Source organism: Podarcis liolepis (assembly GCF_965112155.1).
Source record: "Podarcis liolepis genome assembly, chromosome: 13".
Taxonomy (NCBI): Eukaryota; Metazoa; Chordata; class Lepidosauria; order Squamata; family Lacertidae; genus Podarcis; species Podarcis liolepis.
The window spans coordinates 56,819,871-56,941,766 of NC_139573.1; the positions used below are offsets into that span (position 1 = coordinate 56,819,871).

The 121,896-nt window shown below is 43.7% G+C and overlaps 4 protein-coding genes and 2 long non-coding RNA genes across 13 annotated transcripts; 4 read left to right on the forward strand and 2 right to left on the reverse strand.

Annotated features, from left to right (window-relative positions):
* Positions 1-58,950: 58,950 nt before the first annotated feature.
* On the reverse strand, positions 58,951-69,916 carry UPP1 (uridine phosphorylase 1). Of its 5 annotated transcripts, XR_014518399.1 has the most exons (9): positions 68,919-69,216; positions 67,455-67,517; positions 65,715-65,832; positions 65,334-65,492; positions 62,971-63,085; positions 62,656-62,865; positions 61,954-62,100; positions 60,379-60,883; positions 58,951-60,013 (listed from the first exon to the last, which is right to left on the reverse strand). XR_014518399.1 is itself a non-coding variant. In XM_083470892.1 (8 exons), exons 2-8 carry the CDS (start codon positions 67,499-67,501, stop codon positions 60,744-60,746), a joined length of 936 nt encoding a protein of 311 aa, XP_083327018.1. In that variant the 5' UTR covers positions 67,502-67,517; positions 69,754-69,916; the 3' UTR covers positions 58,951-60,743. The 5 variants fall into 5 exon arrangements, 4 of the variants coding, with proteins under 4 accessions (XP_083327018.1, XP_083327017.1, XP_083327019.1 ...); XM_083470892.1 differs by lacking the exon at positions 68,919-69,216 and adding an exon at positions 69,754-69,916 and having other exon boundaries at positions 58,951-60,883; XM_083470891.1 differs by having other exon boundaries at positions 58,951-60,883; positions 68,919-69,169.
* A 200-nt stretch (positions 69,917-70,116) lies between these two features.
* Positions 70,117-72,842, forward strand: LOC310691232. Its single transcript, XR_014518401.1, has 3 exons — positions 70,117-70,323; positions 70,726-70,843; positions 71,531-72,842. It is a non-coding gene; the product is annotated as an uncharacterized lncRNA (long non-coding RNA).
* Positions 72,843-72,927: 85 nt separating this feature from the next.
* LOC310691228 (uncharacterized protein C7orf57) lies at positions 72,928-91,560 on the reverse strand. 3 transcript variants are annotated; one of them, XR_014518398.1, is made up of 10 exons: positions 91,117-91,395; positions 90,921-90,977; positions 89,117-89,314; positions 87,957-88,071; positions 87,644-87,800; positions 82,012-82,059; positions 80,603-80,703; positions 79,026-79,141; positions 77,074-77,904; positions 72,928-76,955 (listed from the first exon to the last, which is right to left on the reverse strand). XR_014518398.1 is itself a non-coding variant. In XM_083470888.1 (10 exons), the coding sequence occupies exons 2-10, from the start codon at positions 90,973-90,975 to the stop codon at positions 73,679-73,681; spliced, it is 855 nt and encodes a 284-aa protein (XP_083327014.1). In that variant the 5' UTR covers positions 90,976-90,977; positions 91,394-91,560; the 3' UTR covers positions 72,928-73,678. The 3 variants fall into 3 exon arrangements, 2 of the variants coding, with proteins under 2 accessions (XP_083327014.1, XP_083327015.1); XM_083470888.1 differs by having other exon boundaries at positions 72,928-73,725; positions 77,887-77,904; positions 91,394-91,560; XM_083470889.1 differs by having other exon boundaries at positions 72,928-73,725; positions 77,754-77,904.
* Positions 91,561-94,371: 2,811 nt separating this feature from the next.
* SUN3 (Sad1 and UNC84 domain containing 3) lies at positions 94,372-109,399 on the forward strand. The gene is made up of 12 exons (XM_083470890.1): positions 94,372-94,512; positions 95,619-95,716; positions 96,703-96,793; positions 99,478-99,533; positions 101,604-101,692; positions 105,082-105,110; positions 105,763-105,934; positions 106,380-106,464; positions 106,790-106,905; positions 108,104-108,271; positions 108,802-108,894; positions 109,161-109,399. Exons 1-12 carry the CDS (start codon positions 94,397-94,399, stop codon positions 109,275-109,277), a joined length of 1,230 nt encoding a protein of 409 aa, XP_083327016.1. The 5' UTR covers positions 94,372-94,396; the 3' UTR covers positions 109,278-109,399.
* Positions 109,400-110,394: 995 nt separating this feature from the next.
* Positions 110,395-121,673, forward strand: HUS1 (HUS1 checkpoint clamp component). Of its 2 annotated transcripts, XM_083470998.1 has the most exons (8): positions 110,395-110,495; positions 110,601-110,728; positions 110,821-110,997; positions 111,651-111,758; positions 113,009-113,083; positions 114,602-114,701; positions 120,522-120,641; positions 121,388-121,673. In XM_083470998.1, the coding sequence occupies exons 1-8, from the start codon at positions 110,444-110,446 to the stop codon at positions 121,468-121,470; spliced, it is 843 nt and encodes a 280-aa protein (XP_083327124.1). In that variant the 5' UTR covers positions 110,395-110,443; the 3' UTR covers positions 121,471-121,673. The 2 variants fall into 2 exon arrangements, with proteins under 2 accessions (XP_083327124.1, XP_083327125.1); XM_083470999.1 differs by lacking the exon at positions 113,009-113,083 and having other exon boundaries at positions 110,428-110,495.
* Positions 114,710-119,856, forward strand: LOC310691280. The gene is made up of 3 exons (XR_014518444.1): positions 114,710-115,866; positions 116,501-116,836; positions 118,856-119,856. It is a non-coding gene; the product is annotated as an uncharacterized lncRNA (long non-coding RNA).
* Positions 121,674-121,896: the final 223 nt, after the last annotated feature.

Consider the following 121,896-nt stretch of genomic DNA (forward strand, 5'->3'; position numbering starts at 1 on the left):
TGGCTGTAAACTTTTTAGTGATAATTTTATTGCTTTATCTTCTTTGTAAACTGCTTTGAAGTATTTTCTAAAATCAAGTGGTATATACATTTTGTGAAATAAATAGATTTCCGGTCCAGAGCTCTAACACAGGTTGGAGGCAATTGCGTAGGCTGCTGGGTTTTGCCCAATGAGACGTGAATTCAAATTCCTACTCAGCAATAATGTTCAAGGGGTATCTTTATAGCAGGGGTGTCTTTTTGTGGGAAAAGTGGGGCGAATAGAATAATATGCTTTCTTCTGCCTTTTAATGCCTCCTTCTCTGGGGCAACCAAATGAATAGGGAGTACAGTGTTTAGAACAGAACAGAAGTGGGTGAAGGTGGGGTGTTTGTGAACCCAGAAGGTCCCACACTGAATGGCAGCTGGGGCTGCCCTTGTGTCCGTGTCAAGAAAAGGTTTCAGCAGGAAAGTTGCACCTTGATTTGTCACATGCAGTGAAGTCCTTGCTGGCTCACCTTTTCAGGCAACATGGCACATTGGGGAGCTGAGATGTTAGGGAACCCATAAATGGTGAATGGCCCATGTGGAATTATAACATTATCAAACTGACTTTTGAAATTTACTTTAAAAAATGTAATTGACATGAAATCTTCTTTGTAAAACTGTATCGTCCAAACAAAAGCAGCAAGCGCATTGATCTCAGATGCAAGGTAGCCAGTCGCTCCCCAGCTTCCTGTGCTTCAGTTGAGGCATGACCGAGGGTGGGGCTCCACGTGGGGCTAAGGAAGCCCACTGTCTGAAACTTGGAGAGCTGGTGCCAGTCAAATACCAGTCAGTACCAAGCTAGATGGATCCTTTAGTTGCGAAAGATGCATTGCAGGGGGTTGGACTGGATGACTCTGTGGGTCCCTTCCAACTCTACACTTCTGTGATTTGATGATAAGACTTGGTATAAGGCAGCTTCCCAGGGAGAAATGTCATGAGGTAATTTCTCCCAGATCAGGAAGTTTGGGCCGCCTGCCAGGCCAAGGAGTGCTGGAGAAATGTCCAATGGAAAGCAAATCCACCCCACTGCAATCTCAAGGTAACCTCAAGCTCCCACCCACCAGCATTAGAGGGAAATTCTGAGGTGTCCTGAGAAAGAGGCCACATAGTGGAAGCCCCTTTCATGGGGGAACAGCACTTTTGAGAAACTGGAGGGCTGGAAGACAAGCTTGGAGAATGTGTGTGGCATTCAACTAAGTATTACTCAGAATAGACCCACTGAGACTGATGGTGTTAACTTAGTCATGTTCATTAATTTAAATGCATATACTCTGAGTATAGCTCATGTGTGGGATAACTGAAACATGAGAAATAGGGATGGCATCAAAATAAAGATGATGAATCTGGGGGTTCCCCGGGCTGCAGCCCCCAAATGGAAATGGCTCTGAATGCAAATCCAGCTGAAAGTGATGGACATTCAGTTCGCAGAGGAGCCCTTTTAGGATCGTGACCCACAGCTATCAAATCCTGGAGGTGCAAAATGCACGTGATGCCACAGACTCCCTTAATGGGCTGCACAGTTCTTTCCTTTTTGAGCCTATTTTAGACTGGTGAGATCAAACCATTGAGGGTCTCCTTTGTGACACTCCACTAAGCTCCATAGAATTTTTCAGATTTCTACCTGCTGAGGATTTGCCTATAAAACCTATAAAATGTAAAGAGGTGCAGCCAGAAAGATTAAAAGACTCAGTGAACCCAATTTAAAAGGGAAACTTGAAACATTAGAACTCTGCGCTCTTAAAAAAGAAAAGACAGTGACCTCATTTCCAAAATGCTAAAGGGAAGGAAAGGGACAGATGCTCAAGATGAAATGAACTTGTGTCAGAGGCAGTAACCCAGGGCAGACTCTAAAACTTAAGGAGGGCTTAAAAGCAATGAGGCAAAGATTCCTTCTGGGGATTCTCCAAAGGTCTAAACATGCTTGAATAGACACATTTCAGATTTCTCATTGGCTAGTTGTCACGGACCCCATAGGTATCCATTCTCCTTCTGCCTCTGAAATGAAGCACTAAAGCATTATTCAGCATGTGAATGTGCTAAACAGTCTGTTTTGTAACTGCAGTCTAACTGCTCTCATTTGCGCATAGCTGTTGTTTCTTTCAGAGAGGAGAAAGGAATATGATTTTTAAAACTAGTTGTTCACTATGTGCACTCTCAAGAGTTGCTCCCAACACTTCAGGCCTCAGACACTTCTAGAACCATCAGAGATCATCGTGCTGTCCAAAAATGTGTGTGCAGTATAGTGTAATAACAATTCTGTCACAATGCCTTCAATTCAACTTCATTAACATGGGAACTTGAAATTCTGGATCCCACCCAAAAAAAACCTGATGCCAAAGTTTTGTGCCGTTTTGTGCTGCGAACCCTGCATTTTGTGCCATCCCTCAAACTGAGAAATTGACAAAGCAAATCAGGCTCACAAGTTAATGGCAAAAATTCCAATATTGTCTGAATGGCTCCAAACAGGTGCCAAGGTTTTGTGCCACAAACCCCACATTTTGTGCTGCCCTTCCCCTAACTGAGTAATTGACACGCAAATTTTACACTTTTTCATGACAAAAAGAGAAAGTGAAGATATTATTACTTGGCACCACCATCGTAATTCCTTCTTTCTTGCTTGCCTCTTCTTGTGCTTCAGGTGGGGGGGGGGAGAGAAGTCCCATGTGCCACCACAACACTCCTGTCATCCTTCTATGAGCAGCTCATGTGGGATGACCCACAGTGAGCATCAGTGGGACTGGGAGGACTGTGATTGACATGCCTACGGCAGCTTTTGATTTCTAATGCTTTTGATTTTGCAACTGGAAGGGTGCAGGATCACAACTCCAGTGCACTGCTGCCGCTGCTGCCCAGCATAGCAGAACCACAGAAATGGCATGCCTGGGTCAGTCCAGCTCTAATTCTGGGTACATTTGTTCCTATATATGTGTTTAATAAAACAAATACATCTATTCTAAACACTATCTTCTAAATACTAATGCAGTTTTGATTGCTAAGTTATTTATAATGCATTTCTTATAATCTACTTAAATGTTTTATTACATTCAAGAGGTATAATGAATTTTATTAAATTAATAAATAACAGAAAAAATAAAACATTTCGTGCTTTTTAAGTTTGGATCAGATTTCTTTTGGAACATATCTATATCACTCCTCACTCCCACCCCACCACTGCCAAAGGGCCATTTATTCTGGGAAGAAAAACCCTGGGAGAGAGGGGACTGGATTTTTTTTAATGGGATCTATATTTCCAGAAATATTGCAGCTCTGTATTGATTACATTTTACTTTGCTTCAGTGTTCCTAAATCCATTGATCTTGCTAAGGAAGAGCAACATGTTTTACACAAGGATCAAATACACTCCTTGTTCTTCTGACTTTCTTTTTACAGGACACCCAAGAAAGAGAAGTTTGGCTGCTGGCTCAAAGTGGACTCTCTCCCACAGTCCAGTTACCCAACGTTACAGTACAGGACTGTCATGGGGCGAACAAAGAACATCGCCACAATACAAAGTGCTTTTTTCTGCTCTGAACCAGATTTGCTCTGGATAAAGGATAAAAGGCAACATGTGCTGTTTTAACAAGAATCTTCCATTCCCCAAGGTTTTTCTTTTTATGGTGTCATCAGAAAATATTCAGGGGAAAAACCTAGATCATTAATGGATCTGACTGGTGTGGGGGAATCAATGGTCAAATGTTGCTTCTGCGTATCTCCATTGACAATGGAGCAATGGCCAGGAGCACTCGGGATGATGGGGGCCACTTTGGGGGGTGACTAGCACCATGGTAGAGGGGGAGACCAAGACCTCTGAAGCTGGGACCAGTCTTGGCATCTGAAGCATGGCACTTGTTGCAGCCGCTGTGCCTGCTGGGATCTGCACTGGCTAACTAGCTGCTTCCTTCACCACCACCATTACTGTGGCAGCCAGATTAGACTTGGCGGTCAGCTTGGTGGATTTCCCGGGGGGGGGGGACCTTCTTCCTATGCCCTGCTTTCAGGTCCCCAGGAGCCTTTTGCTCCTTCCTCTTGCAAAATGCCCAAGTCCTCATTTGAGGCAAGCCACTGAACCGGGGGGTGCTCGGGGGTCTGCGTCACGGCTCCTACTCCCTCCTTTTGCCTGGCCTTTTTTAATCAACAGGAGTGAGAACTGTAAGAAAGTGCAGCACAGTTACAACTCGCACCAGCCGGGTTAGCAGGCCTTCCAGTCTCGACAAGAAAAAGGGCTAAAAGCTGAACTGACAAAAGAAGAGAAAAACACTGCAATCTGCTACTTGGTGCAGTGAAGAATGGCACAAAAGCGCCACAGTTGCTAGGCAATAGCCAGCTACCAGGGCAAGGAAAGAAGCAGCAAGCTTGCAAAACACAATGCCATTAGAGGAGGCAAAGGAAAGGGCTCTGATATGGAGAGCCACTAGAGGAAAGGCACCCACCTGCCAAACTCAGTCCCCCCACCTGCCACATCAAGGGAGTGCAGAGCTATGGGCAACTTCGGCTGAGGCACACCCACCTGCCAGAATGGTCCCAGGATACAGAGGCGTGAATTGATGCTTGGGGCTGTGGAAGCCTGCAGGGCACACCAGAGCAAGGCTGCTTGAATACGTGGACTTGAGGCAGCCTGGGTGGAAGGGAGACCACGGGGATGGGAGGCTGAAGGGAACTGGCCCTTTAAGGTGCAGGCAAGCAGGGCGCACAACCCACTCACAGGCCCAGCACCCACTGCCTGCTGCCTCAGCCACTTGCAGCTCTTGCTCCAAAATAAATTATTATTATTAGTAGTAGTAGTAGTAGTAGTAGTAGTAGTAATATTATATATCAAATTTCTGAACTGCCCTTCATCCAAGAATCACAGGGCAGTTTACTATATAAAAACACAGAAATACATAACACAGTACACACACACACACACACACACAACAGTTTAAACAGCCATAGATTTTCACCTGGCACCTAAAGATATGTCATGAAGATGACAGAGGAGCCTTCCTGGGGAGAGTGTCCCACAAATGGGTGGGGGGCACTGCAGAAAAGGCCTGTTCTCATGTCTGACTACACTCAGTTTTCCATTCCCTCTGTATCAAGAAACCCAAGAGGGGCATGGCCACTTTCCCTCAAGTTCCTAGCACTTCCACTCTTGGTGAGGACCAGGTCTATGACAGGTGATCCCATTCTGGCTTCTTCCATCTTCTGGGAAATGAAATTGTCAGTGAGGCAATTGAGGGATTTGTTGGCAGAGTCTGAATTCCAACAGATATTGGTTGAAGTCTCCCATGACTACTATATTTCTCCTTTCTGCATTGCGGCAGGTTGGGCTGGATGACCTTCAAGGTAGCTTCCAACTCAACTCTTATGATTCTGTGACTTCAGCCTGCTGGGATTTAAATGCATGGAAACCTGGTACATGGACTCTGCTATGCCAGTAGACTGCTAAGCTACTTGTGTGACATTCTGAGGATTCAATACACACCTGGAGCAAGCCGTGTGGGACAGGCAGGCTGCCCCCTTTCTCTGGATGACTTTGTGGGTCCTCAGGAGATTGGGAAATGCCAGGACTTCCTGCAGGCATTCCCATCCAACTTTGCTGTTCAAGTTTCCCTTCAGACATTATTTTCCACAGCACCAGGCAACCTGGAAGCAGCCCTGCATTCAGCAGGGTGTTCAGTAGTATCATGTACACAGCCCTCCTCAGCCTAAATTTTTCTGTACAAGTTCCTCTGTCAAAAATTGTGCAGGGCTGGGTGACAACAACAAACACTAACCATAGCTGTCAACCTTCCCTTATTTGGCGGGAAACTCCCTTATCCCAGAGCCATGTCCCGCTGCTGTCCCTTATTGATGATGTCCCTTAAATTTCCCGGGTTTCATGCTCGCCCGGCTGGGGGGGGGAGCAGCGGCTCAGGGTCCTCCGCCGCAAGAGAGAGAGCGCACACGAGCTGCTGTGTCTCCGTCTCTCCCTTTTCCCTCTCAGGGGCGCGTTGTGAGGAGACGGGTAGCGGCGGGTGGGCAGGCAGGCAGCCCCTCTCTTGCGAGACTTCCGCCGCGCTGCCAGGGGAAGCTGGAGGCGGCGGCTGAAGAGGTGGCCTGAGGAGGAAGAGGAGGGGATGGGGAGGGACGCAGAAGGGCAGCGCTTCAGCGGCTGCCGCAGCACCGCAACCGCCTCATGCCGGGCTTGCAGGCGGCGTGGGAGAGAGCCTCTCTCCCTCCCTCCCTCCCTCCCTCTTTCTCGGGCGAGGAAGGGCCGATGGAACTCCTCACTCCAAGAGGATGGCAGCCCCAATGTGCTGCTTAGCATCCCCTCCAACCAGTGCAGCATCTTAATGTAGTGATTTCCCGCTCTGCATCCCTTTCATAACTTTATTTTTATAAATCATTTGTCCATCCATAGTTCAAATTTTTACTCCAAGTTTTCTGTCAATCCTACCAATGTATGTACCGGTAACTCTTTACTTTTCAAATAAATTATAAACTTTCCCCATTCTTTATTAAAGAGATCCTCTTCCTGGTTTCTAATTCTGCCTGTAAGCTTTGCCATCTCGACATCGTTCATCAGTTTTGTCTGCCCCTCTTCTTTGGTTGGAGTTGTAGACCCTTAGGATCATCTAGTTCAACCCCCTGCAAAACACAGTCAGTGGCAGCAAAAGCAGCCTGGCTCCATCAGTGCCAGATTTCTGCATAAGCGAAGCAAAATCCCTTATTTTGGCTGCTGATCCCTTATTTTCGAGGCTGCTGGGCCCTTATTTTCAAATCTGTAAGTTGACAGCTATGACACTAACCACATTGCTATGAAGAGCTAGACTCATCTGCACATGTGTATCTTTCCTTTCTTTTAATATTCCTCAAAGTTCTTAAAATGGCATGATAATATTAGGAAGAAGAAATGCTAAGCTTTAGATGCTGACTTTAAAGAAATGAATGTGAATCTCCAAAATGCAAGGCAACAAAGGCAGGGTGTGAATTCGCTCGCTGCTACTAAATCAATTTAATGGTGGAGGAAGTATATGGTCTAATAGAGCAACTGAACGTATCAAGGAGCACACCAGGGACAGTGAGTGCCTGAGGCATTATTTGTGGCTGCCAGAAGAGTCTTTAATGAAAGCAGTTCCCTGGATTGTGTGCTGCTGATCGCGGCAAGATCTGTTCATTGTGTTTGGGAATTAAGAACTTCTAAACTCACTCTAGACTGCCTTTCAGGTTTCTAATTGGAGCAATAACAGAGAACAAGTCAATGGAAAAATGACATATGTGACCAAGCTAGGGGACAGAAAATGGAGAAAATCATCATGGTTGAAGAAAAAAGTCAGCACTTAAGACACCTAAGATCAATAAGGCTTAGTCAATGCATGTCTAACTCTACCTAAGTGCAATATAGCAAGAGCAAGTCATTACTAAGTCCTTCTTCCACTGATTTCCTTGGGGCTGCTCTATTAGGGCACAGCCATGCCAGGAAGATTTGCAAGCAATTAAAAAAAATATCCCCCCCCCCCCACAAATCAGCCAAATCTCAAAGCCACATTCTTTCATATCACCCCACTCCTAGGGGCCCAGGTCCCTTTGCTCACCTCCCCCCCCTTTTTTAGGGTCTTCCCCTCTAAAAAGTTGGTGAGCATTCCTATATTTCTTTCTTTTCCATGGTTGCATTTCCCAACAAGCCCTGTAAATGAACTTGTAAAAGGTTGATGGATGGCAAGAGAGCTGGGATTGGGCAAAAACCTCTGACATTCTTTCTTGTGGCTCTTGTGACTGGAGCAGAGAGAGGGGGGTGGGGAGAAAGAGAGAATGCAAACTGCTTGCTCTAGACTTCTGGGGAGACATCTCCTTTCTAGACTCCATCGAATTTGCTGGTAGTAATGTGCAGCTACATGGCTGCTTGCTGTAAGAGTGGAATTCTAGGAATGTATTTCTGATAAGCAAGGACTGTGTGGATCTCAGAGAAGGTACTCAGTACGCTGAAAATATTAAAAACACACCACCAACTGTTGGTGTCATGCAGCAACTACTGAATGAGCAATTGAAGGAACCCAGAGCATAAAATGGGTTGGACGAAGCTAACCCTGGAGAAGGCACACAACCATGCTCTTCCTCTATATATTGTTACAATTAGTCATTATTAAGAGCTTCCACTGGTCATTTCCCTGATTTCAGCTAAACAGGATCTCCTTAGCTGAGTTTTAATAATAGGTGGAATGAGCTCATTCTGTTCCACCCAAACTCCAGAGTGGATAACAGGATCCAATTACATCTGTTGCTAGTCACGAATTTGAATCTTGTCCTTGAGATCCTCAAAGGTGCAGAAATAGCAGCTTTGAAGGCAAACAGTAGCTGGGAATATGAGGGAGAATGACATGTGGCTATAATACAAGCATGGTGGTATTAATTTTTTTGTATATTTTTATTTATCTTGAAGAATAATAAAAATGTCTTTAGAAGTACAGATAGATATTTCTTATATTTGAGTTAAGTTATTGCAAAGGTTGAGAAATGCAATGCATCAAGTAAAAATAGAATAAATAATTATTTACACACCCCCACAAGACCTCCCCCAACAATAAAAGTCTTTTTTGTTGTTGGCAAGTCATACACAATGTATCCTACAGAATAACATTTCAGCAAAACTCTAGCATTCTGACATTAATAAGTTATTTATAATGAATACATGCCGGGGGGGGGACCCCACCTCTAAACTGTATTCCAGCCACAGGTGGCAAAACAGAACTTCCTGATGAATCTTAACTCAATGGTTCCACGCAGCAGCCTCCCTTTGAAGTTCCTTTGCTCAAGGATGATCTCCTTAAGGTCAGTTACAGAGTCCCACAGAAACCACCTTCGCCTTGTCAATTGTCACATAACTATCCCTATCAGTTCTATTTTGTATTTTGTATTATTTTGAACCCCCTCACTCCTGCATCTTATTTGGCTCTGTTTGACAAGTTGGGCCAGCCTCATGAACCAAGGCTGAATGGAAGCATGTGTGCTCAAAACTGCTTGCTCCAGTTGTCTGGGCTGCGTGAGGGTCAGAGAGCCACTTTGCCTGCACGCCTCATCCCTCCAATGGTGCGCAGGCAAAGCTATACCATCCCTGACCTCCACTGATGTCCAGGAATGCAGGTGTCCAGGAACCGTTTTTATTCCCCCCCTAAGTGTGGCATTCCTTTCATAGGTCTCAGGTTCCTGAACCGATGCACAACTTAATGCAGCTGAATGTATGAACTGCCTTTACTGAAATAATTCTCTTTGTGTTATATCTGTGATAACTACTTTTATGCACACAAATCATCACCTGATATTGCAGGAATTAAGTGATGTGTGAACATCATGATATCAGGAGATCCTTGGAAACCAAATTTAATTTCAGATTGTTACTCCTAACCTGATTCTCAAGAAAGGAGTGGGCAAGGAAGTGGACAATATCCTGTTTAAATATGCTTAAATTGTTATAACATCTAAATTCACACTACTGTACTTGGAATATAGATGTTGGGTGAGCAGAACACAACAAATTCAAAAGGCTAAGATCTAAAACTAGATATAAAATGTATCTTATCTGTCCATTAGCAATACCTTGCAGAGCAGGCCAAGTCTGACCCTCAAGCTAACTCTTAACTATGGAGATCTAAAACCCCATCAAATTAGGAATTTCAAAGCACAGACTAAGCCTCAACTCAAGCGCTTAAGGGAGACTATTGCTATGATAAAAGGAAGCTCTCCAGAGCTCTTCTTGGTCTGATTCTTAGCAAGTTTTACTTTGATGGTTGGTGAAGATCCCAAGACAATGTAGCCCTTTTGTACAATTGCTTGGTCTAAAAGTATTGGGACTTTTCTTTAATGTTCTGAGTCCTGTGCTCTATTTCTGATCATTTTATCTCCTCAATTAAAATTGCAATACATGGGGTGGTGCAATGATGCATCTTTCATTCTGTGATGACATTTTTGTTTCGTTCCTGTGTGTGGGTTGAATGCACAATGGCAGGCTAACTGTGTGTGTCAGGTGCTGTGAGGCTTAAACATGGAATCGGTGGGACAAGTGCCAGTTCCCTCCCCCGGCAGGTCAAGTCAGGTTGCAAATGCCATGGAGCAGAATTCTTTTGTGCCACTTAGGGCTGGTGTACTACTAACTCGTTCTGGAGAAAACAGATCAGTAAGGTGGGCTTCCTCTCTGTGAATCTAGAACATGGTTTCCGCTGCCTGCCTCTCCTTCCTGCCTGATGCCTTGCCCCCCAACAGACATGGATTGCTCTGGGTCATCCAGCCCGACCTGCAGTGATCCATAGCTGTCTGTACCAAATTCATGCAACTCCCCAGCCCCTCTGAGTGTGCCAGATTTGGCTTGGGACCTGGCTAAATCCAGTGCACAACCCAAATAATTATGGTGAAGCTTTCCCCATAATGTCTTTCCAAATGAGAAAAGGTTTAATCTGTTTAATTTCTCTTTAGAAATAATAATGATATTTTTATTATTTATACCCAGCCACTCTAGGCGGCTTCCAGCAAAATATAAAAACATAATAAAATGTCAAATATTAAAAACTTTCCAGTACAGAGCACTTCTCAATCCAGGGAATAAGACCAAAGCAGGAAAAGTGCATTAAAGAGGAAGGGGAAACTTCTTGAGAACCTCAGAGATCCTATCACTTGGTGTCCAAATTCACTTCAACTCTGGCTTCATTTGTTGGTCTGAAGCTCAACATCAAAAAACCCAAGATCATGGCCACTGGTCCCATCACTTCCTGGCAAATAGAAGGGGAAGAAATGGAGGCAGTGAGAGATTTTACTTTCTTGGGCTCCATGATCACTGCAGATGGTGACAGCAGTCACGAAATTAAAAGACGCCTGCTCCTTGGGAGAAAGGCGATGGCAAACCTAGACAGCATCTTAAAAAGCAGAGGCATCACCTTGCCAACAAAGGTCCATATAGTGAAAGCTATGGTTTTCCCAGTAGTGATGTATGGAAGTGAGAGCTGGACCATAAAGAAGGCTGATCACCGAAGAATTGATGCTTTTGAATTATGGTGCTGGAGGAGACTCTTGAGAGTCCCATGGACTGCAAGAAGATCAAACCTATCCATTCTTAAGGAAATCAGCCCTGAGTGCTCACTGGAAAGACAAACCCTCAAGCTGAGGCTCCAATACTTTGGCCACCTCATGAGAAGAGGAGACTCCCTGGAAAAGACCCTGATGTTGGGAAAGATGGAGGGCACAAGGAGAAGGGGACGACAGAGGAAGAGATGGTGGGACAGTGTTCTCAAAGCTACAAACATGAGTCTCACCAAACTGCGGGAGGCAGTGGAAGACAGGAGTGCCTGGCGTGCTCTGGTCCATGGGGTCACGAAGAGTCGGACACGACTAAATGACTAAACAAAAATACTATAAATCACTGAGAAGCAGGAGCAGACAGGCTTGCTCATTTCACAGAAATCACTTAGAAGAGCACCCGCATATTTTGTTTCATATCTTTTTTGTAGGATGCCTAGAGACGTAGCCCCATTCCTTTTTTAAAAACAAAAACCAAAAACAGGTTATCAATGAAAACCTTCATGCGCACCAGGGCTGGCAGCCCCTGCCTTCAGCAATATAAGCAGAGTTCCACTACAGAACATTGATGTTTATTTGTGAAAAAGCTTCATATTCCGCAAAGAGAAACACATGCACTGTCATCTGAAATATACTCAGTGGGGGTATTTGGGAGGGGACCCATTTCCTGCAGGTGACTATTGTAGCATTTCTAGAACCACTTAATGATTTTTAAAATATTAAGTGGCTTATAAATACATAGAGATAAACAGATAAGTGCAAGAGCTTGTGCTTTGAGTCATATGAAAAGAATAAAAATTGAAATCGTTGCTGATCATCCTAAACCTGCTGATTAGAGTTAGGGTAAGGGCTATAAGGGATGCGGATGGCACTGTGGTCTAAACCACAGAGTCTAGGGCTTGCCGATCAGAAGGTTGGCGGCTCGAATCCCCGCAACGGGGTGAGCTCCCGTTGCTCGGTCCCAGCTCCTGCCAACCTAGCAGTTCGAAAGCACGTCAAAGTGCAAGTAGATAAATAGGTACCACTCCGGCAGGAAGGTAAACGGCATTTTCATGCGCTGCTCTGGTTCGCCAGATGCGGCTTCGTCATGTTGGCCACATGACCCGGAAGCTGTACGCCGGCTCCCTCGGCCAATAAAGCGAGAAGAGCGCCACAACCCCAGAGTCGGTCACGACTGGACCTTTACCTTTACCTTTTAAGGGTTATAAGGGCCACTTTTCCACAGAATTGTATATCTGCATTTTGCTGATGGAAACTGCAAATTGGCACTGTTCAGAGTTTCCCTCCAATAAACAAATAATAATAATAATAATAATTGATCGGTAAGATTATCCTATTGATAAGAAACGTTCTCCAACTACCTTAACATTTATTCATACATCACAAAAAGAGTTCATGACCATTACAAAAACTGACATCTTCATAATATAAACTTAAAATCAAACAAGTTGGTTAATTTTTCAGGGATAACATAATAATAATAATAATTTATTATTTATACCCCGCCCATCTGGCTGAGTTTCCCCAGCCACTCTGGGCGGCTCCCAATCAGTGTTAAAAACAGTACAGCGTTACATATTAAAAACACAATGGTGCTACTATTGCTTCTGAACCTCTTATTATTATTGGCACTGATATATTGCCACATTTTTTGCGAACAGCATATGGCTAGAGGTTAGAAATGTCGGCACGTTGCTGCGAAGGTGAGAAATCCCATATGGTGTTGATGTAGCAAAGTGCACCTTGTCAAGCTGGGTGGAACAACTGTTCTTCTCTAAATCCGTCCTTGATTAATTTTATTGATTCAACCCTTGCAATACCAAACATGAACTTCATGGCCCACATGGAAAGTTTTTTGAAGTTTTATGCATGTAACAAGAAAACAATTATCCTTGCAAATAACAGCTAATCAATTTGCAATAGATTAAGCAGAACATGCATGTCAAGCTAGTTTACAAAGAGGGTCACAGAAAAAGAAATTGAGGACTTCTCCTGACTACCTGGGACACACATCTGCAGGATGAATTGTTGGTAAAGGAGTCTAAAGTAATTCCTTGTTGTCTACAGGATGCCTGCAATAGTCATTTTCTATGCTGCTTTTCTGTTGTGGCATTTTGGTACATAATATAAAGTAGGTCCATTCCTTGTGGTCTGGCAGAAGCACATTGTTTACTCCTTAAAGAGAGAACTGCCACAAGTAAAAAAGGATTTCAGAAGATTGTGTGATTTCCTGAATGTCTACAAAGAAAATCTCCATGATCAGGTAAAGCATGTTGCCACTCTACAGTAATCTTTGAACTTTGGTCTTGGAAGCTCATTTTCAGTGATTTTTAGTTTGAGTGCTGCTGTCAGACTTTTAGTTTCTCTTACAAGTTCACTTTCTAGAACCTCACCAGTTTCCTGTGGAACAGAATATGTTGCCAGGGTCATTTTTTTGGCCCACCATTGTGACTGGTTTACTGGATCCCTGAACTCTTCTGGACTCATGACAGGACATTAAACATTTGCACACTTTTATGTATATGAAGTCATCACTTACTTAAAGAAAATTGCTGCATGCATGGATCCAGGTTTTTAAAAATGGGGGCCCAGGTATTCTTGCCAACCATCTTTGGGAGCTCTCTGGTGGTTATAGGTTGCAAATGAAATTAGTGTTCTTTTGACCAGCTCCATATTCTTGAGAATATCATTGGGTGCAGCCTGTTGGATTCCAGTTTCCATGAAGCAAGACTTGGCAGACTTGGAGTCATGAGCTTGTACAAGGGATATGAAGGACCTGGGAGGGAAAGCCAGACCAAAATCCCTGTAGACAGTGGCTGGAATAGGAGGGAACCTGACCACAAGGAAGGACGTCTGGGTGGAGAAGGAACTTTTCAGACCTTTACTAAAATCTAGCAGTCTTTTAATGTTCCATTCTCTTTGAGCGTATTCTATGCATTTAGTATTTGAGCAACTGACTTAATTTTTTGAGTAATAAAATAATTTTTCCCCACATATGTCATTTGATCTATTATTTATATATCTTACATCATTATTTTTATTTATCTTGAGCTGCATGTCCTCCCCCGGCCCTTTTAGTTCATGTACAACGGGGGGTTTTGTAGCAGGCGGGTGGTGAAGAATTGGGAATCAGCTTATGTTGCTCTACCAAAAGTGTTTTCCTTCTCATCCAACTGCAATGTATTTGAAGACTATTCCAGCAATACAAATAAACAGCATGTTTGTGTGTAATTCCATTTTGACCCCTTTCAGTAACTACCTCAACTGAGTTAGATAGGAAAAATATTTAAAAGGTGGGAACATGGTAAGTTTAAGGTAATCATAAAAAGGAGAAATTTAATCCACACATGTGAAAAGGCTTTGAATGGGGAGAAGGGGAACAGGACATTCAAAGTGCCATGAAGATTAAATTTCCCTGGTCAGAAAATGGCTCTTGGTTTGAAAAGCTTTTGTATGTCCCCTTGTTTGCTTTGAGGGTCATTTCAACAGCCACAGAGACACCTCTTGTCTTCTGCTCATCAGGATTTAGATTTATTTGCACTGGAACTCCACCACATACAGCAGCCTCGTTTTATGAGACTGCTGAAGCCGTCCACGTCAGCCAGCATTTTTGCAAACTGCAGCTTAACAAGGGCTCTGTATGCGGATGCCAGAATACGGAAATAATTAATGATCTCTTGCAAAGGCTGCCTCAGCTTGGTTCTCACCTAAATTAAACATCCTTGTTAACTCTATCCATCTTTGCAACTTCAATACATCACCCGTATTTCTGCAGAGACAAATGGTGATGTATTTAAAATGTTTCATTAGAGATCATGCAAGAGTGAGCAATCTATTGCTGGCCACTGCCGTGGAGTCTCCAGCGTTAGGTAGCTTTCTCTGTACTACACAGCTCAAAAACTGTGAAAATCTACAGCACAGTTGATAAAGGTGGGAACCATTGGCCCAGTCTACTCCTCTCTGGGGCGCTTGGGGAGGGGAAGTACGTACCTCTGGTGGGGGGGGGGCAACTGCAAGTTACCTGGTCTCTGCAGCTGAGCAGGTACTGCAATTCTCCAGCACTCTGACTTCACCCTGAGGGGCGCACTCCATTGTCTCTCGAGACAGACAGATGCCAAAAACTCATTTAATCCATACATGCTCTGCTAAAGTGATGTGGGAAGAAAACAGCATGAATTGGAGCACTGAAAGGTGCTGGTGTTTTCTGGTGCTTCCAATAACAATAATGTCTTAATGTCTTGCAAGTTGCCAGTGGCTTTTGTTCCACATCTAGGAAAATAAAATTGAATAGGCACAGGGGGTGTCAAGGGAGCCGTGGACTCAAAAAGGTTGAAAATCTCTCCTGTAAGGAGACTGCATTCTGTGTCTACAACCGTGTGCTGTTTGCACTTACCTGGAATTGCATTACTGTCAGTAAAAGCAACTGACTCTTCTTAGAAGTGGCATTTCTCTGGTCTTTTGCACTCTGCACATGCCCCAACACCTATATGGAGATGCCAACAGGGTTGAACCCGGGATCTTCTGCATTCAAAGCAGGGGCTCTGACACTGAACTCACAACCCTTCCCCTTCCTAAAGTATACAGCAGATTCGGGGGGGGGGGACTCTTAACACATGCTGCATTTATTCAGTTCTTTCAACAGATTCATTATCCACTATAAATACCCTTAATAAATCTAATGAAGCCTATAGTGAGGCCCGCCAGGCACCAAAGACTCTGCCCCCTGCCCCAGCCCAGCCCCCCCCCCAGCATTTGGGCACACACATTTGTCTCTTGAGACAGATGGATGCCAAGAAGCAACAGCCAACATCATTTTATTAGGGTATTTTTATTTTATTATTTTACTGTAAGTCGCTTCAAGACCTTCATAGTAGGAAGCAATGAATAATTCTGAAAAACCCAAACCTATTTTAGGGAGGAATCATGGCTTAGTGGAGACCATGTGCTTTGCATGCAAAATGTCCCGGGTTCAATCACCAGATAAAGAGAAAAATATAAAAGGATTAGGAAGAAGGACCTCTGCTGAGTTTCACTGTCAGCCAAAGTCACCCCCATCATTCTACCCTGAGGTCCAGCGCCAAGGGCCTTCTGGCGGTTCCCTCCCTGCGAGAAGCCAAGTTACAGGGAACCAGGCAGAGGGCCTTCTCGGTAGTGGCACTGTAGCACCCTGCTTGTGGTTAACACTTAGCTGGAATGAAATATTCAACGCAGCAATAGAGAATTTAAAATAATTATTTATTTGTCAGACAAATAAATGAGAGGCACAGTGGTATATGGTTACCAAGCTCTGGCCTGGCTCCTGCCATTATGGCCAGCCCTTATATTCCCTTAATCCAGCCCCCTTTGCTCCTCCTGTGGCTGCCTCTGTCCAATCAGCCTAGTTGGATTTCCTATTGGCTGATTGCTAGAACCAATCACAAAAAGATACACCCATATCCTTCTGTCCTTATATGGAAGACAAACAGCTATATATTGTTACATCTATAAATGACAAATAAGTAGTAATATATCTTACATGTGTCTCAACAAGGAATCTTAATTACCAGCTCACCTCTTGCCCTCCCTGCCCTATTGCCTTCTAAAACAAATGGTTAATCTTAAATTTTTATCTTAAACATATGTCAAGGATCTTGAGTTTCACATCAACATTGAAAGATATCCTTCATTTGAAGGTTTCTAAACAAATGTCTGGCAGCTAATATATCAGGACAGCATTTGATGGCGTCTTCTTGTCTGGCAAGAGGCTGGACTGGTGGCTGACTTAATTTCAAGATAAATACAACTCTTCTAGCATTTGTTAAATCCTTTGCATAATTACATTTAAGCCAACATATTTAATACACAACACAGATAGCCTCTTAAAAGGAATAAGGCCTTTTTAAAGTAGAGAGAGAAAGAAAGAAAAGGACTCAGTTTAAAACAGTTTCAGAAGAAGCCTCCTCCCCTTCAGCAAGCTGCTTTTCCCATTATCTGTTTAAGGAAGAAACAGCTTTAAAAAGACTTCCCAGCTAGATGCTTTAAAAAGACTTCCCAAAAAGCCTCTCTTTCTCTGTCAGCTAGATGTTTTTTCTCCCATTTACCTCTGGCCTTAGAAAATACAACTCAAGGTTTAAGAGAGGCCCATGGTATCATTTTACTATTTGCCCATTCCTAATTATGTTTATCTCTGTTTTTTTATCTTCTGTAACATGTAGGGTCAATGTCCTGCTTTTAGTCTGTAATTTCAGCTTTTACGACTTTGAGAATTGCTTTCTGCTATCAATCAAAAAGGGGCCCCTTGTCTTAGGAGAATGGCCAAGGTTTTCTCTGCCTGGCATTGAAACATTTGAAAATCTACTTTTGAAAATCTAAGCCCTCTTTAATATACAAGTCCTGATCAAACATTAATAAAATGCAGGCTTATGCCTGATGCCTCATTCCCCCCTTTCAAGCTCAAGGACCTTCGTCCCAAGTGTCCTTGATAGCTTGACCTTCATCATATTCCTGAGGTAAAGCTCTGTATAGGGCCATGATATGAGGTAGAGTTTCATTTGAAACCATCTTGCTAATTGTACTTCTAAAACATGAAATGATACATGGCATCATACATAAAACCATTACCACTACTGTCAAGAAAAACAAGCAAGACAATAGTATCCCTTTGAGTCCTGTGACATTAGGTAACCAATTGGTGAGCCATCCCATATCCCATCCTTCCCATGTTTGTACTGGGACATGTGCTATATTCTCCATCTTTGTGGCCAACACACGGATTGCCTCACCATTATCTGAAATGTTAAAGCAACAGGCATTCCCTGTCAAGTTCAAGACTCCACATAGGCCTCCCTGCTTGGCAAGTACATAATCCATTCCCATTTTCAGCTGCAAAATGGCGGCTCTACTTTCATCCAATTGTTGTGCAATAAGTCTCAAACTCCGGGCCGTTGCATTGGTTACAAGTTCCACTACTGCTTGCAATCGAATTATTCTGTTTAGATTATAAATAGGATCCCGTGCCCCTTGTATGAGCTCACCAGGATTCCAGGAGGCAGGATCATAATAGGCTATAATGCGTTCTGGTGGCCAATCATCAGTACCGCTCCAACTTTGGGTACTTCCTCCTGCTATATGAGAAATATCAGCGTTTCTTCGTGTACGCTTGGGCAAATTAGTGGGCATAATCCACATTGGTGGCAATACCCATCCCAGGAAACAAGTCCCACTCCATTTGGAGGGGAGTTTCTTGTATGCCCATTCTCCACATATCCACCACAACCATCGGGTCTGAGGTCTTTGGTACGTGGAGTACAGAAGGCGAAATAGCAAAAGAGGTAGAGAGTTCACAGTGCAGTATGTTAGATTGCCTTTTTCTGTCACAGTTATGTTCCATACCACTTTCCATGCATGAATAAAAGGAGGTGCACAGGGCAAGGCATCCCGAGTTCGATAGGTAGTATCGTGTGCCCAGGTATTCTTAATATTATCCCAAGTATAGTGACAATGAGAAGAGCCTATCATGGTGGAATCAGCTGCATCTGATGATTTATGTACACAGAATTCCCCTTGTACAGGTATAACTCGTAATGGTTTAGTTGAGTTCCATCCGGGAAAATTCTGTACTTCTGTCTGGTTTGGTATTTCGCTTACCATACCAATGGCATCTAATGGTATCGGTAATAAGGGCATACCTCCCTCTGAATCATCTGGCCCAAGAGAGCAAACAAGGCAATTGGTCCTATTTGCAACATTGGCTACCATTTCAGCTAAACCTACCCACATATTGTGGTCATGGTGGAATCCATATTTAGTCAATTTGGCCAGATTCAAGGACCCTTCCCCTTCCCAAGGGATCAGGATTAATAATAGAATCATGTTGATGTCTAGCATATGCATTCCTTCCACAAAAGATTACCTTATAGTGATAGCAAATAAATATTAGTCCCAATATAATTCCCCCAGTGACAGAAATGGGGAACCACCAAGACCAAAACATATATCCCGAGGATCCCCAATGAGTAATATCTCTGATAATTGTTCCACAAGGGGGTGGGCAGTCAATTAATTGTATAAGAGAATCTTTCCTTTCACAATCGCTGGTTCAGATGCTCCTCAAGCTTCAGGCGTGCGCAGGTCAGCCAGCTTCCAGGTTGTGGCTGCAGCAGGCCGGTCGTCTAATGTTGCCCGTGACCTAGCCCGTTCCCGGTAGGGCTAGATACAGGGGTTTTTGGAGAGAGTCAGTTTAAGAGGATTAGAGGGGTCACCTTTGCACGTCCAACTGCCTTCGGACTTCTTCAAACGGGAGTGATGAATCCAGGGGGTCACCTCAGCTACCTTCACCGCTGTTGGAGTAGAGAGCAAGACGGTGTAAGGTCCACGCCACTTAGGTGCAAGTGGATCACGTTTCCACTCTTTCACCCATACGCTATCGCCAGCCTGGAACTGATGAATCGGCTCGGCAATGCTGCACGGCGTGCGCTCGAGGACCCACCTGTTAAGAGAAACAAAAACACGGGAGAGAGATTGCACTTGTCCCTGCGTCACATGGTCTCCTATTTGTTTAAGATCAGCTGGAATATCCTGAACAAAGGAGGGCGGTCTCCCATACAGGAGCTCAAAAGGTGACAACTTAAGTCTTTTTGTGGGTGCACACCGAACACGAAACAGTGTTATGGGTAACACATCTACCCATCCCAATCCCGTTTCCTGGGTTAATTTTGCCAATTGGGTTTTCAGAGTCCGATTCATTCTTTCAGTTTTCCCTGAACTCTGAGGCCTATAGGCTGCATGCAGTCTCCATTTCACTTGTAGGACTCGACATACTTCTTGTACTACTTGATCAATGAACGCTGGCCCATTGTCACTTCCAATGCATCTAGGTAATCCAAACCTCGGGATCAATTCAGTGAGGAGTCTCTTAGTTACCTCTCGTGCCTTTTCAGTTCGGGTGGGAAAAGCTTCAACCCATCCGGTAAGAGTGTCTACAAACACAAGGAGATACTTGAATCCCTTAGAAGGGACCAGCTCTGTGAAGTCCACAATTAGGCTTTCCATGGGGACATATCCCACATGTTGGATTCCAGGAGGTTGTACCGGTCCCTACCTGGGATTGTTTTTAGCACAAAGAACACATTTCTGTGAAATGCAAGTTGCTAATTGTGATAGGTTAATAATATACAACTTCCGACTGAGACTCTCTCTGGTTGCAGTACCGCCAAGGTGAGTAGATTCATGATAATTTCTTACAATTGTGCCTGCTAGATGATGAGGTACATAAATCCTATTGTCTGGCAGGATCATCCAACCGTCCTTCACAACTGCTCCTTCCTGTTCAGCCCACTTCCTCTCTTCTGGGGTATAGTGAGGTTTAACTTCTTCTGGAGCTACCTCTGGTATGAGGGCTGCTATAAATCCTCCCACAGGCTTTTGGGCTGCCTCTCGAGCTGCTTTGTCAGCAGCATGATTTCCTCTGGTTATTGGATCCCTTCCTCGTCCATGACCTTTGCAGTGCATTACAGCAATCTGTTCTGGAGCCCATACTGCTTCTAACAGGATTTCTACTTCAGGTCCATATTTCAAGGCCTTCCCGTGGGCTCCTATTAGACCTCTTTCTTTCCATAGAGCACCATGTGCATGCAGGGTTAAGAAGGCATATTTAGAATCAGTATAGATGTTTGCCTTACATCCGGCTGCCAATTGCAGAGCTCTAGTTAAACCTATAAGTTCAGCTTTTTGTGCTGAGGTGCCAGCAGGCAAAGCTTCAGCTTCCACAACTTCCTCATTGGTGACCACAGCATATCCTGCTCGTCTGGCACCTTCATGCAGGTAACTGCTACCATCAGTATAATATACAACATCTGGATTTTTCAATGGTTCATCTTTCAGATCGGGTCTACTGGAATAAACTTCATCCATTATTTGGAGACAATCATGTGATTCTTCATCATCTACCTCTGGTAGGGGCAGCAAAGTCGCTGGATTGAGCATATTCACTACTCGTAGATGAATCCTGGGATTTTCACACAATAGGCCTTGGTACCTAGCCATCCTTGGGTTCGTTAGCCAATAACTACCCTTATATTCCATGAGTGTCAGAACAGCATGAGGTACATTCACATACATCGTCTGGCCGAAGGTAAATTTATCAGCTTCTTTGACAAGGCTTGCAGTGGCCGCTACTGCCCTTAGGCATGGAGGCCATCCTTTTGCTACTGAGTCCAATTGTTTTGACAAATAAGCTACTGGACGGTTCCAACTTCCTAATCTCTGGGTCAGGACTGCCGCTGCAATCCCATTCTGTTCATGTACATACAGCTGAAAGGGTTTTTCCGAATTAGGCAGTCCAAGGGCTGGGGCCTCCATAAGTCGTTGTTTGATAACTAAAAAGGCTTGTTGCTGCTCAGGTCCCCATACGAATGGGTCCTTTTCTGCACCTCGAGTGCTTTCATGTAAGGGCTTGGCCAGACTGCTGAAATCAGGTATCCATAGTCTACAAAACCCTGCTGTTCCCAGGAATCCTCTGAGTTGTTTCCTTGTGGTAGGTTCCTTGATAAGGCAAATAGCTTCTTTCCTCTCTGGCCTCAATGCTCGTTGTTGGTGTGAGATGTCAAAGCCCAAATATTTGACCTTTTCTAAACATAACTGTGCCTTTTTCTGGGAAACTCGGTAGCCAGCTTGCCAGAGCAAGTGGAGCAGTTCCTCTGTACCTTCTTTACAGGTATCAAAATCCTTTGCTGCTAGTATAAGGTCATCTACATATTGCAGAACCACCTTTTCTCCAGGTATTGAGGGGTAACTTGTTAGATCCTTCGCCAAGGCAGTGCCAAATAAAGTTGGGGAATTTTTGAATCCCTGGGGCAATCTCGTCCAAGTTAGCTGGCCTTTTGTTCCTGTTAAAGGGTCTTCCCACTGGAAGGCAAATATAGGTTGGCTCTGTGGTGCCAGCCGGCAACAGAAGAATGCATCTTTCAAGTCCAATACAGTAAAAAATGTTGCTTCTGGTGGGATCAAACTCAGCAGGGTGTATGGGTTTGGTACATTTGGGTGCAAGGTCTCGATAGCCTGGTTTACGAGCCTCAAGTCCTGCACTGGCCTGTATTCATCTGTCCCAGGTTTTCGAACAGGCAAAAGGGGTGTGTTCCATTCTGATTGGCAGGGCTTAAGCAGACCATATTTTAATAGGCGGTCCAAATGTTTCTGGATGCCCTCTGCTGCTCGCCGGGGTAAAGGATATTGCTTTACAGATACAGGGGTAGCCATAGGTTTTAAGGTTACTACAATTGGAGCTATATTCTTGGCCATTCCTGGTGGGCTATTTTCGGCCCATACTCCTGGTGGCACCTGTAGAGTTCGGAGGAGCTTGTTTAACTCTGTATCCAATGTGGGTTGGACTTGCAGGGCTGACATTAGGCGCCATGATTGTTCCTTAGGTACGGAGAGGGAAATTATTCCTGCTGCCTTTGATGGCAATTTCATTTCTGGACCTCGAGGAGTGAAGGTGATTTGGGCCTGCAATTTGGACAGCATATCTCTACCTAAGAGAGGTATTGGACACTCAGGTATATACAAAAACTGATGGGTTAAACGATGTCCCCCAATCTGGCATTCCAAAGGTTGGAGGAAAGACCTCTTAGCTGACTGACCAGTGGCACTTTTAATGACTACACTTTTGGATGCCTTTTTCTGCAATAGTTCTGGGAGTACTGAGTATTCAGCCCCAGTATCAATCATAAAGTCTATTAAATGGCTTCCTAATTGGATCGTGACCGTGGGCTCCTGGAAGCCTAACTTTATGGAGTCCGGTCTTTCCTAGTCTTGGGTAAAATCCTCCTCTGCCAGTCCAATGACATTGTCCCTACTCCGTCCTTGTCCAGGTCTCTGATATCTTCCATCTCGGATCATTCCCCGTCCCCGTCCCTGGTTTCTTGGGCCGGAGCCTGGGCCTGGGCCTGGGCCTGGGCGTACTTCTTCCAACCTCAGGGGTTCAGGACACTCCCGCTTCCAATGACCCTCCTTCTTGCAATTTGCACATTGATTCCTTCCCAGTGGTGGATTCCTTCCCCGCCCTCTTCCTCCATTTAAGGGGCGGTAGTCTTGCTTCACTGCTGTGGCTAGCATTACCATCTTTTCCTTCTGCCACTTCTTCTTCTCTTGTTTCTCAGCCTCATCCCTATTCCGATAAACTCGGCGTGCAATGGCCATAATTTGGCTCATCAGCATCCCTTCCCATCCTTCTGATTTCTGAATTTTCTTACGAATGTCAGAAGCGCACTGGGCCACAAATGTAGCAGTAATCATTCTGCTGTTTTCAGGGGCTTCAGGGTCAAAAGGAGTCCATATACGATAGGCTTCTTGCAGCCTCTCTAAAAAGTCTCCTGGACTCTCATTTGGTTTCTGTTCTACTTCTGAGACTTTAGACATGTTAGTGGGCTTCTGGCATGCCCTGCGGATACCTTGCACAAGCGTCTGGCGATAGGTGGTAAGCCTGGCCAGGTGAATTACATTGTTTGGATCCCAATTAGGATCTTCCAAGGGAAAGTTGTCTTGGAGATGACGGTCAATATTAAAAATATTTCCCACTCTGGCCTGCTCACGCAAATATATCTGTGCCTTTTCAATTATGTCTCTCCTTTCCTCAGTGGTGAACAGAGTATTCAGGAGCTGGCGGCAATCTGTCCAAGTAGGACTATGAGTATTTATTATTGAAGTCACCAAGTCCATCATAGCCTGAGGTTTTTCTGCGAAAGATGGGGTGTGTGTTTTCCAATTCATCAGATCTGTAGTCGTGAATGGAATATATTGCAGGGTCGAAGTTCGAGGTGGCCTTGGTCCAGGTAGCCCGTTAACCAGCACAGGCTCCTCAAGTGCATCAAATACTCTTCTGAGAGGGGCTACTACGTGATCTTTCTCTTCGCTTTGCTCTAGGGGCCTTAAATCATAGGGGATGGTATTTGTCCCAAGGCGTTCTTTTAGCAGCTTTATACGCCTGGCTGTATTGCTTGCTGACCGATTAAGGTCTCCCTGTAACTTCTGTAATAATTCTCTAGGACTTGGATGTACAGGAGTTTGGGGTAGGCAATCAGTTGTTTCACTAAAAGAGACTGTAGATGGAGTTCTACTGGGACTCACAGATGGAATAACCACTTCTGCTTGGGCTTTATTATAGGCCTCCAATGCCTCCTGAAGATATTTATCATAATCTATCAAGGAATCAAGTTCTGTGACTCCAGCCCCATTATTCATTCCACTTTCTTGCCTTGGGGTTACAACTGGTGGAGTGTTTGGATTAGGCTCCCTTCGATGTGGAGCATAGGGTGGAGGTGGAAGCAGCTCTTCCTCTGGTCCCTCAAAAATGGGTTTGAGTTTATTTGGCAAGATTCCTTTTCTAGCTTCGGCTTTTACAGCCAATAATTTGCATCGTTGGACTTTGCATTCCCTTATCCATGGAGGATTTTTATTTAATGTGCTCAGCCAGGAATCTATATATGAAAATTGTTCTGGGCACCCTCCAATTTCTTTGGCGATGTTAGACCAAAGTTTGCTTACTAAATTTATATCAAAGGTTCCTTGAGATGGCCATTCAGTATTTTGCTTCGGCCACTCTAATTCACATAACGTTCTCAAGCGCTCTGGCGTCATTTTGACTCCATATGCCCCTGAGAAGGCTTTCTTAAAATTATTTAACATACATTCAAGAGGTGTATTTTCCCCTTTTGAACCCCCAACTCCCATTGTATGGCCCTGTGAAGTATCCACTCAGTCACTCACACACACGCTTCGTGGGGTTTCTTGCCCAGATGGAGTCGCCTCACTGGGAACCGAAGTACTACCCACTCCACACTCAGGTCAGCTACAGATTGCTCTGTACTTTCTCACACATACAATGCGCTGGATACTTCACCACACACTACCTCCCAACTTCCCCCTTTCCCCCACCAGACCACCATCTGATATACCCAACCACCTAGCGTACTCAGTTCCCACTTACTGAGACGCAGAAGTTTGATCAAGACTTCTCTTCCTCCCAATTAATTGGAGGGCCAAAAATCCCTTTGTGCACTTACCCCTGGTTGGTTCCGTTTCCCCCCGGTCCGTCGCCGCCAGTGAGCAGGGTATCAGACAGACGAGACTTCTGCGTTCCCCCTGGAAAAATTTACCAGTGCGCGCTTGGGTAAGCAGTTTAGAGATCCTCTCTCTTGTACCCTGCTCAGTAGAGCGAAGGGGCTGCGTTCCAGCAGACCACTTATCCGAGTCACAGGGCACCATAAAATGTAGCACCCTGCTTGTGGTTAACACTTAGCTGGAATGAAATATTCAACGCAGCAATAGAGAATTTAAAATAATTATTTATTTGTCAGACAAATAAATGAGAGGCACAGTGGTATATGGTTACCAAGCTCTGGCCTGGCTCCTGCCATTATGGCCAGCCCTTATATTCCCTTAATCCAGCCCCCTTTGCTCCTCCTGTGGCTGCCTCTGTCCAATCAGCCTAGTTGGATTTCCTATTGGCTGATTGCTAGAACCAATCACAAAAAGATACACCCATATCCTTCTGTCCTTATATGGAAGACAAACAGCTATATATTGTTACATCTATAAATGACAAATAAGTAGTAATATATCTTACATGTGTCTCAACAAGGAATCTTAATTACCAGCTCACCTCTTGCCCTCCCTGCCCTATTGCCTTCTAAAACAAATGGTTAATCTTAAATTTTTATCTTAAACATATGTCAAGGATCTTGAGTTTCACATCAACATTGAAAGATATCCTTCATTTGAAGGTTTCTAAACAAATGTCTGGCAGCTAATATATCAGGACAGCATTTGATGGCGTCTTCTTGTCTGGCAAGAGGCTGGACTGGTGGCTGACTTAATTTCAAGATAAATACAACTCTTCTAGCATTTGTTAAATCCTTTGCATAATTACATTTAAGCCAACATATTTAATACACAACACAGATAGCCTCTTAAAAGGAATAAGGCCTTTTTAAAGTAGAGAGAGAAAGAAAGAAAAGGACTCAGTTTAAAACAGTTTCAGAAGAAGCCTCCTCCCCTTCAGCAAGCTGCTTTTCCCATTATCTGTTTAAGGAAGAAACAGCTTTAAAAAGACTTCCCAGCTAGATGCTTTAAAAAGACTTCCCAAAAAGCCTCTCTTTCTCTGTCAGCTAGATGTTTTTTCTCCCATTTACCTCTGGCCTTAGAAAATACAACTCAAGGTTTAAGAGAGGCCCATGGTATCATTTTACTATTTGCCCATTCCTAATTATGTTTATCTCTGTTTTTTTATCTTCTGTAACATGTAGGGTCAATGTCCTGCTTTTAGTCTGTAATTTCAGCTTTTACGACTTTGAGAATTGCTTTCTGCTATCAATCAAAAAGGGGCCCCTTGTCTTAGGAGAATGGCCAAGGTTTTCTCTGCCTGGCATTGAAACATTTGAAAATCTACTTTTGAAAATCTAAGCCCTCTTTAATATACAAGTCCTGATCAAACATTAATAAAATGCAGGCTTATGCCTGATGCCTCAGCACCCTCCCTGTGGAACGCCCTCCCAGCAGATGTCAAAGAGAAAAACAACTACCAGACTTTTAGAAGACATCTGAAGGCAGCCCTGTTTAGGGAAGCTTTTAATGTTTGACGCACTATTGTATTTTAATATTTTGTGGGAAGCTGCCCAGAGTGGCTGGGAAAACCCAGCTAGATGGGCGGGGTATAAATAATAAATATTATTATTATATAAAGTTGACAACGTTAGACTGTATAGACAAACAGTTTAACCTGATCTAAGGCAGCTTCATATGTACACAGTTTTATTTAATAGAATGTGTTTTTCAGTACCTTTTCTTCCACAATGAACCTATTGTGGAAAAACTGAATTAGTCAAGTAATTCCCCCACCTGCAGCCTGAAGTGGTGCAGTCTGGGCATTTTGTGTAGATTAAGAGTTTCATCTACGGCAGCTGTTTCACATCTGCATGTCACTGTCATTATGATCTTGCAGTAAACGAGTGATGGGTATGCATGCACAAATTCACTGCTATTTTAAAAATGTGGCTTTATTTTGACTTGCAGAATAGGTACTTGATTTTATAACATTGCCCTCCCTTTCTCCATGTACCAAAGTTTGATAATATTTTAAGCACTACTCTCATTTAAACTGCTTGAGGTTTAAGTCTCACCTTGCTTAATTTATGAAACATGAAAGTTATCCCAATTTTTTTCTGCACCTCCTGAAATTTAATGTACACACTCAGATTTTTTTAACCCATAGTGTAATATTTCTGAAAATCAATACAGAAAATAAGGCACTGCAAATAACCCAGGAGCTCACTAAACAATAAAGGACTCTATAGCACCAAAGAGCCTTACTTCAAAAAATGATTAAATGGCCTATTCTGTGGTGGGGGGGTTTTAATATAAAAAAGTATTTTCTTTTTCATGCTGCTCTCATAAAAAGATACCTTAGAGGTGCAATTCCATCTTTTACAAGAGGGATTTAATGTTTGTAATTTCAGACCAGAATAATTGAGATGATAGGAAAGGAACTGGAGACCGTTAAGAAAAGGACTTAGTGAGGCTTTTTAGTACGAACAATTATGGGGATGTATGCTTTCAATTTAAACAGTTATTTCCAGGCATTAACACAAAGAAAAAGAAAAGTCCTGCTTTTACCATCAACAGAAATCCACAGTGCCATTTTGAGATTTTGCATACAGCAGCAGATTATCTGGTAAGCGCACCTGGCATCTCTTGGGAGACTGGGATGGTGTGTTACGATATAAAGAAAATAAATCAATTAATCAATCAAAATATCCCTGACCAACGTGGGAGCCTGTGAAAAGACACTTTAAAGTAAACATTGCTTTAGTCTTCCATGAGTCTGGAGACTGGGAGGTATTTAGGACTGGAGACCCATTACACGCACAGCCATATTTCCAACTGGTTCCACAATGGCCACTACTACGTGCTTTTAAATACAAGTGTTCTTGGGCAGGTAAAATAACTCTAGCATCTGCAGCAATGTTTGCAGCAGCAGGCGCAATTGTAAATGCCACTCATCCTTTATGCTTAGAACCTTTCTGTGAACCTGGATGGGGGGAAGGTGAGCTACTGTAGTTGCAAATTATTTTTCAAGTCCCTTGTGTTCAGGGAAGCTGCATGTGAAGGAGCAGCACTGAGCTGGTTGCTCCAGGCTTAGACCGCATGGCTCTAACAAGCCTTTTTGTGTTCCTATACCAATAATTTAGGAACTTTCAGCACTGCAACTAATTCAAGTTTCATTACCTGATTTTTGTTTTGTTTTGTTTTGTTTTTACTGCTATATGGAAAAGCACTCTTTGGAGAGTTTGTAAATAAACTGTTTTTAACTTCCCAAATGCAGTCTTTTTCTATGCTGGGGAAGAGGGAAACATTAGAAGGAACTTAGAAGGGGATATTTTAAAGGTCTATCAGCCTATATTCCCACGCTTTACTTTGCTGCACGTTTTGTGATTTTAAATCTTTGCTGGGTTTCTCTCACCAAAGAATCCTTACCCCAATCCTAGATCTTGGCATGTAGCTAAATAATATGCCAACAAGGTTTGGCCAGATGGGGAGTTCACACCAGCCTATCTCCAGCTGAGCTGGGATAAGGGAATTATGCAGGCCCTGCCTCAAGTAGCCCAATATCCCAACCTATTCCTAACTCACTCATTCCAGTGGATCTTGGATTTGGATTGCACCATAGGATGTAGCAACACAACCTTTAGATCACAAGGACAATGCAGCCCATCAGCCATGTTTCCTAGGTGCTTAGAATTGGGTTTGCAGCCTCCTTCAAAATGCGCTCAGTTTGAAATGGGACTCACATCTTCTCCCCACCTTTGTCTAATCTTCTCTTCTAGTCTCCCACAAGTAGAAAACTACAAGCTCCATGATGCCTGATAGGGCTTGTGGAGCATCTACATGGGAGCTAATCTGGTCACATTACCTCCTCCCTTCCCGAGTGTCAAGGTGTATTTGCTGCTGCTACTAAGAAAGGGTGTCCTTTAAAGTCTTTTATAAGCATACCGTCCCAGAAAACACGGTTTTCAACCTATCCAACAAACCAATATGTTTAAACAATTTAGAGGACCTGTTTCAAACATGATTATGGTGGTAGTTGTCCCTCAAGAGGCAAATTTAATTAGCTCCCTGCTGTGTCACAAGCTGTCAAGGAGATTAGTAGGCAGTTGAAGCATCATCTCAGATCAAGGCAGACTTTGATTTAACAGGATCTCCTCACCTGAGGCTGCTTCATCTGGGTCAGCTGGGGCTAATAATATAAAAATCATCTAAGTTCTCAAGTGAGTCAGCAATACAGGGTGGAATGAGTGAAAAGTTACCCCTGACAGTCAAAGATGTGTCACATCAGGTGCCAATTCAGCCTACTTTCAAAAAAGTTAGCTATCTAACATGTGTATTAAAGAGTTCTGCTCTGTTTATTCTTATTTGGAATTCTGAAGACATGGACAGAATCTTTTCCAATGATCTGTGAACGTCACCCTGTGGTGATTTGGAATTGGGTCGGTTCCATATTTTTCTGCGTACTTCCACCCCTGCAAATTCTTACAGCTCCAAAGCTTTAACTAGTCTTGACACAAGCTAATTGTTGCATGTTTTAGTTACAGATAGGTAGCCATGTTGGTCTGCCATAGTCAAAATAAAAAATTCCTTCCAGTAGCACCTTAAAGACCAACTAAGTTAGTTCTTGGTATGAGCTTTCGTGTGCATGCACACTTCTTCAGATACACTGAAACAGAAGTTGCCAGATCCTTCTATATAGTGAGAAGGTGGGGAGGGGTATTACTCAGAAGGGTGGTGGGAATGGGTGATTGGCAGATAGCTGAATGAGCCTGTTGACGACTCTTAACGACCGCAATAGGTCTTACAGGAAAAGGCAAGGGGTGAGAAGGTGAAAAATGTCTTAGTCATGTATAATGAGATAAGAATCCAATGTCTCTGTTCAGACCAGGTTTCTCCATGGTTTTAAGTTTGGTAATGAGTTGCAATTCAGCAGCTTCTCTTTCCAGTCTATTTCTGAAATTCCTTTGTAGTAAAACAGCTACTTTGAGATCTTGTATAGAATGTCCTGGGAGATTGAAGTGTTCTCCTACTGGTTTCTCTGTTTTGTGATTCTTGATGTCTGATTTATGTCCGTTTATTCTTTGGTGTAAGGTTTGGCCTGTTTGTCCAATATAGAGAGCTGAAGGACACTGTTGGCATTTGATGGCATACACAATGTTAGACGATGAGCAATTAAATAGTCCCGAGATGGTATGTGTGATGTTGTTGGGGCCAGTAATGGTGTTGTCCGGGTGTATGTGGCAGCAAAGTTGGCATCTGGGTTTATTGCAGGCTCTGGTGCCAGTGTCCGTGTTAAGTCTGGTTGTAGTATTATTGTGGGTTAGGAGTTGTTTAAGATTGGGTGGCTGTCTGTAGGCAATGAAAGGTCTTCCTCCCAGAGCTTGAGAAAGAGAACTGTCATTGTCCAGGAGAGGTTGTAGGTCTCTGATGATGCGTTGTACTGTTTTAACTTGGGAGCTGTATGTGATGACTAGAGGTGTTCTGTTATTTTCTTTTTTGGGTTCTGTCTTGCAGCAAGTTCTCTCTGGGTATCAGTCTGGCTCTGTTGATCTGTTGTCCAACTTCATCTGCTGGGTATTTTAGTTCTAAAAAGGTTTGCTGTAGATCTCTTAGGTGAGAGTCTCTGTCTGTAGAATTGGAACAGATGCGTCTGTAACGTAGTGCCTGGCTATATACAATGGACTGTTTGGTATGTTTGGGATGGTAGCTAGAGGCATGTAGATATGTTTGTCGGTCAGTTGGTTTACGGTATAAGGTGGTGTCTATGCGCCCATCCTGTATTTTTATAGTAGTGTCCAAAAAATGTATTTATTGCATAGATTGATTCATTGTTAGGTTGATTGTGGGGTGAAAATCATTAAATTTCTGGTGAAAGGTGTCCAGGGTCTGTTGACCATGTGTCCAGATGATAAAAATATCGTCAATGTATCGCAGGTACAAGAGAGGTTTGAGTGGGTAGGAGTTTAGGAAACGTTGTTCTAAATCTGCCATGAAGATGTTGGCATACTGTGGGGCCATGCGGGTGCCCATTGCTGTGCCGCTGATCTGAAGGAACAGGTCATCACCGAATTTGAAGTTGTTGTGGGTAAGGACAAATTGGCAGAGTTTGGTGGCAAGGTCCCCTGTGGTTTTATCTGAAATGGTGTTCCTTATAGCTTGTAAACCATCATTGTGTGGGATGCTGGTATACAGAGATTCCACATCCATAGTAGCTAGTATAGTATTGTTGGGAAGATTATTTAAAGATTGTATTTTCCTCAGAAAATCTGTGGTGTCACGTACATAGCTGGGAGCACTGATGGCATATGGTTTTACTACAAAGGAATTTCAGAAATAGACTGGAAAGAGAAGCTGCTGAATTGCAACTCATTACCAAACTTAAAACCATGGAGAATTGCATGAATTGCAACTCATTACCAAACTTAAAACCATGGAGAAATCTGGTCTGAACAGAGACATTGGATTCTTATCTCATTATACATGACTAAGACATTTTTCATCTTCTCACCCCTTGCCTTTTCCTGTAAGACCTATTGCAGTCGTTAAGAGTCGTCAACAGGCTCATCTCAGCTATCTGTCAATCTCCCATTCCCACCACCCTTCTGAGTAATACCCCTCCCCACCTTCTCACTATATAGAAGGATCTGGCAACTTCTGTTTCAGTGTATCTGAAGAAGTGTGCATGCACACGAAAGCTCATACCAAGAAGTAACTTAGTTGGTCTTTAAGGTGCTACTGGAAGGAATTTTTTTATGTTGCATGTTTTATCAATGAATAAGTCCTATTTGGATTCAGTTTCATACGGGACTAATTTGGCAACTGATTCATAGAAAGCTTGCCTATGAGCGGTTTCCTCCTTGCCCCACTCCCTTCCCAGGGAAAACCTGAACTTTAGCATTAAATAAGAAGAAATGGAAATCTGCAGAAAACCCGTCTGCCAAAATTCGCTGCAATTAGGAGCTAGAGAGAGGTTTTCCGGGGGGGGGGGGGGAGAGCAGGACAAGAGGAAGTGTGGATAAGCCCTAAGTGAGTACAGAATTGTATCCTAGGCTTTAGTTTAGGGTTGGAAAGCAGGGTTCTTGCCATCCTAACAGCTGTGTTATCATGCAAAATTTCAACAGGTTAACCTTTTCTTATATGGAAATACAATTATGGGGAAACCTTTACCTCCTCACATTCTTTCTGTCAGATTTATTGTTATGTATGAGAACCCCTGTTTTACTTGGGGGTCCTCCACTTCTCCTGCAAAGGAAGATGCATATATTTATATGACACTTAGCATATGCAGCCCTCAGGTAGGTCAGGGGGCCCAATGCACACAAAGTGAGCTGTGGACGCCTTTGGGCAGCAGTGCCAGCCTGGGCCCCAGACTGTGTTTCATGTATTTCAGTCTTCCTTCAAAGAACTTATAGGAAGCCTTGTTTTCCCTTCACACCAGCTCTGTAACTTAGAATGAAGAAGAAGTTTCTGCCGGTAAAAACCTTTCAACGGATACCTCAGAAGGTGGTAGGCTTTTAAGCAGAGTTTGGATGGCCATCTTCCACGAATGCTTTAAGTGAGATGAATCATATGAAAGGTGCTTCCAGTTCATAGAAGGTCTGTTCCCTCTCTGCAATTCAGTGAATTCTGAGCGCCTTTCCTGGGCCCCAGGTGGGCTTTGGCACTACAGTCTCCTTCACCCAATGCTCAGTCCATATACTTGTGGTGGATTATTTGACTTGCTTAATGCTTCACAGCAAGTGCAAAATATCATCCATGATACACACCGGCTTTCAGTCTATTTTCTTTACTTTTGTCACATCAAAATATAACTCTGATAAAAATACTCTTGATAATAATTGCTCTTTTTTAATTCATCCCAATTAGTTACTCTTCAGAAGTATGAGATGCACCTAACTTTCATCTTGTGTATTTTATCATCTACTCGGGAAAGTTCTAAACTCTGAAGTTATAACTTTAATAAATTAAACCTAATTATGGATTCCACTCAGAAAAACAAGTCACCTGCCAGGTTGACAAATGCACTGAGAAAGGGGAACAAAAATGACTCCTCCTTCCTTACTCTTCACTTTGAATTCAAGCCATTTTACCTCCATGGCAGAGACAGCATCATTTTGCTGATAAACTCAACGGTACGGACGACACGATTCATGTGATACTTGCAATTATCCACTTGATTACCTAAAATTTTGAAGCTGATAGCATCACTCATCACAAGTTGAGTCATCATGGATGATTACTGCTTGTTGCCATAAGGGAAAAACTTGGGAGCTAAATTGGGAGGTGCCAGTGGGGAATGTCTGGGTGGTAACTCACCCCATGATGGATAATGTCACTTTGAATGTTCAGAGTGAAGGTGCTTAAAACATAGATACAAGGTTATTTTATAACCGCCCTGCAAAACTTATTCAGCTTTGTGGGTCACAAGTTGTTCAGAAATACGTTACTGTAATGTCTTATGATGAAAATGGATCGGACCCTGAACTATATCTATTGTTATACAATTGGTGGCCTCCAAGCCCAGCCCAGCCCAGCAGACACTTGCCAGGGGCACTTGGCTGGCAGAGGGAACAGCAGAGCTGATAGAATTGCAACAGAGAGCCATGGAGGTTGGTCCGCAACTCCTTGTCCCAGGTGTGACCAGAGACTGGAGATATGGAAGGCTGCCAGGGTAACTGCTCTGGGCGAGGGCAAGGGGCCTCTGGGAAGAAGAACGAGGAAGAAAAGCCCAGATACATCTTGGCAAGGGTTATGTACTGAAGTTCTCACCCTGGGCCAGCAGGGGGATACTGTAGGTAGTTATGCAAATGAAGGATCGAAAGTGACGTTCAGTGATTGGGTAGTTTGTATGCAAATGAAGGCTCGGAAGTGACGTTCAGTGATTGGCTAGTTACAGAAAATGGTTACTGTTGCATTCTAGTGGAGCTCTATATAAGCAGGCTGGCTGAACCCTTCAGTTCAGTTCTGTTCCAGCTTACAAATAAAGAGCTGCTTTGGAAGAATCGCTGTGTCATCTGATATGGTCGCCCACAACTTAACAGCAAGGGTGAAGGAAGGACTGCCTGCAGTGCTCTGAGCCAAGGTGTAAGATCTGGACCCCCTCCATACAGACTGAGGGTGTAAATAGGCGAATAAAGCCTCTTCCTTAAAGCACAACAGCCTCCACCATGTTTTCTTTTCTCCAAAATGACACAGACCCTGTGTGGGCATCTGGGATCCCATGCGCTCTTGCTGCAGCTTGGCAGAGAGTGGGACAGGTGCTTTTGTGACACTACTCTGGTCTCACGGGGCCAGCCAGATGCATACGGAAAGCCCAGAAGTAGGACCCAAGTGCAACAGCACTCTCCTCCCCTGTAATGGGCAGCAACTGGTGTTCAGAGGAACACTGCCTCCAACGGTGGAGGGAAAATATAGCTGGCAGCCACTGTCCTCCATGAATTTGTCTAATCCTCTTTTTAAAGTCATGCAAGTTGAGGGCCATTACTATTTTCCTTATAGGAAAAAACTGCTCCGTTTCCCTTATGGGGTATCCAAGAGCCCGTATAGAGTCCTTAAATAGGTTCCCTATCAGTAGGAGAAAATAACAGGCCAACCAGAGAATATTGAGAAGCAAAGCAGCTCGTAAGCCTGATCTTTATTAAAGCTGTTGCAACAGGGACCTCACTCACAACATGCAGGAGGGAGGAGGAACCCAGAACAATGGTGCGCAAGCCCTTATATAGACTTCTGAAATTGCCTGCCCCGTAGCCAGATACCACCCCCAAAACATCATACATACATCACAGAAATAGGTGGTCTACAGCAGAAATCCTGACTGCCAGGATACCTGACAATGGATACCTGGCTACATTACCTGGACAGCCCGGCCATTCTTTTGTGATGGTAAATACTTTAATTCCTGAATCCTGGTCACAGGCTCACCCTGTTCATACACTAATACGCCCTTAAGACAGGTAATCAAAAGACAATGGAGGGGCTTTCCCATTTCCTTCCTCCTTGCAGAGAAATATTTGAGGTCAATTTGGGAGAGTCAAAATGGCTTCAGGATTGCTCTCCTGTACTATTTCAGACACGTGGTTTATATACTTATGTATGTGTTTGCCTTGTATATTTATGAACATATGATTTATATATATATGAGACCTTACGAATTCTAAGATCCCTCATATATACACTCTGCAGGGAGGGAGGAAATGGGAAAGCCTCCAGATTGTCTTTTGCTTGCCTTTGTGGGAGCAAATTCTGCAGTTTGACTGTGAAGTACTTTCTTTTTTCTGTCCTGAATCTTCCAACATTCAGCTTCATTGGATGGACTCAAGTTCTAGTGCTATGAGGGATTATGCACCCACTTCTCCACTCTAGGTGTAGCTTCATACACCTCTAGCCTGCCCCACTTCTAGGCACTTTCAGACTCTCAGATGACCTCACCTTCATACAATTGTTTAAAATCATGCTGGGCAAAATAGATCCTTGCAGGATTCCACAGTGCATGCCATGGAATCAGGAAAACCCCCTGAAATGCTACTTTCTGAAACTCACCTTCAGTTAAGAGAGGAACCATCTTTTCACTGCGGCCCCAACTCCCATTCCGGGGTTGAGCAGAAAGATTTCGTGGCCAATGGGATCAAACACTGCAGAAAGATCAAGGTGAGGAAGCCGGCTTGTCCTCCGCCCCCCCCCCTCCCGCTCTCTGGGTCCAAAGCCAGGACCTGGCTAATCTGCTGCATCCAAAAGAAGCTGGACTTGCTTGTCATGCCTTTTGCTTGCTCTTCTTTCTCCCTTTGCTTGTGCAAACCTCTCTTACTCTCCCCTTCGCCCACTGCTCTCTCTGTGTGTTTCTTGCTGCTTACTCATTTCCAGTTGTTTTCCTCCTGGTTTTTTCTAGTTGTTTTCAAAGTTTCATCCTCCTCTCTTTCGTTTGCTCTTGTGGAAAAATCTGTGCACCTATTGTTCTGAAAATTGGCATGAGCATCCCCTCAGAAAGTACAACCATGCAGATAAATTGCCTCCAACTCTGGCAGAAAATAATTAAATTAGAGGCTTACTTTAAAAAAAAAAAAGTTTCCCTGCATATAAAACCCACTGAGTTGATTTACCTGCAGTTGGCATGCTCAAAGTGGCTGGGGAAACCCAGCCAGATGGGCGGGGTATAAATAATAAATTATTATTATAGTCTGGAGGGGCTCCTGTGCCTGCCAAATTCCATCCAGCTTACCTGAAAAGGGGGGGAAAGGTTATGATCAGTCAGTTGTGGGGGGCAGAGTTTTGGATTTAACATATCTGATTCATATCTGAATAATGTGGCACTTAGACATAACTTTAACTGTCAGCTTTCAGTTTTTGTCTGCTGTGCTTCTCTTTTGCTAACCTGTGAGCTTACTCCCAACTCACCCCGTTCTCTTTCCTGGGGAATCTTGCCTTGCACTCCACACTAGGCAGATTTTCCAACTTCCTAAGTATTGTGATAAAAAAACTGACCCTTTGCAATGGGCTCCCAAAATGGGTTTCACACTTTCCTTCTGACGCCATCATTTTTACCATAATTTTGTAGCTGAACAGTTTCTTTAAATAGAATTCATTGCCAAGGCTTGATTGCAATGGTGAGTCATTAAACATAATGACAGTAAATGCATCCTATTTATTCCTGCTGCTTAATCCAGCTCTTGGCTTTAGAGAAAAGCTCATCTCTCGCCTTCTCAAAATCAACTAAATACAAAGACTTGTGCACGTGAAAAGAAAATAGCTCTCACATTTTGTACTAATGTTATTTTCTTCACCAACATTTGTGTATTGCCATATCATAATCAAGAAGGATGTAGTTATCGGACTTCTGGGGAGGATCCAGGGCTGGTTATATTCACATCTGCTGTTGACAGGGGTAATTAAGGGGTGATTAACAATAGCTTCCAGTGTGACATCAGGTATGGAAAACACATGCACGTCCAGACCTTGCCTGCCTGCTTCAATATTAGGATTGGGACTAAGAGAAGGGAAATTAATTTTTAAAATCTGTTTGTATGGGCTAAGGACTTCTATCCATCCTTCCTTACAGTTGACCCTTCCGATTCATCCTGTTATATTAGTATACATGAGAATATATATTAAAATAAAAGATTGAAAATAGGGAAGAAACACCTCTTTTTTCTTACTCGTCAAAGCAATGGGGTCTTTCTGTCCCTGGGAAATCCAAGGCTAGTAGTGCCGTGGCTTCTGCGTTTGAGGGAGGGGGTCTCTCAGGTAGGAGGCTTCTGATCTCCACATCCGTCAGACCAGACCAGCCATACATACAGGAGTCTATAGCGAGAGAAAAAGGAGACAAATCCAGCAGAAACCAAATACTGAAGTGAAAAGGGAAATTAAACAAATGAAGTGGAAGTTAATTAAATAAAACTTCTCAGTAAAATTGCCAGAGTTCAGATCAACGTTGTAAAGGAATGAATGCCAAAATATTCAATGCCACTAATTGAATTGTTCAATGCTATTAATGAGGTGCATAGATTTTTTAAAAAAAAGAACAGTGACAGAATGAATACGGTGGGGATGTTTGATGTTCATTATAATAAATTTGCTTTAATTCTCCTACTGGAGCACCATTACTTGATATATTAATTACAGCTATAATTGGAAAGGTCATCACTTGCCAACAGCTTTCACATCCAAGAAGAAATATTACTGGTTAGAAAGTCATCTTTTGGCAGTCAGACAATTGTGGAGATGAAAAATTTCAGTGTGATCCATTGAAATAATTAGGCAGGACACATTGGCAAAATATTTTAGTATTATGTCCACCTCATGTCTCCAAGCTTGAGACGTTCCGGGGTCCAGCACTTAGCCAGGCCCAGTTTCCTCTGGTGGGAAGCCACAGGCGTCTTGCAATGTCTGAGTTCATTCTCCCGTCTTGACTGGAGCATCGATGGAGGCCCTGCATAAACACTGCAACAGACTGGCCCAGGCAGAGTTCACTGCTTCCGCCTCTTATCTCTAGAGAGGAACAGCAAGCACCTCGTGTTTTAAGCTCGCAGAGCTTACAGAGTTTTCCATCTTTCATACTGTTGTAAGTTCAGTTCAGTTCAGTTCAATTTATTGTGTCTAGCAAACAGCCACTACACACGTGAAAATAATAATGACAAGAATACAACTATGAATAGTGGTTTAAAATTTCTACTCCCTGACCTTGAGAGGATAAATCATTTCCCATTCCCCCTTTTAAGCTTTATTACACGAATTTGTAAAGCCTTTGCAAGAAAATTGGGTGTTCTAAAGGATATATACCTCTCCACATCGGACAGCATAAAACAGGTCTTTTCAAAAGACGTCCTTCTCTTCTGCAGTCTTCACAATGGACAGTCGCGGAGGAAGGGGGTGCAGTGGGTCTGCCCTGGGTGTCATCCCGGGGGGGGGGGTGACATTCAGTGCGCTGCGAATGGGTACACTTGGGAGTTGCGGGCGGGCAACACGACAAATGTCTGCCATTGGCGGCTCGCTCCGCCCCTGAGCAGCTATCCCATGCCCCCCCCCCTCGGGAGCACGTCTGCCCTGGGCAGTGCAGGCATATGCTCCGCCGCTGACAACGGATGCATTATCATAAACCCTATAAATTTATAACTGGTAGGGTTTTGATTATTTGGGATGTGAAGGGAGAAGTACAGCAGAGGAATTTCTGAGCTAGCCTATGTAAAAGAACCTGGCCAAGCCAGGGCCGTTAAGAAGTGTCCACCCCAGGTGTGAACAGAGGCTGAGGATCTCAAAGGTCAGTGGGTGTGAGGTGACGGGGGAAGACTGTCTTTAGCTAGGGTGCCATATTTCAAAATGTGAAAATCCAGACAGAAAAGTTGTTGAGTTGACCATGCTGTGAAAGCTGGACTCCCTCCCTCTAAACTCAGGTGTAAATAAATCCTATTTCTCAAAGCTGTGACAGCCTCTGCCAGGTTTTCAGTTCTCCAAAAGCAGCACAGATCCTGGTTGGGGGCTGCTCACAGCTTGGCCGGGACTGGCGTGGCTGGTAACAATCCTAGATCTCAAACCGCAGTCCCTCTCCACACAGAGGCAGCTGGGCTGCAATATCCTAGAGTAGGAGGGGGGATTCCTCCTCCTGCTCCCTTTCATTAGTGCTCTTTTGTCAAGATCAATGCAATTTGGTTTGCATTACAGAGACCGGGCTGGGGGAAGCCTGGCTTAATCCCCCTCATCTCTGCAGCCGCAGGTGAGACCTAGTGGCGGAGGCAGGTGGGGGGTTGCTGCCTGCAGGGAGGGGGCGTTGCAGTAATCTGTCCCTGTCCCACAGTCTACTGCTTTGGGGGCAGGCTGGGTTTGAGCAGTTGCCCAGGAAAGATTCTGCTGCTGTGCCACCAGCCGCCCAGCAGTTCAACTGTCTTCTTTATGTTGGAGAAGTAATATGAGGAAGTTTGCTATACAGTAGATCTTCTGCATCTGGAATGATGAAATGGAAACAACATACTCATTACTTATTTCATTTGGCTATATTAAAGATTTGGTCTTGACAGATAATAAAGAAATTGTCCTAAATTAATTAATTGCAGCTCATTTGACCATTTCTCATAACTGGAAAAATATAAGAAATCCAGTACTCAATGATTGGATGATAAAAGTATGGAAGATAGTAAGTTTGATCAAATTAACATGGTCAGAGTCAGAGAATGAAGAGAGTTACCATATAATGATTTCATTGGCAAATGGAAAGTCTTTATAATGTATTAGGGGGGGGAGGATTTTTTTTATTAAAAAAAACACACTTTGAAGTATGATGAAGTCTGTTTTGTGCATATGTACAGTATTTGTACTCTCTCTAGTTCAGTATACAATTATATGTTTATTCTATCCGTTTTCAAACTAATAATACTAAGGTTAAGCATCAATAAATAAATAGCATCAAAAGAGTAATCAGTAGATAAATGTCAGAAAAGGGAGTCAATGGAAGTTGAATACCTGCACCAGTAAGGTGTTTTGAGGGGAAATATCTCTTCCTCTCTTCTGAAAAACAGGAAATAGGAGAGCATTTGGTAGAGTTTCTATACAAAAAAATGCACATCTTCAGCATGTGGCTGCAATCCTGTACACAGTTAGGTTGCTTAAGAAGGTCCATTGATGTCCAAGGGATTTGGGTAGCCTGTGTCTAAGATTGCAGGTAATGTTTAACTGTGCACCTGTTTTAAGTTTTCGTTTTTAAAGTGACAATTCAACATAAAAATGAGCCTAGTCGTTTCAGCTTCTACAAATAGGTTTTCTTAAATTTCTAACTGGCTTTCCTAATATAACAGAACCTTCTGCACTCACGTAGAATCCCCAGACGGCAGCTTGTACTGCATAGCAGATTAGAAGAACAGAAACATTTTCACGACTCAGTGAACCTCCGTGCTGCTTTTGTGGCCTCTAAAGCTGGGCTTCACCTGCGAATACCCACCTCCCCTCCGTGGCCGATAACAGACGTCCTGGACTTGTATAGGCCTACAGTTGTGTAAAGTGTCTGACACCCCCAGCTAACATTTTGAATCAGCAGCATTATTTATTAGATATCATTTTAATTACTCACCATTCATCTTTCTTTTAAACCAGTGCAATTTAACATGGTGAACTGAAAGAGAATTTGACTTGCTCCTTTGCCCATTAACAAAGGAAGCAGAAGGAGCAGATAAAGTTGAGCTAAGCCTTCAAATCTGCTTCACTCTCCAAAGGATCATATGTGGTCTTGTGCAGCCTGGGGTGGGGGCTTGGTCATCTGAGGGGCTCCAGGCTTTGAAAAAAGCCCGGGGAAGACTGGAGCATGAGTGGTGCAAGCCTCCCTGTGAAGTGACCAAGCACTGGCTGGCGCGCATAATTTTGCTCACCATGCGGGCTGCAAAAAGGGGTCATTTTACAGCTTGCGTTGCATCCCCTAGTAGCCGGCCAGCGGAGTTATTTCAGACAGTCCAGAGGTTATTGCCTCCCACTGCAGGGAGAGACCCCTTGAGCCCTCAACGGCCCCCTGGGACCAACTAGAATAAAGTGGCTCAACTTCGGAGGTTCTGCACCTGCGGCCAGTGCCCACGTGGAGGGTGTGTTGTGGGATCAGCTTCATTATGCGATCAGCTGGTGTGGACAAAGTACGGGCATCAATGCTACTTGCCCTCTCGTTTTATATATATAATTTTTTATTGCTTTTTTTCACAATTTTATACATTTTAACACAACCATGTCAAACATTCAAGTACTGTACAAGGTTCTTTTGACCCTTCATACCTCCTTCCCTCCCTCCCTCCCTGGGTTCCATGTTTAAGATTAAATTTACTGCATCTTTTACCATTATCCATCTGTTAAATATCCATAATTAACATTTAAAAATTCCACATTGCAAGTGTCATTACATCCCTGCCAGTGATTTTAACTGTCTTTTAAATAAATTACAAATTTACTCCAGTCTTTGGAAAATACTTGATCTTCCTGGTTTCGGATCTTCCCCTTTGGTTTTGCCATCTCTGCATCTCCATCAGATTCATCTGCCACTCTTCTTTGGTTGGGACTTCTCCTTCCTTCCATCTCTGGGCTAGTAGAATTCTTGCTGCTGTTGTTGCATTCATAAAAAGTCTTTTATCCTCTCTTGGTAACGCTTCACCTATTATACCTAATAAAAAGGCTTCTGGGGTTTTTTTAACAAATGTATTTTCAAACATTTTCTTTAGTTCATTATATATCATTTACCAGAAAGCCTTTACCAATGTACATGTCCACCACATATGGTAAAAAGAACCCTCCCTCTCATTACATTTCCAACACAGATTTGAACTTGTTTTGTACATTTTTGCAATTTTACTCGATGTTAGATACCAATGGTACATCATTTTCATATAGTTTTCTTTCAACAAACAGCATGCAGTAAACTTTATTTCCTCTTTCCATAACTTTTCCCAAGATGAAAGTTGAATATTGTACCCAAAATCTCTAGCCCAATGTATCATCACTGCCTTAACTTGTATACCATTCTAAATGTAATTTGTACATTTTAATAACACTTTCACATTATTTTCCAGCAGTTCTTTTTCAAACCTTGATCTCACTGTATCAAAACCTTTTTTTTAATCAATCATTTAATTGGTGATGCTGTAGCCAATCCGTTAATAATTCTCTAATATCTTCAAATTTTCTCAGTTTTAGTTGGTCTCCTGCCTCTATTAACAAGTCTTTATAGGTGGCTCAATCACCTCTCAGATTTAATTTTTTAACTGAAATTGCTTCCAATGGAGAGAAACACCATGGTGTCCTCCATTCTAATAAGTTTTTGTACTTATCCCAATACCTCATAGATTGATTTTCTTATCAAGTGGTTCAGGAATCCTTTTTGTGCTTTCATTTTATCATACCATAAATATGCGTGCCACCCAAACAACCGCGTGGCCTCTCAACCCCTGTCCTTCCTGGCTTCTAAGATGTTGCAGAGGGGGTCTGACTGGTTGCGTCCAGAGCCTGGCTATTGCTTCATTGCCTGAGGGGATGGTTCCTGCTACCAGTCACAGCTTAGGTCCAAGCTACCCGAAAGACGAAATCCTCTCAGTCTCGCTGTTAAGTTGTGGGTGAACATATCAGACGACACAGCGATTCTTCAAACAGCTCTTGTTTATTCACAGGCCAGAACAGAACTGAACTGAACTGAAGGGTTCAGCCAGCCTGCTTATATAGAGCTCCACTAGAACGCAGCAGTAACCATTTTCTGTAACTATCCAATCGCTGAACGTCACTTTCGATCCCTTATTTGCATATGTGGACCTGAACTGTCTACAGTATCCCCCTGCTGGCCCAGGGTGAGAACTTCAGTACATAACACTCGCCTCCCTCACAGGCATGCTTGGTGGGGATGCGGGAGAGGGCCTTCTCAGTGGTTGCTCCCAGGCAGCATTGGGATTCCCTCCCTAGAGAAACTAGAATGGCTCCTTCCTTGCTCTCCTTCCACTGATCTTCTTGTTCCAGCAGAGTTTTGGGAACTGCCTGCTTTTAATGAAAGGGCTGGTGCCATGCTCTTTTAATTGTAATCATTGGTATGTTTTAAACAGGGGTGTGTGTTTTAATTCTATCTATGCTTAATTGCTTTTTAATGATTGCTTTTTCTATGATTTTAGCAGTTCTTGTTTTATCTCTAAAGCATATTGAGCCCTGTCATGGAGAAAGCTGGGATATAAACAAATATATATTATTGTAATAATTTGCACCACCCTGACTCTCTCTCCCATAAGCTGAACTGAAGTTATTTTGGCCATGGATGGGGTCGGGTGTGTTGGGGGGCATTTTGAGGAGAGCTTTAGCAAAGACAGCACACACTCTGTTTCTAATAATGAAATAATATCCCTATGTGTGTGTGGATCTTTGGAAGCTTTTCTCCTAATGAGTGTGGAACATCTTCCCCACCTGCTCCCCCCACCCCCCCGCCTGCACTGTGCACCAGGCCCCGTGCAGCAACTTGTTCTCTCAGCCTGTGCTGTGAAGCAGTAATCATCTTCAAAGTGAGAATATCATGTTCCTAAGCAGTGGGGTATGGCAGCCTTTGAGATTTCTGCTTCTGTAACACCAGCCCTGGTTCAGGAGCAGCGTTTCCAATCACCTACCCAAAGAGAATCCGCAGGAGAGCAGCAGCTGCCAAGTTCTTGTGGAAAATGAAGGCTGGTAGCTGGGAAACAGCAATAATGCCGGTTGCAAAGGCTGGATGGAACCAGGTACAAAAGCTGCAAAAATAAAAAATAAAAATAAAGCACAGCATTAATGTTGGCACCCTTATGCATATGCTATCAATTCAGCCGAATGCTGTTTCACTTTGTCATATAACACAATCATATCCTAGAACAGTAAACACACCTAACTTCTCCAGAGTTCTTTTCTGGCTTCCACTGGTAGTCCCAGGGCTTCCCCACACTCCCATTTGTTTTGCCCTAGACGGGTCTTAGTGGTTTTCCGCTTGACCCACATTTGCGTGCCAAGCGCCTGAGCCACAAAGTTCCCAGGAGAACAATAAAGCACACAGACACAGAGTATTTTGGTTTATGGGTTCAAATAGGCCACAACTCTATTGGTTACAGATGTGAGCAGTTTGGCTTAGGCATTGGGGTGACGCCAGGCTATATCTTGACTCCCGCCCGTCTGCAGGGAGTCCACTGAAGGGTAGACCACTGATAGGAGTGCCCTATGCCTTACATCAAATAGGGGCACCCGAGGGGTCCTCATAGGGGCTGTGACACGGCCTTAGCCCATGCCCAGGCTTCAGACAGGATTCACACCCTGGATCCCTTTAACAGGGTACCCTTGGTGAGGAGGGGCAGGCTAAGGCTACAACCTCCCCTCCAACCAAACGACGGCTTACCCAATGCCTGACCTCACACAAAGTTGTGACATTTGCTGCTAGCTAGGCGAAAACCAAATGTCCAGTGACAATTTGCCAAGTGGAAAAATTCCTACTCGGCCCCAACAATATGGCGACCGACAATTGTCCATAGCAAGGTCATATCTGAGCAAAGCATGAAAAGAGGGTGGGTGAGTTGGCTGAGCCGGTGATGGGGAGAGAGAGGGGGCCAGCCGGCCGCACAAGTGGCCACACCCACACAGAGAGCTGATTGGCTGGGGCTGTCCCACAAGGGCATGACGCATGACGCAGGTAAGAGGTGGCAATTCATTGAACTATCCATTCTGACCCTAAGGTCACATTCCTGGTGAATCACTGCCAGTTCAGACTGTTATGTATTGAAGTTCTCCCCCTGCCCACCAGGAGTATCGTGTATATAGTTTTCACTCAGGTCCATGTCAGTCATTTTAGGCAGGAAACCCTGTGTTGTTGTTGCTACAATGTTGACAGCTGGCTGCCTATAAAAGCAGGCCGGCTGAGCTGTTTGCTGTTCAGTTCTGTTCCAGCTTACAAATAAAGAGCTGCTTTGGAGAAATCGCTGCATCGTCTGCTATGTCTACCCGCTATTTAACACAGACCCCCATTCATATACATGTGAAATTAAAATTTTGGGTTCAGTGTGCATCATTTTGCAGTTGTTTACACTGAATTGAACTTGCTATTTTACTGCTCATTTCCCCAGCTTGTAGAGATTCTTCTGGAGTTCCTTGCAGACTATTTTTGTGTCCATCTAAGCTGGGCTGCGTTGAAAGGCATTTTGTGAGAATCTACTCACAAAAAAGTATCTAGGCCTCTCTCTCTCTTTCTCTCTCTCTCTCTCTCGCACACACACACTTATATAAACACACACTGTGATTTACTGAGTGATTCGTTTTGCAACAGAAGAAAAGTATTTTGTAAAACACTGCACAGAGGTGTACAAGATTACAATGACTCATAGAACAATTTCCTCATATCCTAATTTACCATTCTTCTTCATAAAATTATGGATAAATTATAACATTTACTGTCAGATTAACAGGCCCTAAAAGGTCAAAGTAGAAATGTGTCCATTAATTAGTGAAAGGTTAATGCAATAATTTGATACAACATCAGTCAAAAGGCACTCTCTGACAATAATTTACATTATAATGTGCCCTTTTAAACTCTAATATACAACTGTTCAGGGCGGGGAAGGAAGCTTTCTCAATAACAGTTTGGCTGTGATTTATTGCTGAATGGATGATTCAAGAGTGTGTGCCAAAGATGTTAGAAATAAAGACAAAGGCTGATTTTCTGGGTTACTCCAAAACATTCTAAATTATTTATATGATTTTATGTCTGTATTTACAATCGCAAGGTGCGACATATTGCTGCTAACTGCACCAATTTCATTTCCCATTAAGTAGATCCAGGACAAGTGACATTTTAAGGCTCAAAAAATGTATCCAGCAAAATGACAGACTAGCAAGAGCGTATTGCAGAAAGGGAGACCCTGGAAATCCTATGAAATGAAGCGTAGTGAGTTAATGCAAGGATGGAGGGGAGACACAGAGAAACAAAACCAAAAGGACAAAACAGTTTTATATCAAAGCTACAGTCCTTGTGATTCTTTCCCTTGCCCTCTACCTTTTCTTTATCATCTTCCTTCCTTTTGCAGTTTATCCATAGTTTTCTCTTTTCCATTCTCCCCTTCGAGCTCCTTAGCCATTTCCTCCCTTCCACAGTCCTGTTACTAGTTTTGCTTGATATTATAAATAAATAAAAGCTAATTCCCATCTATGAGTTAAACTTTTCTTCCTTAGCATTGTAGTAAGGAAGCTCCACTTTTTCTTTTATGTGGGTTATTGGTGAAATATCTGGGGGAAACAGGAATTCATGGCCATCTGCCATTGCCAGCGGATTCTGCCTCATCACTGACATCAACGCTTCCTTCTCCTAAATTGCAGTAGAATTTACTTTTAATTTATTCTTTGCCCTTTTTGAATTCTGCCTGTCTGTGTGCTCTGGTTGTGCTGCTTTTACCCCTCTCTTGTTTCTAACATTGCACCAAGGAAGATCCCCGGGGGGGGGGGGGTCCAGGCACTCGCCCGGGGTCTGGGTTCCTTTGGCGAATGGAGTCTGGAGGAGACTGCTGTAGCTTTAAGAAATGTGGTTTATTCGCTTATCCGCACCTTCAGTCTGCATAATATTTTGTACAAAAATCTCTGGCCATGCACACCTTATATTTACAGTGAATTATAATTAGTTCGAAAGCACATCAAAGTGCAAGTAGATAAATAGGTACCGCTCTGGCGGGAAGGTAAACGGCGTTTCCATGCGCTGCTCTGATTCACCAGAAGCGGCTTAGTCATGCTGGCCACATGACCCGGAAGCTGTACACCGACTCCCTTGGCCAATAAAGGGAGATGAGCGCCACAACCCCAGAGTCGTCCACAACTGGACCTAATGGTCAGGGGTCCCTTTACCTTTTTATAGTTAGGGGGATGGATGCTCCCTGGCTCTTGAATTGCAAGGGGAGAGAATTGAAGAGGTTTATCGTTTGCAATATATTTGCATTCAAAATGATTAATTTTGGCCAGATAGTGCTCTAATCATTTATAAGCCAGATGGTTAATCTTTTTTTTAAAAAAAAAATAAAAGGTTATAGTAGCACTATAGGCCTATGTAAGAAGTTTTCCTAGCTATTTTGAACAATAATAGTGTCCTCTTTGGCAAACAAAATGTTAATATTTTGTACAAAAATCTCTAGCCATCCACACCTCATATTTACCATGAAATATAAATAAGGGGATGGATGTTCCCTGGCTTTTGAACTGCAAAGGGATAGAATTGAAGAAGTTTAACATTTGCAGTATATCTGCATTCATAAACTGCCATACACACAAAATGTGAAAAGGAAAAGCAGCAAAACCCCTCTTCAGCTCATTGCTCCAGGATCTTTTCTCCTGAAAGGCATCTATTTCCTTCCTAGCCTGTCACTTTAGATTGTAAGGATCAGCAAGAAGCAAGCCTAACAAACTCTAAAGTGAAATAACCATGCTCCAGACAGCTCAGTTATATAAATGAGATCTTCTTCCAGCCCTATTCCAGATAATTGGTGGGAGTCCTTGCCCTGTATGTAAAGCAGAGAATGAAGAAGCAGATTTGGGGCCATGGCAGTGGGGCCTCAGCCGCCATGGAGCAGTTAAGACAGAACGGGGCTGGTGAATCTAAGCCCGCTTTAACTGCGTGTTCAGACCCAGAAACCTCCCCCCTAAATAAATTCACACTTGACTCAAATTTTGGTTTTTGGCAGAATTTAGGCCATAGCTTTATTGATTACAGAAAGTGACTGGTTGCATAGGCTCTGGTTTGACTAGCTCCCTGCCATGTAGGTAGCGCTGACCCAGGGTTCCAGCATAGGTCAGCCAAGGGTGAACACCTGGATAAGAAGAAGCCGGGAACAGGCTATCTCCACCACCCAAATGTCCCCCTGGACTAAGGCACGGGCACAACCCCCTCTCAGGGGTTGACCAAACCATCGAGGCCCTGGATTTCTTTACCGGAATACCCTTCACATAGGGATGGTGAGAGCGTTCCTCCATCCCTATCACCTGAACCAGAGCCTATCTGCAACCTTACAAGTTGTGACGATTTGCTACGCGGCAGGCAAAACCCAAATGGCAACAGCCAATCAGCCAAGTGGGGAAAATTCCTGCCATGCCCCTGTCCCAATGACACACGATGGCATAGCAAGGTCAAGCACAAAGCCCTAAAAGTAGGGAGAGGTGGACGGGTGTTCTGAATGCACGAGTCGAAAGAGGAAGCTCTGGGTCATGTGCATGGGCATAAATAGGTCCCTCAAACCGTTTGGACTGCATCCCATTGGCCAGATTGCACCCAGCTTCGAGGGACCTACCAATCGGGTGTTGTGACTGACCAATCGTACCCACCCACGTGTTGTGAGTCGGTTTTCCAGGTCTCACCGCAATACCTCACCTCTTTAAGGGAGGACCCAATTTCTTAAAGATTACTGCAGTCTCAGTTTTCATGCTATGTGTATGAGACAAAAACCTTAAGAATAATTTATTTTATCCACACATCTCCCAGTGTCCCAAAAGGCTTGTCTTTGGCATTCAATGTGAAATGGAAAATCTGACTTCAGCCAGTGTGCTGAATTTTTTATTTCTCTTCTGGTTTTGCAGCATTCGGGTTTCAAGTTGTTCGTGCACTAAGCTGTTAAAAAACCGAGGTACTACTGTATTCTGTTTAAGCTTGAGTAGTTCTTTGGAGTTGTTTAGGCTGAGATCCAGTGTCTAGCGCCAAATTTGCGATGTCTTCCAAATGCACACCTAAGTCAGTGAGCTTGCTTTCTAGTGGCTTTGGAAATGTGCTCCAGCTTTTGGCTAGCTCTGCTTCGAAGCTTTGGAGCTAAGCTGTCCAGTCATCCTTGAGGCTGAGTGCTTCTGGCTCCAAAGAAGTCATCCCTGAAATATTTTTGTCCTTGCTGTATTTAGCAGGTTGGGCTGTCAGTTTCAGTCAAATCCCCTTCTTTGATCCCCAGCGTTCAGGCAGCATGTCCTAATACTCCAACGATGAACTGTGAGTAAAATAAGTTTTTCTGCTATTGCAGGAGGAGTTTGTATACCAAAGGACTGATGAAATTAGGGAATTAAGCAGCTATTCATCAGCTGAGACAGCAATTTCCCACCTTCAATAGTGTTAGGAGTGTTTTTTGGTGGAGAGTAAGCTGTAGGCCAAGGCTCTCCTCACCACTGGATCCAGCAAGCATAGGAGCCAGCTCCACCTAGGGGCTGAGGTCCCTTCACCCCCCATAAAATATTCAGTGGGGCTCGAGTCTGGACCCCCCAAAGTTGATGAGCACTGCCATTCAAATGTTGCGTGTGTGCACTGCATCTTGTGATTGATTATGCAGGGCACGGCTTACCTGCCCCCCTCATATATTTTTTAAGTTAGCACTCCTGCCAGTAAGTGTTAAATATAAGCCAGGCTAACTTCCTATTGAGGTGGAATAAACCATTATGGGGAATAGAGGAAAGTGGCTCTCTGCAAGTCGGCAGGTGGGTGGCCCTCCCACAACTCATGGGTAGCTAGAGCGGCAAAGCCAGAGTTGAGGAGAGAGAGTTGAGAGTTTGGAGTGGTGTAAGCTAGAAGAAAATCAGCAAGCAGGAGAGAGAAAGAGTCAGAATGACGTTTGATTTCTGTTTGAGGCTGTGGGGAAAAGCAAGGCCTTCTTGGGGTGCTGATGCTGTGAACCCCCCATCCTAGGCTCAGGTTGCATATATGTGTATCACAAAGACACCCCAGTCTTTGCTGTGCCTCATTCCCAAAAGGAAACACAAACCCTGCTAAGCACCTGCAAGCCCTGGAATCTCACGCTGCTTAGAGATCGGGGTGGCTGCAAACATATAAATTTACAGAGGTGCACATAAGTTTAGCCATTTATGTGTTCACTCTTGATCTTATTGGGGTCAGGGTCAGCAACCAGCACCCGCTGCTGCCCGTCTGCTGCAGCCAGCACCAGTGGCATAGCGTGGGGGTGCAGGGGGGGCCGGCCGCACCGGGCGCAACATCTGGGGGTTAGGGTTAGGGGGTGCAAATCCACGGGTTAGGGGGCGCAAATTACTTGCCTTGCCCCGGGTGCTGACAACCCACGCTACGCCACTGGCCAGCACCCCCAACTTGAAAAGTCAACCATCTGCCAGTAGAGAAGGTCGGTTCCTACTTAGGCCACCATAGCCCAGGTCAAAGCTCCGAGCGCTGAGGGAGTAGCAGCGAGTGACCACAGGCATGCAGAGCGTGGCCTTGGCAGCCCCACTCTGCAAGGACCAGCTGCCCACTGACCCCCAGTCCCAGGGAGGAGGAGGAGGCTGTGCTGGGCCTCTGCACCATGATGCCGAGACAAATGAAAATCACCTCCAGATTTCTAACCCTTATGGCAAGTTGTGTCAACATAAAAAAAGGTAAAGGACCCCTGACAGTTAAGTCCAGTTGCAGACGACTCTGGGGTTGTGGTGCTCATCTCACTTTACAGGCCAAGGGAGCCGGCGTTTGTCCGCAGACAGTTTTTCTGGGTCAGGTGGCCAAGCATGACTAAGCCGCTTCTGGCGAACCAGAGCAGCGCACAGAAACACCGTTTACCTTCCCGCCGCAGTGGTACCTATTTATCTACTTGCACTTTGACGTGCTTTCAAACTGCTAGGTTGGCAGGAGCTGGGACCGAACAACGGGAGCTCACCCCATCGTGGGGATTCGAACCGCCGACCTTCTGATTGGCAAGCCCTAGGCTCTGTGGTTTAACCCACAGCGCCACCCGCTGTGTTGACATACAGCTGTACAAATCACCACTGGATTGACTAGGCATTCAGACAATTCTCATAACAGAGGATACAGGTTTTGCAACTTTAAAAAGTCACTTTTTAAAAGGACCCACCAAACACATAGTTATTTAAATTTCTGAACCACTGCAATATTTACATTAATAATTTAGCTGATCAAAAATCAAAAATCTGACCCAATTGTTAAAAGTTGTCATGCTTGACGTATGAATGTAATTACATGTAACAAATGCAATTACATCTACAATTAAATTATACTTTCTAATTCATCCCAATTCTCCCTTCTCATCTTTGAAGTGAATATGATTGATTACTACTTAGCTTTAATTTAAGCAGCTGTTATTGCTAGGTATTATTTGCCGTGTCTCCCTTTTTGTACGGTTTTCAGCATACAGGCAACTCTCCATTTACACAGGGGTTACGAGGCACCACATGTTCAAGCGAAACGACATTGGAAAAGCCTGCAAACAACCTCTAAACCTCTGGAAGCCCTTGCTATTTCAGAGCCTTTGATTGGTTGACTGACCAAACCCAAGCAGTACTCAAGGTTCCTCATCATCCTGGGGAAAAGTGACCAGTGGGGTTCTGCAGGATTCTGTCCTGGGCCTGTTGTTGCTCAACGTCTTTATAAATGACTTGGATGGAGGAATTGAGGGGATGCTCATCCAATTTGCAGGTGACACCAAACTGGGAGGGGGAGCTGATGCCGCAGACAGAATCAGAATTCAAAATGACCTTAACAGATTGGAGAACTGGGCGCAAGCTAACAAAGTGAATTTCAATAGGGACAAATGCCAGGTTCTGCACTTAGGCAGGAAGAACCAGGTGCACAAATATAGGATGGGGAACACCTGGCTTACTAGCAGTACATGTGGAAAGGATCTGGGGGTCTTGGTGGACCACACACTTAACATAACAGTGTGATGCAGCAGCAGCAAAAAAGCTAATGCTATTCTAGGCTGCATCAATGGAAGTCCAGTATCCAGATCAAGGGAAGTCATAGTCCCACTCTATTCTGCCTTGGTCAGACCAAACCTGGAATACTGTGTCCAATTCTGGGCACCACAATTTAAGGAGGACGTTGACAAGCTGGAACGTGTGCAGAGGAGAGCAACTAAGGAGATCATGGGTCTGGAAACAACGGAGCGCTTGAAGGAGCTGGATTTGTTTAGTCTGGAAAAGAAGAGACTGAGAGGAGATATGAGAGCCATCTTCAAATATCTCAAGGGCTGTCACATGGAAGAGGGAGCAAGCTTGTTTTCTCCTGCTCTGGAGAGTAGGACTCAGACCAATGGCTTCAAATTACAAGAAAGGAGATTCCGACTAAACATTTAGAAAAACTTTCTGACAGTACGAACTATTTGGCAGTGGAGCAGACTCCCATGGGAGGTGGTGGACTCTCCTTCCTTGGAGATTTTTAAACAGAGGCTGGATGTCCATCTGTCATGGATGCTTTAGCTGAGATTCCTGCATTGTAGGGGTTTGGGCTAGATGACCCTTGGGGTCCCTTCCAACTCTAAGATTCTATGAAAAACCCTTTACAAACCAGTAGCACTTACCAGATGCCAAACTCCACCACAATCACTTCCTCCAAACCTCCTTGCTGAAACTCCAACTCTTCATAGGCCTCAACAGGATTGCTAGGAGCTGTTTTTCCTGTTTTTTGCCCTTTCTGGGCTCTTTTAGGGCTGCTTTTGCCTTTTTTAAAGTCACTTCCAGGTTTGGCATAATGCACACAGTTGAGCATCAATTGGACCTGTGTAAATGGGGAGCTGCCTTGCCCAACCTGGTGCCCCCTATACTTTTTGGACTATAGTCCCATCATCTCTGACCATCAGCCATGCTGACTGGAGATAATGGGAGTTGTACCCAAAACACCTGGAAGGCACTAAGTTGGGGAAGAGTGAGTTAGTACAAATGCAGCACTTCGACACTTATTTTCTAGTTCATTAAATTAATTTCATTTATGAAATATTTTTTATAACTTTAATGTAAATCTAAGGCTACATTCCTATAGGTTTTTGCTGTTTTCCCTACACTACTGTGCCCTTCAGTCCCTCCTCCACCAGAACATGTCAGACTATGGCACTGTTCACAGGGAAAGTCGCTGGATGATCGCACTGCAAACTGACAATAGCCTATTGATCAGGTGCTTGTAAGGATGAGTGGGGAAAGACCATAGGTACCCACGATACAAAGAAAATACACAAATCACAGGCGCGAAAGAACTTAGTCCCATTTTCGTGTTTTGTCAAAGTAAAGCTGAATTCCAGGCATCTGTGTCAAGATTTCAACACAGGCTTCAGCTTCTCAGATCCATCCATTTTAATCCAAAACTCAAAAGTAGCCAAATGTCAGGACATCTCTAAGAAAGTGACATACAGTCCTCAAACAGGGCAGCAGCCAATGGTCTGAATCATTAGAACTGGCCCAGGAGATTTATTGTAGCCCATCAATTTAACTCCTTTTATGCGGGGGGGGGGGGCTCTACTTGGGCATCTATGAAATAGGACATTTGCTCCTGGCTGCCAGTAGATTAAATCCCAGCAGCAAGAACACAGAAGGGAAATGGAAAGCATTTTGGAAGAATAAAATGCACATGTGCCCACAGGCTGTTTATGGTCGTCAGTCATATAAATTTACTAGGTGCTAAAAGGCAGGCAAATATTGATTACTATATGTCCAGGTGATAGAACTGTTCAAAGAGGCTGGTCCTCTGCTTGCTGAGGTCTAAAACACTTCCACATACCATCTTCCAGCCAAGGCAGCTGAGAGGACACGAGAGAAGAACTGCTGCAATGGAAGAAACTTTACAATTCATCTGAAGAGTGTGGATGTACTCATTCACACGCACACACACACACACATACAGAGAGAGAGAGAGAGAGAGAGAGGAAGGGAGAGATGGAGAGAGAGAGAGAGAGAGAGAGAGAGAGAGAGAGAGAGAGAGAGAGATATGGAGGGATTTCTTAATCACCAACACCCATGGCAGCTGGTGAAACAATCCAGTGCTGTTTCCTTTTTTGCAATTTACTGGCTTCTATTCCTGTGACCACTGCAGAAGGAATGAGTCAGACTCCATTTCAGGAAACACAGTTGTGCAAACTACACAACAATTCTCTATGTCAATTCCAATTGTGCAACTATTTTGCATGTCTGATTTGTTTTTCCCTTTGAAGTGTCTCCATTTACTCTTTTCATGGCAGCCAGTAGCGTTCTTCATTGTCTTTCAACTCCTGTCTGCTGCAGGAAAGCCAGTCGTTTGTGTGTGTTCTGCTAGTACTTGCCTAGGTTGGCATCCTTCTATCTTGGGAGACAATGGAGGAAGTGAGGTCCAACTGTTGGCAGGTTGCAGGACCTGCTGTGGCTGTAGAAACTGATGGGGATAGACATGTTTTGTTGCAGAGCCCTAGAATAAATAAGCTAGAGTTCAAAGAGGCTCTCTCATTTATGACCCAGGGCCCTTTGACACTCTTTCAAGTGTGGCTTACTCATCTTCTCGGCCACATGGGTTCAGACCATCCTATACATGCACAGGATCATATAATAAATAAGTGAAGGTACTTTCTTTGCCCCCAGTAAATTTGGGACCCAGCAATTAGGGACGGATGGAGAGGACTGGTGGTGCAATTAGATGGTGATACTGATTTTTCATTAAGATTTTTATATTAATATTTTATTTGGTTTCAAGATTCAAAATTACATTTTAACACTCAATAATTATAATCCTATCCTACCTGTAATTACATATAGTTGCATTTTAAAGTTCCATCATACTGAGTTTCATCCTCGTTGACAGGTCACTTAATATAATGTACTATTTCCCCCCCTCAAACTTCAAACCCCAATGTGGACTTCATATATAAACAGAGTCGTCTTTCCCATAGAGCTTAGTGGTGTGTTGTGCCAAGGCGCCGACCTCTCAGGGGTGCCCCAGCAAGTGGGGGAGCTGCTCGGCTTTGCCAGTGACCTCCCCTTTCCTAGCATGCCCCCCAGCTGCACCCCGCCAACCATAAGGCTGGTGGCCGCGCAGCTTCCCTCCCAAGTCTCTGCAGGGATTGCTCTCCCGCAGGGGCATGGGGGAGAGTTGCACACACACACACCCCGGGAGGCTGGCAGTGCGCAGCTATGGCCACCCCAACACTATCTGTGGTAATTTGGGGGCACTGGATGGATATTTGCACCCTGGCGCTGCATCTGCTAAAGACGGCCCTGTATATACCGTAGTTACTTTTTAAATAGACTAAAAAAGTATTTCCAGTCCACCTTGAAAGAATCTAAACTTGAGTCTCTTATCAAGTGCTGTCAGTTTAGCCATCTCTGCATAAACCATGATTTTTGTCAAAAACTCTTCCTTCTTTTACTCATGAGCATAGAGATTTCATGCCGCTGTGGTTACATACATAAATACAGTTAAAGAAAAAAATGGAAAAGACCACCAATTTGCAAAATAATAATAGTAAAAGGAACTCCCCACCACCACCACCACAAGGGACCATTAAACCTGAACAAGCAAAAGATGGCAAGAATGCTGGATCCAAGAGGAGAAAACAAATTTCAGGAAGGTTGTTTATGGAAGTATCAGGCGAGCTGAAGGAAAACCTCTGCTTAAGCGAGAACCCCATTGCTGCAAGACACCCAAGGAGATGGCACTCGGTAATTAACATTAGTAGAACTTACGTTGCACGATTAGTTGTGCAATTGGTCCTCAGAACAAACAGTTTGAAGTCAGCTGCATAAATTTCACACACAAAAGTTTTGGGACAGTTAAAAGATAATTTGCAAGCCAAATGAATAAACAAGCCAAATAACGGTGGAGAAAAAACTCTCTTGTTCCTTTCTTTGCTTTGTGGAGCACCAGCGACATCCAGTGGCCACTAAATTCCTGTTATCTCCAACAAACACAGAAACAAACAAGCTAGCTAAAGCTATGAGAAGAAACTCAGAACTCCACTGATGCCTGCTGTGTTGTGTAGCTCAGATGGGAACATTTTGCAGGGAAGGCAATGCCTTTCCAAGCCAGATTAGTGCAGTAGGCAAGAGAGACAGGAATATTTTTTTAAAATGATATTTATTGAAAGTTTAAAATTACAGAAAAAAGTGGAAAAAGAGAAAAAAGAGATTAAACAATACAAGTCAATACATATAAAAAAGAGAAGAAAAGAAGAAAAAAAGAGAACAAAACACACAATACATCAAGACCAAAAACAAAAGCAAAAGAAATTAAAAATAGACCCAATATTTCCATATCTTTGTCTTTCATTAACTTGTTTCATCAACCTCCTCACACCTCCCTTTTTTGTATTCTAGTTATTAATTATTTCAGCAAATCCTTTCCATCTTTCACTATTTTCTGTCATTTAATTGTCTTAATTTATTTTAACCTTATCTTACCATAAAAACCCTAAAACTTAAAATTTATTTGTACTTAACTCCTTATAACATTTCAACTAAAGCCATATAGTTTCATTCCAACATTTTTCTAACACTCATAAATTTTACAATATTTCTCTAAATAAATTTTTAAACTTCCAATCTTCATCCACCGTCTCTTCACCCTGGACTCGGGTTCTGTCAGTCTTTTCTATCCATTCCATCTAGTCCATCAACCTGGTGATCTCCTGTCCGAGGCTCTTAACTCTTTTCCATGTCCCTTCTGCAGATCTTCTTCATATTTATACCTACACTTTACTTTGTCTTCTGCTGATCTTGTTCTTAATTTCCTTCCTTTGTCACTTAGGGGTAGATCTCAGGGAGATTCCAACCTAACAATGTCTTTATCCCTTCTCAACAGGTCAGCCCATTCTCCATAGACTGGGCCAAAATACAAAAAATATTTCAAAACATGTTTCAAAGTCCCTCCAAAGTTAAAGGCCCCCGCTGCTCCAATCACCCCCTGGCCCAAAACCAGATCCCAAAGGCCAAAACATCCCTGCATAAGGGGATCTTTCCAACTTTCCTTCTCCAATCCAAGCGGGACTCCATCTCTCCAAATCTGGCTTTCTCCAGATTCGGTCTTCAAAAGCAACAGCTTATGCTCATACAAGGCTGAGGCTCTCTCCACTTGTATTACTTGAGGTTCAACAACAACCTCCTCCTTTGTCTTCTCCACAGCTTGCCATGTCAAAGCAGATTCCTGGGTCGGTTCCTGAGTAGTTTCTTTATAAGTATTCACTTTTTGTCCCAAATCAATCCTTTTTTGTCCAAAATTGTCAATGCTAGTAGTCATCGCATCCATCTTCTCATGAAGCTGTTCCAATAAGGCACTTGTTTTGCAAAAAGCAATCACTAAGGCTTCTTCTGTCCACATTCTTGTCCAAGGTCAATGTCTAATTCTCACGGTCTTTAATCTCTACAGCTGGAGAATTCCCCAGCTCCACTCCTGCAACAGTTTCAAGAGCTCCCTAGGGGAAACAGTTTCTATTTGTATTCGTCTTTTTAAAAGAAGGTCCAGCAACAAAGTTAACAAAGTTAATTTCGATTTTCAGATATTTTGCTCCTTTCAAGTGCAAAAGGAAACATTGGAATCAATATGTTTCTCTTGTTTAACTATCTGTCAACATACGTTTTATTCACACTCAATGAACTTTCCCAATACGTCACTCCCTGGCAGCCCGTTCCCAGGTTCAAAACGGTGGTAATTTATCTCTCTTCACTCTCGCTCCTGCAGGCTTAAACAATCTAAACTTTCCCCCTCTTCTGCTTCCAAGGGGGGTTTAGTAATTTTAGCCGATGGAGATTTAATCCTTTACAAAAGACTTTCCAGACTTTATCTTGCAATGTCTTTGCTTTAATCTATTTACAAAAGCGGAAGGCGGACTTCCTGTTTGGAACCTTCCCGCTTCGGTGCCAAATTAAAGATGTTTAGTAATCCAATTTTCCGTTCTGCTCACGGGTAGTTGTTTAAAGTCCAATTGTCCACAGGAAAAAGTCAGCGCTCTCTGGCAACAGCAATGCGGCTTCACTTCGTGAAAAAAGCAGTCAATTCGAAGCACCGTGCCGCTCACCCCACGTCGCTCCGGATCCCCGAAACCGGGTTTCCCCGCGAGTAGGGGAGGCGCAAAAGGTGCCAGCCGAATCCCACGTCCACAGGCTTCTCCCGCCTGTGGTTTTTAATGGGTCTCTGCCTCGCCGTGGCGGTCCAGACCCTGATTTCCACGAAGCGGATTCCTCCCAGTCAGAGGAAATCCGCCATTGCCGGAGGCGCTAACCCGGAAGTCCACGAGAGACCCGGAAGTCTCTCTCTCACACACACACAACAGAAGCCTTCCAAACTGAGAACTTATTTTCCCCAAACTATACAACCAGTTAAAACATTTATTTATTTATTTTAAAGGTAAAAAGGGCAAAGTTCCCTGCTTGACCTCCGGGATCAAAATCTGCCTTGGTGTTGATGAGAGGGAAAGCGAAACAAGCTCCCTGAGCCAATCTGCTACCCCCACCCCATTTGGATAGCCCCCTCTCCCAGCCCTATTCCCTGAACCGACCCCTGAAGCAACCGGCCAGGGTGCAAGGAGACAGGACTGTGGCCACAGGAAGCCTCTGCTCCCCCAGCCTGCCCATTGGAGGCACTGGCTGAAAAAAGAAGGCTGGGAGTCCACAAGGGATTTGTGCCGTGCTCAGAATAAAGCTGGTTACTACCCCAAAGGTCCTCTCTGACAGGATCTCTCTCTTGCTCACAGACCAAGCAACACAAAGGCAAAAGAGAGTTGAAGGCAGAGTCTGTCCCACGACCTGCACAGGGAGCCTAGGCAGGATCAAAACTGGAGCAGCTGCTCCCCCCCCCCCCGCCCATCAAGGTAAGAGTTACTTAATTTGCCCAGTCCTGCCAAGTGGAATCAGCAGGAAGGACAACGCTCCAACACTGCAGGAAAATCTGTTATTTAAATGACTAGTAATTCTTTTAGCAAAATAAAACACAAAATATTATTGACTACTCCTATGGAACCCCCAATGGGATACTGTGGTATTCAAAAGTGACCCCCCCCTCCCAATTTTTCCACATTTTTAACATGCTTTTTTAAAATTAAAATGAAAAATCACTCATAGAAAAAAACCATCACAAAAAAGAGGCATGAAAAATCAGAGCAAGAGACAAAAAGAGGGCCAGAGACATCAGCAATACATTCCAGACATTTAATTTAATAGAAATTACAACAAGCCTATAAAAAAATTAAAAACACAATGAATGAATAGATCTTTATTACTAAAAGCTATAAGGCGTCACAATTGGTCACAATGCGTAGAATACAAATAACTGATTTAAAACTGAGCAACAGCAACAGCAAAGCAAACTTACAAAAATGTAAAAATCACTCTTGCCTAAGTTTACTCCACGTCTCACACTCCCCCTTATGATACTTGTCTTGGTGCCTAGCTCTCAACTTACTTGCAGCCAGGACAAATTTTGGAACCAGTGCAGTAATAAATACATTATTGTCAGCAAGCAAAATAGATTTGCTCAAGGGGAGGTCGGTTGGAAAGAGAGCAAAGGATGCAATCGAGGAATTTTTGTCTAGGGGATATATACCATATAAAGGGCATCGTAACAAATAGTGTTGAATGTCCTCCACTTCTCCCAACCAACTCTTGACTCATCCTCATCCCATAAAAATCTTTGATAATTAGTCCTGGAAATTAGACCTTTCATGGTCAACTCTAAACCCAACTATTTAGTTAAACAAGTTAACCATGGCTGGTTTGATGCTCAATGCGTCACTCAGAAGAACATTCTAAAAACACAATAAACATGGATACTCCTTATTTTGCAAGGGGGGTCAGCTGCATTTCCAGCACACCGTAGTTTGTGAAGCTCTGGGTGTATTCCTGCTATGTTGTATTATCCACAGGCTGGAGGTTGGCGAAGACTGGTTATGTTCTGCATTATTAACGTAAACAATAAAATCATACCAAACAGAAAGAAAATTCTCTTCTTCTTTTTCAACCTCCAGAGGCTCTCAGTTATACAGGCAACCCCTGTTTTGCATGGGGGTTGCATTCTGGCTCATCACTCGTGATGGCGGAGCGTACATAAGCCCATTCTGACCCCCTTTCTGGCCACTTCCAGGTCACCAAGATGCACATGTGTGCAGTTGGGTAAAAACTGAACACACGCTAATTGGTCCTTGCCTGTATATCCATTTTTATAGTAGAGCTTACCCTCACGCACCAGTAAGAAACATCTGCTGGGGTTAAAAGGTAAAGGTCAAGGGACCCCTGACCATTAAGTCCAGTCGTGGCCGACTCTGGCGTTGCAGTGCTTATCTCGCTTTATTAGCCGAGGGAGCCGCCGTACAGGACTAAGCGCCAGCAGGACTAAGCCCCTTCTGGCGAACCAGAGCAGCGCATGGAAACGCTGTTTACCTTCCCGCCAGAGCGGTACCTATTTAACTACTTGCACTTTGACGTGCTTTCAAACTGCTAGGTTGGCAGGAGCAGGGACCGAGCAACGGGAGCTCACCCCGTCACGGGGATTTGAACCGCTGACCTTCTGGTCGGCAAGTCCTAGGCTCTGTGGTTTAACCCACAGCGCCACCCGCGTCCCTTCTGCTGGGGTTAGAAATCTGTAAAACCAAGCTATTTTTCCATTTATAATCAATAAATTAATTGATTAAAATTATTTCCCCTTTACTGTTCTCATTGGCTTCCCTGCTGTGATTCTAAAAGGTTTTTTCTGGCCATTCCAAGCTTTCTAACATTGCCCATCAAAAAAACACACCACATGTCCACTTTTACACATCCACCATGCCCATGTTGAAATGTGATCCCCAGGAGCCTGAGCATGGGTAAATGTGCTCTCAGCCCCAAAAAAGCTTGTCACCCCTGAGTTACAAGGTTATTTATCATGAATTAAAAATGAAGAAATGTTGAGTTTTGTATTTATTTACAGTATAAGGCTAACTAAAAATGGCAGTGTCACTTTTTCCCAAGGCGTTTCTTAATCCAGTGCCCCACCAATATCTGCGGCCTCTTCTGGTATTCACCCAGCACGTCGTGGGGGGTGGAGATTTGGTCGCCCTCCAGTCGGTTCAGGAGTGTTACACAGACCACAGCACCTGCGTTTATAAAACAAAACCCAAGACCAATACACAGAGGTTACTTGGAAATAAGACTACGAACCATGTGGGGGAAATGACACTTTACCCAGGATAAGATGAACTGAAACTGATGAATTAACCCAGCAAACAAATAAACAGTCAAACATAGAGGAAAGTGACAGATAAAGCCAATTCACAATGGAAACAAAACCTTCAGCAGGAATTGGGCATTTGTTCACTAGCCCATAGGCAGTTTCACCTCCACCTTCAAAAAACAGAAGAGCAAGGAAGTTCCTCTGTGCGCACAGGGTGATTATTTTGTTCCTCAGGGAGCTGCGGTCAGCAGGACATAACTCATCAGGTCTCTGCTGTGGTGTATTTGCTGCCACCTCACTTTTCCCCGCAGAACCAGCTCTTGTGATATTATGGCCCAGATTTGTTCTTATATTAAAAAAAATAAAATAGGATACTTTAAAGCTTTCTTTCTGTGGTTCTGAAGTTTGGATCTAGTTAAAGGTTCTTCACCTTCAAACCTAAAAGCATTCTTAATCATGTCATGCCTAATTAGTGGGAATTCTGCACTGCGGACGTATGTTGAACTTCGACTGAGATCAAATTAGGGGTAACGGGAGACTATCAAGAACCCCACAGGAGCTGCTTAGGACCAGAAAAGGGCCAAATCATAAATCAAGCAAGAGAAGGAAGCAGTATAAACTGCAAGTGGCATCAAATCAGGTGGAAACATCAGACAAACATCAAACATGAACTGTATGCATGTTTTGGTCAAAATAAGAGAAGGTCTAATGGACATAGCAATAGTTATGAAATATGCTGTTATTCTGAGCATTGAAAGAAAAACTGAGCCCAAGATTTTCAGACTTAACTTTTCAAACTATTGTCTGTCTCCAGCCTTAGATAAACTATTATGGATTGCACTTGGAATTACTGATTAAACATTATACTAAAGCATTAAGATACTCAGCATGTATGATCAATATTAAAACTCCTCTGTGGCTATGAATTACATGATAAACTATTGACTGTTGAAACTACTGACTTATGTAAGACTGGACACATGTGCTGCTTACCTTTGATACCAATAATATTGCACATGGCTGCAAAAACAGAGGATTCCATCTCAATATTCCTGACTCCGGCCTTGTAAGCTGCCGTTAAATATTGTGCCTTCTCTTCCTCAGTGTATGAGCAGATTGCACCATCAAGACGAGCTTGGCCTACAAATGTATGAAATGCAGATTTTAATACATGCAATGAAATCTCTACAATAATACCCCATGGAGTTGAATTGCCTGATCAGCTATACCCGGCTCACCGCTTGAACTTTGGCCAATGGATGGAACCAGAGCTACTGTTTGGCTGGGGAAGATTTCAGCTCACTCTGCATTTGGGACCAAACCATCCCATTTCCCTCCACCCTACTTGGACCAATGTGCAGATCAGAACAGTTCTGAGAATTAGGCCACACTATCAGTTATATGTGTTATTTTTCATGGGGAAGCATTCAACTGTGAGAATAATCCCCTCACATGTAGTCTAAAATGTAAGGTGAAGCTGTTCCTTTAACCTATCAAGATTCTGCTTGTGTAAACTAGGTCAGACTTGTGGGGGACTATTGGTTTAATTATCCAAATATTCAGATTTTATTGTTTCAATATTATTCCGTTTTGTTTTTAAATGCACACGTTTAGCGAACGTTTTAAATGTTTTGCTTCTCTTCTGTTTCCTTTGCTTTGTTGTTCATGAATATGGTTGCACCCTTTCAGCCTTACCTTCATAGAAATCCAGAGTGCACATGGTGTTCCCAAAGACTGTTTTGAATTGATCCAGTTCCTTGGCACACTCCATCAAGTCTTGAGCCAGTTCCTCATCTAAGTTTGTGCTACGATATACAGGCTTTCCCAGAACAAACTGTTCAAACTGAGGTTTGAAGGTGGCATCTACAGATTGCTTGGTGATCACCACAGATCCTGGTGCCAAACCTACATTTCAAATATATGTTTCATAATTATATCTAGAGCTCACAAACCAATAACTGTGATTTCATTTCATATTTTGCTTTAAAGTAGTAAGGGCATGAGGAATACCTATTCCCCCAGATGTGCCGATACGAATAATGGTTACGTTGGAACACCTGGAATGACACAGCAGCTTGAAGAGTTCATGCAGCATGATGGCAATGGAAGGAATCCCCATTCCATGCTGAAATGAAAAAAGTGGGGGTGGGGGGAAAGTCATAGTGAATAAATCATTCTGTTCTAGGTTATTGTGGGGATGTGGGGAAGGAAGAAAATAACTATTTTGATGGTTACAACCTTCTATTATATTGAAGCATTGAAGCAGGAAGCCAGCAAAGCATTTATCCTGAAAGAAAATATTGCACTAAAGCCATTTTTTATTCGGAGATTTTCAAAATACAGTCTGTAGATAACCATAGTAGCAAATATTAATGATAAAGAGACTTGCGGTTGCAAGAGTGTACAATGTGAAGTCAAGTATATTAACTAAAAGAGTCTCTCCAAAAAGTGGAGGAGCTATAGTGTGGCTACATTTATTCACATCAGCAAGAAAGCAACATCACGCATCATCAAAGGCAATTTTATTTAAACCCTTCAGAGCTTTTAATCTACCTGTTAATTTCTCAGCCAGGACCATTTGCCAAAGGTTAGCGCACCATCTAGAAACAGGCCATTTCCCCAGTGTTTAGCAATCAGTTGGTAAGCTGTCACTAACATGAAAGTTATCAAAAACCTTGTAAGGTATATCAGCATATTGATTATCAAACAGAAATAGCAACACAACTATGGAAGCTTTCAGCTTTGCCAATTTCCTCAAATACCTTTCGCAAAAATTGACTGACTATAGAGCAATTCCACCACAAGTGGTAGAAAGTTCCTTTTGTGTTATAGCCTCTCCAGCATTCTTTGTTCTATAATCCGTATATCACTCAATTTAATGGGTGTAACATGCCACCTGTAAATTAATTTGGGAATATTTTCATGGATTCCTGGGTAATTACATGAAAATGTCAACAAATAGACTCATTTTTCATTTTATTATATTGTTAGCATGTTCTATATAATTTTAAAGTTATTTCCCCAAATTTTATCATTTGGCAACAGGTTTTCACAATGGCATTTTACATGTGAATAAAAACAATCAGAAATATGACATGCAAGGTGACTCAGGATTTCTCTATTTAGCCCCCTGAAGCTCAGTTAAGCACCTCTGCAAGAAAATAAGGAACAGGTTAATGACCCTTTAGTGTACTAATAGCTTTGCCTTCTCATCTGGTGAACTGACAAGACATTTTATGTTAGGAGGAAAATCAGATGAGCTTAGGACAATAAAATGTACATTGGTTTAGTGTGTAATCTTGACCACAAAACATGTGCTTTTTTCCATCTCAACAAATGAAAAGAAAAATTCATATTCTTTAACTTTATTCTTTTCTTTTTACCATTTTTACCATTAAGAAAATGTGATGAGATAATAACTAATATGTGTTTTACAGTGGTGCCTCGCAAGACGAAAAAAATTCGTTCCGCGAGTCTTTTCGTCTTGCGATGTTTTTCGTCTTGTGAAGCACGGTCCGTCGCAACTGCGCCTCTTCAAGTGGCTTTTAAAAAAAAGCGCAAGATGTTTTTGTCTTGCGAAGCAAGCCCATAGGGAAAATTGTCTAGCGAAGCAACGCAAAAACGGAAAACCCTTTCCTCTAGCGAGTTTTTCATCTTGTGAGGCATTCGTCTTGCGAGGCACCACTGTACATGCAAAATTTCTTGTGATCATTGTAACACAGTTACATTGTTCTTCTTCCACTTTAAGACTGATTGTGCTTAAAAGGGAAGGGAAGAGATTTCTCTCTGTTATTCAGCGCTGAGTTTGAACACAACAGCATTCTGCAGGGAGCTGGTTGGCACATCTGAATGCTTTCCTGAGCCACCCAGTGCTAAGGATCACCCACCTCCTGACAGGGGAGGAGTGTTCCTGCTTAGTGCTGAGTTTGGGCATGCCAGAAAGCTCCCTTGGATGGTTTCAGCTTCTGCCTGGAAGCCAAAGGAAGGAACCTCTCCACTGTGAGAGGCTGCCGTGTCCTGGAGCCTCCGCAGTGGTTCTCAACCTGTGGGTCCCCAGATGTTGTTGGACTACAACTCCCATCATCCCTGAGCTCTGGCCTTGCTAGCTAGGGGTGATGGGAGTTGTAGTTCAACAACATCTGGGGACCCACAGGTGGAGAAAGGCTGCTCCAGAGGAACACAAAGCACAAGCCCAAAGCCCCCATTAGCCCACAGTTTTGTGTCCTTTGTCAAGTGTACGTATGCAGTTTGTATATATACAAATCTAATCTAATAATGCATTAATGATAATTTAGAGATATTTTTAAAAGAGAAAATTCAGTTTTAATTGATAGTCAATGTATTGCATGCCCACAAATATCTGGCCCACTTACACTGATGGATAGCACAGGCCCTGCTTTGTACATCGCGTAACGATCGGTTCCTGCGCAGATATTGGGGTAGTCCTGGCCTGGGCTGCCAACTCCCAACTCTTCAGCTATGTAGGTAATAAAAGCTTTCATTCGCGAAGGGCTTCCTCCAACACACACAAACTAGGCAAGATCAAAGAGAGGAAACTGTAAGAATATTAACCATGGAAATATTTAACAATGCATTTTTTAAAACATTTTAAAAATAGAAATATGAAAAGCCTGTTCATGCTACAAAGACGCCTTTTGACAATTCACACTAGACAATGCAGGAATATGCAGCTGCCCCACATGGGGATCAACCCTGCGACCTTGTTGTCACCAGCACCATTTACATCTCCTAACCTTTACATCTCCAAACAAGGCAGGGAAGTCATGGGTGCCAGTTCCCAGAGCAAAATGGTACAGGATGTCATCGCTCATCTTCTCAAGATGTTGATTTGGGACACGAATGGGGGTTTCCCTGTCAAAAGAAGGGAGAAACTTAGTATGAATTTATAGCAGCAGAATGAGCATCTTTAAACAAGGCAACAAGTATAACGTCTGGACAGTTAGGATTCTTCTGGCTCACAGCCTTGAATGTTTAGAATTGTCTCACGTATCGTATTACCAAGAGTGGAGTTGGGCCCACCAAACTCAGCTGTGCCTGCCCAGGGACTCGGTGAAGGAACCAGGGAGAAGGGAAGGAGATGGGCTGGAGTTGGTTCTGTCGCCATCCAGAATAAAGCTGATGTGCATTTTTCACCATTGGAGTGACGGCCTTTTTTCAGGCTTGCAGGTGTCACTTCCCCGCAAATGTAGCAGAAGTTATCTGCACTATTAACAGATTTACGAGGCCTCACTGCAGGGATCACTTGTGACGCAGGGTAAATGGGAGAGTAGCCCACAAAGTCACACAAATGACTTGCTCACCAGTTGATCCTTTGCTTTATACTAATGATTGCTTAGTTATTTATTTACCACTATTGTTATTATTGTTATGGTGTCCATGGTTCTCCTCCTCCCCATTTCCTCCGCACAACAACCCTGTGAGGAAGGTTTGGCTAAAAGATGGTGACTGACTCCAAGGTCACCGAGGGAGCTTCATGGCTGAGTAGGGATTCAAACCCAGCTTTCTCAGGTCCTAGTCCAACACTCTAACCATTACGCCACAATGTCATGACTCAACTGCACTACTCAGCTGCATGCCATTGGTCCTGGTGTGCCTGATGAGCTGGTGCAAGATGGCACCGTATGTCACAACCAGAAGCTTGAAATGCAGTGTTACCAAATGAAATTCTGTACTCAGTATGGCGTGGGTTGCTTATGCATGACCATCATTGTATCATCTGAACAGGAACCGATCAGCAGATCCCACACACACACACCCCTTGTTTTTGTGTTCAGCATCTCAAAATTAGTAAAGATTGCTTATTTTCCTTTCAGAGGCATCTTGTGTGTTGTGGGGTGGTTTAGTTGGGATCTCCTTTCTTGTAGCTACCCTTCAGAATGCAGAGTGATGAGGGAGCAGGATTATACCCGTCACGCCCGCTGACCATGCTCTCTATGCACACACAACGTGATGTATGGGAGATCTGTGTGTACATAGTTAATATGCATGTAGGTGCTTTCAGACATTACACGGTTTGCACTAAGGTGTAAGGCTAGCAGGCACAATCCCACAGCTTCTTCCACATCCATTCAAGCAAAGGCCTGAATACTTTCTAGCCCTCATGTGCAAAATTCCCTAATTCATTGATCTGCTGTTTACAGAATTGCATTTCTATGGGCACAACTGCATGATTGTTATTTAGAAGGCAATCAAGACAAGATTTCTTAAAAACAAAGGTTTCGCAGCAATAAATCATGTTCTTAAAGGTTACTTGAAAGTCAAGTAAGTGTAAGTATAAGAACAGGCAGAGCAATTGAAGAAAGGGCACAATGGCAAGCAGTTGTCCCTGCCCCACACCCTGTCTTATCCACCCCCACTTCTGTGATAGCAATATAATGGAAGTTTGAAAGTAATGTCCCCCTACTCCCCCCTCCCACAATTTGTGAGGCAATTTATACCCAAACCTATTAAATAGCACTTGATTCACTTCTTACGTGGAAGATGTGTTCACGGTCTTCTCCACAGCATCCCCAGAAGCCATGATATTCAGTCAGACTCTGAGGAAGGAAATTTAAGAAATGGGACATGTACATCCCATGGTCAGCACTGTGAAAAATTGTATAAGGAACAAGATGGTTTGCCAGCAATAGAAATAGACAGAAATAGATTATTATTATTATTACTGGTTACTATCAGTATTATGATTGCTCTCATTATTTTACTTTATTACCCATCCTTCACTGTAATGTCCCAGGGCAAGTTACAATTTAAAATGAAGTTTTAAAACTTACAATTAAAAATGCAACTACAAAAAATAAGATGAGGCCTGCAGATCTACATCTCAGGTGTCAATGGGTAAGCATTCAGCATTCACAGAAACCTGTATAATGAGATGAACCTTTGTAGGCAGGGAGCTCCGCATCTTGGGGGCTGCCACAGAGAAGGCCCTCTCCCAAGCCACCCGGCTGAGAGTCTGGAGAGTGCTGGAACTGCCAAGAGGGCTCCCACTGCCAGTCTGAGCACCCAAGAGGTTTGTAGTAGGGAAGGAAGAGGTCTTTCGGATATTTTGGGGCTGCGTGGTTTAGGGCTTTAAACACTAACCTGAGCACCTCGAATTGGGCTTTGAAACAAAATAGCAACCAAAACAGGAGTTACAGGGGGGTCTGCCTGGAACCCCAGCCCCACATCTGGCTACTGCATTTTGGAGCAATGGAAGTTTCCGACTTGTCTCCAATGGGAGTTGCTCCAAGTCGGGCAAGGATTTGGAATTGCTCGCATGAAAGGTGTCCGCTTCCCTTCCCTTCCCTTCCCTTCCCTTCCCGTCCTCTCCTTTTCCTTTCCTGCTCCAGTCCGTGAGAAGCCTGTTTTAATGGAGGTGCTTTGAGCAACAGTAGCTCTGTCCACAAGCTATTTTAATTAAAGCATACAGTGAGCAGGCTTTCTCAGCAGCCATCCGTGGGGCTGCTGCCTCTTTTCCCTCTGGGCTGCTGAAAGCAAAGTGGAAGGAGAGGACGGGGGCAATAGCCGCGTCCAGCAAAACCCCAAACCCCCGGCCAGCCGGGTTCCCAGGATGCCACAGGCGGCTTTCTATTGTATTTCCTCCTTCATTGAACGGGAGGAGCGGAGTCGAGCTGCGGCAAAGCGCAGGCTGCCCAGAGGGTCCCATAGCCAAACAAGGAGAGCCCTCGAAGCCCAGCCAGGCGCGCCACACTCCGCCCGCCGCTCGGGCTCGTCGGAAGCCGGGGAAGGAAGACGGCCAGGCTTGGGCGGCAGGTGCGCCCGGCGCTGACAAGCCCTTGGGCCGCCGCCTCGCCGCCGGGGGTCCGCCGGCAAGGAAGCGCCTCCTCGCCCCTCGCCCGGGCGGCGACGCACCGAAGCAAGCGCGCTCTCGCCTTCGTCGCCGTCCCCCCCCCCCCCCGAGGCCTCTGGCCGGGAAAGGAGACCCGCGAGGCGCCTACCTGAGGAGGAGCGAGGCCAGCAGAGATGCCGCCCCGCCTCTTCCTTCCGCCTCGCAGAGACACGGCCGGCCGCGCTGCTCGGGAAAGGGATCCTCCCGCAGGAGCGCTTCCTCGGCCGGCGAGGTCCCGGGGGGGGGGGCACCGATCCCGCGCCACAGGCTGAGCTCTCTGAAGAGCGCGAGGAAGTTCTCTTGGGAAGCCCCCCGAGGGTCTGCACTTGCAAAGAAAGTGGTCCGCGCTTCCCTATTTAGGATCCGGCCTCTCTCGGAGCCCTGCTCTGAACTTGCAAGCCAAAAGAGGCAGGGAAGGCGCTCTCAAGGCGAGTAGGAATATCTCCTTGTTCAGGGCGTGGACTTTCCTGAAGTTTCCTTCAGAATCTAGCTGGTAGTTGGACACAATATGCCGGAAGCACTGAAGGACGCAACGGGGGAAACTCTGAAATAACATCACACAAAGTGACGCCAGAGATCACCGCCGCAATTCCTTTAACTAGCAAACATCCTCCAAAGAAACAAAAGTTTCATTACTATCAGCTGTGATCACAAATATTAAGTAACGACCTAGAGATTAGGCAAAATGTAAGATGATCAGCGGAATAAACTTCACAGACAATTGTGAAACTACATTCCTATAATTTACTTGTGAAAAGGCTAGCTGGATTATTCTGGGCAGACAGTGTCCCGGCCCAGCATAAGTGGCTGAACATTTTCCAGTTCCGTGGCAAGCAGTTAGAAACATAGCAGGCATTCAGACACCCCCCCCCCATGCACTGAAAGAACACATGGGGGGGTCAGACGCGGGTCAGCCAGTGTACCCAGCACACACACACACACACCCGCCTTGCTGGAAAGGGTTGAGTGTCCTTATCGACTTGCGGAGGTCACCTCTCCTCACATCACATTCATCAGTGTAATTGTGCGAAAGGCCCTTCCTACGCGCTCCCTCGAAGCACAACCACCTTGTCCCCTGGCAGGGAAATGAAGGCCGAGTAGGAATGCAGGACACTTCTACAGGCTGCCTCTGAGTGAGCGTCCAAAAAGAGACAATCAGATTTTAATTTGGTCAGAGAAAGAGATAGAGGCTGGCATTACCAGCTTAAAACAGGGAGATCAGGTTTCTTCCCCACCCCCCCGCCGCGTTTCAGTTTGAGCTTGACCATTGTTGGGTTCATCACTGCTTTTTCACGTTTCCACGCTGTCTGCCCACACCTGTGGGTGGGGAGGAAGTGGGGATCATGTCTTAACCTGATGTGAATTGACTGACTGGTTTCCCTGCCCCAAACTCATCCCAAACTCCATACGGCTGTCATCTTCCTTCCAAGTAAATGTGAATGTGTAAGATCACAGCCCATGGTGCAGAAGTAAGTTTCAATGAGTTCAACAGGCTTTCTTCTCAAGTAATGGAGGTAAGCAATCCTATTCCCATTTATCTGGGAGAAAGTCCAACTGGGATGTCTGTTTTTAATGGGAAAGCATTTTACAGAGGGGCACAGAGACACATTGACTCCCTCCCTTTGTGGGTGCAAGCAAGTATCTTGGATTGTCTTTCTACTGGGAGAGCTGTGTAGAGACAGAAACATCATCATTATTACCATCTCTCCCCCCCAACCCCCCCAATTTTGCCATGTGGGGGACATGAAAGACCACCCACCTGCAGGAAATCTGGGCTTCAACTGCCAGTTGAATATAGCTAGTTCTCAAATCAGACTGAAGCTGGTTTAGGATAAAGCATTGTTTGAGAAGAAGCTAAATGAACATCTGCAGACAGGTACCTGCTCAGCCAGCTCCTCTGGCTATATTTTTTAAAGGATGCTGCAGAGGTCCTAACATTTGTTTGCTGTTTGCTGCTGCCCCTATCACCTGCCACTCTCCACGTGGCCCAGCTGTGTCAAGACTAGCTTTGCTTCTTCAGTCTTTGCATGTCTGGTGAGCAGATACTATAAAGACATTTTCTTATCTTAGAAATGTTCATATGCTAGTGGCTGATACACCATCCTGCAGCACAACTCAGTTCTTAAGTGGCAAGCTGTGTAAAAATGGTCCTGGAGATGAAGGTTTTGGAGAAAGGAAGAAGTGCCTCCAGTTTAATATTTCATTATAAATTTTAAATTAAAATGTATAATCAGCTATGATGCATAGCCATCGTATGATAAAGCAATAGCAACAAACCAGTTCCTAAGTAAGAATAACTTATTGAGTTATTCCATGTTTCATTCCATTTTCCATTTCAATCGTGGGATTAGTCCAGTTTTGACCTCGAAACTGCCTTGGCTGCTTCATACAATGACTTTTGTCAGGAGTGTGTCACTCAGTGGCTTCCAGTATCCTTGAACATGGTATCCTCCTGTTGTAGCTGCCTGAACTGGGGGTGGATGGCAACACACTGTGGTAGTTCCAATCCTACTTGGAGGGTCATTTTCAGAGGCTGATGCTCTGAAAGTGCTTTTCAGCCCCATAGAGCCTTCAGTGTGGGGTTCTGCAGTGTTCAATTTTATCCCCCATGATGTTCAATATCTACATGCAACCACTGAATGGGGGCCAACCAGAGATTTGAAGCATGCTGCCAGCAATCATCTGGTAACACACAACTCTACTCTTCTTTTACACCTGCAGGTGCAGCAGTGGATATTCTGGACCAATGCCTTGCCTTAGTAATGAATCACATGAGAGCCAATAAACTGAAGCCTGGTCCAAACAAGATTGTTAGTGGGCGGCTCCCTAAACCTGATGAGTGGGATGAGCCCTGCTCTGAATGCGGTTACACTCCCTCTGAAGGAGCAGGTGCATAGCTTGGGGGTACTCCCAGGTCCATTGCTGCAATTTGGGCCTCAAGTGGCCTCAGTAGTACAGTGCACCTTCCATCAGCTGCTACAGGCAGCTCTGCTTCACCCTTCTCTGGACAGGGACAGCCTAACATCTGCTAGCTGTGCTTTAGAAACCTCCAGGCTAGATTATTGCAATGCATCATACATAGGGCTGCCTTTGAAGATAAAGAACAGTGGTGGACTTGGGTACTATGGCACCCTGTGCGAGGCCAAAAACTGGTCCCCTGCCCAGCCTTCCCAAAGGCAGGTAAGGAAGCACCTGGCTTTGGGAAGGAGGTACTGAAAAGGTGAGTAAGGGAGCACCTGGCTGGGAAAGTGCTAGCGGCTTGGGGAAGAAGGCCTGAGGGCTCATGCCTCCTTCCCAAACCCCAGTGCCTCGCTTACCTGGCTTTGAGATGGTGCCCCCTCGGCTCAGCGCCCAGTGCATGCGCTCCTAAATCTGACCCTGTTAAGAGACTAAAGCTTGTGCAGAATTTGACAGCCAGGTTGCTGACCATTGCAAAATGGTCTGGACATATAAAACCAGTTGTGTCACTCACTACTGCACCAGCTATTAGAGAAACATCAGATTTTAGAACTGGAAGAGAACGTGAGTCATCAAATTGCAACTGAAGCATCCACAAAAGATGACAGTCCAACCTCTGCATAAAAACCTCCAATGAAGGAGAGTCCACAGTCTTCTGAGGGTGTCTGCTTCATTGTTAAACAGTTATTCCCATCAGAAAGGTCTTTCCGATGTTTAGCCAGAATCTTTTCTTGTAACCCGAATCCATTGGGTTGGGTCCTACTCTCCAGAGCAACATAAAAAATGCTTGCTCCATCTTCCATGGGGCAACTTTTTGGATGTTTAAAGATGGCTACCATATCTCCTCTCTTCTCTAGGCTCAGCCTGCCCAACTCCTCAACTGTTCCTCATAGGGCTTGGTTTCCAGACTCCTGGTTGGCTCCTCTGCACACATTCTAGCTCAAATTGTGGCTCCCAGAACTGGACACAGGACTCAAGTGCTCCAGAAGCTATGTGATATTCTCATTTGATATGCTCCTAGTTTTAGGTGAAATGTAACTTTTGAGTAGATTTTGTATCATAATTTTGTCCTTTGCTGTTGTAACATAAATTGTCTTGGCTAATGTGCCTAGTCGATAAAAAAAACCACTTTAATGTTTTAAGAAATAGTTAAAAGGCAATTGTTATCACTCTCTTATGATGTTTATTCAAACAGAATTCCAAGTATATATGCAAGTTTATATGATGTGAGGTATACATCAGAACAAAATGAGAATGGTGTTGAAAACGATCATTTCAATCCAACCTCCTGAATAATAACCTCAATGCCAATATACATACAAGTTCAAAATATATAAAACATCACAACAATCTGGCTTTCTACTTACCCCATTCAACACTTGGAAGCAGAAAAATAAAGACTCAGCTTTGCAAAGTTTATGTGGCTCAAACTGGTCTCAAGGGTTTTGTTCCACTAGAGACTCTCTCCAGTAGTGCAACCCCATAGCAAAGCATCCATTAACCAGGACTGCAGGGATGCTACTGTTCACCAACTCTCAAGCAGCCACGTAGCTTTAGAACATGAGGTTACAAGGCAAACCTTGGCAGAAGTGGGTGAAAAGTAGAAGCAGAAAGCAGGTTCAGGTACAGGCGGAGGCATTAACAGCAGAAGCAAGCATCCAGGCTTTAAAAGCTTACGGGGGTAGATTATTGGACCAAACTCACGTCAGTTGCAAACTTACTGAAACAAACAGAAAAACCAACAGGAATGAATGTGGTCCACTGTTTAAATATCCTGGTTAAAAAGACACATAATCTAACACATCAACATATAATTATTGAAGCCTGCTTCCTAAGCTCTATTATAGTCTTCTGCACTCAGTGCTGTTTTGAAATAGTGAGAATTTTGACAATTCTATGAAGTATCTGCTTTTACTCATTGTCTGTTTGTGTTGATTCTGGCTGGGATGTCTCTGAATCTGAAAAACAAGAGGTGACAGAAAAATGAGCATTTTTTTCTCACTCAAAGACATTAAATATCAATTTCTTTCTTGTACAAAAAAGCTTCTCTGAGGTCAATGAAGGATGGCCCTGCTTGTGTAATATTGAAATGAACTAACAGCAATGAAATTGGGTTGCTCCTTGTACATTTGGACTGCTCTTCCTCTTTCTAATTTCCTTTTCAGTGTGAACAGTGTTGCTTTAATAGTACATTCTAGGGGTCTTAGGAGGAGGGGACGACAGAGGACGAGATGGTTGGACAGTGTTCTCAAAGCCACTAACATGAGTTTGACCAAACTGCAGGAGGCAGTTGAAGACAGGAGTGCCTGGCGTGCTCTGGTCCATGGGGTCACAAACAGTCGGACACGACTAAACAACAACAACAAGGGGTCTTAGATGACCATAAGCCTAAAATGTGATGCAGCAACAAAAGAAGCCAATGCTCTTTCAGGCTGCATCAATAGAAGTATAGTGTCCAGATCAAGGGAAGTTAATAGTCCGGCTCCATTTTGCCTTGGTCAGACCACACCAGGAATACGGTGTCCAGTTCTGGGTGCTACAAGTTAAGAAGGATATTGACAAGCTGGAAGGTGTGCAGAGGAGGGCAACCAATATGATCCAGGGTCTAGAAGCCAAACCTGCTGAGGAATAGTTGAGCAAGTTGGATATGTCCAACTTTCCAAGCCTGGGAAAGAGGAGACTGAGGGAAGATATGACAGCCAGCTTCAAATATCTAAATGACTGTCAAATGAAATATGGGATGCTCTTGCATGGAAACCTGGAAGGCCCTGAGAGCATCCTAGGGCCTGCCTGCTGAGGAGGACTTGTCTGTTAAGCAATCTGGAGAGTTTAAAAGTAATCTGCTTTGCTTGAGGGGAGGGAGGTAGAAGCATAGAATTGTAGAGTTGGAAGGGACCCCAAGGGTCACAAAATAACAACATATCATGCCCATCTGACTGGGTTGCCACTCCAACAAAATCTAAAGAACACAATAAAACATCAACCATTAGAAAGGCCTGCTCGGCACACCAGCTCTGGAAGGTAAGGCTGGGGGGGCAGCCGGCCCATTTTTTGCATATATGCACCACCCCAGAACATACCCCCCCTCACAAGATGCAACCATACCGTATATGATATTTTTGTATGTTTTTCTTGTTTTAGTATTAAACCACTTCAAGAGGTTACATAGGAAGCAATTCATAAATGCAACCAAATCAATAAAAGAAATGAAATGAAATGCAAGTGCTGTTGGTTGCAGCTTCAGATACTAGAATTGCATTTCTTCCCCTGAAGGTTCAGGTGTGCACCTTGGGTGTGTTTCTGGGCTCTCTGCTAACACAGGGAGTTATGAGATGTGGTATCCAGAAGAGCCTTTAACCAGCTTCGGTTGATAAGCTTGTTGTTACCCTTTCTGGATAACCTGTTTTAGATGTGGCTACCCAGCTATTTGTGGGGGCCAAGCAATCAGTTATGTGACATCAATATTCTGCCAGCTACAGTGGCTGCCAGTTTGTTCCCAGTCCAAATCAAAGTGCTGGTGATTGCCAAGGAAGCTCTAAAATAGTGGTGGCAAACCTGCAGCCTGTATCTGAATGCAATAATGCATGATTAAAAATGCTTTAAAATAGTGCAGAGTTGGCGGGAAAGTCTTTTGGAAGGCAGTATTGAGAAGTCCAGTGCTCACCACACCAACTTTTGCCCCTGGAAGGATGACCATGGGCCAATGTGGCCCTTGGCCCGAAAAGGGTTAACCACCCCTGCTTTAAATGGCATGGGACCAGGTTACCTTAGGGACCACCTGCAGCAATATGGAGACCCTGTTGAGATGCCTACAGTAAAATGTATTAGTTTGGGGGTCATAAGAAACAGGGTCTTCTCTGCCCTGGCCCCTTACCTATGGAATTCAATCCTTGGGGAGATGCCCTCCCCAATTTCACTTAAACTAGCTTCAAAGTCACAGCTGTTTAGAAAGGCATTTGGAGTTTAAATTGGAATGCTAGATAATTGGGGCTCTTTGAGCAGGGCTTGTTTTAGTCAGTTTTATGGTTAGATGGAAATAGGGTGCTCTGTTTATTGTTCTATTAACAGTTTTGATGAATTGCATGTGAGGTCTGTTCTAAATGGTAGTACTGAAGTTCTTTAAAATAACAAAAATACACTTTTTTATATCCTCGGTATTCTATTACATTGATGACTTCCACATTACAACCCCCCCCAAAAAAATCTATGGAAATACTGTCCTAGAATAGTAAATTCCATGTTTAACCAGCACACATGAACCAATGGAGATGGCGCTGATGTGGGATCCATTAGCCTGCCAAACACAGGGCATCCCATGTGTGCAGGTAGATTAATGAATACCTTTAAACTAAATTCCTAAGCCGGGTGTATGATTCTAGTCATGCCATGTAATGCTGTGCACCTTTACTTGGAAGAAAACCCTGCTGTCAGTGGATCCTACTTCTAAGTAAGTGTACAGGACTAGAGCGTCACAGTGCAATCCCATGCATGCCTGCTCATAAATATAAAGAAACACTGGCTGAATGGGATTGCAGCACAATTTTTAAAATGATGGGTTTTATGTAATAATTGAGGCATATAACAGAGTTGTTATTCTGACACACAAGAGTTCATTGTCCTAATTTGGATTATTGTCCTTTTCTAAAAGTATTCTGCTTTGCTTTAGTAGACCTCAGCTGCATGAACAAGTTTAATAAACTTCTTAGAACAACTCTCCCCGTCTCAGCCATCCTGGCTAATCAGTTTTCTTTCCTTTCCTTTTCTTACCTTCTCCAACACAGCACATACATGGTCCCTTTAGAAATCACTGTGGATATCTTAACTTTACTTGATCCATTCTCTAAAGACACTACAACACAAATATAACCTTCCTACCTGTGAGCTTCTGAAATGTGGAATTAAGTTCTAAGAAACAGTTTGAATGTGATAAATTCTATATAGATGGAAACACTTGAACTACATACGCCTTCCAACCCTACTATTGTGTATGTGCTTTACATCATGAACTTTAGATTCTTCTTGAGTTTGCAGCCTTCTGCATAATGGCCTCATCCAGTGAGGCACAAGTGGAAAATAAGCAAGTGCTGTAGGACTTTAATTTTGTTTCTCCAAACAGCAGCATCCCACAATGCATTGCACGCAGCTACTCAGGGGGTTAGACTAGAATCAGGCATGGCCAAACCTGGCCCTCCAGCTGTCTCAGGACTACAATTCCCATCATCCCTGACCACAGGTCCTGTTAGCTAGGGATGATGGGAGCTGTAGTCCCAAAACAGCTGGAGGGCAAAGTTTGGCCATGCCTGGACTAGATGATCCCCGGGGTCCCTTCCAACTCTACAATTCTATGGTTCTAGTGTTTTTAAAATCAGCCAGTGATGCAGGGCAGAAAAAAATGAGGTAAGCTTCACTGCATATGCCGCTCTCCCTCTCATGCTTGGGGACCTTGTGTAGAATGCATCAATGTATTTTATTATGAATTTCCAAAGCAAAACTTTCAACCAATTTAAAATAAATGCAGTGTTACTGCCCTCTATTTGGATATGCCCGAGAATAAAAATTGAGAAGAAAATATTTTCTTCTAGGTCTGCTAATACCCAATTGCAAAGACTTGAGGGAAGTGAACTTAAGGGAAGTGTGAGGTGTTGAGGAGTGACAGGAGAGGCTGCTGCAGAATTTATGAGAGCGCCCACCCCTGGGACACCAAAGGATCTCTGCCTGTCGATAACAGCGAATGGGTGGGAAAGAGAAACAAACCACTGCTCTATACAAAGCAAAATTAATTAATTAAAATTAATTAATTAAGCTAAAAGTAAAAATTCATATTAAAAACATTTGTAATAAGCTTTACGTTTAAAAAGGTTACTTCCCTTCAGTGTTAAATTCTATTGACAATTAAAGAAAAAGACTATATATGTTTGGAAATGAATAATGCTTAGATCTGTTAAGGCAGAAATGGGCTTGTAGGATAGTGTTTTGGGTGGCATACATTCTGAGGTTGAAGAATGGCTTCTTAGGCTGGGCCCCCATTTCAAGTCCAGATTGAGATCTAGGTTTTCTTTTGTATGACAATGTGTGTTTCCTAGCTTTCTGCCTCTTTTCTATTTTCTTCTGGTACTCACTTGGAGGAAGAAGAGAATCTGTAAGAAACAACAGAAAAGGAATTCTTTATTTAATATGCATTCATGTCATAAAATAAGCCTCGGTTGCTTTAATAGTCTTACAAGGTATTTGTTAGGGGGCAAATGAGCTAAAAAGGTGTCCAAAAGCTTTTGAATGCAATAGGATATTTGCACAGGCTTCATTCTGTAAATGCTATTATCTTATTAGAAGGCAAGTCTTTTCAAAAGGAGCATTGAAAAATAAATATTATTTTTGGGTGCCATTTATCCCATGCTACCTTGCATCTTTAAGTGGAATTATGATTTGGCATAAGCAACGATGTCCGATGTCAGACTAAAGTCCAGTACATGCTGCCCTGGAAGCAATTTCCATTGGAGTTTACAGAAGTTACATATAAAACTGTGTAAAGGTTTAGTGTATAACATACAGCACTCAAGGAGTTTATTTTCTATATGCTCTACAAATACTGCAGAATGAATGCAGATTAAGTTAGCTCTACTCTATCTGAACAGAAACAAAATCCCAAAAACATGTCCCGAATAAACAATATACCGGGTTTGTAGGCAATACAAAGAATAAGCTATGAATTGAAGCCCAATTTCCATATATCTTCTGGAATGTTTTATAGGATTAATACAGTGGTGCCTCGCAAGACGAAATTAATTCGTTCCGCAAGTTTTTTCTTCTTGCGAGTTTTTCGTCTTGCGAAGCATGGTTTCCCATAGGAATGCATTGAAAATCAATTAATGCGTTCCTATGGAAACCGCTTGCCAGGCTGGCGGTGCGGAGAAGGGCTTTTCTCCCCACCGCAAGCCTTCAGGACAGGTACGGGAGGAGGTCTCTCCGCCCCACCGCCAGCCTTCGGAGGAGGTCCGAGGACAGTGGGGAAGACGCGCTGCGCTTCCCCGCTGTCCCGGAGATTTCCCTATGGGCTTTCGTCTTGCGCAGGAAGCCCATAGGGAAATTTGTTTTGTGAAGCACCTCCAAAACGGAAAACCCTTTCGTCTAGCGGGTTTTCCGTCTTGCGAGGCGTTCGTCTTGCGGGGCACCACTGTACACATATTTGCATAGGTCTACATTACAAAGAAAGACATAGGTCAGTAAATACTGCTTATTTTTTTAAAGTCTAAAATGTTACCATTAGGCTGCGAGTTCTTTTTCTCCCAGTCATCACGCTGTTGAAGCCACTCATCTCCATAACCACTGCTGATCAGTTTGCTGAAGTTTACAGGTTCATTTTTTTTGTGAGCAGGCCTATACGAGAACACCAAACAAGAAGCAAGCCTTTTATCAAAACTGGTACCCATCTTTTCTTTTTCTTTACTATGATAACAATTTTTTAAAATAGGCAAATAAAAGTCGTTGACATTTTTAGAAGAGTGCCATGAGTCCAAATGGTCAATGGCTATACCTGGCGCCATGGTTTTTCAACAGTTACTTACAGTAATTTACTGTTAGTGTTGACAACAAACACTATGTACTGGGGAACCTGATGGTCATCAGAGCATCCCAATGCAAACATACAGAGAAGCAGAGAGCCAAAGAATTACATTAGGTGGATCCAAATGTTTGAGCATGTCTGGTGAGGTTTTTAAACACCAGATCTCTGTGCTATATTAAAAAGTGTTTTTGAAGCTTCCTTTGGTATTAGAAGCATTCTGGCTTTGTGGCAAAAAGGCCTCTAGTAGAAGTATTTGCATGGTTCTTTGAATGCCAGCTGGTAAAACAGATCCACGTGCAAATCTTCACATAGGGACAACATACGTTGATGCACACCTTCTCAACATCCAGCAGTGAAGAAAAAGTTGTTCCAAGTAACCCCAGTCAAAACAGGAACTACTGGTAAATATGAATGACTAAGACAAGTAACTTATGTGATCGAAAGACGTCAAGCCTACAGCAATCCCAAATGATATCAGGGGCATGCATTGCTGAGAGGGTGCAAGATGGCACAACCAGGCACCCCCACGACAGGCTCCCTCCCTCACCAAGCTGTGCCCTGGCTGGGCCTTCAGGGCTGCAGCAGCAGCAGCAGCACCTCCTTCTCCTCATGGCCGGCTGAGAGGGAGGAGGATGGCGGCAGCAGCAGCGCCACCCACCAAGGAGAGGCTAGAGTCTCTAGCAGCCGTTGCTGGTCTGCCCTCACTGTGAGCTGGCTTTGAGCCTTTCTCCATCCATCCCCTTGCCTCACTCGCTGCCGGCTCAGACCACTGTGGCTTGGTAAGCGGTGAGGGCTTGGGCTCGCGCAGCCACACTCTGCCCCTGCCCCAGCACACACACACGCATCCTGGGTGCAGAGAACCTGTGCTACGCCCTTGAATATGTTCCCAAAATAAAGCAAGGTGTACTCTGGTCTCTATTTTCACCTGTTCCAGATTACCAGTCATGTAACATGACATCCAACGAGGCTTCTCATCTGGTACACCGACAAATAACTGAAACAGTGTACATATGATAATCTAGGGTAGTTTTTAATAAACTACACTTTTGTAAAAAGTGTGCATACTGCCTCCCAAATATATCTTATTGTGATTATATGCTTATTGTTAAGATCAGCATATAGCCATCACTATGATGCAATACACTAATTCATACTCAAACTGAACTGGAGCAAAGGCTAACAATTTTATGCACAGCTTTACACTGGCAAGTTGAGTACTTGCACATCCATCTGTAAGGTCTGGATTTAAAACACAGCAATTATATTTAGCTAACATTGGAGGGAAGTAGAGTCGGTTTCCTCCATGAAATTCTTTAGTTGCAATAGGTTGTGGTGTTCTGTGTGGGTATCTTGGCGTTATAGCAGGAAGCTTTATCTGTGTAAAAAAGATAATGCTAATTCAGTAATGGACATACATATACCTATGATTAAAACAGGTTGAAATAACAGCTAAAAAGAAAGAATATTCCCTGCAATATATTCTGTAGCAATCTGTACATGGCTCCTGTATTAGGCTCCTGTTTTTGTGATGTCGCTCAAAGTAATCTGATCTGACTAGGCTGAGAAATAAAAAAGTTTGATATGTGATGACTAGAACTTTTGAGTTGGGCTGATCAAGACTGGACCCGTTCCCCATATGCTATAAACCCAATTCAAATCAGCTGTAACACAACATGTAGATTGACCCTTAGCATTACTTCCAAAGGGTGGTTAAGGTTGCTTAGTTTCTGTTAGGGCTTTATGCAAGGTTAAGTGCACCTTTAACGTGCAGGTTTTAAATATGTACACTGAAGTGAGACGGTGCTGGAAGGAGCATGTGTGCAAGTTCACATTTGCAATGTTGTGTCTGCGCTACCTGTGTTTATTCAAGTTCTGATTACCAGTGGTATGTGCCATTTGAATGCTAAAATTGTAAGCTTTATCTTAAAATATGAGGGCCAAACAGGCCGTGCTGTTATATGCCTCTTTAAATTTTGTGTGCAGATTTGGAAGGAAATCCCCCACTGGTGACAATTTAGGATTTCCTCCTCACCCTACAAAGCAAATACCAGAGGAGGGGTTTTCCTCGGGAGGAAGGCAGAGTGTTAAAATTGCTTTATAAAGCTGCTGTGATTCCAGTTACGATTACCATCCTGCATGTTAAATACAAGAACACATTTAAAATCTTGTCAAGTTTAGTCTCAGGGTTTTAAGAAAAAGCTCACATTTTCGAGCAGGTGCATACTTCAGAATGACAAAACTTGAGTATACACAGGGTGATGCATACAGAAACCTCAGAATTTATTAACCAAGGTAAGAGATCATGAGTGGAATATGAGCTTCCACGTGCCCATCCCAGCCCCTCCACCACAGTGAACTCCTTAGTCAGGCTGATTGGAATACTAAAAGAGCATTGATTGGAACAGTACTAAAAAGGCTTTTCATGCTAACCAGTTTTATTCTTTACCAGAATCTGAAACTTTGAAGCTGGCTAGAAAACTATTAAAAATACAAATGCATCCAGGAATCAACACTGACTTTTAAAAGGAGGGGAGACCACAACAGTAACTTGGAGAAAGATTTTGCACTGATGTGCTGATGGAATCGCCAAATACCTGTTTCTTGGCTTAGTCTTTAAAATGGTCAGTTTGAGATTTTCCCTCTGTATTTTATCAAATCCAATTCTAGTTTCAGAAAAACTCACCTCTTCTTTTGTGCTTCCTGGAGAGCCCTCAACTTGTACTCCATTTTCCTGTTGGGATTTTTTTTTTTTAAAAAAAACATAATTTAAGTAATAGATCTTAAAGATAACAGAAAAGAGATTAGGAGTGTTTAATGTTTTACAAAAATGATCAGCTTGGTCACATAAAGTGTATACTACCTGACTTGCCTCCGTACAAACTTCATTTCAGAAAGAATAGAACCTTTCTGCTTGGGGGGGGGGGCGAGGTAAAATTTAAATCATGAAAATGATGTACACAATATTATGTCTCCTCTCTAAGCCACAGCTCCAGCAAGATTCTGATACTGCTTTTAAATTTTTTAAAAAAGGTATCCCTCAACAGATCCCTTTGTTACTGATTATCCCATTTCACATCTAGTTCCATACTCTTTAGAAACAGAGTATGGAAGCTTTAATAATAATATAAAAAGATAACCAGTGTTCCTGAAAACACTCCCAAATAAACATTAATGTTCAGAAAAAAAGAACATATATTCTGGAAGCTGAAAAGAATGGATCTATAATCACTTGAATAACCTGATCCAGAATGCACAAGAGGCTTCCATGTTTTTAATGAGACCTGAGAAGAACCCTCTGGGATTAAAATGTTTTTGTACTGTGATATGTCCTTAAGGATTTATTTCTTTAACTGGAACCAACACACTTTCCCCTGATAGAATAAACTAAGGAGGCTGAACTTTAAACAGTACTCCTGGCTAGTATTTCTTATATCCTGACAAAACAATTAAAACCCATAACTCTAAATAAGCAGGTATCTGAATATAGTTTATGACTGCAATCCAGTAATGTACTTATCTGAGAGTTAGGCCCATTACACCCAATGGAACTTGCTTCTGAGAAGATATATAAAATGAAAGTTTCAGAAAGCTAATGAAATTTAAATCCAAGATTTCAGCAGTCATTTCTCAAGGTTTAGCCATAAGGGTTGGCCATCAGGCAATTAAATTAAGTTTATATGTGATTCCTGTTGAAGGACAAAAGCCACACTATCCATTCAAAGTTAATTTCACCCAATTCAGTGGGAGAGGTTTTAATCAAAACAACTTTGCTACTGAAATCAACTACTATGCTCTTCATTTTGGCTGAATAGTGCCCAATATTACTTCAGAGGGATCCTTAAAAGAGCTGGGAGACAAATGCACCAAAGTAAGATACTATGACCTGGTTTGCATGTGGTGCTATGCCAAACTATGGTTCGATGTTACTAAGCAAGGATGCTGGTGCAGAGAGCAAAAACCTCACCTGCTTCACTTCTTCCCCAGTCCTGCTGTTGCCACGAATGTCCTCAAAGGGCACAAGAAGCTATCCCTGAACAGAGAAATCTCTTTCCCATTTAGTCAAGGTCTTAGTTTGACAAAATTTGTATAAATTAAGCAGGGAAATTAAAAAAACCAACCAACCTGATAATAATTTTATTAGTTTGTCAGCTTAATTACAATGATACAAAAAGCATCGTAAGCCATAACCAGGATCACAGAATGAGTTGGAACGCCACCTCCCCCCCCCCGGGTCATCTAGTTCAAATCCCTGCAATGCAGGAACCTCAACCAATTTACATAAGAAATTTACACCCTTCAAAGGGATTATTTCACACTATATTCTTCACTAGTGGGAAGTGCCTGGCACTTCCCAGGAATCTGAAGAAACCCCAAAATATTGTGATTTTTCAAAGGATAGTGTAATTAGTGAGTTTTAGGGCTGTGCACAACTATCCACTTACCCACCCGGGCTTCACCCTTCCCTGGGGAATGCTTGACCCAGCCCCAAATCAATTTGAGTGCGGCAAAGGGAGCTAATGTTTACTTAGCGTTAATTTGGCCTGTCATCTTGATTCAACATGTCATCTGGCATCTAAACGTAGACCACCTCCTCCACCTTGGGAACGATCGTGCTGACGCTATCTCTTCAAAGGCATCTAAGCTTGGCACTGGTTGGCAACGCAAGAGTAAGTAAGAAGAGTTTGGATTTGATATCCCACCTTTCACTCCCTTTAAGGAGTCTCAAAGCGGCTAACATTCTCCTTTCCCTTCCTCCCCCACCACAAACACTCTGTGAGGTGAGTGGGGCTGAGAGACTTCAGAGAAGTGTGACTAGCCCAAGGTCACCCAGCAGCTGCAGGTGGAGGAGCAGAGATGCAAACCCGGTTCACCAGATTACAAGACTACTCTTAACCACTACACCACACTGGCTCCCATCAGATCACATCAGATTTGGCACAAATCACATCAGATTTGGCAAAGTTCCACCAAACAGGGTGATAGTATCTTTAGAGGTGTACAATTCTGCGTAATTTGGACCCGTCATGCTATATTGGGCAAAGTCATATATCAATCCGTAATCTTGAGTCAACATGGTGCCCAGTGTCCAACTGTAGGATTAGACCACCACCTCTACCTTGGGAACTCTCTTGCTGAGTTTGGTGATGTTATCTCAAGAGGCATCTAAATTGGTGCAAGTTGGAACTGCCATTCCAAATTGGGCAAAGTCCTATAAAATGGGGTGACAATATCTTCAGAGGTATAAAAATCTGTGTACTTTGAACCCATCCTACCAAATTGAGCAGTTACACCAAAGTCACATTTCGGTCTGCCACCTTGATTCAAAATGGTGCCTGGTGTCCAAAGACAGATGCATATTGCCACCTCCATATGAGGAACCCTGATGCAGTTTGGGGACAATATCTCAAGAGGCATCCAAACTGGTGCAGGTAGGAACTATCCTGCCAAATGGGACAATATCTTCAGAACCATCCAAATTGGTGTAGTCTGGACCCATTACACCAAAAACCAGGCAAACTCACACCAAAGTCACATTTTGATCTGCCATCTTGATTCAAAATGGTGCCTTGGCATCCAAACATTGATGAAAACTGCCATCTCCCCCTTGGGAACCCTTGTACAGAGTTTGGCAACAATACAGTATCTTGAGAGGTTGCCAGACCCATAGAGAACAGAGGCATACAGAAAAACGACTATCCAAAATATATGGTAGATTTTAGCACCCAAATACCATACTTTTTCCAAAAAAATGTTGATTTCTATAAACTGTAGGCACACTCCAGCTGTTTCTAAAAGTGACAAAAAGTACAAGTGTCTGCACCCCAGCCCCCAAATCTGCTGCAGTTCATGGAAGGCATTATATATGAGGATTGTGATGTTAAGTCCTACAACACATTCTGGGGCTGGAAGGTAAAGGAAGGGTCTGCAACTAGTCTAGTTTTAAGGATTCTGGAGTCTATACAGAGCCAACATCAATTTAGCCGCTGATAGTTTCTTTCCAGTTCCAGGACACAGCTTGGTTCTGAATGAAACAGCATCATATGGCGACATTTCATGTTCAGTGCAAATAAACTTGTGTAATTCAATAGAAAAAAAATTATGATTATTTTCATTTATTACCCACCTTTCATCCTAAGGCCCCATGGCAGTGATTATTATGTGACCTTAGGGTGAAAGTTGGGTAATAACTGGTTTCCCACAGGCATCTGGCTGACCACTATGACAGCAGGAGGCTGGAGTGGGCGGGCCATCAGCCTTGTCCAGCAGAGCTCTTCTTACGGAGAGGTATATTTTTAGGGCCCACCTGATTTTTGTGATTGTAAGTTGCTTTGGGGCCTGAGTCAATCAGAGCTATAAACACTGTGAACACCATGGGCTCAGAAACAAACTGGCCACTAGTGCAGCTGTTTTAAAACAGGGGTTATGTGAGATAGAAACAGAACGCCAGCCAGTAATCTGGCCGCTGCACTTTGGACTAATTGAAGCTCCTGCTGTGTCTTCAAGGGCAGCCCCACGCAGAACAGAGTGCAACAATATGATCTGGAAGTTATCACAGCATGGAGTACAGTGACCAAATTGTTTTGTTTAAAAGGTGCCGTAGCTGGTGAACCAGCCGCAGTTGGGGGGAAAGGCACTCCTGGTCACCAAGGCCACCTGAGCCTCCAGGGCCAGCGCTGAATTCAAAAAACACTCCCAGGCTGTGGAGCTGCTCTCACCAGAACAAGCCATCTCCTCACCTCCTGGACATCAGAACTTGGGACACATAACACCACTTTCAGGATTCAGCTTCAGTTTAATGGCCCCCATCCAAACCACTGCCTCCAAGCACCTGTCTAACACCTCAACTGCCTCTCCTGATTCAGATGAAACAGAGAGGTAGAACTGGGTGCGATCTGCACACTGATGACGTTCCACTCCAAATCTCCTGATCACAGAACCAGAGACCTCATATAGATGTTAAATAGCATGGGAAACAAGATGCGACCCTATGGGACACTACAGGACACCAAATGCTAGCCTCCCATAACTACTTCTTAGAAATGTCCCAGGAAGTAGGAGTGGACCCTGAAGCACAAGGTCCCCAGCCCCAACCTCCCTGAGACAATATGCTCCTCTAGAAGGATATTGTGGTTAACAGGATTGAAAGCTACCAAGAGATCAAGCAGAACAAGCAAACTCAAGCTCCCATCTCTTTCCCAACAAATGTCATCAACCCAAGTGGCCAGTGTGGTTTCAGTGCCACGGGCAGGCCTGAAACCAGAGTGGAATGGATCCAAGTAATCAGTTTCCCCCAAGCATGCCTGAAGCTGGACCAACTTATGGAGCACCTTGCCCCCAAAGGGGATATAATCATTTTTAAACACTTCCACAAATTCTATGAAATGAGCCAGTCTGGCTGCTCCTGCCTATCAATGTTTTTAGCCAATGAGTGAAGACGGATTTGTGACTGATAAGTGAGCTGTTTGGACGCCAGATAACAGGAAACGCTGGGTCCTAAAGAGCTGCTCTTCCCCCCTGCCCTTTAGTGCACTTTTCCTGCTTCTGTCTTATTTTTTAGTTCCTGGAATCTCAGTCCTTTTGCTTTCCCTTGCAGCCAGGGTGCATTTTGTTTGTGGTGGCTTCATCTGAGATCAGGTAGTTTCTAGAGGTGATTTTCTGCAAATACTGCTAAACAATGTTTGAGTGGATGTTAACTTCAAAAGGAAAATTTGAAACATTTGCAAAGAGGCATGTCACCTGCTGTACAGCAGTTAAAGATCAAGCACTTACAGTATAATGTAATCTACTCAGAAGTAAGTTTCTTTTTATTTAATGGAGCTTGCTCCCAGGTAAGTGGATCCAGGATGGCAGCCTAGGCTTTGGTTTAGGGTTGGCACTGGGGGGAAACAGGCATTTCTGCATCGTAGCAGACAGAAAATCAATAAGTGAAACCTTTTTGGTGGGGAAATAAAGTCGTGGGAAAAGCTTCACCATGACTGTACTCTCTAATTTTGTGTTATGCCGCACTCTCCATGGCAGCTGTGTTGTGTTATGCCATGTCATTTCCCCATGGTGGCCATTTTTTGATTGGCACCCACAGCAATACCTGATATAGATCTGCCCTGAAATCTATGGATGCAGGGCAATATACAAATAATAATAATAATAATAATAATAATAATAATAATAATAATAATATATTTTCAACTGCAAATTTGACAGAGACCCACATTATGAGGCAGAGAAATACAAAACACCAGGTGTGCTAGTTCATTGGGATTTGCGTGAGGTGCTGCTGTCCTGACCCACTCACCAACCAAGAGAGGTTCACATACCTCTCTTTTCTCTTTGTTCTCTTTGTCTTCAGCATCTCTTTGCCAAACACTTTTCATATCAAAATCAAAAGGCCCTCTTTTAGGCTCATAGCTGGCAGGTTGATCAGCCTTAAACTCCTCGTGGATCATGTAGTCTGGCATAGCTGAAACTCGAGGCCTGCGGAAAACAGTTTTACCGTTTACTGTGAAGTATTTAGTTATGAAAGGTTCCAGGTGCTTCCAAATGCTGTGACATTTTCTTCCTTTCAACATTCTTCAACTCCACTCTTCCTCAGTCACCCAAAAGAGATTAGCATGAAGACAGAATACTTACTTAGACTCATCAGCTGCTGCTGCTGCTGGTTTCCCATGATGTGTATACCACTCAGGTGCACCATAAGACCCCAGAGACACTTTCCGTGGAGTAGGTGTAAAATGTCTCAACAAGTCTTAAGTGAAGGAGACAAAGTTATTTAAGTTTTTTTTTTTTAAGCAAGTAGATAACTAGTTTTCTGGACATTATTAAAACAAGAGGGCAATATAAAAAATGCTTCATTCTATCCCTCCCCATGAGATTAAGGGGCAAACAATACTAGATGACATAGACCTACGACAGGATCTCCTGGTGCTGGCCCTGCCACTAGTATGCAGCCTGTAATCACATTTCCCTGAGGGAATGTGGCCCTTGGCCCTGAGAAGGTCGTCCACTGCTGCTCTAACCAATGTGCCTTCCCAACAAACGTTTCAAGCATGATTTTTTTTTAAGTAGACGGGGAAACTTATTTTCTCTCTCACACACACACTCATGCACCATGGCTCACACACAAATCTGCCTGCCTTCCCCAATTCCCTACACTACAAAAAAAGAATACTGAAAATATCCAAATAGAGGCAGAAAAGGAGGGAAGGGAAACAGATCAAATGATTTCATTTTTTTTCATTTGGATTCAAGAGAAACAATCATTTGTCAGAAGATCTCTACTTACTAACAGAGCAAACCAATATACAGAAATAAAAACACAAAAGCAACTGCATTTATGCCTGGATTAACTCCCCTCCATGCTGATTTACAAATAAAATTGTTCCCTGAGGCTGTTACTTATCTGGGGAAAAATGTGCACGTTTCCTCTGATAGCTGCTTTCAGGTAAGGTGATGCATTTACAGCTTGATTCAATGCACTTTTACTCTGAAGTAAGCCCACTGATTTGAATTGGCCTTACCCAAAGGTAAATGTGCAATTTTTAGTTACCGTAAGTATGAATTCAACCAAGATTGCCACAAAAGGTTACAGAATACTGCTAAAATTGTGGGTTCTTTCAAAACAAAAGAACCCGCATTTCTGCAACATCACAGCTTTCAGGGTGGCATGGAACATCCATATTTTGTGTTTTTTATCCTCCCCAATGTCCCCAAATTTCTTATAGCACTTTCCAGACCATTTATATGTACAAGCCTCCTGAAATTGCCATAAGATTCATATGAATTTTAACTACCAGGTCGGCCTCCTTGTTTTGCCAGCTTTACATATTCCGAGTCAGTGTCTTTAATCCACTTCCTTCGCCCCCCAAATGTAATCTCACTGTGAGGATCTCCAAAATCACCGAGACCTGGGATCTGGGATGTTGGCTGCTGTTGAGCTTCAGAATTAACCGGCTCCTCTGATCGCTTGAGTGGCACGTGATAGTACCAATCTGCATTAACAAGCAAAAAGATGAATATCACATTTTGAGATTTGTATTATATTAATTGGTATCAACTTAATTTGATTTTGTTCTGTGAACCACCCTGAGACCTCCAGGTATAGATAGGGCAGTAGATATATTCAATAAGTAATAATTATAATTATTATAGAAAACAATGAAAAACAGGAAAACTATTCCATTTTTTGTTTTTTTAAAAGCATTTATAAAGAATAACTTATATAACTTCTACTCCCCATTACTACAAAAATCAATGACCTAATATAACAGGAACCCACACAATTAAAAGCCTGGCTGCCTCTCCTGGTACTGTTCATCAGTTAGAAAGATCAAGGGCATTTCAATGCCAAGTCAGATAGAAATGTCTCTACATCAGGATAGCCCAACCTGCAGCCCAATGGCCACACATACCCCCCCAAGCTCTTTCTGTGAACCCCGCAAGGTGCTTGGCTGCTGCTGTAACCCTCCTGGCTTTCTCCTTTAGCTCTACACTGTTCCTCATTGATCCAAAAAGCATCATTTACTGCCGCTTTCCTGGTCTTCTTTTCCTGCCCTTTACTGCAAAAACACACCAGTCAAATGGTTTCTTCTTGACTCCAAGCAGCTCCATGACTGCTTCTGTTGGTCCTCTTTTAGTCTTCTCCTCCAAACTAGAATCTTGGTCAATTTTTCCCTCCTGGACACAACAAGCGTGCACAAGAATGTGTATGTGTGCAAGCATAGGAGCCAACTCCTAGGGGTCAAGGTCCCTTCGGCACACCAATAAAATATTTGCGGGGGCAGCTACCCCCCAAAGTTGATGGGCATTGCCATTCAAATGGTGTGTGCACACCACATTTATGTGGGGCGTGGCTTACCTGGGCTCCCCCAGTATTTTATTCAAGTTGGCACCCCTGCATGGAAGAGAAAATAGGAGCTTTTCTCCTGGTTGCCTGCCTCCCCTTTTATTTTTAAATTGCCAAGCATGTAAAGCTGAATGCACACAAGTTAAATGTGCATAAGTAGTGAGCTTACTGTACAAAATGAAGATGTCTAAACACTGTAAACACCACAGGATCTAGTTCTGAGAAAGGTATTATATAGTCCCGAACTAAAGTTTGAGAAAAGATATATGCATAAAAATGGAAAGATACAGCCCTACCTACTATGGGGAAATGGTTGGTAAAATTATTCGACTTAGCTGAGATGGCAAAGTTAATGTGATTAATTAAATAAAAACCACTTGCATTTATTAAGGATTGGAAACGTCTTATGGACTTAATTGTGTGAAACAGAAAATGAACTTGTACTAGCTGGATTTTAAGACTGAAAAAGTATTGGCGTATAGAAAACAGACTCGTTGGATGTTCCTGAGCCTCGAGTTGAGGGCTGGCGGGACGGCAGGGGCTGCCTTGGCAGGTCCTGTTGTCAAGACCACCATTTTCTGCACCTGCCTCTTGCCTTTATTTTGCACTGAAGACCCTGATCCACAGTCATTATTCTTTGCTCTGCGCGTCCTATCAAATTCAAATGTAAGCTATTTTCACTAAAATAAAAAAGAGCGCAGTTTTGAAACGCTTTACATGAGAAATATCACATTTATAAAGTGTGTACTTGCCACATGGTGCGTATCGATTTGGGGGTCCGCGGGGCTCTTTATTTGTATTCCTCATACCTGCACAAGGGGGAGAACAGGGGCTGTTTTCAAAAGGAAGCCTTTGGCCAAAGAAGCCCCGCCAAAGAAGCCCGGCGAGCCGGCCGAGCCTCCCCCATTTCTGAACCCGAGAGGCTTTGGCGCCAACTTTCCCGCCCACCTCGCAGCATCCTGAGCCAAGTGCACCACAGCCTCGCTGCGGAGACGGAGCTGCCCGACTCGGGCCCCTTCTGAATCCCCGGGTCCGCCGACCCGATTCCCCGCTGACCCTCCCGAAGGAGACGCCGCCCGCCCCGACCCAGCCGGGGAGGCTCCTCCGACGGCCGCGGTTAAGGCTGCCGGGGGAGCCGCGCCGAAGGCGGTTCGCCCGGCTGGAGACCCTCCGCGAGAGGAGGAGGAGGAGGAGGACCCTTTCCTCCCTGGCCGCCCTCTCTCGCCTGGTTCCGGGCGAAGCCGAGGGAGCTCGCCCCGGGGGAAGACACCCTCCGCCGCCGAGTTCGAAGTGGGACGGGAGGCCGCCGCCGCCGCGAGAGCGACCCGGAGGAGGAGGAGGAGGAGCAGGAGGCCGCAAACAATCCCGTCGCCCGGCAACGGCGGCTTCGCGCGCCCCGGGAGCGGGAGGCCGAGCGGGGGAGGGAGGCGAGGCGGCCGGGAGAGGGAGCAGGCGAGGGGGTCTCGCCGGCGCCCCACTGCGCCCCACGGAGGGCCACCCCAGCGGCAGGGGGCTTCCTCAGCCGGCGAGGTGAGCCTCAAAGCGGGTTACGAAAGGGCGAAGCAGCCCTGGAGGACTCGCCAGAGAAGTTCCAGCCCTGAGGCAGATGGCAATCCCCTCAGCTCCCTTGGCCGCTGAGGTGGCTTCTCGGAAAAGGAACGCGTTACCCCGAGGGTGTGCCTGGATTCACACGCGCGCACTCGTGTGTGTCCCCAGATACACGCTGCCGAGAGGCTTGATCTGAATCTTGTCCCCACGAGAAGCTCTCGCCCCAAGACAGCTTGGTTGGCGCTATGAAATAGGAGCGACAAAGCCCTGTGCTGCCCTGGCCTCTGCCGCCTCTTGGGCCCGAGCGCGGGGCTGGGCGGCGGGACAGCTGCCTTTCCATAAGATCAAACCAAGACCAAGCCTGCTTTCCTTCAATATATCTATTGGTCTCTTTGAGGCTTTTTGCGTCCCCTCTTCTTGGTTCTGTACAAATCCTTTCAAGGAGTTTGGATATGTAAAACTTCAACAGGATTCCTTTAAATTTACTTTTCTTTGATTACTTGTTTCAGGAAATTATACTTTTGTTGTAATTTTAGGTCTGGCTTAAGGTGAAGAAATGCTTTTTGCGAGTCTAATTTCAAGTAGAAAGTGCCCCTCCAATAATAGTCATAATATTGGTTGCCCTAGCCCCTTTCTCTCCCTCCCTGACAGTGAGGGGGGTGACCTAGCAGTGCCTTCTATAGCAATGGACGGCTCTCTGGTCCTTCACCCCTCCATTTACTAACTAGCATAGATATGCAGGGGTAGATTTGACTACAAAAACTACCACACAAGAGATAAGGTTTATTTACACATAAGCGGGACCTTGGTTTAAGAACAGCTTAGTTTAGGAACAACTTGGATTAAGAACGCCACAAACCCTGAAGTAGGTGTTTTGGTTTGTGAACTTTGCATTGGAAGCAGAACATGTTTCACTTCCTGCTGAGTGTAAATTGGGCCCCCCGCTGCTATGGGAAAGCACGCCTTGGTTTAAGAACGGACTTCCGGAACGGATTAAGTTCATAAGCCGAGGGACCACTGTATATACAACCTGAGCCTACAATGGGTTCAAAGCATTAACACCTCAGAAGGTCTTGCTCCTTCCCATAATCACAGCCTTGGGTTGAAGCCAAAATAAGGCATGGCTCTGGCCCCCAACTTCTGCCTGCCAGCCCAGCTCTCTCACACCCCACTCTGCCTCTTGTCCTTCTCCTCACCTGCCAAGTGAGGGAGAGGAACCCACCCATTTGCTCTCCAGCACAAAGCCCCTTCCTTTGCTATACTAACGACCATGCTCAGGCCCCAAGAAGCTGGCCTGGCTACCCCAGAAATTAGAAGGGACTCGGGCATCATCATGACCATAGCAGTTTCAAAGATAATGCCTAAATAATGACGTGTTTGACATGTTTTTCATTCACGCTGAATGAATCTCCTTTTCCCTTGGGGTACCCAAGAGCCCATATAGAGACCTCTTTATAGGTTCCCTATTGGTAGGAGAAAATAACAGAGGCCAACCAGAGAATATTGAGAAGTAAGGCAGCTAGTAAGCCTGATCTTTATTAAAGTTGTTGCAACAGGGTGCTTCCCCCACACACAGGGGGGGGGCACAAGTGTGCAAGCCCTTATATGGACTTTTTAAATTGCCCACCTTCAAACTCTAGACCACCCCCAGAAACATCATACATACATCACAGAAGGGGTGGTCTAAAACAGAATCCTGAGTGTGTTGTTTATCTCCTGTCTGGCAAGTTACCTGATTGCATTATCTGGGGTTTGGCCACTCTTTTGTTATTAAAGTAAAGGTAAAGGTACCCCTGACCGTTAGGTCCAGTCACGGACGACTCTGGGGTTGTGGCGCTCATCTCGCTTTATAGGCCGAGGGAGCCGGCATTTGTCCGCCGACAGTTTTTCTGGGTCATGTGGCCAGCATGTCTAAGCCGCTTCTGGTGAACCAGAGCAGTGCCGTTTACCTTCCCGCCTGGAGCGGTACCTATTTATCTACTTGCACTTGACGTGCTTTCGAACTGCTAGGTTGGCAGGAGCAGAGACCGAGCAACAGGAGCTCACCCCGTTGCGGGGATTTGAACTGCTGACCTTCTGATTGACAAGCCCTAGAACCTAGGTCACAGGCTCACACCTTGTTTATATCTTGAATGTGCCCTTAAGACAGGATTTGTGAGGACAGGATTTGTGAGGAAAGAGACAATGGGGAGGTTTTCCACTTTGACGTTGCAGAGATATATTTGAGGTCAATTTATTCAGGACCTTTTCTGTGGTGTTTCAGACATGTGGTTTATATATACAGTTATGAACATTTCACCCACATTTAAAATGGCACATTGTTAGCTATTTTAGGTCAGTATACGCTGCAATTAGGGACGCGGGTGGCGCTGTGGTCTAAACCACAAAGCCTAGGGCTTGCCAATCAGAAGATCAGCGGTTCAAATCCCCATGACGGTGTTTCCGTGGGCTGCTGTGGTTCGCCAGAAGCGGCTTGGTCATGCTGGCCACATGACCCGGAAGCTGTACGCTGGCTCCCTCGGCCAGTAAAGCGAGAAGAGCACCGCAACCCCAGAGTCGTCCACGACTAGACTTAACGGTCAGGGGTCCCTTTACCTTTACGCTGCAATTCTTTTTAGTTCCCTTTTATATATTTCCTTATTCATATTATTTTAGCATCAAGGAGTAAGCGCATAAAAATATGTACAGAATCCCAAAGAGCTCAGGGAGTATCTATTCAACAGAAGACTCTAATGAAGCAAACAATGGCTGTAACAATGACACCTCAGACTCTGACACCCAGCAGCTTTTGGAGAGGTATGCATGATTTTGAATATTAACTAATTTATTTCAGTATTCAAGAAACATACAACATGACAGATGTGGTGAAATGTTCTCTCTTTATTCTTCCCAAATAGCTGTCCAGCTGTAGTAGCTTGGGGCTGGGGACTGCATGGCACAGACATTACTTTGTATGTCATGTTATTTAAGGATATTAAATCTATTACATGTATTTACTTATATATATTTAATTAAATATTTTAAATAACATTAACTATAACACAAACACTTTAATTTACAATGTGGAAATTTAATTCAGTGTGTGGCTTTCATGTTCTTGTGCCTGAGAGGTTGCACCACCCTGCTATAGATAGTGGATAAAAAACTTGTTTTCCTTTCTAATTATTTATTTATATTTCTTATAATGTCTGTGTTAGCATCCAAGATGCCATGAAACAATGTAGAAATATCAAAAGCAATACATAGGTAAAGACAGGTAAAATTAGTCCAATAAAACAGAACCGCCTCATAATTTAGAAGCTGGGCTCATTCAGTGAAGCTCATTCAGGTTCAGGACAGACAAAAATTGTGACCTGTAGATTAAATGGATTTTAAAAAGAACGAAATAAGCTTAGCCTTTCAGGGATGTACCAGCCATAGCAGCTAAATTAATCTGTGTGTATAGAAGCAGTATATTTCTGAACAGCAGATGCTGAGGATGAACATCACCTTCATGCCCTGCTTAGGTTCTTCCAGAAGCATCGGAACACAAGACTTTTGGTCAAATCCACCTGGTCATTTCTTGAGCTCTAGTCTCAGTCAGTTTTATTGCACATAGCCAAAGGCTGCCGCAATGTACACAGAATTATTTGACAATTAAAAGAAAATATACTGAATTGGTAAAAAAAGACTTAAAACATTTGTATTATTAAAACATTAGGTACTCTAAACAAAGCTATAAAAGTACCCCAATGTACAAATAAAAACATTAAACAATAAAATTCATAAGCTAAAATCATCACATGGTCACTAATGTTAAAAACAGTATCAATTAATACAGTGTGCAATTTATACTCAGAGTTTGGTGACAAAGATAGACCCAAAGGGGCTTCTTGAGCTCTAACCCTGTTTTCATTTTGTAGTTTGTCCCAAGGGAAAAAATCACCTTGCAGCTGCACCAACAGCCACCCTCTCTTCTCTCATAAGGGGAAAAATGTTCAGTGTCCATGCCCACCCAAGAGTAAGTTCAGTTGTAGTTATTACTCACTTATAAGGGGGCTTTTGCATTTTTTATGGTTTGTGTACCAACATGTTGACAAGATTTCCTTCACTATTTCACATCCTTCAGTCCTATGTAACAAACAAAAAATACCAAAGCATAGTAAGAAAAAAATGATTCAAAATGGTCAGGTTGACTAAATTAAAGTAGTTTGTCCCTTGAAACATTGTTCCTTTTTGCTCCTATCCTTCTATTTCGAAATAATATTTTTGGAAGCTCAAGAGCTCATTTTGTGACTCTGTTCTAAAGTCATATTGGGCCACTACAATTGCATATTTTCTTGTTTTATCCAAATTTACTGCCTATTTTGATAATGCTGTGGGTTTGCAGCATTTCTGTGGGGGAGTTGGTTGACATAAACTTTCATATTTTTTCTGGTGTCTAAAGAGTTTAATCTTGGGTTTTGTTTTGTTTTTCAAATCTTGATTAATGAGGCTAATAAACATTAGTTCAAACAGCTTGTCAATATAATGGCATGATTGAAAATGGAGAACATTTCTTTTGAAATAATTGCATTGAGGTTACATACTGAAGAATGGATCTGTGTTGGATAAGGACAATAAATACAATTAGAATTTCACAGAAATAAGAGATTCTTCAGCTGTGGGAAAATTACATTTCTCATGCTTGGCTCCGGTTATAGGTTAGCTTTGCTATATCTTTTCAATTTATAAAAAACAAATTGTAAAGTATTTTCCAGTAATTTTCATTAGTATGTCTGTAATATAAGGTGTGATCTCCTGAAAGTTAAGCACATTCAATTCCTATTGATTCAATATACCCCCTCCCCATTTTCCTGGAAAACTGCCAGCAAGTATGGTCTTAACAAATTAACTGCATCTGCTGGATAAATATGACCAATACAGCAATTGCATAGCATGAGCTTTGTAAAGTCATTCTAACGATGTGTTGCATTGTTTAATTGTCCTCTTGTGTGTATTTTCCAGAAAGTTTCACTAGACTCATCTGTAATTTGATAGGGCTGAGCCTAATAACTCCATTTTGCTTAGTGAAAAGAGTCTGCATCACTTTATCAAGGTAAATATGAGGGGCGGGAATGTTTTCTGAATGACAAACTGAAAAAAGGCTGCAATCCTAACCCCATTTTCCCAGGAGTAAGCCCCACTGAAATACGACTTATTTCTAATGGTTAGAATTGCACTGTAACACAGTACTTTCCCATGTTTTTAAGCAAGACCCACAAGTAAACCTACTCATCCTTTCAAGACCCACTAGTAATCTAACTCCACTTCCTTCACACCTGGGCTGCCTCTGCTCCCGCCCGCTGCCTGAGATGACTGGAGATCGCCCAGTGAAGAATACACATCCCTTATTGTGCGGACCACCCAGGAACATTTAGGGACCCACATTGTGAGGTGTAACATAACATAATAACTGGAGTAACAAATTATGGTACAGCCTACAGTCAAATTTGATGTGTTGTTAACCATGTGGTTCCCCCACCCCTTTCATTACTACATTACATTACTGGAGATGCTTATCAGGATCAGGAGGGTTTCAGGAGCAGGAGAGGCTTCAACCCTTTTCCACAGTCGTGATCCAGATTAGGGCCCCTACGGCTTCTGTTGCATTGGAAGGAAAAATCACGTTCTTTGTAACAAGTGGAATCCCTTCTGAGGCATGCAAAGTATTTTGCCATGTGTTGGCACCATGCCGCTGTGCCATTTTTGTACTTTGCAAGGTATTAATATTGGTGCTACATTGTACTGCACTGATGTACCAGTACAAAGGAGTAAGCAATACCTGCTTCCTCAGTTTGAGTCCTCCACCTGCACAGATATCCACAGGAACGAACAATGATGCATGCTTATTCTTATTTATTGAATTTATATACTACCCTATATAAGGAGATCTCATGGCAGTTCACAGAAAAGAGCAACATAAAAACCACAGTATATATAATCAAAATAAAAACAACAACCCAATAACACCCCCCCAGACACACACCAAAAAAGAACCACAATTTAAAAGAGCATCGGATGTCAATCAGATCAACCAAAGGCCTGGTTAAAAAGAAACGTTTTTGCCAGGCACCTCAAGGTGTACAATGAAGGCACCAAGTGAACTTCCCTGGGGAGAGCATTCCACAAATGGGGAGCCACTGCAGAGAAGGCCTGTTCTCGTGTTGCCACCCTCCGGACCTCTGGAGGAGGAGGCACATGAAGAAGAGCCTCAGAAGATGATTTCAGGGTTCGGGTAGGTTCCTATGGAAACAGGCGGTCCTTGAGGTATTGTGGTCCTGAGCCGTTTAAGGCTTTATAGGTCAAAACCAGCACTTTGAATTGGCCCAGAAACTAATTGGTAGCCAGTGCAGTTGGACCAGGATCGGTGTAAGATGCTCAAACCATCTTGCTCTGGTGAGCAACCTGACCACTGAATTCTGCACCAGCAGCCCTACTCATAACACATTTCAGTAATCTAACCTTGAGGTTACCAGAACATAGACAACAGTAGTTAGGCTATCCCTGTCCAGATAGGGGCATAGCTGGGCCACCAGCTGAAGCTAATGGAAGGCCACTGAGGCCACCTGAGCCTCGAGGATCCAGGAGGACCCCCAAGCTACGAACCTGCTCCTTCTGAGTAAGTGTAACCCCATCAAGAGCAAGTGGTCTCCCACCCATCTGGTCTAGGGAACCACCCACTAACAGTGCCTCTGTCTTATCTGGATTGAGCTTCACTTTGTTGGCTCTCATCCAGTCCATGACTGAGGCAAGACACTGGTCCAGCACTTCCACTGCAGATGTAAAGGAGAAACAGAGCTGAGTGTCATCAGCATACTGCTGACAATGTACTCCAAACCTCCAGATAACCCCACCCAGCAGTTTCATGTAGAAGTTAAACAACATGGGGGACAGGATTGAGCCCTGCAGAACCCTACATTGAAGGTTCCACGGGGCTGAAAAGCATTCCCCAAGTCACACCCTCTGGGAACAACCACCCAAGTAGGACTGGAACCACCGCAAAGCGGTGCCAGCCACCCCTAGTTTGGAGAGTTGCTCCAGATATATGCACTTGTGCAGGCCAATGAATGCTTTTGTACAGAAACAGGATTCATTCAAAACAGGGGAAATGTGTTCTGCCAATTTCTCCATGAGCTTTTCTAACACTTAATTGGGGTTGAGGCAGCTTTAAAAGTAAAAGGGAACTTCTCCAGGTTGCATCCACTAACTCTATTTCACTATCAAGCTAGATGCCTCTAAACTCTCACTATTTTGCAGGAGATTGAAGTGCATACCAGGAAATTTAGATTTGAACAGTTAAAGCACTGTCTCCTGTCTCCACATGTTCACTTTTTAAAAAAGAAACAGGAAAGTGGTGAGGAAATACATTGACAAGCGTAGAATGAACAAATGATAAATGGAAATGTAAAAACACCCCACCAGAAAATCAGAATGAATATTCATTGTTGTATAACCTCCCTGCAAACAAATCAAAATGAAAGCTCAATAAAGACAGGATGAGTAAGATTTCTTCAAGCAAATCGGAGTGAATGCTTAAAAAATCTGGAGGAGCCATCTTATTGAAATTAGAACCAGATTATTGTACAGTATACCTGAAAGCAGTAAACAGCATCAAGCCCATAATAGAACCAACAGTCTGGGCTTTCTGGGGTGTCTAAGTTGGAGTAGCTAACTTAGCTGTTTGTTCAAAGTTTTATATGACTAGAATGTAATGCTAGAATAATTCTCTTTGTTTTGCAGGGCGAGCTCTGCTCAGAAAGTTGTGTCTTGGGTGACCCTGTTCCTACTGTTTTTTGGTGCGCTTCTTCCTATGGGGCTAAGTATACACTGAGTATGCACTGGTGTACATTATGGCTAGCCATGTTTACAAGGACATAAGATTCACATAATTCAGTGGAACTTACTGTACTAGCCGATGCTGGACGTGGATGGCACTGTGGTCTAAACCACTGAGCCTCTTGGGCTTGCCAATCGGAAGGTTGGTGGTTCCAGTCCCCACGATGGAGTGAGTTCCCGTTGCTCTGGCCTAGCTTTTGCCAACCTAGCAGTTCGAAAGCATGCCAGTACAAGTAGATAAATAGGTATCGCAGTGGCGGGAAGGTAAATGGCATTTCCATGTGCTCTGGGTTCCGTCACAGTATTCCGTTGTGCCAGAAATGGTTTAGTCCTGCTGGCCACATGACCTGGAAAGCTGTCTGGACAAACGCCAGCTCCCTCAGCCTGAAAGCGAGATGAGCACCACAACCGCTTAGTCGCCTTTGACTGGACTTAACCATCCTGGGGTCCTTCACCTTTACCTTTCACTAGCCTATGCACGTCTGTTTGCAAGTAACTCCCAGTGGGGCTTACTCACTATGAAGTGTGTTTAGGATTGCAGTTTTGTCAGCATGCTGAGGATAGTAACCTTAAATTGTTGGGCACACAGAGGACTGTGGTTACCTGTCCTTCTATGTACTAGCTATTACTCATGTGATTTAATAACATGTTTTATAGAGCAGGGAATGGAAAGTTGGAGTTACTGTGAAGTGTCTTTCTGGTCAGCATAGAATGGCACATACATGAATGAATTAACTCATCTTCTAGAGGCAGGCTAATTTTTTTAAAAAATTAAAAAATGCTAAGACCAGCCAGAATGGGAGGTGACCTTCCTGTAACCGCCAGATATGAGCAAAGCTGCTAGCGGCAGGTAGAGGACATCAGAGCCCTGTCTGACCTTTCCAGAGTACTGTGCAAATGCAGATTGAGAGAAGCTGCCCCCTAATCCTAGGTTTGACCTCGGTGGCGTGCATACAAGGTGGAGCTGACAGGAACAGGGTGTAAACCAGTTTTCATCTGCTACTCCATGTGGGAGGAGAACCTCAGCCACAACCCACTGGAACATCTTCCTGCCGGAAGCTGCTTCTCCAGAAGCCCATTTGTCCACTTAAGCGAAGGTGGGCAGGTGAGCCCAGGTGATTGCCCTGCATATAGATTCTAGCAGGGTGCAGGTGTGTAAAGCTGCGGTGGTGATTGCACACACTAAGGGATATTGCTGCCTGTTGGAGGACTCTGGGCTTTTGCCTGGTATGCAAGCATGATTCAGTCCCTGCCTGACCTGCTGATAGTGTCAAGGTACCTTCCTACTCAGGGACCCCTGTTTGAAGGAGGCAGACAAGGATTCTGATTTTCTTAAGGGCTCTGTGTAGGTCAGGTACACCCTGAGGCCCCGCCTGATGTCCAGTGTATGCCATTTCCTTCCCTCAAGGTGAATTGGGTGGAAAACAATTTGGGTGACCTGATGGCCTTATTCTTATGAAAGAAAAAGTCTACTTTTGTTAAGAAGTTGAGTTATGGTGCAAGGCTACCCTGAGTAGCATGTGCAGATAGCAACTGGCTTAAGAACCCCCTTGGCTCCCTGGCTACACAAAGGGATCTGAACTCTATTCTCCACAGTCCTGACCCAGTACTCAGTTTAGTTACCTTAACTCTGGTTTCCGCTAGTGCTGATGAGAGAGCCTTTGTTCTTGCCTGGCTTCTGCATTCTTAACCCCTGCACCAGCTCCAAGTGTGTTACTTGGGAACACAATGTGTGAAATAAAAGAAGCAGATAAAGCCATGTTATGGGTTGGCTAACCTACCCATGTAGCAGCGCTTTTTTCAGGAGGTACTCAGGGTATGCAGTACCAGCACCTCTTTTTGTTGTTGTTAAAAAATGTGGCAATTACTGTAACAACTTCGTGGTTAGTGCTGGCACCTATTTTTCTAGAAAAAAATCACAGCCATGTAGGATGACATACTGAGATTGTTGCCATGTTTAATCTGCTGAGAAGGAATAGAATAATCAATCTTGTTAATACAAAGAGGGTTTTTATTACTATTATTAATAGGTGCTACCTACATGGGACTATTCGATGGAAATAAATTTCAGATTTTGGGAGAAGAATGGAGGGACTTCTCTATTTGTGATCTCATCCAGGTGATTTTTTGTTTTGCTTTGTTACAACCATCTCCCTAGGTAAAATTTGAGAAATTATAGAGCACAAATTATGTTTATGCATTATCTCAATTCAATTTGCAGCCAGAACAAATGCTGTCCTTGAAGGTTTCACAGATAGAATGTCTTATGATCTCTTTTGTGTTGAGAGTAGGATTACACCTTTTTTCTAATCCTGCATCTGCTTCATAGAACCATAAAACTATAGAGTTGGAAGGGACCCCAAAGTTCTCGAGTCCAACCCCCTGCTATGCAGAAATCTCAACTAAAGCATCTAGCCTACCTAAGCCAGTGAAGCAGGGCTTTTTTTAAAGCCGGAGCTCACTAGAGCTCAACTCCGGCACCTCTCAGGTGGGTGCCATTGCCGTTCTAAGAGAACAAGGGAAAAGTTCATGGTGAGCTCCAGCACCTCTTCCTTTCGAAAAATAGCACTGCAGTCAAGCTTTTTCTGACTTCATGCCAGGGTCAGCTTGCCAGCTTATGTCAGTTTAAATGCATAAGAGCAGGGCCAGTAAAAAAGGTGGCGACCCTAATTTTGGCAAAACCAAAGATTTCCAGCTTGGCTAATATTAGGGAGTCTCATCCTCAGAGCACCTTACCTTTGTGAGCATTCAGTGAGGCTTCCATTAGCTTTTTTGTGATCAGGTTTGTACTGGAAAGATCCCTGCACTAAAGGCAGATTATATGTCAGCTGCAGAACCTTCTGATTTTGAACTTTGAGGAAATACCTTAGTAAGGGGGGTGAATGCAATGAGGACTATCTCCACGGCAGTGTCATGCGGTCAATGGACTAGGGGGACTAGCCTAGTCCACTAAATGTTCCTGGTAAATTAGAGTATTAAAGTATTAAAGCCTTGTGCCTCCTTCCTAAAGCCCGGGAAGCTTCTGCCCAGCTTAGGTAGGGAGTAGGGCTGGGCGATACCTGGTTTTCAACATTACGATATATAACCAGTTAAACATTGTGATATTTCAATATATCACGATATCTAAAATAAGACTGGAGCTATGTAGAGGTGAACATGGTCCTGGCAACTGCTATTACTTATGGGTCTAACTCTAAAACTGATAAAATTTTACTTAACATATTGTTACAACTGTTATGTTATAGTACTACTGTACCAATAATAGTACATTTTCTCTAAAATTAAAGCTGTGGAAGTAATTAGTAGCATAGATACCAAAGGTTCCCTAAAAAGTTAATTACATTACTAAACAAGAAAAAAGCAAATTCAGTGTCACACTTTTAGATACTCAAATATTGAGTATTAGTTGAATGTATACATCGCACAACACCAGTTATTTGATTGTTTGTTAATTTTCTTTTCTAAACGAGGCCAAAATAGAAAGAATGGAATGGATAAATTTTAACAGAACAAAATATAAACAAAATTTATATTTTAATTGTCAGGAAAATTTGCATTTCTTTTATAAACCAGGCCAAACCGGAAAGCATGGATAAAATTTTACAGAACAAAAACTATTAAACACAATTTATATTTTTTGCAAGGGAAATTTGCATTTTGGCGTTTTCTGGCAATAGAGATGCCCTTTGTATTTGAAGAACATTGCCAGCCGAGCTGAACACACTTTCGGATTGCACACTTGTTCTTGGAATAGCCATAAACTTTTTTGCAAGCTCCTTCAACATTGGGAAGGATGCCTAATGCGCCTTCCACCCCATCCGAGGGCATTTGTAAGTGTCCGCTCTTGGCGTAGCCATCTAGGAGAAAATGGGCAGCATAAGGAGTGGGGGGGGGGACACCCAGAAGAGGCTCAAATGCAAAGCAGGGTGGGGTTTTTTTCTTTTACTCTGAAGCAACTTGCAAGCCAACAAGCATCTCAAGAGCGTATTTCCCTCCTGTTTGCGTCAGGGGAGGGGAGAGCTGAAGACTGGCAGAGTTAACCTGAGGCTGGCAGCGTAGGCTGGGTTAGTAAGAAACCTGTGGGCTGCTTCTTCCCCAAAGAAAGGCACACACAACAAACACTGGGTGTTTCCCCCCTTTTATTCTGAAGAAACATCCAAAAACAGAGAGAGAGAGAGAGAAGCAGGGAAGGCGAATTGGGGCTCATTCACAGAGCAAGGAAGGGAGAGAGAGACTGAGCTCAAGCAGCCTGGGGCTCCCGCAGCCTCTGCGCAGCCCCGGCCTCGCTCCGAAGGAAGCATCGCTGGGGGAGTCAGGGAGACACCATCCCACCCCCAAGCAGGGCAGTTTTAACAAGGGGGCGGCTGCAGCTTACAGAAAACGAAGTGAGAACTGTTGGCTGGGTTAATAAAAAACGCCGTGCTTTTAGCCCGGCTGGTGGCTGCGCCCCCCACCCCGCCATCGGGAGGGGGGCAGACACACAGGCAGGTGGAGGGGGTGGCAGAAGAGGGCCAAAAAATGCCAAAGGAAGGGGTAGTAAAAGGGGCTCCCGAAGTCTGAAGCCAACTCCCAGCCTGGCGCCTTGAAGCAGGAGCCTGGCGGGAAGAAGTCGCTGGAGGCAGGGAAGAGCTGACCGAGGTGGAGTTAGCACCCACAGGAAGAAGTATCGGCTTCCTGGTTTTTCCAGTATTGTGATTTTTTAATACCACAAAAAACACGATATGCGATAAATTGCAAGCACATTTTTTTAAAAAAACGATTATCACAATTTGATGTAAAACCTGGTATGGGATGATATAGCACAGCCCTCCTGGGGAGGCGTGATGCTCCAGCAAGGTCCAAGAGCCCTTCTGCATCCTGTCAGAGGCCTGGCGCCTCCTTCCCAAAGCCCATGAAGCTTCTGGCCAGCTTAGGGAAGGAGGTGCAAGGCTCAGGCACACGTGCGATGTTGCCCCCCCCCCATCACCCTTGCAAGCTGGTGCCTCTGTGACCCTACAAAAAATTTCACTGCACACCACTGCTCTAAGGGCCAAACCAGATCAGCTAGATTAATTCAGTTAGCATATTGTTTAGTATGGCCCAGCATTTTTTCCTGCACCAAGATTTTCTGGCATGGGCTACTTAGATCTGACCCTACCCAAAAGCCACTGGGTGTTTTGTCTTTGGCATCAGTTGCTGAATTATTTAAAAATTGGGGGGGGGTTAATTAAAAAAATCCAATTTAAACATGTTTACTGTACTCAGAATAAGAGTTAGTTTGCTTATATTCCACTTAGAGCTGCTTACCCCTCCAAAGGATTGTTTAACTTCACTTAACCTCAACAAAGCTACTGCAATACTTGCTTCAAGACCATTTGCTGGGACCCAAATGTTCATAGGATATTGGTGTAATGAGAAGCATGACACTCTTATTTCCATTATTTTACTTTCTTGCCTTTGTGGAATGATCTCTTTGATGTAAGCTTGTTTCTAATTAAACTTGCTTCTTCCCCCCTTTTTTATATATAGGGTGAAACACAAGATCTGAGATCCCTAATGTAAGAACAAGTTTAAAATAATTTATGTAAATATTTGGCAAGTGCCTGTACCTTCCTTCCTTGTCCATCTGACACACCTTCCCCCTCTCTCCTGGCTCCCACCCAGGGCCTAAACAAACTCACAGCTCACCCACAAATTGTGAGGCTGCCCTCAGGCTTCCCACAGCTGTGTCCCATTTAGACAACTGCACTCCCCATACCCAGGTCTGAAGGGACTTGGTAAGAGGGTATAGTAATTATATTTTAATGGGGGGGGGGGGCTAACAACGAAAGAATGGCTGGTGCCGGTTTTAAAAACATGGGGCTAGCACATAGACAGCCCTAGTGGCAGAGTATTAAGCCCCATTGTTAGACAGATTAATGAAGCCTAGGAATATTAACTTTTTATTCCATTCAGCTGTATGAAGCAGCTGATTCCCCATTTCGGCCCCTTTTCAATGAAACAGACCACAGGCTGCAAAGTAAGTTTAAAATGCTTTAGTTTCTAGGTCCCAGACATGCATCTTTGCTTATGCAAGAGCAATAAAAGAATGCAGGTAACAATATTCTTAGAACTGCAGCAAAGCAGCCTCAGACACATGCACTCCAGAACATATATGCACAACTAAAGGAACAGTGCTTTGTATTACTTTCCTCCATTATTTCCCCCCAGCAAGGCAAATAACATCTTGGAAAGAAAAGCACTTGAAATTGCACCTCTGAAGGAGCAGGTGAATAAGTTACAATTGCGGCTTCATGATGTGAGATCTGGTATGAAGGACATTGCCCATCATGCTGTCAGTAAAGTTCTGGAAGGATATACTAGCAGAGGCATTACAAGATGGGTAAGATGAAGTAATGTGATTTGTAAACAACTGTCAGACTTTTGTATCTATTTTACTCTAATCAGGAACGACCAACCTACCTGACAACTGTACCATAAGTCGGATGCTAACACTATGCCACTCCATTGCACATACGCACAACCTTTTGCCTTGTGATTTCTTGGCTTCCATCATGAAGCTGAAGAACAAGCAACATTCCAAGGGAGGGAGGCAAGAGTGTCTATAGTCAGGCGCAATAACAAAAAAGCCAACGACAACTCTTTATTATCTGCACCTTCTAAGGTGCAGGCTGCCTGCCCCTGCCCCCCAATGAATAGTTATAGTTTTTTTATTTCTGAAAAACTGCAGTCACAATTTAATATTATTCTTCAGGTTGCCCATTGTTTCTTTAAAGTTTTCCTATTGTGGTAATGATAAATGAATTATACCTCTTATCCATTGACAGAGTATTGAAAAGATGCTTAAAAAACTAATGGAAAAGCTGGATGAAGATGACGTCCAAATGCCTGACTATGCCCTCAAATCAGCAGGTATTAGAAACAGTTGTTAAACAAACTTGCCCTTGGTATTTTGGACATTTTTTGTTATTCAAACATAGGAGTCTATCAATATCACTGTGATCATTACAATGTTAGTTCTGGTAAGCAGTTCCCACCAGTAAGATGCTGCAGTATTCTGCCCTTAAATTGGGAGGGGAAGGCCTGCTGACATTTTCCTGATTATTATTATTATGCATTACTAACAGACCGACTGGGGACATAGCCTAGACTCTCTGCATAGTCTTCTGTGACAAGCAACACTACTGTTGTGTGCCTGAAATATCAGAAGTATTATTCTACAACTGTTTAATTTTAGGTGCCAACATTGTTCAGTCCAGAACTACTAGAAGCTACCGCCATGACGGAGGAAAATACTTCTGGATGTCCTTCGTTATGCTTCCTTTTGTGAGGTCTCCAGATGTAATTCTTGAGGTAGAAATCAACTTTCAAGAAAGTATTCATGTTTTCTTATTTTGGATATTTTCTTTCTGTTATGTACTGAAGTTCTCACCCTGGGCCAGCAGGGGGATACTGTAGATAGTTCAGGTCCACATATGCAAATAAGGGATCAAAAGTGATGTTCAGTGATTGGATAGTTACAGAAAATGGTTACTGTTGTGTTCTAGTGGAGCTCTATATAAGCAGGCTGGCTGAACCCTTCAGTTCAGTTCAGTTCAGTTCTGGCCTGTGAATAAACAAGAGCTATTTGAAGAATTGCGGTGTCATCTGATATGTTCACCCACAACTTAACACTTTCTACACTACTTTTTCCAGTTATGTAACCATTTTATTCCTTTTCAGTATCTTCTGTCCAAAACCTTTGTTACTGCTTATGCCTGGCAGGCCAATGCTCTTTTAAAATCCTAAGGAGCGTTTCCTAAATTCTCTGGGATTTAGGAATGATTAATTTGAAAATTGCCTCGAGTCACAACTTTTTCAGGGTTCATCTTGCCTTTTAGTGTTCAAAACAGAATACTGTACAGTGTGAGCTATGCAATTTTGTAGACAAGCAGAGAAATGAGTCATGAGTGCGACAGTAGGGAAGAAAAGGGACAATGGGAGCTATAAGATAAATGTCAGAGCATGAAGTCAAATAAAAGATTGATGGTAAAAGAAAATTAATGGTGGGGTGTTTTCTCTGGATATTTAATTTTTAAAGTCATGCACATATTGAACGCATGTAAATGGGGGGTTCCGTGTACTGCAGAACATTGGGGTAGTGTACAGCAACATAAAAATCCATTTAGAAGCAATATAGAATGACTCAAGCACCATTTAAAGAACTGTCTAGGCCTGCTGCTATAAAAAAAAAGTATTCAAGAGACATTTGAAAGGTCAAATGCAAGGAAGCCCAGTGAATTTCTGCTGCAGGAGTGTTCCACAGCATTGGGGCAGCGATGCTTAATGTCTGACTTTTGACTGTTTGCTGGCTTTTTCAACGGTGTTTCAAATATACATGATTTCACTTAAACACACAGTGCCTTGGAACGTAACCTGAAGTAAATTGCCTGTAATTTCAATTGTAACCACATGGACCAGTTTAAATTCATTTGCTTTGGCTGAATTATAGCACCTGTAACCTTAGCCACATAATACATAACGCATTCAGAATTTCTCTGCTCTCTTGCAGCCCAATTACCACCCTGGAAACTGCTGGTCTTTCCCTGGGAATCAGGGTGAAGCTGTTGTCAGGCTAGCCAAGGAAATTATTCCAAAATCTGTTACAATAGAGCATATTTCTAAGAAGGTCTCCCCAACAGGAGAGATTTCTAGTGCTCCCAAAGACTTTGCCATTTATGTAAGTGTAATATTCCAGTTTTCAGATTTGAGTTAGGGAATGAGTATTTCTCAAAGCAAATTATGAAATTATTATAACATGCAACTTGGATTTTTTTCTCTTTAACATTTCTCTATAACATTTAAACAGTAGTATTTTTAATTGTATTGATAACTTAAAGAAATTAGCTGAAATAATTTCCCAGTGCTTTGAACATCTTATGTGCATGCAGCTACAGTTCAGGGATCCTGAACATTCCTGTAAACCCATTAACAGCACAAGCATATGTATCAAAAGTAAATCCTAGATCTACTTACCTGGGCGTTGGTAGGCCTTACTTCTGAATAAACATGCTGTAAATGGTTTGTGCCAGTTATGGGGAACTTTTGGCCCTCCAGATGTTGCTGCTTTACAAATCACATCAGCCCTAGCAAGTGTGGCCAATATGTGGGCTGCTAGCTAGCATAGCTGTCATTGGAAACTGTGCATTTGTTTTCTGATCTAACATTTCTTGAGTTCTGATGATATGCTTTTTACTGTCCCCCCTCAAGGGACTAAAAGAGGAAGAGGAGGAGCAGGGAACTTTCCTAGGCCAGTTTCTTTATGACACTGAAGGAGATTTAATCCAAACATTCCAACTGAAGGTATGTTGAATATGATGGGAAATCGCCACAAAATTCTATTAATGCAGTTGTTAGCTAGTTGGGTAATTAATGGCCCATGTGATCTGTGTGTCTTTATGATCACCAATACCTTGTGGGTAAAAGTCAGAAAAACAGAAGTCTGTTTCTGGAAGTCTGGCTATATGATTATCTTATATTCTATGTCAGGGAAAACTTAATTGATGGGTAATTTCATTCAGCTGCACCAATAGGGCAAGGATTAAAATGCTTACTTTCTTTACTTTCAGAATGAATCGTCTGAATCTATGAGTTATGTGAAGCTGAAAGTGCTGAGCAATTGGGGCCACCCAAACTACACCTGCATTTATCGCTTCAGGGTGCATGGAAATCTGCAGTACATCTAGAGGCTCCGCGAAGGGAGCCTGCTGCTGGTGTAGAAATAAAGCCAAAGCCTCACAGGGCTGAACTGAAGAGAATTTGCTGTGCTGCTTTTTCAGTTATAAAAGAAATATGCAACAACAGTTAACAGCTTGTGGAAAGTTGCTTTATTTGTCACTTTCCTGTTGTTGTTTACAGGGATGTGGACTTATAAAAAATATTGGGGGGGCCCGTGAAAGCTCATGAATAATAAATAAGCTCATGAATATGCAAATAAAGTGGCGCCGCCTCCTCGTGAGCGAATAGGGGAGAGTGTGCTGCGCCTATTAATCAGCTCCGAAGGAAATTGGGTGGAGCTTTTGCTCGGGAGGGAGGGCAGGAGGCACGCAGCCCGACCCTGTGCATTTTGGGCTGGGGGAGGGGCGGCGATGGCGCTCTGCTGGAGGGGCGTCGGAGATTATTGGGGGGCAGAGCCCCCCAAACGAATTTTTGAGGGGGCTCGGGCCCCCTCAAGCCCCATGGAGTCGGCACCTATGGTTGTTTAGTCCTTTAGTCATGTCTGCCACTTCGTGACCCCCTGGACCAGAGCACGCCGGGCACTCCTGTCTTCCACTGCCTCCCGCAGTTTGGTCAAACATGCTGGTAGCTTCAAGATCACTGTCCAACCATCTCATCCTCTGTCGTCCCCTTCTCCATGTGCCCTCCATCTTTCCCAACATCAGGGTCTTTTCCAGGGAGTCTTCTCTTCTCATGAGATGGCCAAAGTCTTGGAGCCTCAGCTTCAGGATCTGTCCTTCCAGTGAGCACTCAGGGCTGATTTCCTTCAGAATTGGGAGGTTTGATCTCCTTGCAGTCCATGGGACTCTCAAGAGTCTCCTCCAGCACCAGAATTCAAAAGCATCCATTCTTCGGCGGTCACTTTCATAGCTGCATACAAAATGCATAGCTGAATTTTAAACTATTTAGGGAACAAAAATTGGGAAGGGGGGGGTGGAGATGTACTCCATAGGATGGGTTTTCCTTTTAGGTTTTTCCTGAGCACTCGGGGTGGAAAGGAAGTGGCTGCGAGCGCCCTGCGGAGCCCTTTCCCGCGGAACCTGCGCGGGGGGTGGGCGGGGCCGCCGAGGCCTTGGCGACACTTCCGGCCCCCGAGGGAAGCGCGGAGGAAGGGCCGCTTCTCCCGCCGCCGGCGATGCGCTTCCGCGCCAAGATCTCGGACGCGGGCTGCCTGGCGCACTTCAGCCGTGAGTGGCGGGCGGACGGGGGGGGGGGGAGGCGGCGCTGCTTTCCGGGGGCGGGGCGGCCTCCCTCGGGGCTCACGCGGCTCTCCTTCCTTCCTTCTCCCGCAGGCGCCGTGGCGACGGTGGCCAGGCTGGCCAAGGCGTGCGCGCTGCGCCTGACGGCCGAGCAGCTGGTCTTCGTGGCGGGCGCCCGAGGGGCCGTGGGGGGCGCCCGCCTGTGGTGCCAGGTCCGCCAGGTAGGCCGGGGCCGGGGGCGGCGGCGGGGCCCCCAAGGCGGGCGGGCGGGGGGCGCCCCGGTCTCACCCCCCCCCCGCTCCCGCTCTTCCAGGGGAATGTCTTCGACGAGTTCCAGATGGAGGGCGTGGCCGCAGAGAAAAATGAAATTTACCTCGAGGTGACGCCGGAAAACCTATCCAGAGCCTTAAAGACGGCACAGAATGCGAAGGCGGTGAAAATCAAGTTGACGAACAAGCACTGTCCTTGCCTCACAGTCGCCGTGGAATTGGTGAGTAGAAATGGATGCAGGGGGGGGGGGGCGTCTCTCTCTCTCTCTCTGCCTCGGGAAAACAGGTAGATTCTTGCCCGGAAAAAGTGAGGTCGCATTCCTCCCCCTGGGCGGCAGGGGGAGCTCCATTTGCGCCCCAGCTCCAGATTGTGGAAGCCAGGGTGGGAAGAGGTCCCAGTGCCGCCCCCCCCCCCCCCCGGGCTGCATGCAGGGGTCAAATAGTGTTGGGGACCAAATAGTGCCCTGCAGAGCCCCATAGCATTCGTACTAGGGGACCAAAGCACACGCCTGCAACGCTGTTCTCTAGACTCACCTGTGCAGGTAGACATGAAACCACTGTCACTGTGCCTTTGAGCCCCATCTGAGCAGTTGGGCTGAGGGCACCATGATCAATGCCATCAAAAGCTGCTGAGAGTATGAGTACCTCCTGTCCCCACACTCATCCCGAGGATGAGTCAGTCCCAAAACTAGGCCTGAACTGAAGTTGATCCAGGTAATCATGCTCATCCTGGAACACCTGAAGTTTCTCTGCCATAGCCCTCCCCCCTTTTTTTTGTTAAAGAAAGGCGGCATTCTTCCATATGTGTTTATAGGATTACAGCCTTTACTGTCGTGAATTTTGGTTATGTAACCTTTTGTTTTCTTCTCTCTAGCCTTCTTTATCCAGCACTAGCCGTGTCGTGACTCACGACATTCCTGTGGGTATTATCCCAAGAAAGCTGTGGAATGACTTCAGGGAACCAAGTGTGCCGGACTTTGATGTGAGCCCCTTTCAGTTTCCACGATATCAAAATTAAATTGTTTAAACAGTATTCCAAATACTTCCCATCTCAAAGGTATTCCACTCCAACAACAAAATTAATTTCCTTTTAGTTAAGATGATTGATTTCATTCAGTCTAAAAGTGTTGTAGGCTAATAAGCGCATTGTGATAATGTAAACTGAGGATGAGTTGACTTTACATAAAGTTGTTTTTCATTATTCATGTTTGAATTACAGCCATTATTCAATCGAATTACAGCCATTATTCAGCCATTATTCTACCAAGGATTGCAATTAGTGCAAAAACTTCTTTTTAGAGAGAATGTGTATTTTACCATTGGAGACCAGTGAAAATTTACAGTGTGCTTTATAGTATCTCCTGAGTCCATTCCACATTCACTCTTTCATGCACTGCTGCCCATTCATATTACTTGCAACCCTAACTAATGTACCATTCACACACCCTCTTCACAATACTCAGCTTAACACTTGGCTGCCAACATACCTACCAACTGGTCCTCGCTCTTGAGTGCTGCCCATTTAAAAACAACACAAACTTGGGGCAGTTGAAATATTTTCAGAGCCAAAACTCTCACAGCCAAAAGCAAATGTGTTTTCAAATAATGCAACCTGAGTTTACCTCTTTTTTCCCCCTTTCATTGGCTTGGTTTGCACTTAATGTGAAGCAGTTGTTTATTCCCCACAAGCAGTTAACAAATATACATACCACCAATACAATTCATTGCTAAGGGAGGCATCCATATTTCAGCCCAAAACTCATCTCCTCAAAAGTGTTTTAAGGCCCTGACTACAGTTTTGACAGCTGCAAGGACTTCAGAAATGTATCTCTCCCCAAATAAGTTACTAAACATGAAACAAAACTTTAATTATCTTATTCTAATTAGAAGAAAGGGAGAGTAAACATTCCCTTGTGAATAATGTTTTTTACAATTATCTGAGGAAGTTCTTTGAAACAGCACCTTATTCAGAAGCCTGTGGCCAGCTGCTTAGCATTCTTCAAAACAGCAACAATAATTTTTGTGCTATATAGTTCATTGTAAGCCTTGCTGGAATGTTCACTTTCTGCTTATAATGATATATTGTTCATTTTATTGCAAACCTTTCTCATTATCAATCTAGTTTCTCACAGTCTTACGCCCTTCAACATTCTCGTAGTTGCTATATAGAACTGTGCCCTTGCATGTGACTCTATCCCTTTTAAATTGACAGCAGTTGATTTGATTTTGTAGGTCAGCATTTATTTACCAGCACTGAAGACCATGAAGAGTGTTGTGGAGAGAATGAAAAACCTCTCCAATTCTATAGTAAGTTCTTAGATTCTTAAAGTGGGAGTAGAAGAGGGGAGAGAGAGACGCATCACTTGGGATGAGTTTTTATGCAATCATTTTAACCGCTGGGTCAAACTGGACAATACACCATTCATACAACTGGAAATTGTGCATTTTTTCTTACTTTTTTCTTTTTTTTAGTAAATAGGCTTGTGTGGCTAATCTAGTTTGGGACTTTGGGGGAAGCTGGAGGGCTTTAATTCTTTACCCCCACCATGGTACTGATCCAGATTGGATACCCTGTGCTTGGTATGTACTTTAGAAAAGACCATCTTGCAGTTGCTAATTGTGTGAATGGTGCCTGGTCTTGGCTCTCACTTGATACTTTGTGCGTAAGACTCCCATCAAGATTTAGTTATCCAGGATTGCTCACTGAGTACACAGCTGGTAAGCAATTGGAGCCACTGGAGATGACTAGCATATCATACCTATATGATCCCTCAACCCAGAGGTTCTCAACCTTTTTGAATCCACTGCTTCCTTGACCAACTTCTTCAGTTCTTTGTGGGATACCTGGTAAAAACTAAAACTTGACCATCATTCAGAGCACCCTAGGGCACTGTGGCACCACTTGAAAACCTATGCCAGTAAGTAATGTAAGGAAAAAGGATCCACACTGCAACATTCCATCTCTTTTAGACTCTGTAAGTGATAAGTAAGCATACACAGGGCTTTTTTCCCTAGAAAAAGTGGTGCCAGAACTTGACCTTTTTTAGGGGAGCACCCACCCAAAGTTATTGCGCTTTTTAAAGGGGGGGGGGTCACCAAGCCAAAGTTGTTAAGTTGGAACGTACCTAAGACGTGCCAACTGGAAAAAAGTCCTGAGCATACACACTTTATATAGAATGCTTTACCTGGTTGCATGTCCTGTATACCTGTACAGCCTTCATTGCAAGATGGTGCCAATAATTCCCTGGCCACTGTCTGGTCCCTAAGACTATACAAATTAGTTATCCCTGCCAAACTGACCTTGTGAATGTACAGTATTTTCCTCTTTTTTATTGCATGTTTATGAAATGCATGTTTAACTTGTAGCTATGGAATTTTGGCTATCAAGAATTTTACCTGCTCTTAACAGCAGCTTGATCTGAAATCATTAGTAGATTGTGGTGTTGTCTCGGCACTGGAAAGCTTCACTTGCCGAATCTGCAGATCAGTCTTCTGGTTTACCAGCACCAGAGAAGGCTAGGCTTACTTATTTGTCCGAGTCAGTTGACACTTTTGTTCCATTGTTCACAGTACTAGAGACCATCACATGGATGATATTTTTTACACATCTCCCTAATTTATATAACTGACTTTTCGATGCTTAGTGATTTGTTGATGCAGAGCTCTTAAGCAGAGTTGTCTCCGTTTATTTATAGGTGTGTCTGGAGGCATATATTTAGGAATAGAACCTTAATTGTTATAAGTGCATTCCCTTGACAAACAGGTGTTGGTAGAATATATTTAGTAGTTGTGAAAAGCATATAAACTGTTTTGTTTACATTGTAGGTAATAGAAGCAAATCTAAATGGAGAAATGAACTTGAAAATAGAAACTGATCTAGTGTGTGTTACAACCCACTTTAAAGACCTTGGGAATCCTCCCTGGGGTAAGCAATTTTCTTTTCTTATCAGATAACAGATCCTAACAAAAGTACACAACAAAAGCTACAGTCCTGTGTACACTTATCAGGCATTAAGGGCTTGCTTCTGAGTAACCATGCATAGGTTTGCAGTGCTCTGAAAGTAATCAACAATTTTTAGCCAATTTTATAGTTGTTGTAAAATAGAGCTAGCTTGAGTCTGTCTTTAATAGTTTTCTTTCCCCACGCTCAGATGTCAGTAACAAAGTGAAAGGAAGGAAATACTGATTTGCGGGTCAAATAATTGAAATAACATTGTAGCTTCAAACAATGGACTAATATACATAATTAATTATTATGAATGGGGAAAATACAGGTGTATTACGACTCGCAGGGGACCACATATACATGCAGTTCCATGAAATCAATCAATCAATCAATCAATCAATTCAAACCTGGAAATGGCAGGAGAGAGCTGGAGAGCCCTTGTGGCTGGTGAGAAGACCCTCCACAGAGCCTGAAGAGGACGTCGGAGGAAGCCCAGAAGAGACCAGAGGTGTAGCAGGGCTTTGTTTACACTGCTCAGCCTCCCTGACTAACAGCTGATGCGCATGGTAGCGCAGCAACAGCAGCCACTTTCCCACATGTCCTCCAGCCTCCTGCTGGAGCTTCAATTCTAGTATTTTTTGTATGGATTGAAGAGAGAGCGGCAGAGAGGGTGCTTAGAGAGCATTCCCCACTTTATGAGAATTTACTTATGTGCACGGGGCCCAGAACATAATCACTACCTCCTCTGCAAATATAGAATTAGAGGATAGGGTAAAATAGCTATTTGTCCGTATTCTTGGGAGTTCACAAATTTTAACTGATCTTCATGATTAACCAAAAAGGTGTGGTTGTCAGGCTCTTGCTGCTCCTGCAAGGTGTTGCTCCTGATCTCATATGCTATCACAGCCAGAGCTGGGCCACCCATAAAGGGGACTAAGCCAGCTGCTTTGGGGGGTGGAATCCCAAGGGGCAGCACTCTCGCAGGTGCCCCACCCCTGCCGCTGCCACCACCAGAGAAGCGAGAAGAAGTGGCAGCTTCCTGCAAGATCTCACAGAACTCTCGTTGAGTTGTACTGCAAGATCTCACGGCTCCTCTTGTCTCCAACCAGGGACGGGGTGCACTACCAGATAAGCAAGGAGAAGTGCCGTGATCAATCAAACAAAATGTTTATTCGGCTTTACGCCCATCATAAAACACAACAAAACAAATCAAATAAAACAGCGGGCTCGTATAAGCCACCAGTAATATAACACAATTCACAGCTCACAAGGTCAGATATTAGCAATTCAAAAGAAAAAATTAAGATTAAGATTTAGGCGCTACGCTAAAATCAATATCTGATGTCATTATAGAAAATTCTTATAACTATCAATAATCAGCTAACATTCCATTCCGTCTCTTGTACGAGAGGACGGCTGTTAGGAATTTAGCAACCTGTAGGGTAATATAAGGATCCACATCTTGAAGAACCCAGGCAAGCTGTAAGTCTACTGGTTTGTCAGCCATAGGCTGAATTATGGAGTTTAGTATACTTGCACGAGCTGAACTGTACATAGGGCAGATAAACATAACATGATGTAGAGATTCAGATGTTTTCATTTCACAAGCACACATTGAAGGGACTTGGCCCTTAGTGAATCTATGTCTCAGCACGTTTGTTGGAAAAACATTGAACCTAGCTCTAATGAAGGCATATCGGTGAGACGCGGCCATAAGCGATGTTAAGTAGGACGGAGCACGGTAGATAGGGGTTATGCCGAAATTTAACGGCGAGCAGGCCGTGATCATAGCACAATATCCTGTTCCTTTTCCCAGCTCCAGACTTGGGAATTCCTTCTAGTCATCTTCTGCAGCTTGAACTGTATAGAGAGAGGTGGAAACTGTCACTGCAGTTGCACAGTCCTTTGAAGGGCGTCAGAAGTCGGGTGCAGTTGCCGAAACAGTTTGCACCTCTTCTACAGCTCCAATATGGACACAAAGATGGTTGTTTGTAGCGCAGAAGCAAAATATCCTGCTGATCTCCATTGCGGCAAGGGAGGGTTGGGCTTAGTTTGATTTGCTGGTGCCCTTTTAAGGCACAGTACTAGAGTTCTCTTTCCTTGGGACTTCCGGGGTGGCGCCTCCGGCGATGGCGGACTCCCTCTGAACTGGAGGGACAAGCTCCGCAAGAAACGGGCCTTTTCCGCTGCGGCGTAGCGGGGACCCTTCTGAAAATCACAGGCGGATGAAGCCTGTGACCGTGGGACTCGGCGGGCACCTTTAGCGCCCCCCAACCCACTAAGGAACCCAGAAACGGGCTCCGAAGTGAAGAGGGGGAAGTGGCGCTGTGCTGTGAGTAGACTGCTTTTTCTGCGGAGTGAAGCCGCATAGCCGTTGCCGGAGAGCGCTGCCTTTTTCCTGGGACAATTTGGTAATTAAAACAACCAACCGTGAGTACTGGAACATTGAGTATTTGGATTTTAAAAAGGAACTGGCGAAATTAAAAGGAATTGGACTTAAAAATTTACCCCAATTTGTTCTGAACGGAAAGGATCAACCAGGAAGTCACCCTTCCGTTTCCCTGTAGCCAGAACAAAGCAAAGACAACGCAAATCAGAGCCTTAAAGAAACTACTTTTAAAGGCTTGATCTTCATCATTTAAAATCGCTGAACCCCCCTTCGGTAGCAGGAAAAGAAGGGGGACTCTTTCTGAGTTGTTTAAACCTGCAGAAATGAAGCTAAAGTAAGGTATTTTTTCATCGCCCTGACCCTGGAGCGGGGTGTCAGAATTGACATTTGAAGCTCATTGACCAGAAACAAATGGTTTTGACAGATAGTTAAGAGAAACGTAGCTTCCATTGCTTCCTTTCGTTTTTAAAAGAACAAATATGGACAAAGTATCAAAAAGCTTTTCCCCCTAGTGGGGAACTGCGAAATTGTAACCAATTCCTGGGAATTCCTGGGAACTGCCAGCTGTCACTGATTACAACTGTGGGAAAGGATTTGGTGACCTTGCAGAACAATGTCTTCAGAAGCACTGTTGGGTGCTTTCTGCAAAATAAATGCCCTATTAGATCAGTTAAGTCAAAAGATGGACCTTATGATTGATGCGACCAGATCCTTTGAGCAGGTTGTCGGAAACTATAGGGAGCCCACTCAGGAACTAAAACAGGAGCGTGCCATGACAGAACAACTGAGAGAAGAGGATTTTGTTGAATCTAGGGCGCCAGAGACGGAGGGAGCTGCGACCCAGCAGGCTTACAAACTTTTGGACTTAGTAAATGAACTTGGAAAAAATCAGACTTAGAAAGAAAAAATCTGGTTTGGTTCGGAAATGGGGGGCTGGATAGATCCCCCCCCCCCCCACAGGGAGATTTGGACTTTTCAAGTCTGGAAAGGGGTCGTCAGATGTTTGGAGCTGTGTGGGCCCCTAACTTTGAAGGGAATCTGGAATATGCTTGTAAATTTTACATCGAGTTTGGATTGGACTATGGAAAAGGGATTGTTTTGTTGAAGAAGGTCAAAAACACTATTAAGCTGGAGTTCTCACGAATAAAAGGGAAATATAAAGAAGAGCTACGGAAGGGACATGGAAGTGACTTAAGAGCCTCGGATATAAGGTTGCCAGGATTAACAGGACAAAAAGGACTGACAAACCCGGGACCAGGAGAAAAGGACGTTGGATGAAGACTGGACTCTTTTCTTTTTATTCTTATTATTAGGACTGTTTTATAAAATTGATGAATGTTAGCAAAATGTTGAAATGAAATTATTTGGCTCTTATTAAAATGTTATAAGAATTAGGCAAGAAGATTAGGGTTTAGGAGAAGTTGATAAAAAATTAAGATTTAAGTTTTAAACCTTAAGGTTTTTTTATAAGATAATATGATATCAGATTAAGGTAATGTTATGATAGAATATTATGAATTATGGAAAGGATTTGCTGTTATTGTTATAAAACAGGATACAGGAAAAGGGAGGAGGAGGAGGTCAAGGAAAGAAGGTATTCAAAGTAGAGAATACAAAAATGATGGTTTCATTTTTACTTTTTATTTTAATCTTTTTTTGGTATAAAATCTTTTTTAAAAATCCTTTTTTCAATAAATATCATTTGGGGGAAAAAATAGAGTTCTCTTTCCTTGCATCTGTGAAGAAGATTGGGGTTTCTCGGTTTGCTCCTGTGCTTCAGAGATACTTGGAGCACCTTGAAGGTACATAATTGAAGCCAGTTTCCTTCCCCTCCTTGCAGCTGGGGGCAGGGATTGCTCTCCATAGTTGTGATGTGTTTCTGAAGTTCTGTGCAACTTGCAGAGATAATCTCCACAGACAGATATACAGCTCCAAGGTTGGGATGGTGGCCAGGATTTGTTAGGTGTGACAGAAGATGGTTGCGCACACTTCATGGTAAACATGATGACTAAAACTGGGGGCTCCTGGTGGTCCTGCTTATTACCTGATGCACTATGAAAAATCATTTTGGTAACACACACTAGTCTTCTCCTTTTCCTGAATGTATTGCAATGATGACCAGTACACACAGGAGCCTATGAACAGAGACATATCGTGGGGTTGGCGAAATTGGTCCCCACTGCCCAGGCCCAGGGGGTGCAAAAATCACCCCAGATTACTCCAACCGAGGAAAGAGAGTTGTGTGGGGTGAGAGACACAAGAGGCAGATTGTGTGGATGACAATTGCCTCAGAAGAAGTTGAGATGGGTGATGACTGGGCAGCTGGTGTCTCTGCTGCCATCTTTGCTTCCACTACCAATGGAGGCTTTTAACTTCTCTCAACCTTCATGTGCACACACAGCCCTCAAAGTCCCCACTTTTCAGGGGCCGGCCTGCCTCCCTGCTTGCTGCTCTTGTGCGGTACTTGCTCAGCTGGTGGTTGTTGTGATGAAGTGATTTTTTTCTGGGGTGGGGGTGTGCCAATACAGCACCTCTGCCTATGAACAAATCTGTGTGTACAGAAGCCTCTGGCTGGATGCAGTACAGGGTCTGAATATTACTGTAGTCTATGTCAGTGAGCCCCATTCCAACACGTTCATCATCAGTGCCTGCCACTGCTAGTTCCTTCCTCTCTTCCTTCAGCCACTTCTGGCAGCTTTGGTAGCTCCTACAGCTAACCAGAGACTTACTTTCATGCAAGCATCCGTGTGACTGAGATTGGAGCTGTGATCTGGTCCCACGTGGTATTTATTTTATTTTTTATTTATTGAATGTATACGTTTCCCTATACCTGGAGGTCTCAAGGCAGTTCACAGAAAAGATCACAATATATAAAAGCAAAATAAGAACAATAACCCAATAACAGCCCCCCAAAAAGAGCTACTGCCCTGCTGAGAGCCTTATCTTGCCTTTTGACAAGTTAGCTACTAGCCTTGGTTTGTTCTCTCTGAAATGGAAGTATGAGGTGGTTATCACAATGAGGAATAGAACATAGTACATACTGGCTGGTTGATCCTATTCATATGTACAGTGGTACCTCTAGTTACAAACTTAATTCGTTCCCGAGGTCCGTTCTTTTAACTAGAGGCGTGCTTTCACTAATGGGGCCTCTTGCTGCTGCTGCACCGCCAGCACACAATTTCCGTTTTTACCCTGGTGCAAAGTTCTCAACTCGAGGTAACTTCCAGGTTAGCGGAGTTTGTAACCTGAAGTGTTTGTAACCTGAGACGCTTGTAACTCAAGGTACCACTGTACTTGGAAGTAAAATGCACAGATTACAGCCTTAAACTGTTAATGGAAATTATGTACAACCCTTTTAAAAACTATTGTTCTAGTTAATAAAAGGTTCTATTTTTTGTGAATTTTTGTAGGCTCCCAAAAGTCGAGTCAAGAGAGAGATCCTGAGACCATGGCCGAGGCCCGCATTGACATTAAGAGACTTCTCCAGTTACTTGCAGGGCAGCAAGTGAATCCCACAAAAGCCCTATGCAGTAAGTGACCCTTTGGGCCTGTTGTGTGAACAAGTCATTTGCCACTCGAGAGAGCAGTGTATGAAGAAGATATTGCGTGTTTGGAAGGGATTGCCACATCCTTCCTGTAAAAGCAAATTTCAACATTTCCACACACCAGAGTATTTGGACCAGCATTCTTAGGGCCAAACCGGACACCATGGGGGGATTGTTGCTGTTATTGATAGTAATTTTTTCGTATCTTTATTTTAGATGTCATGATTTGTGTGGAAATTTGATTGTGTATATTTTGATATTTCTTTATTGTTTGACTACTTTCGTTATATTTGTAATTAAGTTCCGTCCCCGTCCCCCATGTTGTAAGCCACCTGGAGCATGGTTTTAACTGGAAAGGTGGCATACAAATAAAATTATATATGTATGTATGACTCACCTCAGCCCTCCCTTGCCCAGCTCCACCAGGGCATCTGCATCTGTAGGCAGAGTCAGGTCCGCTGTCAAGTGGAGGTTGTTGAAAGTGCCTTTTGTCTAGGAGGGAGGACCTGATGCAGCTTTTCTTTTTGTTGTCTTTCTCCTGGTTGGGAAAAAGTTTTTAAAAAGTTTTGGAGGTTGATGGTAGCCATGCTCAAAATATTCCAGACCTCCTGCAGCTTGGCCTCTGCATCTGTGTGGCCTTCAAAACTGGAGAATGTTGGCTATTGTTGAACGTGATATTTTGGGCCCTCTGTCATCCTTTGAAGTTTAAAATATGGACTTGTGTTTTGCAGATATTGCAAGCAAAAGGATTGTTCACTTCATCTTGCTCCACGAAGATGTTTCTCTTCAATATTTCATTCCAGCCCTTGTATGAATTGAACAGTTGTTCCAGCTCACCTGTTTTCAATGCTGCAGTGTCTTCTCAAAGGCGCTGAACCAGGCACAGGAAGACGGGAGACGGGGTGGGGGACACGAGTGCTTGCTATGCTTGTTTAAACCCCTTTTGTAATCAGATTCTGTGCAGAGAACTGTATATTTAATACCTTATATTTGGTAAATAGAAGAAGTAAAAATAAATTGTTTGACTGGGCTATATATTTTATTAAAGAAACAGTCCATTAGATCTTTAGTTATTCTGGTGCTCCATGCAGCAAAAGAACTGTTGGTTTTTTATTTTAAAAAATCTTGTTTCTCAGTCACCTGTCGGTTCCATATATTCTACGCCTCCTGTCCATTCCATCATTCATTACTGCATATAGGTCACTTCAGTCATGTTAAATTTCTCCAGGACCCTCAGAGC

Coding starts and splice junctions, on each gene's coding strand:
- UPP1 (XM_083470892.1), bottom strand. CDS start 67,501: ATGGCTTCTGGGGATGCTGTGGAGAAGACCGTGAACACATCTTCCAC. Junction 65,833..67,454: donor ACCGTGAACACATCTTCCAC/GTAAGAAGTGAA, acceptor TTCTTTTGACAG/GGAAACCCCCATTCGTGTCC. Junction 63,086..65,333: donor GGCCTGTGCTATCCATCAGT/GTAAGTGGGCCA, acceptor TTTTCATTTCAG/CATGGAATGGGGATTCCTTC.
- LOC310691228 (XM_083470889.1), bottom strand. Junction 88,072..89,116: donor AAAACAAGGAGGCCGACCTG/GTAGTTAAAATT, acceptor CCTTCACTTAAG/ACTTGTTGAGACATTTTACA. Junction 82,060..87,643: donor AGAACAAAGAGAAAAGAGAG/GTATGTGAACCT, acceptor AAATCCCAACAG/GAAAATGGAGTACAAGTTGA.
- SUN3 (XM_083470890.1), top strand. CDS start 94,397: ATGTACAGAATCCCAAAGAGCTCAGGGAGTATCTATTCAACAGAAGAC. Junction 105,935..106,379: donor GCAGAGGCATTACAAGATGG/GTAAGATGAAGT, acceptor ATCCATTGACAG/AGTATTGAAAAGATGCTTAA. Junction 108,272..108,801: donor CCAAAGACTTTGCCATTTAT/GTAAGTGTAATA, acceptor TCCCCCCTCAAG/GGACTAAAAGAGGAAGAGGA.
- HUS1 (XM_083470998.1), top strand. CDS start 110,444: ATGCGCTTCCGCGCCAAGATCTCGGACGCGGGCTGCCTGGCGCACTTC. Junction 110,496..110,600: donor CTGCCTGGCGCACTTCAGCC/GTGAGTGGCGGG, acceptor CTTCTCCCGCAG/GCGCCGTGGCGACGGTGGCC. Junction 110,729..110,820: donor TGTGGTGCCAGGTCCGCCAG/GTAGGCCGGGGC, acceptor CCGCTCTTCCAG/GGGAATGTCTTCGACGAGTT.